This window comes from Rana temporaria, chromosome 7, assembly GCF_905171775.1.
Source record: "Rana temporaria chromosome 7, aRanTem1.1, whole genome shotgun sequence".
NCBI lineage: Eukaryota > Metazoa > Chordata > Amphibia > Anura > Ranidae > Rana > Rana temporaria.
The window spans coordinates 147,498,278-147,642,456 of NC_053495.1; the positions used below are offsets into that span (position 1 = coordinate 147,498,278).

The 144,179-nt window shown below is 43.3% G+C and overlaps 1 protein-coding gene and 1 long non-coding RNA gene across 3 annotated transcripts; both read right to left on the reverse strand.

The window, feature by feature from the left end:
- Positions 1-10,881: 10,881 nt before the first annotated feature.
- Positions 10,882-109,444, reverse strand: LOC120945732 (calcium-activated chloride channel regulator 1-like). Of its 2 annotated transcripts, XM_040360098.1 has the most exons (14): positions 109,229-109,444; positions 92,353-92,493; positions 91,797-91,947; positions 80,355-80,463; positions 68,142-68,322; positions 61,208-61,432; positions 58,481-58,705; positions 54,860-55,040; positions 54,665-54,771; positions 49,280-49,501; positions 24,781-25,051; positions 21,609-21,773; positions 16,589-16,822; positions 10,882-11,447 (listed from the first exon to the last, which is right to left on the reverse strand). In XM_040360098.1, the coding sequence occupies exons 1-14, from the start codon at positions 109,385-109,387 to the stop codon at positions 10,960-10,962; spliced, it is 2,859 nt and encodes a 952-aa protein (XP_040216032.1). In that variant the 5' UTR covers positions 109,388-109,444; the 3' UTR covers positions 10,882-10,959. The 2 variants fall into 2 exon arrangements, with proteins under 2 accessions (XP_040216032.1, XP_040216033.1); XM_040360099.1 differs by lacking the exons at positions 91,797-91,947; positions 109,229-109,444 and having other exon boundaries at positions 92,353-92,434.
- A 31,992-nt stretch (positions 109,445-141,436) lies between these two features.
- On the reverse strand, positions 141,437-141,964 carry LOC120944851. The gene is made up of 2 exons (XR_005750508.1): positions 141,786-141,964; positions 141,437-141,664 (listed from the first exon to the last, which is right to left on the reverse strand). It is a non-coding gene; the product is annotated as an uncharacterized LOC120944851 (long non-coding RNA).
- Between the last annotated feature and the right edge of the window lie 2,215 nt (positions 141,965-144,179).

Here is a 144,179-nt window from a genome sequence, read left to right on the forward strand (position 1 = left end):
TGACACGTTTGGTATCTATTGTATCTACTCAAGGCAACCTCATCTTTTATGTTTTACCAAAATACTGGGTATTATATTGTGTTTGTATGCAGGTAAGTATACCATGTTTATTATTTTAAGAGTAAAACTTTTATGTCTTTACAACAGCTGTGCTGATTCAGTGTTGAGCAGAATACGCCATATTCGATTTCGCGATATATCTCGAATATATAGTCGAATATTCGAGATATATTCGCTAAATTCGAATATTCGTGATATTTTATCGAAATTAAATGATTGCGAATTTTCGCTATTGCGAATGAGAAAATAATTGCGAATTTTCGATAACTGCGGTAGGAGCACTCTGATTGGCTCAGAATATTCGTGATATTTTACAATACAAAATAATTGCGAATATTCGGCAAATGCGGAAGGAGCACTCTGATTGGCTCAGAATATTCTTGATATTTTACAATACAAAATAATTGCGAATATTCGGCAAATGCGGAAGGAGCACTCTGATTGGCTCAGAATATTCGTGATATTTTACAATAGAAAATAAAAAGTGTTTTGCATTGGTGGTGATTCTTTACTCTATCCATCTGTCACAGCCGTTTGTCAATCAAACACCTTGAAGATTGAACACGTTCATGCTGCATGCTTTGGACTTTTTTTCACTTCACATATCAAAGACATTTTTATGAAAGATTATTTTTCTATTATTGGGACTATATTTCTTTATATATTTGTTTCACTGTGTATTTCACAAGTTATTTGCGCTTGCTTATTTTATAATTTGCCCACATGTCTTGTCACTAGACATATTTTTTATTCTTGTAGAGCGACTCCATTTTCTGTCTTGTATTAATTTATGTTGTATAACATTTTTGAGTTGCTGCTGTATTCTCCCCTTTTTTTAAGGTATGCGCAATTTTTTCCTTCTTACAAAAAAAAAAAATATCAAACATACAAATATTCATAACAGAAACATACACAAAGCCCCCCCCTTTTGCATCAGAGACAATCAGAGTTCTCCTACCACAGTTATCGAAAATTCGCAATCATTTTCGCATTCGCATTAGCGAAAATTCGCAATTTTTTTTTTTATATTCGGCAACATAAAAGGATAGCCTCAGCTTAGCTACTCGGCCCAGGGTCTCTAATCATACCAGCAATGCTTTTAGACGTCGATAGGATGTGATCTGTTTTAAAAATAAAATTGAAAAAATGCGAATATTCGGAATTGCGAATATTCATTGCGAAATTCGAAATATATCGTGAATACTCGAATATGCCATATTCGAGCCGAATATTCGCAATACGAATATTCGTGAGCAACACTAGTGCTGAAGAGAGAAGCTCAGGCCGACCATAAACAGTTTGAATCTCGGCCGGTTCAGCTGGAACCGGCGGAGATTCAAGCCGTGTATGGGCAGGCTGAATGTATTCAGTTAATTAACCACCTGAGGCCCGCGCTATAGCCGAATGACGGCTACAGCGCGGACCTGAAAATCCAACTGGACGTCAATTGACGTCCGCCCCTTTTGGCATTCCCCGCGCACTCTCCCGAGCGTGCAGTGGGGAAACGCTGTGTTGCCCGTGTCCCTTGGACACAGCCAATCACAGATCGCGGCGAACGGCCAATCAGAGTGGCCGTTTGCTATGCGATCTGTGCGGCCAATGAGAGATGATCTCAAATGTAAACATATGAGATCATCTCTCATTGCCGGCTCACACAGAGACAGCGTCCTGTCTCTGGAGAGGAGACCGATCTGTGTCCCTTGTACATAGAGACACAGATCGGTCACCTCCCCCAGTCACCCCCCTCCACCTACAGTTGGAACACTATACAGGGAACATATTTAACCCCTTCCTCACACCCTAGTGTTAACCCCTTCAATGCCAGTCACATTTATACAGTAATTAGTGCATATTTATAGCACTGATCGCAGTATAAATGTGAATGGCGCCAAAAATGTGTTCAATGTGTCCGCCATAATGTCGCCGTCCCAATAAAAATCAGATCAAAAAGCAGATCGCCGCCATTACTAGTAAAAAAATAATAATAAAAAAAAAAAAAAATCTGTCCCCTATTTTGTAGGTGCTATAACTTTTGCGCAAACCAGTCGCTTATTGCGATATATTTTTTTTTTTTTACCAAAAATATGTAGAATACGTATCGGCCTAAACTGAGAATTTTTTTTTTTTTATTGGGCTATTTATTATAGCAACAAGTAAAAAATATTGTATTCTTTTTCAAAATTGTCGCTCTTTTTTGTTTATAGTGCAAAAAATAAAAACCGCACAGGCGATCAAATACCACCAAAAGAAAGCTCTACTTGTGGGGAAAAAAGGACGTCAATTTTGTTTGGGAGCCACGTCGCATGACCGCGCAATTGTCAGTTAAAGCGACGCAGTGCCAGAAGCTGAAATTTCACCTGGGCAGGAGGGTGGTATATGTGCCCAGTAAGCAAGTTAAGTACAACCAGCCTGCCGGATTCACTTGCGATAATTGCTAGCGGCTGCTTCCCCCACCGGGAGAAGACAATTGCTTGGCAGGAGGGATTCCCCTGTCCGCACTGCCTGCGTTGATGGGGAAATTATGGTTGCAGGAAAGAAACTTGCACCGTCTTTGGACGGCCTTACTGAATAGTGTTTAGTATTCAATACTCTTATATTCCTCTATGCTGTGTGGTTTCCTCTTCATCCTCCTACATTGTTGAAGGCCACAGCAGTGACATAGGGGGTGGCAGAAGGAAACACAGATTGAAGTGGAAGATGAGGCATCTGACACACCCAGAAATGGGCAGCACAATGGTTAGCACCTCTGCCTGCCCGCACAGGGGTAATCCCAAACCATGAAACTACCTGCCTGGAGTTTGCATGTTCTTCATGTGTGGGTTTCCTCTGGGTATTCAGGTTCACCTCCTCTTCTTAGGTCCCTCTTTGGCTCTCCTGGCCCCTCCCTCTTGTTTAGTGCCCCCACAGCAAGAAGCTTGCTATGGGGGCACCGGAGATGAGTCACAGCTCCCTGTGTCCATTCAGACATCAAGCCTGACCCGGACCTGCCCCCTCTCTCCCGTGATTGGCTAGCTGACTTTAATTGACAGCAGCAGGAGCCAATGGCATCGCTGCTGTGTCTTAGCCAATCAGGACAGAGAATCTCAGACGGTTGTGGGACTTGTGGACAGAGCTGGACAGAGAGGGACCTTAAGTAAGTGTTAGGGGGGCTGAGGGGGGCTGCTGCACACAGAAGGCTTTTTATAGACAAACAAGAAAACCCGCTCCAGGTGTCTGTGCCAAAGTATCTCCTCCCCCGTCAGGTGTGGGTGCCGGCTCAGTATGCAAATTTCATAAAGAGGAAGAAACAATCCGAATGGCCACCCTCCACATAAATATCTTTAATAATGACAGTCCATACAACATGGTAATAAAAGCAGAACACTAACGCATTTCACACAATGACTACTGGTGCTTACTCTCCTGTACATATTACACCCCCGCCATACACTCCGCACTCCTCTCCTGTACATATTATCCCCCCGCCATACACTCTGCACTCCTCTCCTGTACATATTACCCCCCGCCATACACTCTGCACTCCTCTCCTGTACATATTACCCCCCGCCATACACTCTGCACTCCTCTCCTGTACATATTACCCCCCCGCCATACACTCCGCACTCCTCTCCTGTACATATTACCCCCCCGCCATACACTCTGCACTCCTCTCCTGTACATATTACCCCCCGCCATACACTCTGCACTCCTCTTCTGTACATATTACCCCCCCCACCACACACTCTGCACTCCTCTCCTGTACACATTACCCCCCAGACATAAACTCCGCACTCCTCTCCTGTACATATTACCCCCCCCCCCCCCCGGCATACACTCCGCACTCCTCTCCTGTACATATTAACCCCCCGCCATACACTCCGCACTCTCCTGTACATACTACCCCCTGCCATACAATCCGCACTCCTCTCCTGTACATATTACCCCCTGCCATACACTCCGCACTCCTCTCCTGTACATACTACCCCCTGCCATACACTCCGCACTCCTCTCCTGTACATATTAACCCCCCGCCATACACTCCGCACTCTCCTGTACATACTACCCCCTGCCATACAATCCGCACTCCTCTCCTGTACATATTACCCCCTGCCATACACTCCGCACTCCTCTCCTGTACATACTACCCCCTGCCATACACTCCGCACTCCTCTCCTGTACATATTACCCTCCGCCATACACTGGGCCTGCTGATTTCATACGCCCCTGACCCAAAAATCGTCATTTTTTTTTTCAAAAATCATATTTTTTTTGGGGGGGGGGGGGGGGTGGGTGTCCCTGAATGGCAGTTTGAAAATGTGGTCACCCCAAATGCAATCCATTATCTCCCCCATTCTTCCTGGTGTCACAGGGACAGGCCGCAAGAGATAAATAAAAAACTAACAGCAGTTATTTAAAACTCCTAACGTTTTAAATTCTCATTCTCATATGTAGTGCTTAACCACTTCAATACCACACACCGTCATATGACGTCCACAAAGGGGATCTCTTATCCCGGGTGGACGTCATATGACGTCATGTACTTTGTGCGGTGATATCTGAATGATGCCTGCACCTAGAGGCATCATTCAGATATAATTTTGTTCCGGCGGCGATCCTGCGCACCATAAGAACGATCATAGCGGCGGTTCCGCTTTACACCTCCCCCTCCCGCCGCCATCCGGTGCTTCTCCGGGCTCTCCCGTGCCATCGGGGGCCCGGAGAGATGATCCCCGTGCGCCGGATGGGAAGCATAGAGATGACTGGTGACCAGGTGGTGACCGTCAGATGTGATGACGTCACGCCCGGGTACTCGTAAGTAAACAAGCCGCAATTGCGGCTAGTAAGAATGAGATCTGTGAATTTTTTTTCACAATCTCATGCTTTCCAGCCTGGAGGAGAGATGTGGGGTCTTATTGACCCTGCATCTCTCCTTAAAGAGGACCTGTCACAAACTATTCCTATTACAAGGGATGTTTACATTCCTTGTAATAGGAATAAAAGCGATCGAAAAAAAAAAAAGTAAAAAAAAGTGTAAAAAAACGCTCAGAAGTGAACACACACGTAAGTCCCGCCCATGTATGTAAACGTTGTTCAAACCACACATGTGAGGTGTCGCCGTGTGCGTTAGAACGTGTGCAACAATTCTAGCACTAGACCTCCTCTGTAACTCTAAAGTGGTAACCTGTAAAAATGTTCAAAGCGTTGCCTATGGAGATTTTTAAGTAACAAACTTTGGCGCCATTCCATGAGTGTGCGCAATTTTAAAGCATGACATGTTAGGTATCTATTTACTCGGCATAACATTATCTTTCATATTTTACAAAAAATTGGGCTAACTTTACTGTTTTGTAATTTTTTAATTCATGAAATAATTTTTTTCCAAAAAAAAGGCGTTTTAAAAATGATTGCGCAAATACCGTGCAAGATAAAAAGTTGCAATGACCGCCATTTTATTCCCTAGGTTGTCTGCTAAAAAACATATATAATGTTTGGGGGTTATGAGTAATTTTCTAGCAAAAGAATGATGATTTGTACATGTAGGAGAGAAGTGCCAGAATAGGCCCGGTATGGAGGTGGGTATTAAAGCCCTGTATTGAAGTGGTTAAGGTATGAAAAAAGAGTTAAACTTTTTTTTTTTAATCACTTACCTTATCCACAGGAGGTTTAAAATCTTGTCATTTTAGTTGGATTTTTAAAATGATGCATTAGATTCCATTCTGTAAGCATTCACTTCCTGTAGGCCATCTCCCAGAAGCCTTAACTTCCTTGTTGCATCATAGAAGAGGGTGTGTTCACCCACTTCCTGTACAATCTGATTGTACAATCTCCTTTAGATCTCCCATCAGATATGTAGTACAAGGGCCTGTCTGCTTTAATACAAATTTATTAGATTGGTCCGTAGGTCCTCCTACTCAATAGTCATGGTCAGGGCCGGACTGGGAATAAAAACCAGCCCTGGAAAAAATGTCATACCAGCCCCATAGCATAAGGTGACCAGATTTTTTAAATGAAATCCGGGGACATATTTTTTCTTTACTAGTAATGGCGACAATCAGCACTCTCTGCCCGTCGCCGTCTGCCTCACAGCCTCTTAAGTCTTAGGCCCCATACACACAATAGAATCCATCCGCAGATAAATCCCAGCAAATGGGTTTCTGCGGATAGATCCTATGGTGTGTACACGCCAGCGGATCTTTTTCCGCGGATAAATCTCCCCTGGGATGGATTTCCAGCAGATGGATATTTGCTGACATGCACAACAAATCCATCTGCTGGAATCCATCCCAACGGATGGATCCGCTCGTCTGTACAGACTCACCGGATCCATCCGTCCAAAGGGATTCCCCGCACGCGTCGTAATGATTTGACGCATGCGTGGAATTCCTTATATGACAGCGTCGCGCCCGTCGCCGCGTCATAATCGCGGCGACGGCGCGACACGTCATCGCCAGAGGATTTCCGCCCGGATTTCAATGCGATGGTGTGTACACTCCATCGCATAGAAATCTGCGGAAATCTTTGAGAGGATTTATCCGTGGAAACGGTCCGCTGGACCGTATCCGCGGATAAATTCTCTCGTGTGTATGGGGCCTAACTCTTCGGGCCCCGGCTACTACTGGATGGGGAGTGGAGGAAGATCACTCTGCCAGTGAAGTCAAGGAGATAGGCAGGTGGCTGGCCAGGATTTGAGCCGAGGCAGAAGAACATGCAAGCGAAGCTGAATGGGCTTGCACCCGAAACCGAAGAAATATTCCCTCTGTCCGACCAGCAGAAGGGGGCACAGATAATGGGGAAAAATACAACCCCCCTATGCTAGTAGGCACGGCGGAGCGGGGGTGTGTAATTCTCATTTTTTTATTTTAATTCGGCACTGACTGTCTTTGAAATTGCCCCTGTCCCCTATTAAATCCAATCTGGGGACAAAACCAGGGACAGACTTGGTCTGGGAACAGTGTCCTCAATCAGGGTACTGTCCCCTGAAACTGGGGATGTCTGGTCACCCTACCATAGCATTATTATACCAGCCCAACATCATAACGTCATTATTCTCTTGTTCATGAAAGGGAAAACCATGCACATTTGAAGAGTGTATTATATATAGAGAACACAGATAGGGCTTTATATATATATATATATATATATATATATACATATATATATATATATATATATATATATATATATATATATATATATATATATAAATAAAAGCAAATTCCAGTTAAAAGCGGTCAATCATCAAGGGGGACCCCAGGGACTCTGGGAAAGAAAGAATACACTTAGGCTACTTTCACAATGAGGCGGTTAAGGCCCCTTTCACACTGGGGTGGGAGGCATGTTGGCGGTATAGCGTCGCTAAAAAAGCAGCGCTATACCGTTGGAATTGCCACGGGATTCGGCCGCTAGCTGTGCGGTATTAACCCCCGCTAGCGGCTGAAAAAGGGTTAATACCGCAATGCGCCTCTACAGAGGCGCATTGCGGGCGGTATTACCGCGGTTCCCCATTGTTTTAGGAAGGAGCGGTAAACACACCGCTCCTCTCACCGCTCCAAAGATGCTGCTTGCAGGAGATTTTTTTCTCTCCCACCAGCGCATCGAGCTTTCACATTGAGAATGCTGGGCAGGAGTTTTTCAGGCGGTATTTTAGCGCCTCAAAACTCCTCAGTGTGAAAGGGGCCCTACAGGCGCTATAGCGCTAAAAATAGCGCCTGTAAAGAGCCTGTCCACTTACTCCAATGTGAAAGCCCCAGGGCTTTATTACAATTTGTGTCAAACAAAATATGTGAAAACTGTCACAAAAAAGGGAGCATATAAAATGATACTGATTGTCCAGATCGTAAAGGCCTGTTGTGGTGACAGATCAAATCTTCCCTACATCTTTCGTCGAAACATCGGCTTCTTCAGGGGAATAGGCCGTAACCAATATAGCCAATATAGAATATATCAGCGAAACGTGTAGGGAAGATTGGATCCATCACCACAATAGGCCTTCATGATCCGAGCCATCACTATCATTTTATATGCTCCCTTTTTTTGACTGTTTTCATGTGATTTGTTTGACACATATTGTAATAACATTTTTAATTTTAACACTTATTTTTGATTGAGTTGTTTTGGCACCGCAATAATCCCCATCCCCATTTCCTTGTTTTCTAAAATAATTTTGGGATGAAGTGCCTTATCTATCAAGGACACACCAGCCACATTCTATAGCCTATAGTTACCTGTAGTTACTGTGAATATCTCCTAAACTTGCACAGTTTAGGAGATATTCTGAGTGCATGCAGCAGATGACATCATGCACTCTGGAGGTCTGGCTTACAGAGCTGGAATTGGAAAAAAAAAAGTTTGGACAGCCACACTCCAAAAAAAACATTTGGTTGCCTTTATTTGTAAAATAAGGATAAAAGCACTACAAATCACAGCAAAAATTAGGACACACAGCCAACGCGTTTCACACTAATACTTAGTGCTTAATCATGGCTCTGAAAAACAGTGGCTCCTGCGCTCATACGAGGGAGTGACTTTTTAAAATATTTAATGATTAAGAGCATCAATATGTTTTGGGGGGAAAAAAAGTAAAATTTAATAAACTCAGCAGGACATATTTTTGTTGTCAGGATACGCTAATTTTCATCAAGCCTTACATCCTTTAGTGCATTTTTTGTGATTTTATCATAGTGCATTTGTTTGTGATTTTATTAACATTGAGTCCCCTAAAAAAGGGGAGGCTTTGTTCCCCTAAAACATGTTGACTGTATTTTAGGCTCTTAACCATTAAATGTTTTTTAAAAGGCGGCGAACAATCCAACGGCCGCAAACATCCCCCCCCCCCGGTTGGTCAGTCAGTGGTCTGGGCCCATCTCGCGTCTTCTCTCCAGGCTGAGGTTGGCCGCTTCCTCGCTTCATCTGCTTCTCCACCCTCCTCCTCCTGGCATCCAATCGGATCGGATATCCTTTTGGCCAATCAGGTGACGGGTCTTGGGACCCACTTCCTGATTGGCCAGGAGGACAATCAGTGTTACAATAGCTAATATTAATTTGCTATTGTCACACAACTGGGTGGGCTTTTTGCGCAGTGCTCTGCGCCCCAAGGCCACCCTTTTTTGTAGCCTATTATAGCCTCTGGCTCTTATCACGTGCATCAAATAAAATCCCTGATTGGAATCTAGGCACCCGGCACCCTGATGTAGATCAGGGGGCCAGATGCATGAATGGGGGGGGGGGAGCTGAAATTGTGTGCCCCCTATGGACTGGCCACCACTTCCTTTAAGTGAAATAAACTTTTATACTAGGCACTCCTCCGTACACATCCAAGAATTTATGATCATCTGCTGAGCGCTCCCTTTGTCGCTATCAGAGTGGTGGCAGCCTAGGATCAGAACATCCACATTTTTCATATTTATCTTTTTCTTTATTATTTTTTTTTCCTTTAGTAAAGGTCACAGAAAATAAACATTACATACATCATGGGTACATAAACGTATAAAAGTCCACTGTACAATCCTACGGAGAATCAACAGGGAAACAAGCCGACATCAATCAAAGACAGATAATAAAATACCCAGTCTAATATCTTCCTAGTTCCCCTACTCTGTTCTTACTTTAACCCTCCTTTTGTCCATAGCTTGCTTTCCCCTTTCCTCAGAACTCATGAGTTATTTCATACGTCTACCTCGCTCTGTTCCCTTTACCTTCCCTATGTCCTACCTAGCTCCCTCCACACTATATTTTAATCATGGATCTGCTTCTTTGAAGGCAGGGATGGACTGGCCATAGGGACTACAGGGAGTTTCCCGGTGGGCCGATGGCTCAGTGGGACGTTTTTTAAAAGAGAGATGCTGCTTGGAGGACTTTTTTCAACGCCCTGGCAGCGCCCCAGTGTGAAAGCACTCAGGCTTTCACACTGGGACTGCAGCGGAATCGCTTTACAGGCGCTATTTTTTGGCCAAAAGCGCCTAAAAAATGCTTCAGTGTAAAAAGGGGTCATACACTCACTCCCTCTCTTTTACACTCACTCTCTTTTTCTTACACTCACCCCCTCTCTCACCCCCTTTCCCTCAACCCTCCCTCTCTCTCACCCTCTCATGATATACAATAATGGATGTAGGGGCCTTTTGGTGGGCGTGATTTTTCGGGGGGGCAGCATTTTATTGAATTAAAGTGGGCCGGTCTGGATGAAGTCCAGGGCTAAATTTTTGTCCCAGTCCAGCCCTGTTTGAAGGTAAAGGCACTTTAGGGTGTATCCATGAGGCCCCATACACACCATAGAATCTATCCGCAGATAAATCCCATCAAATGGGTTTCTGCGGATAGATCCTATGGTGTGTACACGCCAACGGATATTTATCCGCAGATAAATCTCCCCTGGAATGGATTTCCAGCAGATAAATATTTGTCGACATGCACAGAATATCTATCTGCTGGAATCCATTCCAACGGATGGATCCGCTCGTCTGTACAGACTTACCGGATCCATCCGTCCAAAGGGATTCCCCGCACGCGCCGTAATGAATAGACGCATGCGTGGAATTCCTTATATGACAGCGTCGCGCCCGTCGCCGCGTCATAATAGCGGCGACGGCGCGACACGTCATCGGCAGAGGATTTCAGCGCGGATTTCAATGCGATGGTGTGTACATGCCATCGCATAGAAATCCTCTGAAATCTTAGAGAGGATTTATCCGCGGATACGGTCCGCTGAACCGTATTCGCGGATAAATTCTATCGTGTGTATGGGGCCTCAGAGACAATTTTCAGAAAATGTTATGAAGATAACGGTGCACTTTAGGCACAAAAGAATGCACATTAACATATGGTATATATTAACTATTTATGAAGTGGCCATCCAAATTATTTTATTTGCCAGAGACCACTTTAATTATAGTGTTTACAGATATGCTTACACTGATTCTTCCTCTATCGACAGCAAATACAAATGGCAATGCAAACCACTAGACAAATCAAAATCAGTATTGAACATATTATTAGAGTCAGTATGATTTTGTTTGGTAAGGCAAAAGGCTCACTAGTGGGTTTAATTGATGTAGAAGTGATGGTGGTAGTGGGGGTGGTGGTGGTGGGTAACATTGGTGTGTTGGTTGTAGTTGCTGCAATAGTGGTTTTGGTGGGTAGCAGAGTAGGTAGAGGTGGAGGTGGAACATTATAGAAAACAGACCGTGCAATGTTAGATAAATCAGATTTCTGAGATTCTTTGTCGATGGCAATTATAGCAAAAAAAATGGCAGTTCCGTTTTGTATGATAACATTTTCAGGTACAAAAGTAAAACTCTCTTTTGATCCAGCAGGTGATGGTATGAGTCTGTCAGAAATGACTAGAGTACTGCTTTCAAAGTTGTCTTTGAGTTTCTTAAGGTCAGTGTTCCATCTTAATTCATATCTTGATGCTAAAAATATTAGAAACATTGTGTTATGAAAGAACTAAAAATGTATAAAGCATGTTATATTTGGTATACTTTATTAGGAATATTTTAATCGCAAAGATACCGTATACTGAAAATTAATATCTTATGTTTTATTATTCAAAGAATAAAAATCATTTAGGGGCAGATCCACAGAGCGAGTACTCCGGCGTATATACTGATACGCCGGCGTACTTTCAAATTACCTGCGTCGTATCTTTGGTTTGAATCCTCAAACCAAGATACGACGGCATCTGGGTTAGATCCGACAGGTGTACGTCCTCGTACCCTTTCGGATCTAAGATGCAATACTTCAACGTCCGCTGGGTGGCGTTCACGTCGTTTTCCGCGTCGGGTATGCAAATTGGCTATTTCCGACGATCCACGAACGTACGAGTGGCCGGCGCATTTTTTTACGGCGTCTCTAGTCGGCTTTTTCTGGCGTATAGTTAAAGCTGGTATTTCGTTGCATATAGTTAGACCTGCCATGTTAAGTATGGCCGTCGTTCCCGCGTTTATTTTGAATTTTTTATTTTGTTTTGCGTAAGTCATCCGTGAATCGGGATGGACGTAATTCACGTCTAAGTTAAAAAAAATGACGTCGTTGCGACGTCATTTAGCGCAATGCACGGCTGGAAATTTTGAAACGGAGCATGCGCAGTTCATTCGGCGCGGGGACGCGCTTCATTTAAATGAAACACGCCCCCTAATCGCTGATTTGAATTCCGCCGCCAGAGATAGACTACCCTGCCGTAACTTGCGGCGCAAATTCTTTGGGTATTCGAACCTGCCAAAAGTGAGTTACAGCAGCGTAGTGTATCTCACATACGCTGCGCCCATCTATTTCTATGTGGATCTGCCCCTTAGGCCTTGTACACACGACCGAACATGTCCGCTGAAACTGGTCTGTCGGCCCGAAATCCAGCGCATGCGTCAAATTGATTCGACGCATGCGTGGAAGCATTGACCTTCCATGTCAGAGAACGTCGGTGTCGTCTACGTCACCGCGTTCTCTGTCCGCTGGGATTTTGGTCTGATGGTGTGTACACACATCAGACCAAAACCTCCCAGCAGACATGTGCGATGAAAACGGTCCGCGGACCGTTTTCATCGCACATGTCTGCTAGTCTGTACAAGGCCTTAGAGTGCAAGAATTAGCGGGTAAATTGTAACTGTACTAATTATTGAAACTGAGCACATTAATTAAATTATGTCCACATACCTTGTATTTTCTACCAAGCAACCTGAAAGCACTGAAATCCACCGCAATCTATTATGCAAATACTAAGCTAATTTCATAAGGTCGGTGTTTAGCCAGTCCCCTATTGCCTTTTCTGCCTTGCTAATGGCCAATGAGGCCATCCATCTTCTCAAGGACTAAAGGAAGCCTTGACTTCATGGAAAAAATTAGATTTGGATAACTGGTTCTTCCAGGTTTTGGGTCTCTTGGATCATTCTCAAAATGTAATAATTTATCTGCTCAGTTTAGTTTTTTAAGAATTTGCTTTAAATTGTAGGCATATCCAAATATATATATATATATATATATATATACACACACAAAATGTGCTATCTAAGTAGGGAAGGGTTAAAATGACTGTCCTATACATTTTTGTCTTTGTCCTGTTGGGGAGATTTTCCTTTCTCCTCTCTCCCAAATCCACAACATGAAATGAGAAGAAATCCCCTCAAAGTGAAAGTAATTCTCCTCTTAGACCAGTGGTTCTCAACCTTTCTAGGGCCGTGACCCCCTTGAAAAAATTTCCCAAGTTGTGGGGACCCCTAACAGTAAAATTATTTTTGTAGCGTTGGGTTGTCAGCACCCAAGACAAGACAAGACAAGTAATTTACGCTCCCTAATCCGTGGACATTTAGCGCTCCCTGAGTCCCTTCCACTTGTTCAGTATTAAAACCCCTTATGGTACATTTTAGGATGTACCACGCTATCTCTTTGTTCTCCTTTCTGTCCCTTTTATCTCTCTCTCCTAATTTCTTGTCCCCCCCATCCCTCTCTAGCCATCTTTCTTGTTCTTTCTCTCCCTTTTTCTTTGTTCCTCCCCCTCTTTTCCTCTCCCTTTCATGTATTCTCTATTTTTATTTCTTCTCTTACTTCTTGGTGGGTGGGGAGAATGGGATGAGTGGCAGTGCAGAGGGGACTTTGTGGTGTCTCATAGCAGTGACACCTATGCTGAAATCAGGAGATAGTGTCTCCTCCAGCCCCTCCCACTTCACATTTCTCACCAGTCAGCTGACCTCTAGTCTCTGCCCCCCAACCATACCGTGAACTGAATAGGTGGCTGCGGGCTCTAGGAACAGCCTAGATGGGCAGCCACAGGCTCCAAGGACAGCCCTGCTGGGTGGCAGCAAAAAGGCAGGCAGAACGATGTGGCCTTCAGGGACAGCCCAGGATTCAGTTACCCCTGGCAAATCATCATTCGACCCCCAAGTTGAGAACCACTGTCTTAGACAGTTGTCACTAAAACAGGTGTACCTATTGCTTGCCTCTCAACATTTTGAGAGGGACACCTATCAGAAAAAGTATGCAGGCATAGGACACACTCCTTGCCACGCCCCCTTAAAGGAGAATTGTACAAAAAAAACAAGATTGGTTAAACCCACAAGTCCTTTTTTTACCACTACTTTTTCTTTATATTGGCTTTTGGAATTTACAAATGCAGCAATTTAAAAATTGTATGAAAGGTTTAGCGCTGGAAAAAACTTTTTTTGATAGATAAAAAGTGCATTTTATATACATCTATACAGATCAGATCAAAATGAGAAACAAATGAGGAGGAATGAGGGGACAGAGGGACGTTGCCTCAAATCAGGGACAGTCCCTTAAAATCAGGGACAGATGGGAGCTATTCTATTGGAAGATTTCACCCTGACCTACTGTGACAAATCTAAAGTTTTTGATTTCCATCACTTCCTAATGCATGGAAAGCTGTCATATGATAGGAGTCTTCTGACTTAATCAACTGTGGCCAGGTTATTCCCTGCAGCTGCACATAATAAATGGGCAAGATGCTGCTGAAATCTTTGAACTAATATTACCACATGGCCTTAATTGGTCAGTACTATTGTCCAAATTTGGCCAGCCAGCATCTCTGCCCCTTTGTTATATGCAGCTGAAGGGTGAGGAATTTCCTGCTACAGCTGCTTAGGTCGAGGGCTTGCTAATATGTGACAACTTACTGCAGGTGAAGCCCTAACCTTAGGTCATCACTACTCTCTGACAATTGTCACCACAACAAACTAGAGGATAAATCTATTCAATGGGGATATATATAATGAAAAGTTACGTCCCATGATGACAGGGTTATGACCTGATGCAGAGAGAGGGAGATGAAAGACGTGAATTTACATGCTGGAGCCACCCCTAAGCCTAACGCAAATGGTCACGTAGGGCCACTGAGTCCACTTGTCAAACATGTGCAATGGAGGTGGCAATAGTGTCAATCGGCTAGTATCTCTTTGACATCAACAATGAGAAAGTGAGAAGAAATGTTTGGATCTTGTCATAAGCTTTTCAGAAATTGTATAATACCTATTTTTAAAGATAATTAGACTTACCGTATTTATCGCGGTATAACGCGCTCCCGGGTATACCGCGCACCCCTAAAGTGGCCCCCAATCCTGTGGAAAATTTTTTTTTTTTTTTTTTGTACTTACAGTTTTGGTGTCTTGCGTGGCGTCCATCGGCGGCCTCGTCGGGTCCGGCGTCCTTCTGCGGCTTCGGGTGTCCTCTTCGGCGGGTCTGGCATCCTTCTGCGGCGGGTCCGGTGTCCTCTTCGGCGGGTCCGGTGTCCTCTTCGGTGGGTCCGGCGTCCTCTTCGGCGGGTCCGGCGTCCTCTTCGGCGGGTCCGGCGTCCTTCTGCGGCGTCCTCGCGGCGTCCTTGCGTCCTTCCCGCCACAAGTTTGAATACTGCGCCGGCATATACCGAGCGCAGTACACTCGTGAATCTTCGGGCAGGCTCGGCAACTGTCGCGCTGATGTCCTGTACGTACAGGACATCAGTGCGAGAGGTGCCAAGACTGCCCGAAGATTCACGAGTGTACTGCGCTCGGTATATGCCGGCGCAGTATTCAAACTCGTGGCGGGAAAGCGGGTTTTCGGCGTATATCGCGCACCCACGATTTTGCCCTGATTTTCAGGGAAAAATAGTGCGCGGTATACGCCGATAAATACGGTAATATATATGTTTTTACTTTGATGAAACGTTAAGATATAGTATGTTTGCATCAGTAAATTTTAGCTTTGTTCCTATGGGCTCCAAGTTCCATAATATAGTGCACAAACTTAGGTCCATATATACATGGATGAGTGAGTTTGGGGTGGAGGAAATTGACTGGCCTGCACAGAGTTCTGACCTGACAGAACACCTTTGGGATGAATTAGAGCGGAGACTGCAAACCTGGCATTCTCGTCCAACAACAGTGCCTGACTTCACAAATGCGCTTCTGAAAGAATGATCAAACATTCACATAGACACACTCCTAAACCTCCCAGAAGAGTTGAAGCTGTTCTAGCTGAAAAGGGTGGGCCAACTCAATATTGAACCCTACGGACTAAGACTGGGATGCCATTAAAGTTCATGTGCGTGTAAAAAAAAAGTACCAATACTTTTGACAATATAGTGTATCTCTTATTTTGGACTGCCGCCCAGTGCTTGCAATTGCAAAATCCTTATTTATTGCAAGACAACTGCTTGTCACACTCACCTGTTCAGTGCTCCCTCTGCACCCCAGTCCATCTCAGGGCTTCCACCATCACTATTTGAGTGGCACATGAAGCTTTTTGGCTTTTACCACCAATGCAGGTGGTGAAATCTATGCAGGGGCAAGGCTTGCACTAACAGTCCCAGCAGTGGCTTATCTTGGTGCATAACTGTCAAACATCTCTATCTGAATGCTTGTTTCAGTCAAAAGACTGAAAGTTTTGAAGAAGGAAAACATGATGACCGGGAAACTAACATTTCAAGAATGAGAAGAATCAATGGCATCCTCCATGTCTCTCTTAGAAAATATTTCCATGAATGCAGCAGCCTACATGTGTAGCACACTAACTCATGAAGGTCCAAAGGTGTCATTGTAATAAACATAGTAGTTTCAATATTTTACTGTACCTTGTCCCTGGTCTAAATCATCACCAGTTGCTGTCCATGACAATACAATCCTACGTTCCACTAACTGGGCCTCCAGATCATATATTTTCTCTGGTTTGAAAACATCTGGCTGTTCTACCGTTGGAACATTGGATACCAGAAAAGAGCCACCGGAAGCTGTCCTACTGAATGGTCCAACATCAAGCGGAACATCATCATTCACTGGAGGTTTTGGAGGGTTCATAGTGATTGTACCTAAAGTAACAATGGAAGCAATTTATTATTTGCAGTCTATTATAACTATATCAAAATACAGACAGTCCCCAAGTTACATACATACTTACATATGACTCAAGCCGCGTACACATGGTCGGAATTTCCAACAACAAATGTTCGATGTGAGCTTGTTGTCGGAAAATCTGACCGTGTGTATATTCCATCGGACATTTGCTTTCGGAATTCCCGACAACAAATGTTTGATGCCACGTACACACGAGCGGTTTTCCCTTCGTAAAAAATAAAGAAATGGTTTTCCCAACGCAATTCCTCGCAAGAAAAGTCCGATGTGAGCTTTTGGTCAGAAATTCCGACCGTGTGTAGGCTTCATCGGAATTTTTCTGTCGGAATTTCCACCAAGAAAAATTTGAGAACTGGTTCTTAAATTTTTAGATGGGAAAAGTTCTTGTTGGAAATTCCGATCGTCTGTATATGCAATTCCGATGTGCAAAAAAACCCCTCATGCTCGTAATCAATTTGACGCATTCTCTGAATTATTGAACTTAATTTTTCTCGGCTTGTTGTAGTGTTGTACGTCACCGTGTTCTTGACGGTCGGAATTTTGTGTGACCGTGTGTATACAACACAAGTTTGAGCCAAATTTCAATCAGAAAAAAATCCACGGTTTTCTTGTCGGAATTTCCGATCGTGTGAACGCGGCATCAGATCAGTGGCTTTCCACTAGTAGCCTATGAATTTATCTCAGCACAGGTTTCTTTTAAATGTTTTGCTTTTTTGCTTTAGCTTTTGTTTGGTTCCTCCTCCAACCTTTCTATTCCCTTTGGTTCCCTTTAGCATCTACTCAGCTACTAACTGTACTCATAAAAACAGGAGAGTTAAAGCAAAAAAAAAGGCAGAGTAATTCAGCCCTATTGTCTATTTTGTGTGTTTTATAAAGGATAGTTGTCTAAGGATGCCAAACAGGTTTAACTTCACTTACTGTTGATTGTCTCACTACCTGCAATGGAAATCTGTCCCAGAAATCCATATTCTGTCTTGTTTCTGCAAGCTTCCACTCAAGATGCTGCGACTCACTATCCCCACTTGTTGCTAACATTTGCCCTGGACAAATAGCTGCCCCAAGTGCTGGCTCATTCCATCAAAGATCATCTAACATTTCTGACAGCTGACCAGTGTTTTCAAACTGGCAGTTCAAAGAATCAAAGTAGGTAAGGTTGAATAAAGACAATATTCCATTCAGCTTAACCTGTGTAGGTGCACATGTGTCAGTGTCTATATTTTCCATATCCCTGTATGTCGTGTACCTTTAGGCCCCATACAGACGACCGAACATGTCTGCTGAAACTGGTCCGCGGACCAGTTTCAGCAGACATGTTCGGTCGTGTGTAGGCACGAGCGGGCAGGATTCCAGCAAACATTTGCCCGCCGGGCCTTTTCCCAGCGGGCAAATATTTCTGGACTTGTTTTAAAACAGCCCGCTGAAATCCTGCCCGCTCGGACATGTTCGGTCGTCTGAACAGACCTACCGTACATGTCCAAGCGCCCGCCATCCCTCGCATGCGTCGAATGACTTTGACGCATGCGTGGAAGCATTTAACTGTCAGGGCCGCCCACGTCGCCGTGTCATCGTCGCGGCGACAGCGCGGACACACCACGCGTATTGTTTACGCGCGGATTTCTGTATGATGGTGAGTACAGCCACCATACAGAAATCCCCGGGCAGACATGTACGGTGAAAACGGTCCGGCGGACTGGTTTCATCGTACATGTATGCTCGTCTGTACGTGGCCTAAGATGCACATCAGTGCAGTGATTTTAATGATGCTTAAAGTGAAAAAAAAAATTGAAAAATTCCTTTAAATATCGTACCTGCTGTGTGTTACTGTTAGAAAAAAGTAATTTAAAACTGCTTGCAGCTTTAATGTAATGTCTGCAATATGGATGAAAATCATTGAGAAACATAGCATGGGTTTCCCCGCCCCCCTACCCCCAGGTCATTACCAGCCCATTTGGCCCATATACTTTGAACAGCAGTATACAGGCGGTGCAAACAAGACAGGGGCCCAGATTCAAGTAGAATCGCGCAATATTTGCGTGGGCAAAGAGCAAATTTTTTTCTCTGCGCCCACGCAAATATTGCGCTTTGCCCGCGATTCACGGAGCAGTTGCTCCGTAAATTGCGCGGGCAATATGCTAAGCAGCCGGGCGCAAGGCTGCCTAATGTAAATGATCCCGCCGGGGGCGGGAATCATTTAAATTAGGCGCGCTCCCGCGCCGAGCGAACAGCGCATGCTCCGTCGGGAAACTTTCCCGACGTGCATTGCGGCAAATGACGTCGCAAGGACGTCATTTGCTTGTAAGTGAACGTGAATGGCGTCCAGCGCCATTCACGGTTCACTTACGTAAACGACGTGAAATTTGAACGTCGCGAGCGGGAGGCGCAGCTATACTTTAGCATTGGCTGCGCCTGCTATTAGCAGGAGCAACCTTATGCTAAAGGCGCCGTACGGAAACTCCGTACCTTGCGTACGCAGGGCCCGCGCAACTTTTGTGAATCGGTGGTAGTATGCAATTTGCATACTACACGCCGATCACAAAGGCCGCGCCCCCTAGCGGCCAACGCAAGAATGCAGCCTGGGATGTGAAGGCATAAGGAGGCTTATGTTTGTCACATCCTAGGCTGCATTCGGTGTAACGAGGTTCCTGAATCAGGAGCACTCGTTACACCGGAGCAAGTAAGCACTTGCGCCGCGCAACTATGGTTGCGCGGGCGCAAGTGCTTCTTGAATCTGGGCCAGGGACTGTAGGTTTGTTGTTAAGTATAATCTGTTTGTAATTTTTAACTGGTACTTTTTTAAAGTGTAGCTCTAGCCAAAAAATACATTTTTTAAGCTTTTGGAAAACATAGAGAGGGGGTTATCACCCCTGTAACATTTGTTTTGCTGTCTGTGCGCATCTGTTCAGAAGATTGCACCTCACTTTCTGTCCCAATGACAAATAATTTTTTGAAAATTTGGGCTTTTTGGTGCCCCTCGGCCTCCTGACTGTGTTTTAAAGGTTCAACTCCACATCTATGCGATGCATCAGAGTATGTGCCTTGCCGCAGAACAGCCTATTAATTTGAGAATTAACTGCCTGCCACCCCTCAATAGAACCAAAGTGCATGGGCCTTTTTTTTATTTAATTTTTTAATGCCGCTGCACCAAAATGCATGGTGCTTTTGTTGGCATGCATTTTTATTTTTGTGATTTTTTTTTTATTTACACACAATATATATATATATAATATGTGTGTAAATAAAAATAAAAAAAATCACAAAAATGCATGCTAACAAAAGCACCATGCATTTTTTTGAGAATTGTGATCTTCATTCTAAGCAAAAGAATCGGTATTCTCATTTTTCCCAGAATCGTGCAGCTCTACTGCCTTTAGGAATTAATATGAGAAACACCAGCAAATCTATTGACGTAGCTTTAGGTGCACACTGTACAGAGGACACAGACAGTACACCACGTGAAAATACTGCAGCTAGCACAATCACCTGCCTGCCTGTCAGGCTCGACTTGAATATGAAGCTCAACCCTAGTCAAGAGCATTATCGTAGAGTCTTTTGCAGCATGCCCTCCCAGCATTGTTTATTCCATGCCCACCTGTGTATAGTTACCCGATGTAAAACCCGTATTTGATTCTTGACCAGGGAACCCATCAACCCTTTTTTCAGCCAGACTCCAGATTTTACTAAAAGAACACTAATTTGGAAGCAGTTCTGTTCCTGACATAATGTATTACAGTAAAACCTTGGATTGCAAGCATAATTCGTTCCAGAAACATGCTTGTAATCCAAAGCACTTGTATATCAAAGCGAAGTGCCCCATAAGAAATAATGTAAACTAAAATGATTCGTTCCACAACCATTTATTCATAGGTCTTTCATTTTATAGTCCATATAAAAAGATTATAGCAATGTGATAAATGACATAAAATGTCCATCCACAAATGCAAGTCTCTACAAGGGGATTAGAAGCAAAATCCAGCAGGAACTACAGAGTATAACAGAGAGGCACCTCTAAAGCCTCGTATACACGATCGGATATCTGATGGAATATAATCCGATGGATTTTTTCAGCGGATATCCGATGAAGCAGTCTTGCCTACACACCATCAGTCAAAAATCCAAACGCGGTCCAAACGCGGTGACGTACAACACTACGACGAACCGAAAAAAATGAAGTCAATGCTTCCAAGCATGCGTCGACTTGATTCTGAGCATGCGTGGATTTTTGACCGATGAAGTTCCATACAGAGGATCGGATTTTTCTATTGTTTTTTTATCCATAGGAAAAATTTAAAACATGTTTTATTTTTTTTCAACAGGTGGAAATCAAACACACACGGTCCATCGGTCTGTTTTCATCGGACAAACCGATCGTGTGTACAGGGCTTAAATGTAGCAATATGTTGCTAAATGTTGTACCTTCATTAAATGTAACCATGTTGCTACACTTAGAGGCGCTTCTCTTCCCTTTTATACTCATGAGGCTACACTTATATCAAGACATCGCTTGTATATCAAGTCAAAAATTATTTAAAACTGTAGCTTGTCTTGCAAAACGCTCTCAAACCAAGTTACTCTCAAACCAAGGTTTTACTATAATTCACATTTCCCAATACCATCTAACACTTTGTGCATGTAAAAGAACATTTTCCATTTGATAAAGAGCCACCAGGATAAAAATAAACCAGTAAAAACAAACTCTTTCTAACATACAATATGTAGATATTTTTTTTTTAAATCAGTGCCTACCGCGAGTAACGTAGCCAGGTATATAAAAAGCACGATTCTTTGGCACTGTTAAATGGCTTTTGTTTTCTTCTAATACAGCTCTCACTCTTACACTGTATTTTCCATTTGTAGTAAAATGAGTGAAATATCTTGAATAGATGCCATCATTCTTTGCTGTGTCAGGACCTTGACATACCCAAAAAAATATTGAACAGTTTTTAGCAAAAGGGCATAATGATTAACATATTAGCAAAGGAATGAATATAAAATGAGCTCAAACTGGTAAAGCATTAAGCAAAATGCAGTAACCTATGTTATTAACCACTTAAGCCCCAGACCATTTTGCTGGCCAAAGACCAGGCCACTTTTTGCGATTCGGCACTGCGTCACTTTAACTGACAATTGCGTGGTCGTGCGACGTGGCTCCCAAACAAAATTGGCGTCCCTTTTTTCCCAGAAATAGAGCTTTCTTTTGGTGGTATTTGATCACCTCTGTGGTTTTTATTAAATGCAATATTTTTTACTTTTCGCTATAATAAATATGTCCAAAAAATATAAAAAAATATATTTTTCATCAGTTTAGGCCGATATGTATTCTTCTACATATTTTTGGTCAAAAAAATCGCAATAAGCATTTATTGATCGGTTTACGCAAAAGTTATAGGGCCAGATTCTCATACATTTACGTTGCTCCTGGGCAGCGTAATGTATGTGCTGTACGCTACACCGCCGCAGGTTTACAGGTTTACATCCTGATTCTCAGAACACTTACCTGTAAACTTGCGGCGGTGTATCGTTAATTCGCTCGGCGCAAGCCCGCCCAATTCAAATGGGGCGGGCACCATTTAAATTAGGCGCGCTCCCGCGCCGAGCGTACTGCGCATGCTCCGTCGGGTAAATTACCCGACGTGCATTGCGCTAAATGACGTCGCCCCGACGTCATTTGCTTAGACGTTTACGTAAATGGCGTCCAGCGCCATTCACGGACGTCTTACGCAAACAACGTATTTTTTTAAAACTTCGACGCGTGAACGACGGCCATAGTTAACATTGGTTGCCCCTACTAATAGCAGGGGCAACCTTACGCGTCGCGTACGCTACGGAAACAACGTAAATTCTCAGCGTCGGACGCGCGTAGGTTCGGGAATCTCGCGTACTTACCTCATTTGCATAGACGACGGGGAAAACGACGATGCGACACCTAGCGGCGGGAAAAAAAATTACTTTTAAGATCTGACAGCGTAACAGCCTTACGCATGTCAGATCTAATGGTTATCTATGCGCAACTGATTCTGAGAATCAGTCGCATAGATACCTGGGGCCAGATGAGGAGTTACGACAGCGCTAATGGTGTTGCGCCGTCGTAACGCCTTTGAGAATCTGGCCCACAGCGTCTACAAAATAGGGGATAGTTTTATGGCATTTTTATTAATATTTTTTTTTTACTAGTAATGGCGGCGATCAGAGATTTTTTATCATGACTGCGACATTATGGTGGACACATCGGACACTTTTGACACCATTTTGGGACCATTGTAATTTTTACAGCGATCAGCGCTATAAAAAAATGTAAAAATTACACTGGCAGTGAAGGGGTTAACCTGTAGGGGGCGCTCAAGGGGTTATGTGAGACCTAGGAAGTGCTTCTAACTGTTAGGGGGCGTGGCTTGCCGTGACACGTCACTGATCGCTGTTCCCGATGACAGGGAACAGACGATCAGTGACATGTCAGGGGAAGCACGGGGGATGTTGTGTTTACACTGACATCTCCCCGTTCTTCAGCTCTGTGACCCGATCGCGGGACACCAGCAGACATCAAGTCCGAGGGTCCTGCGGGCGCATGACCACGCGGCTTGAAATTTAAAGGGGATGTATATATACGCCCATTTGCGCAGCCGTGCCATTTTGTTGATGTAAAAGTCGGGAAGCGGTTAATCAGCAAATGTTCCTGTACTATTGCTATATGTGTCCCAATTTAGCACTGCTAATTCAGTGATTGCCGCTAGCTTCCAGGTTCTGTGCTGAGAAGCTCTCCTGTTGCTTAAAGTGGTTGTAACCCTAGAAAAAGCAAAAAGTATCCTGATAATTAATCACTTAAGGGCCGTAAGATTTTCCCCCTTAATGACTGGGCCATTTTTTTGCGATACGGCACTGCATCGCTTTAACTGACAATTGTGCGGATGTGCGACACTGTACTCAAACAAATTTATGTCCCCCCCCCCCCCCACAAATAGAGCTTTCTTGTGGTGGTATTTGATCATCTCTGCGTTTTTATTTTTTTGTGCTATAAACAGGCGTATCCTATGTTAAGTATGGCCGTTGTTCCCGCGCCGAGTTTTGAAATTTTTACGTCGTTTGCGTTAGTCGTTCCCGAATACGGCTGGACGTAATTTACGTTCACGTCGAAAGCTATGACATTTTCCGGCGGATTTTCGAGCATGCGCACTGGGATGTTTTCACGAACGTAAAAAAACGTAATATACGCGGGGTCAAGCCTAATTTAAATAAAACACGCCCCCAACATCCCCATTTGAATTACGCGGCCTTACGCCGCAACACATACGTTACGCCGCCGTAAATAAGGGCGCAAGTTCTTTCTGAATACAGAACTTGCGCCCAAAGTTACAGCGGCGTAACGTATCTTAGATACGTTACGCCGGCCGGACAGATACGCTCAGGTATCTGAATCCGGCCCAGTGTGTTTCTAAATGGTGCCCAAGCTGACTAAGAAACCTCCTGTGTACACAATGCATCAGGGCAGCCGCCTGGCAAGGGAAGGGAAGCTAGAAGAGATCACTGGAGTAGCGGTGTCTACCACACTGATTTCCAGCTTTCACAGGGATCCCACAGATATGGCACATACATTGGTCCACACTGGACCAATGAAAGAATGTTAAAATTGCCATACCTCAGCTTTAAAGTCAAACATTTTATACAATCATGTAGAATTAAAAAATATACTGTACAGTACATACCACAGTGCTGTAGAAGAAGTGAAATAACCAATAATCAAAGCTAAATTTTCCCTGATCACACGCAGTAAAGTGAGTTGGATTGGTTTCTGAATCTAGAACACTGCCATTGCTAGAAGCCAGTAGAATCATAGCTTTTGGTGTCTAAAAGGAATCCCTTTTCTTGTTTTAACAATAAATCCTGATTAATAATAATAATAACAGCACAGTATTTAATTTACCTGTCCCGCTGTCCAAAAGCTCCATAGTCACAGGCGTTCCACTTTCTGGTTCAATAATGGCCATCACTTTTGCTCCAGTCACTGGCCGCAATCCTTGACTTATAAATGTATAGATGACCAATAAATTTGGATAGGTAATATTATTCTGATTCATGTGACAGAATGCAAGAATTGGTGGCACATTTTCAGCAGCTGCTTTGGATGTCACAGTTATGCCTATATCTTGGGGTGATGTAAATGAATTGCAGAGGCTGTAATCCCAGCGTCCTCTCTAAAATTGAAATTTATTTCAAATATTTTATATATCATTTAGCTTATGAAAGGCAACAAATTGTAAATTATTATTTGTTCTTCTCCTCAAAAATGGTATTCTAATTTTGAAAAATAAGAAACAAGGTGCGCCAACCAAGTGCAGTATGTTTGTAATAAACAAGAATTTATTGATATAATCAGCCAAATGGCTACTCGCATGACAGTTGTGAGAAAACATGCATGGATATCTCTACATGGGATATGTGGTCATTGTAGGGTCCGGAAATCCATCCAGGGTACTGTCCCAGTAGGCTGCAGCGATGCGTTGTCTGGAGGATCAGACAGATGGAGCAGGCCGGCCTGTTACCTTCTCGGCGGCGGCGTGCCGACCAGTGTGGAACGCAATAAGAGGGACCCGGAACCGGAAGTGATGTTATGACGTCAGATGATGTGTTTCAAAGCTTCTGCTTTTTCCTCAGATCTGATCTGACAATTTTTTCTTCAGTGAAAAAATGTATGATATACAGACACATGGATCAACAAGAGTAGTGATTGTCACCGGCGCAAATGAATATGTTATGGTAATAGGCCAAAAAACGTATTCTGTTAGGATCGATGGGTATGTCCTCACAGGGTGTTCCTCAATGCCTCAAAAAAACCAAGGAGCTCATCATGGTGTAGTACTTATAAAAGGTTTTGTTTATTTAAAAAACATAAAATTAAACTACTCACAAAAGAGGTGCTTTAAGACCAGCACCTGGTGTCTTTGGCAGTATCAGTCTTTAGACAGCCGCTCATCAGCTTATCGTTTGGGTGCGTACCTGGCTCCTGCTACACTTGTGGTCCCACAGGTCAGAATGCACTCCCTCTTGCGCTGTCCACCTAGCTTCTACGCGTTTCGCAGATTTGCGTCATCAGGAAAGCTGGTGGATGTTATTGGTGTTACTGTATTTATACCCTGTACCTAATTGCATGCAATAGCGAAACCGGAAGTGGTTTCGCCGCCATCTTGGCTGTACCGGAAGTTCCCCCGGCCGCCATCTTAGCTCCTGTATGCTGGCCAGTAGCACCTACAATCTAATGCTATTTATGATGACTGATGACGCAAATCTGTGAAACGCGTAGAAGCTAGGTGGACAGCGCAAGAGGGAGTGCATTCTGACCTGTAGGACCACAAGTGTAGCAGGAGCCAGGTACGCACCCGAACGATAAGCTGGTGAGCGGCTGTCTAAAAACTGATACTGCCAAAGACACCAGGTGCTGGTCTTAAAGCACCTCTCTTGTGAGTAGTTTGATTTAATGTTTTTTAAATAAACAAAACCTTTTATAAGTACTACACCATGATGAGCTCCTTGGTTTTTTTGAGGCATTGAGGAACACCTTGTGAGGACATACCCATCGATCCTAACAGAATAAGTTTTTTGGCCTATTACCAGCTGGGGTCTGGTGAGTGTGCATTTTGGCAGGTGGTGGTGGTAGCACTCATTGCTGTCGGGTGGAAGAAATAGCAGCACCCTGTATGCATGAGACATAGCACCAGGATTTATCACCGTATTACCTCCTGTTTGGACTATAACTGTGAAGTTGTGTTTACCCACGCTATTTGGGATGTGTTACAACATGAATGCACATGAACTTTGAAACACATTTTTTGCACATATGTTGCACATGAACTTTGAAACACATTTTTCTGATTTTGCACTTTATATCTATATATATTTATCTATTTATTTACATATCTATTTATATTTATAATTATATTTATATTTATATCTGTTTGTAGGCAAAATAGCACTGCGTTTAATGTACATGCTCTAGAGAGCTGGATATTGATTTTTTATTCACAACTTTTGATTTATTTATTTATTTTAAGTTTGATGGCACAGTAGAGGTACACAGCATTACGCAAGTGTACACGTTCACGAGAGTTGGTTATTGTTATTTCCATAGTGACCTATCACGTACATTACTGTACTGGAGTCAGCACTATATTATTATATATGAGTATTTTTTACTTTTTTTTTGAGTTTAAGGGGTTAATTATTTTGTGACATCATATATTTAGACCAGCGCAGTAACAACACTTTTCTGCTTTCTTACCTAAACCTCCTTGAAGGTTTATACAGTACTGCAGCAGGCCAATATAATATAATTTATTACCCATAACATATTAATTTGCGCCGGTGACAATCACTACTCATTTCTATTCTTTTGAACCACAGCACGGGCAGCAATAATGGAGGTCTTCTCATTTCTGGCCAATAGGAGGCTGGACATGGGTGATCTCTTCGATAACTTTGATGACACAACCACAGTAAACCTAGAACAGGGATTTAAACAGCTCAAAAATGCCATGGATAAGCAAGTAAGGGTATGGTGGGATATCACCACTCTGCAAAAATATAAAGAAGCCCATATTACACCTTGTAGGTTACGATGGGATGTAGGACCCAATGATGGCCTGACAGATGCTGGATTAAACAAAGCATGGTCAGATTTTTTTTAATGGATGTGAAAATAAACGATTAGAAATTATTATAGATAGGAGAAGGATTAAATTAAATAAAATAGAAAGCACTATCAATAGCCTCAAAGAAAGTATGATTACGCATATAAATACTGATGAATATAGCACTAAGGCCAAGAAACTACAAGATTTCCTGGGAAAATTAGACAATGAAATTAAAACAAAAAAGGTTAAGAAATACCAGCGGGACAAAAAAGATTATCTAGCTGGGAAGATATACAGTTGGCAAGAGAATGACAGCACACCCAGTTCAACTAATACCTCGCTCAATGATGAATCAGAAATAGCAGAGATACAGGCAGCAGGAAACACACAGGGAACTGTTGCCTCAACGAGCACTAAAAAGAAATCGGAAACACCCGCCCCAAATAAAAATAGCATCAATAAGCCCACCCCAAACAAACCATCGCGGGGGGACAACAGGGAGGCCCCCCATACCAGGGAGGACCACCATCCCAACAATACCCCTACCAACCCCACAACGGCCAATACTCCAGACCGTGGAGAGGAGGTCAGAGGGGGAGAGGTAGCGGCTATTATGGCCAAAACTACGGACCACCCCAATGGCAGGGGGAATGGAGAGATTGGGGGGAGTCATTCAGACCACCGATGCCAGTTTTTCAAACCAGCAGGGGAGGGTGGAACCACAACCCCCAAGAAGGAGAGGGTGCAGAGGGGGAAGCAAAACGAAAAGGGTTAAATTAGGTGAAGGAATCTTCAACCTAACCAGCATTGTATTTTCAGAGGAAGAGTTACTGGTCCTAGATAAAGGAATTAGATTTGCGCCCAGTAAAGCCTTCAATGGTTTTGAAACATTTATAGACTTGCAAAAGTTTATAAGGAAATTAAACCTAAAAAAATACTTTGGAAGCAAAGGTGGAAACATAAAAGAAACAGAGACTCCAGAATACACGCATAGCCAACTAAAAAAATAAATCAACCTTTAACCCTAAAATAAGCTCCAACCACCATATAGAGGTTTTTAAGAAAATGGTGGAAAAAGAAATAAGAAACATCAAACCGCAAAGGAGCACCAAGCAGGATAGAATCTGGCAAGGAATAAAGAAATTACAAAAACGGAAAGACATAGTTGTCAGGCCTGCGGATAAGGGGGGGGGGGCTGCAAATGAACTTAACCAGTTAGTTGGTGATACTACCACCTACCAATTATTAAAGAAAAACCCCAACAAGGAACTGAAATCTAAACTCAGAATTTTTCTAAACAAAGGGATAGCTGACCATATCATAAACAAAATGGAGGGAAGATATATGTTAAGAAAAGGCCCCTAGAATCCCGGTAATATACCAGGTACCGAAGATACACAAAAATAAATCTAAACCCCCGGGACGCCCAATCATCAGCGGCATAAATTCGATACATTCTCGGTTGGGGGAGTATTTAGATGTGTTCCTACAGCCATTGGCAGCAGGAGGAAACTCCTTTATTAAAGATAGTAAGGACGCCATAAACACGCTCACACAGGTTTCAGTTAAAGACTCCATGCTGCTGGTAACTATAGACGTGGAGTCTTTATATACCAACATAAAACAAATTGATGCATTGGCAGCAGTAGCATGGGCCTTAAAAAACCATTCGAAGCTCAAACTAAAACAGAGACGATTCATACTAGAAGGACTAAGAATGGCCATGAAAAACAACTTCTTTTGGCATGGCCACAGGTACTACAGCCAAATAAAAGGTGTAGGGATGGGAAACAAGTACGCCCCAAGCGTGGCAAACATATTTTTGAATAAATGGGAGAGTGAAAAAATCTTTGGGAGAAGCTGGCCGCAAATCCAAGTATATAAACAGTTCATTGATGACATCTTAATTGTGTGGGAGGGGAGCCATGAGCAATTGAAAGGCTTCATTGAGCATATCAATCACAATGACTATGGAATTAAATTCACCATCAACATACAACCTGAAGTAATACAGTTTTTGGACTGGGAAATATTTAAAAATGGGAAAGAACTCCACACGAGAACGCACTTCAAGGAAATGGACCGCAACGGGTACATCCCGTATGGCAGCTGCCACCATCCCCAGTGGAAACGGGCTATACCAAAGGGACAGTTTATCCGAATTAAACATAACTGTAATTCTACAGAAGATTACCAGCTGCAAACCAACATCCTTATCGACAGATTTGTCGAGAAAGGATATGAGAGAAACAGGTTGGAGCAAGCAAGATCAGAAGTAGCCTCCATGAACCGTATCGATATGCTGAAGGATAAGGAACGCAAACCGCCAGAGAAAAATGATGTCACCTTTGCGACGGGTTTCAGTGCGGACTAAAAGATTATCACCAAATACTGGCCCATCATCAAGGGAGATGCAGATCTCAATAGAATTCTACCTGCCAAGCCGAAATTCATATATAGGAGAGCTAGAAGAATCAGGGACACCTTAGTAAAAAACATACCGGATCCACCCAAGAAAATTACCACTTTCTTTGACCAGAAGGGTTTTTACAAATGCGGGAAGTGCAAACATTACAAAAGGGCCTAGGAAGGTCAGCCATTTCCAATCTCACACAAACAAAAAATAATTCAAAATAGAGAAACTCATCACGTGCAGCAGCACGCATGTCACCTACGTGCTGGAGTGCGAGTGCGGATTGCAGTATGTGGGTAGAACCACCAGGAAACTGTCAATACGCATGGGTGAGCACATTAGAAATATAAAGGGGTTCATCCACCACAGTGTTTGGTTGCATTTTAGGCAAAAACACAATAAAGATCCTAACAAATTAAAAATTTACGCCATTGATGAAATAGAACAAAATTGGAGAAATTTATATATGCTCAGGGAAGTCTCACGCAATGAAACAGAATGGATTTTTAAAATGGATACACTCAAACCAAAAGGAATGAATGTAGAATTAGATGTTAATTGTTTTCTGGAGGATTATTAGTGTAGGCATATATACAAATTAACCTGAGTATGTATTTACATTAATTTCTGTTACACCTGGTTCCTAAATCTACATAACTCATACGCTTCTGGATTATTAATAAACCCATAGAATTCATTTAAATTTTAACTTTAATTTTAACTTTATTTTTCATGATAGTGTCTTTATTGCAAAATTGGAACACTAAAAGACTAAATGGTCTATCTTATATAGACCTAATGTTTTTAATTAACTATTCTCGGCATTTCAGCCTAAACTACATTATTAACCACTTCCAAACAGGGCTTTTATACACACACCCATACCGGGCCTATTCTGGCACTTCTCTCCTACATGTACAAATCATAATTTTTTTGCTAGAAAATTACGCAGAACCCCCAAACATTATATATGTTTTTTTTAGCAGACACCCTAGGGAATAAAACGACGGTCATTAAAACTTTTTATCTTGCACGGTATCTGCACAATCATTTTTCAAACGCCTTTTTTTTGGAAAAAAATTGTTTCATGAATTAAAAAAATAACAAAACAGTAAAGTTAGCCCAATTTTTTTGTAAAATATGAAAGATGATGTTACACCGAGTAAATAGATACCTAACATGCCACGCTTTAAAATTGCGCACACTCATGGAATGGCGCCAAACTTCGGTACTTTAAAATCTCCATAGGCAACGCTTTGAAATTTTTTACAGGTTACCAGTTTAGATTTACAGAGGAGATCTAGTGCTAGAATTCTTGCTGGCACTCTAACACACGCAGCGATACCTCACATATGTGGTTTAAACGGCATTTACATATGCCGGCGGGACTTGCGTGTGCGTTCGCTTCTGCGCGCGAGCTACTGGGGACAGGGGCATTAAAACATTTTTTTTATTTTTTTACATATTTATTTATTTTTTTACACTTTTTTTTAATTTAATTTTTTTTATTATCACTTTTATTCCTATTACAAGGAATGTAAAATCCCTTGTAATAGGAATGTGTGTGACAGGTACTCTTTATGGAGAGATGCGGGGTCAATAAGACCCCACATCTCTCCTCCAGGCTGGAAAGCATGAAATCGGTGAAAAAAAATTCACCGATCTCATGATCAGTGTTGCTTAGCAGCCGCAATTGTGGCTTTGTTTACTTACAGGGACCCGGGCATGAAGTCATCACATCGCGCTGGGGTCCTCCGACGGTCATAGAGATGACTGGTGACCATCTGGTCACCAGTCATCTCTATGCTTCCTGCCAGCACCGGACGATTCGTTCTCTGGGCCCCCGATGGCACGGGAGAGCCCGGAGAAGCACCGGATGGCGGTGGGAGGGGGGATGTCCCCTCCCGTCGCCTGTAAGAACGATCTAGCGGCGGAACCGCCGCTATGATCGATCTTACGTTGTGCAGAATCGCTGGCAGAAGAGAAGGATATCTGAATGATGCCTCTAGCTGCAGGCATCATTCAGATATCCCCCCACAAAGCCCAGGACGTCATATGACGTCCACCTGGATCGTTAGAGGTCCTTTGTGGACGTCATTTTACAATGGGCTGGTATGGATGTGGTTAAGGTTGTTTGACAGTTCAGGGTGTTAAAGAAATTAAATCTATAGGAATTGTTGATATATCTTTGTAAGGTGCCTTGTAAGGTGCCTATGGCAGCGTCAGGCACAGACGTACACAGTAAGTGAGGGCTATTTACAGGGTCTAAAATGGCCGACTGGGCACTTCCTGTGAAATCAGTAAGGAAACCAAATATCCCACACCATACATAATATATGCCAGACAACAAAATGGTGGCGCGAGTACATCCGGTTCCTCCGTACTTCCGGTTTAGACTGGAAGTAAGGGAGGCAAAGTAACGGGTGACATTTGCGGCGGTGTTGCGTCAGCGAGGGGGGGGACTGTGGCCAAGATGGCGGCGAAACCACTTCCGGTTTCGTTATTGCATGCAATTAGGTACAGGGTATAAATACAGTAACACCAATAACATCCACCAGCTTTCCTGATGACGCAAATCTGCGAAACGCGTAGAAGCTAGGTGGACAGCGCAAGAGGGAGTGCATTCTGACCTGTGGGACCACAAGTGTAGCAGGAGCCAGGTACGCACCCGAACGATAAGCTGGTGAGCGGCTGTCTAAAGACTGATACTGCCAAAGACACCAGGTGCTGGTCTTAAAGCACCTCTCTTGTGAGTAGTTTGATTTTATGTTTTTTAAATAAACAAAACCTTTTATAAGTACTACACCATGATGAGCTCCTTGGTTTTTTTGAGGCATTGAGGAACACCTTTTGAGGACATACCCATCGATCCTAACGGAATACGTTTTTTGGCCTATTACCAGCTGGGGTCTGGTGAGTTTGCATTTTGGCAGGTGGTGGTGGTAGCACTCATTTCTGTCGGGTGGAAGAAATAGCAGCACCCTGTATGCATGAGACATAGCACCAGGATTTATCACCGTATTACCTCCTGTTTGGACTATAACTGTGAAGTTGTGTTTACCCACGCTATTTGGGATGTGTTACAACATGAATGCACATGAACTTTGAAACACATTTTTTGCACATATGTTGCACATGAACTTTGAAACACATTTTCTGATTTTGCACTTTATATCTATATATATTTATCTATTTATTTACATATCTAATTATATTTATAATTATATTTATATTTATATCTGTTTGTAGGCAAAACAGCACTGCGTTTAATGTACATGCTCTAGAGAGCTGGATATTGATTTTTTATTCACATCTTTTGATTTATTTATTTATTTTAAGTTTGATGGCACAGTAGAGGTACACAGCATTACGCAAGTGTACACGTTCACGAGAGTTGGTTATTGTTATTTCCATAGTGACCTATCACGTACATTACTGTACTGGAGTCAGCACTATATTATTATATATGAGTATTTTTTTATTTTTATTTGAGTTTAAGGGGTTAATTATTTTGTGACATCATATATTTAGACCAGCGCAGTAACAACACTTTTCTGCTTTCTTACCTAAACCTCCTTGAAGGTTTACACAGTACTGCAGCAGGCCAATATAATATAATTTATTACCCATAACATATTCATTTGCGCCGGTGACAAACACTACTCATTTCTATTCTTTTGAACCACAGCACGGGCAGCAATAATGGAGGTCTTCTCATTTCTGGCCAATAGGAGGCTGGACATGGGTGATCTCTTCGATAACTTTGATGACACAACCACAGTAAACCTAGAACAGGGATTTAAACAGCTCAAAAATGCCATGGATAAGCAAGTAAGGGTATGGTGGGATATCACCACTCTGCAAAAATATAAAGAAGCCCATATTACACCTCGTAGGTTACGATGGGATGTAGGACCCAATGATGGCCTGACAGATGCTGGATTAAACAAAGCATGGTCAGATTTTTTTAATGGATGTGAAAATAAACGATTAGAAATTATTATAGATAGGAGAAGGATTAAATTAAATAAAATAGAAAGCACTATCAATAGCCTCAAATAAAGTATGATTACGCATATAAATACTGATGAATATGGCACTAAGGCCAAAAAAACTACAAGATTTCCTGGGAAAATTAGACAATGAAATTAAAACAAAAAAGGTTAAGAAATACCATCGGGACAAAAAAGATTATCTAGCTGGGAAGATATACAGTTGGCAAGAGAATGACAGCACACCCAGTTCAACTAATACCTCGCTCAATGATGAATCAGAAATAGCAGAGATACAGGCAGCAGGAAACACACAGGGAACTGTTGCCTCAACGAGCACTAAAAAGAAATCGGAAACACCCGCCCCAAATAAAAATAGCACCAATAAGCCCACCCCAAACAAACCATCGCAGGGGGGACAACAGGGAGGCCCCCCATACCAGGGAGGACCACCATCCCAACAATACCCCTACCAACCCCACAACGGCCAATACTCCAGACCGTGGAGAGGAGGTCAGAGGGGGAGAGGTAGCGGCTATTATGGCCAAAACTACGGACCACCCCAATGGCAGGGGGAATGGAGAGATTGGGGGGAGTCATTCAGACCACCGATGCCGGTTTTTCAAACCAGCAGGGGAGGGTGGAACCACAACCCCCAAGAAGGAGAGGGTGCAGAGGGGGAAGCAAAAAGAAAAGGGTTAAATTAGGTGAAGGAATCTTCAACCTAACCAGCATTGTATTTTCACAGGAAGAGTTACTGGTCCTAGATAAAGGAATTAGATTTGCGCCCAGTAAAGCCTTCAATGGTTTTGAAACATTTATAGACTTGCAAAAATTTATAAGGAAATTAAACCTAAAAAAATACTTTGGAAGCAAAGGTGGAAACATAAAAGAAACAGAGACTCCAGAATACACGCATAGCCAACTAAAAAAATAAATCAACCTTTAACCCTAAAATAAGCTCCAACCACCATATAGAGGTGTTTAAGAAAATGGTGGAAAAAGAAATGAGAAACATCAAACCGCAAAGGAGCACCAAGCAGGATAGAATCTGGCAAGGAATAAATAAATTACAAAAATGGAAAGACTACCCAGCCCTCACATTTCCTAGAACCTTCACAAGATGGATTTCAGCGGGACTAACACAATGTTGTGACTTTTTAAAACCTGCCTCATTTAAAACATTTCCAGAAATACGTGAAAGTCATAAACTTCCGGCATCAGAAATTTTTCGCTATTTACAAATTAAAAATTTCTTTGCACCATATTTACAAGGTATAAATAAATTGAGTGACATGACGCAGTTTGAACGAATATGTAAACGAGATCCTCATTCAAGAGGACTCATATCAATACTATATAGCCAACTAAGTACTAAGCTTACCGCAAAATTACCTTCATATGCTGAAAAATGGATGAACGACCTTGGTTTCAATATAGATATATCTACCTGGAATAAAGTATGGTCAAATACTAAAACGTCCTCCCAAAATATACTTGCTATGGAAACAAATTATAAAGTTCTCATGTACTGGTATTTGGTTCCTGTTAGAATAGCAAAATTTGCTCCCCATTATTCCCCGCTTTGTTTTCGCGGCTGTGGTGATCCGGGAACACATTTACATATTTTCTGGGAGTGCCCTGTTACAAAACATTACTGGAAAGAAATATTCCTCATGATTTCAGCAGTTTTCAAGAAATCCATTACTCCTGATCCGACTACCGCACTCCTAAATTTAAAACCGGATTGTATTTCCTATGCTCAATTTAAACTGTTCCTACAAATCACCACAGCCGCAAAGCAAACCATCTCCAAAGCTTGGAAAACAGCTACGCTTCAAGTTTCTGAAACCAGAAATAGAGTACATCAAGCCATGCTCCACTCAAAATCAGAAGCCATAACCAATGATTCCATAGACATATATGAAACAATATGGAACCCATGGGTGACCTATACTATCTCATCTAACCCAGATGATTCTCTATTGAGACCTTGGTAGGATATTGTAAGCCAGTAACATTCTGGATACAGTCCCTCTATATTATTACTATCTCTATTATGTAACGATCCCGGAGCCTTTCCTCTATCCTGTACTGCCTTTCCTATCCTATTGTTTTCATCACTTTCCACTTTTTATACTCCACATTCTGTCCTTTTTCTTTCTTTTATCTCTCACTTCTTCAAATATATAGCTCAAGCTATCTCATTATATAAAATGGTAAATGTGAATATGTAAATACGATATCTAATTTTGCTCCTATTGTTTTAATACTTAACATGAATAAGATCCTTCTCCCCCCTATTTCGGCCAGTTTTTGAACCGATTCATTGCTAAAATTACAATTGCTCCATAGCTATAGTTCATATCATAATTATATCCGGTTCCATTTATATCACAATATTCTATAATATTTTATATGAGTTCAAATGCAATAGACTAACATGATTGGTTTGACTATAACCTGCTTTAATGATTCCTTTAATATTCCTCATAGGATCTACAAATATTTATTGGATTTGTCTATGTTTCAAATACTCTCTTATTACATGATACCATTTTTATTTTTCTGTAATCTTTTATTGTCAATTGTATCTAATGTTTTCTCTTTACTTTAAACCCAATAAACTAATTTGACAAAAAAAAAAAAAAAAAAAAAAAAAAAAAAAAAAAAAAAGGAAAGACATAGTTGTCAGGCCTGCGGATAAGGGGGGGGGGCTGCAAATGAACTTAACAGGTTAGTTGGTGATACTACCACCTACCAATTATTAAAGAAAAACCCCAACAAGGAACTGAAATCTAAACTCATAATTTTTCTAAACAAAGGGATAGCTGACCATATCATAAACAAAAAGGAGGGAAGATATATATTACCAAAGGCCCCTAGAATCCCGGTAATATACCAGGTACCGAAGATACACAAAAATAAATCTAAACCCCCGGGACGCCCAATCATCAGCGGCATAAATTTGGTACATTCTCGGTTGGGGGAGTATTTAGATGTGTTCCTACAGCCATAGGCAGCAGGAGGAAACTCCTTTATTAAAGATAGTAAGGATGTCATAAACACGCTCACACAGGTTTCAGTTAAAGACTCCACGCTGCTGGTAACTATAGACATGGAGTCTTTATATACCAACATAAAACAAATTGATGCATTGGCAGCAGTAGCATGGGCCTTAAAAAAACATTCGAAGCTCAAACTAAAACAGAGACGATTCATACTAGAAGGACTAAGAATGGCCATGAAAAACAACTTCTTTTGGCATGACCACAGGTACTACAGCCAAATAAAAGGTGTAGGGATGGGAAACAAGTACGCCCTAAGCGTGGCAAACATATTTTTGAATAAATGGGAGAGTGAAGAAATCTTTGGGAGAAGCTGGCCGCAAATCCAAGTATATAAACGGTTCATTGATAAAAATCTTAATTGTGTGGGAGGGGAGCCATGAGCAATTGAAAGGCTTCATTGAGCATATCAATCACAATGACTATGGAATTAAATTCACTATCAACATCCAACCTGAAGTAATACAGTTTTTGGACTTGGAAATATTAAACAATGGGAAAGAACTCCACACGGGAACGCACTTCAAGGACATGGACCGCAACGGGTACATCCCGTATGGCAGCTGCCACCATCCCCAGTGGAAACGGGCTATACCAAAGGGGCAGTTTATCCAAATTAAACGTAACTGTAATTCTACAGAAGATTACCAGCTGCAAACCAACATCCTTATCGACAGATTTGTCGAGAAAGGATATGAGAGAAACAGGTTGGAGCAAGCAAGATCAGAAGTAGCCTCCATGAACCGTATCGATATGCTGAAGGATAAGTAACGCAAACCGCCAGAGAAAAATTATGTCACCTCAGTGCGGACTATCTAGCGGTTGAAAAGATTATCACCAAATACTGGCCCATCATCAAGGGAGATGCAGATCTCAATAGAATTCTACCTGCCAAGCCAAAATTCATATATAGGAGAGCTAGAAGAATCAGGGACACCTTAGTAAAAAACGTACCGGATCCACCCAAGAAAATTACCACTTTCTTTGACCAGAAGGGTTTTTACAGATGCGGGAAGTGCAAACCATGCCGCATTACAAAAGGGCCTAGGAAGGTCAGCCATTTCCAATGTCACACAATCAAAAAAGAATTCAAAATAGAGAAACTCATCACGTGCAGCAGCACACATGTCACTTAGTGTTTCGTTGCATTTTAGGCAAAAACACAATAAAGATCCTAGCAAATTAAAAATTTACGCCATTGATAAAATAGAACAAAATTGGAGAAATTTAAATATGCGCAGGGAAGTCTCACGCAATGAAACAGAATGGATTTTTAAAATGGATACACTCAAACCAAAAGGAATGAATGTAGAATTAGATGTTAATTGTTTTCTGGAGGATTATTAGTGTAGGCATATATACAAATTAACCTGAGTATGTATTTACATTCATTTCTGTTACACCTGGTTCCTAAATCTACATAACTCATACGCTTCTGGATTATTAATGAACCCATAGAATTAATTTAAATTTTAACTTTAATTTTAACTTTATTTTTCATGATAGTGTCTTTATTGCAAAATTGGAACACTAAAAGACTAAATGGTCTATCTAATATAGACCTAATGTTTTTAATTAACTATTCTCAGCATTTCAGCTTAAACTACATTATTAAGGTTGTTTGACAGTTCAGGGTGTTAAGAAATGAAAACAATGGGAATTGTTGATGTATCTTTGTAAGGTGCCTATGGCAGCGTCAGGCACAGACGTACACAGCAAGTGAGTGCTATTTACAGGGTCTAAAATGGCCGACTGGGCACTTCCTGTGAAATCAGTAAGGAAACCAAATATCCCACACCATACATAATATATGCCAGACACCAAAATGGCGGCGCGAGTACATCCGGTTCCTCCGTACTTCCGGTTTAGACTGGAAGTAAGGGAGGCAAAGAAACGGGTGACATTGGTGGCGGTGTTGTGTCAGTGAGGGGGGGGGACTGTGGCGCGATGGCGCGCAGCAATCGCACTAGTAGAAATACCCACTCTATCCCATGAAATGAGCACAAGATTGTAGGTACTACTGGCCAGCACACAGGAGCTAAGATGGCGGCCGGGGAACTTCCGGTACAGCCAAGATGTCGGTGAAACCACTTTCGGTTTCGCTATTGCATGCAATTGGGTACAGGGTATAAATACAGTAACACCAATAACATCCACCAGCTTTCCTGATGACGCAAATCTGCGAAACGCGTAGAAGCTAGGTGGACAGCGCAAGAGGGAGTGCATTCTGACCTGTGGGACCACAAGTGTAGCAGGAGCCAGGTACGCACCCGAACGATAAGCTGGTGAGCGGCTGTCTAAAGACTGATACTGCCAAAGACACCAGGTGCTGGTCTTAAAGCACCTCTCTTGTGAGTAGTTTGATTTTATGTTTTTTAAATAAACAAAACCTTTTATAAGTACTACACCATGATGAGCTCCTTGGTTTTTTTGAGGCATTGAGGAACACCCTGTGAGGACATACCCATCGATCCTAACGGAATAAGTTTTTTGGCCTATTACCAGCTGGGGTCTGGTGAGTTTGCATTTTGGCAGGTGGTGGTGGTAGCACTCATTTCCGTCGGGTGGAAGAAATAGCAGCACCCTGTATGCATGAGACATAGCACCAGGATTTATCACAGTATTACCTCCTGTTTGGACTATAACTGTGAAGTTGTGTTTACCCACGCTATTTGGGATGTGTTACAACATGAATGCACATGAACTTTGAAACACATTTTTTGCACATATGTTGCACATGAACTTTGAAACACATTTTTTTGATTTTGCACTTTATATCTATATATATTTATCTATTTATTTATATATCTATGTATATGTATAATTATATTTATATCTGTTTGTAGGCAAAATAGCAATGCGTTTAATGTACATGCTCTAGAGCAGTGGTCATCAACCCTGTCCTGCAGGGCCCACTAACAGGCCAGGTTTGCAAGATAACTAAAATACATCACAGGTGATATCATTTGCTCCTCAGTGGGAGCAGTATTCAAGACTGCATCTCCCCAAGGTAATACATAAAACCTGGCCTGTTAGTGGGCCCTGCAGGACAGGGTTGATGACCACTGCTCTAGAGAGCTGGATATTGATTTTTTATTCACATCTTTTGATTTATTTATTTATTTTAAGTTTGATGGCACAGTAGAGGTACACAGCATTACGCAAGTGTACACGTTCACGAGAGTTGGTTATTGTTATTTCCATAGTGACCTATCACATGGATCAACAAGCAACAATAATAATAAAAATTGTGTGAATGCATCTAAATTTATTGGTATGTAAGGACGCCTAAAACACAAGGACAAGATGGTCAAATATGGGAGGCACTAATTACTACATATGTGCACATACACACACACACACACACACATTTATAAACACATGTGCGTGTGTATATGCAGGCATGCACATGCAAATGTCCACACACACATGTGCGCACAAACCACACATGCATATATGAACGCGTAGGGACAGGTAGACATCTCTAGACGACTCTATATTGAATGTATTGTATGTAACTATTTTGATAATTGGTTACTTACCACCCTGCAGAGGTGGTGTATTCCCCCAAGGGAAATGATGGTGATGGGGAAGGAAATGATGGTAAAGGCATGGAAAGGGAGAAGTAAAAGGGGGCAAAGATGATAGATGGGAAAGGGGGGGGGTTGGAAACAAGAAAAGGGGTAAAGAAAGGAAAAAAGGTGGAACAAAGGAAAAGGTGGGAAGAGAAAGAAGAAGGAATGTATACCAGATAAATATATTCCAATGCCTGTGTTGACAAGAAACTTTCTGGATCTACACCCTTAATACTTTAACGCCTCATGGCCTCAACAAAGTAATTGAGGTCCATACAGTTATCTTAATCTTTGTTTTTACTATATGTATTTTTATATTCATACATCCAAATATGTTTTCTTGCATCATTTCAGGTATTTTGGGTACTTCCTAGTCCCGAAGTTTTCTTCGTCTTTTTCTTTTCCTTTTCTCTTTCTCCTTCTCTTCTTCCTGTTTTTCTCCTCTCTTCTTCTTCTTCTTTCTCTTCCCTCCTTTTCCGTTCTTTTTCTTGTTCAGCTTTTTTCTTTTCTTTCCCCCTTTTCTTGTATCCAACCCCCCCCCCCTCCCATCTATCATCTTTGCCCCCTTTTACTTCTCCCTTCCTATTCCTTTCCCATTATTTTCTTCCACATCACCATCATTTCACCTTGGGGGAATACACCACCTCCCTCTGCAGGGTGGTAAGTAACCAAATATCAAGATAGTTACATACAATATAGAGTCATCTACAGATGTATACTTGTCCCTACTGCATGTGTGCTTGTGTGTGGACATTTGCATGTGTGTGCCCATGTACTGTATGTATGTGTGCAGGCATGTGTGTGCACATATGTAGTAATTAGTGCCTTCCATATGTTGACCATCTTGTCTTTGTGTTTTAGGCATCCTTACAGACCAATACATTTAGATGCATTTACACAATTTATATTATTATTGTTGCTTATTGATCCATGTGTCTGTTTATCATACATTTTTTAATTGAAGAAAAAATTGTCTGGTATTAGAATTCCTATGAATGTATTACATTTGTATGCCGATCCCATCAAAAAAAAAATATATATATATATAATTTGTATCCATACATATTTTTATTCCCAAGTGAGCCCTTGGGAAGTGCAATATGTTTCTTCATTAGTTAAAGTGTCACTAAACCCACATCATAAAGACTATCAATAAATGATGTATTACATGCTGTTTATACGTACTCACTACAAGATTCATTTTCTGTATTCTGCTGTTCTCTAGCTCCACCTTCTGTCCATATCCCCAATTTGCAGCTGTTGAGGCAACTCTGCACATGCTCAGTTTTCAGTGAGTTTCTATGGTGAGAATTTCCTCCTTTTCACATGAACAGCCCAGGTGACTATAGAGTCACACATGTGGGCATATACACAGTGGTAAAGGACAACCCACTCCCTCCCTCCTCCTCCATGCTCACTAACCAGCTAAACACAACAGGGGCGGGATATTACATGAAGATTAATGGTGGCTTCACTTCCCTCAAATTCTAAGACACAGGTTGGAGGGGCGTGACACAGCCTGTAAAATCACCCACACAATGTTATTTCCACAAAATAGTAAAGATTTGATTTCAAATAAATATTTGTATGATGAATTAAAATTGATATTAATTATTTATTTTTACTCTGTATTCCAAAGGCTGTTTTTATTTCTTTTTTTGAACGTGTGACCAGCAGCACAGGACTAGAAGCCCCCCTGCTTATGATTTCCTGCAGACAGGCTGGGAAAGATCTGGGTCATGTGACAGCTTAGCTGTATATGGATTACGAAAAAGATATTTAGATGTTTGTTTTTCTAAATAATTACAGTGCCATCATCCACATCCAGAAATAGAAGGGACAATGTAAATTAAACAGTGTGGCCCGGATTCACAGACATCGGCGCATATTTATGCCGCCGTAGCGTATCTTCTTCACGCTACGCCGACACAACGCAGAGAGGCAAACATGGAATTCAGGAAGCCAGTGCTCCCAAAGCTGCGTCGGCGTGGCGTGGATTTTGAAGGCGTAGGTGGAAGTGAGTGTTACCCCATGCAAATGAAGGTCCGAGCGTGGTGCAATGTTTTACACCTGGCGTATCTTGATCGGTGCATGCGTCGTGACGCGGACGTATGCCCAGCACCCCTATGCGCATGCTCACAACTACGCCGGCGCAACTTCCTTAGATACGCCGGCCCACCGGCTTACGCCAAGCACATAAATACGCCCAGCCATACACCCGTCCAGTGCAAAAGTACACCCGTTTTCTTGTTTTCCCCCTGGAGCACAGTACTTTTGCAGAGCCATGTCTGATGCTGAGGTGGATAGGGAGAGGAGGAAGAAAAATCAGAAGAGAGGGCGATCCTGACCTCAGCAATAGGCCAGTATGATGTGTACCTCCATGGCGCACAGAGTGCCAGGACCAGCAAGGCACGGAAGACTGAGATCTACCAGCAGATCGCCCTGGAGGTCAATGCCCTTGGGCATGAGACCAGGACCTCTAAGGACATTATAAAAAAAATTTATGATATGAGACGGAGGGTCAGGGAGAAGCTGGCCAAGGTGAGGAGGCACCTCAGGGGCACGGGAGGCGGACCTGCTTCATCTCTGAGGTTGACAGCTGAGAAGGAGGTGATCGCCAGCTGTCTGGAGCAGGAGCAGGTGGAGGGCCTGGAGGGCTTTGACTCCAGTGAGCAGGACTTGAGGACAGGTAAGTGTGTTTTATCCCCCATCCAGTGTGTAGCATGTGAGGGGGTGGAAGGGAATATGTGACAAGTGTGTGGGTCCACCAACATGTGAATGCTTTGTGTCATCCACAGATGTGCTGGAGGGAGCTGAGCCGTCGTCTGCCGGTGTCCGACCCACGCCATCCCCGGAAAACATCTGCCTCAGCCTGACCCCCTGGGAAGCCATGATGCATCGGTGGAGGGGAGTGCCCACACCTCTCCTCTAGAGGTAGTTGAGGAGGAGCCGGTGGATCTCCATCAGGAGGAATTGCCTCTATTTTGAGGAGGCTTCCACCTTCCCCGGACCCTCAGAGACCTCCACTCCATCCAGGGGAACCCCCTCCAGGGCTACCCCATCCAGGGGAACCCCCTCCAGGGCTACCCCATCCAGGGGAACCCCCTCCAGGGCTACCCCATCCAGGGGAACCCCGTCCAGATGGACACATGCCTCTCCATCCCCCAGGAAGGCATTGAGGAAGACCAGGGGTGTACCCAGATCCCTCCAAGAAGGGCTGGAGAGGGAGCAGGCAAGGCAGACACGCCACATGGGTGCTCTAGCCTGTGACCTGCACCGTGTGGCAGACAGCCTGGCCTCCTCAGCCAGGACCCAGGCTGATTGCACAGTGGCTGTGCAGGGCACCGCAGCCGCTATGCAGCAGTGCCTTACCCAGCAGGCTGAGCAGACCAGCTCGATCTCGGACTGCCTGCAGGATGTGAGCGCAAACTGCGCTGCCATGGTGGCATGCATGGGTGACCAAGCCCAGACCCTTGAGGCCATGCGTCACCACATGGTGGCAGGGGGTCCCTCACCATCTGGGGACCATGGCTCGAATGTGCAGGGCAGCCTGGAGCGTCATAACAGGACAATTGGGGAGCTGCAGGCCACAGCAGCAGGCCTCGTGGCGGAGGTGAAGAGCCTGGGAGTGGCTGTACAGGCCAACACTGCTGCCATCGAGGCGGAGGAAAGGCAGAACAGGCGCCTCCAGCGGCAGACCAGGTGGATACTAACTCTGTCCTCACCAGCATTGCCGTTGCGTTGGAGGGCATGCAGCCAACATCTGCCAGGAGAGACAGACCATGGGATGAACCTCCTCCTGATGCCCCACCCACCCACCCGAGGCTCCCCCCAGACAATTGAGGAGCCGTACCCGTGGCACCATGCCCACGAGAGGGCAAATGACTGCTCTCTGTTTTTTTTGTTGCTCAGAGTATGAGCTTTATTTTTTGTTTGGACGTGCACAGAGGTATGTGCCGTCCTCCTGTATGGGCATGATCCCTATTTTATTTTTATTTTTTGTCACTGCACACGGTGAGGAGTGCAGAAGAGGTGGCCGGAAACCCGTTTGCAGGGGCAGGGTTTGCCCGTTGCTGCTACAGTGTGACTGGTGTGTGAGTGTGTGTGTATGTGTGGGTGACATTCCTGCCAGCAAGGCGTGTCACCTTGGATCGTCAGGGAGAGGTTATCCCCACGACCATGTGAATGTGGTATTAATGGACAGCAACATTGGGGCCTTGGCGTGGCGTTGCTGCTCCTAGGTCCTGCACGGCGGACTTGGGCTAAACCAATGTGAGGTGAATGTGGTGTGTGTGAGCTAGGGACCACAGTGGTGTGCATGCTTGCATTGTCCTTGTGCCATGATGATGTGTGTGTTTAACGTGCAAAGATACGTTCCACAGGGCAACTCCTGACTGCTTTTCCCTCAGCAGACGGGGTAGCCTCGGGCAGGGGGGGACTGTGTGGCTCGGGTGTCAGGTCATCACATATGTCAATCTCCAGGCCCTTTCTCATGGCGTAGTTGTGCAGCACACAACATGCACCGATGATCTGGCACACGAAGTTTGGGGAATACAACAGGGCCCCTCCGGACTTATCCAGGCATCGGAAACGGGACTTCAGGATGCCAAATGTGCGCTCCACCACTGCACGGGTGCGTATGTGTGCAGCATTGTATCTTCTCTCTCCTCTGGTTTGGGGATTCCGGTATGGAGTCAGGAGATGGGGCCCAAGTGCATATGCCGAGTCACCTGGAAGGGAAAAGACAGGAGGATGTTAGTCGTGCATGTGCCCCTCGTGATGTCTGCATCACGGGGTCGGACAGTCATGCCTGACACCCATGTCACTCACCAACCAGCCAGCTGTCCCTGTACACGTTCTGTTCGAATTCTGTTGGGATGGTGCTTTGACGGTATATGTAGCTGTCGTGGCTGGACCGGGGGTGTTTGGCACGGACGTGCCATATGAGGCATTGGGCATCGGCTATCACCCGTACATTGATGGAATGCCACTGCTTACAATTACGGTATATTAGCTCTGTGGCACGGGGGGGGGGGGGCCATAGTGCCACATGTGTGCAATCAATGACCCCGACGGTGCGTGGGAATTGGGGAATTCTGTAGAAATCCTGCATTGCCTTCTGCCGCAGATGCTCATGGGTGGGTTTGATGATGTGGTGGGACATGCGTGTGAGGATTGCGGGGACAACCTGGTGCACGCATCTGCTCATGGTGGATTGTGACTCCACTTGTACGTTGGAAAGATCCACTGGCGAGGAAATGCAGTGTTGCCAGTACCTTGACTAGTGGCTGCACTGCATGTGAGCGTTCTGTCTGTCTGGTGATTTCATCATGCAGGGCTGTGGCTAATTCCAGGATGGCATCTGGGCTGAATCTGAAGATGCGATACACCTCCGATTCCCCCATGCCAAAGACGTTCATGTGCGTTCGGTATATCCTCTCCCGTGCCCTCCTCCGTGCCTGTGGACGCAGTAGTGCTATGACCATGGCTGCCCCTGGCATGTTGGCATACAGATGTGTTGTCCTGCAAGTGTGGTTGCTCAGCTTGACCGTAACGGTGCTGCTGCAGCTGCTCTCCAGCTGACCTGTGCACGTCTGTTGCTGAGTTACACCTGCTTTATGGGGAATAACTTTAGGCCGGACGTAAAACTTACACGCACCGCGCGTAGCTTGTGCCGGGCGCACGTACGTTCGTGAATCGGCGTATCTCCCTAATTTGCATATTTGAATACAAAATGAATGGAAGCGCCACATGCGTCCAGCGTAAATATGTGCCCACGCTACGCCGGCGTAGACAAGTTACGTTGGTGGGATGAAGCCTGTTTTTAGGCGTATCTTAGTTTGTGGGTCAGGCGCATAGATACGACGGGCCATATTTGCACTTACGCGGCGTATCTGGAGATACGTTGGCGCAAGTGCTTTGTGAATCCGGGCCTGTGTGTTTAGCATCACTTTAACTGTTGGTAATTGGATACTCAAAATACAATAACGCTAACAGATTTTTTTTTTCTTCTTCATATTTAAGTACTTAAATACAGCACCCCAACAACCACTGACATTCAGCTGTCAGCCAAAGGATTCCTGTTTCCTTTATAAATGTCAGTTTTGCAGCAGCTGGTTCTATACACAGTACAGATGCGCCACTTTACAGACAGACTAAGAGGACACCCCAGGCCCTAGATTTAAAGGAATTCTTAATTTTTATTGTTGCACTTCAAGCATCATTAAAATCACTGCTCCTGTTTGCATTGATACATGTCCCCTGGGGCAGAAACCGGCCCCCATACCCTTTTTATGGCCAATAAATTGCATATAATGCCGCGTACACACGGTCGTTTTTTGCGATGAAAAAAAAACCCGTCATTTTTTAGCATGAAAAACAACGAAGTTTTTCAAACTTCATTTTAAAAAATTACGTAGCATACACACCATCGTTTTTTCCAAAAGCTCTAGCAAAGCGCGGTTACGTTCAGCACATACGGCGGCACTCTGTTCCATTCAAGCTTGCGTTATAACTTGCTTCTGAGCATGCACGGGTTTAAAAACGTTGTTTTAAACGTAGTTTTAGCTACACGCGGTCATTTTTTATGACCCAAAAAACGACGTTTTGAAAAACGACATAAAAAAATTGAAGCATGCTCGTTTCTTTTTTTTCTTTTTTTTTGTCGTTTTTCAGAAGACATAAAACGACATTTTCCCCACACACGGTCATTTTAAATGACGTTTTTTAAAAATGTCGGGTTTTTTTTATGACAAAAAACTACCGTGTGTACGCGGCATAAGCCTTCAAAATTGGCACTTTTAATTTTTTTAAGGTTTGGGTCCCATAAATTTTAATATGGTTTGCGGCTTAGGTCCAAACTTTTGTCATGTTCAAGAGTTCTGGTGTGAACCGAACCGGGGTGGTGTTCAGCCCAACTCTTTTTAGGATGATTAAACAGATTCTGTGCCTCCTTACATCAGGAGTCCTCACCAGAGTTCCATCTTACAATTGGGTTCCTATAAGAGTTCTCTCCTTCCCCATCAGTGTGTCCCTTTGCATCAACTGTCATCATCGGAATGCCCCTTTTATAAAATGTCCACATCAGAGTGCCTCCTTACATCAATTGCCCCCTCAGAGTGCCCCCTTACATCAATTGCCTCATCAGAATGCCCACTTACATAAATTGTCCCTATCAGAGTGCCTCCTTACATCAATTGCCCCCTCAGAGTGCCTCCTTACATCAATTGCCCCCTCAGAGTGCCCCCTTACATCAATTGCCTCATCAGAATGCCCACTTACATAAATTGTCCCTATCAGAGTGACCCCTTACATCAAATGTCCCTATCAGAGTTCTCCCCTATATACAATGTTCCCTTTCTGCTTACATCAGTTGTCCCCATCACAGCCCATTCACAGCTCCCATCAGAGCCCCTCATATCAATTGTCCCCAGCAAGTCTCATGGATAAGTGGTTGTACTTCCAGAGATTTGGGGGGAAGGCAGATCTAAAATTGAATTATTATTTGCTACTAGCATTTCCTGTTCATTCCTGCACTGCCTCTGCACTACCTGTCAGATGTTACTTCCGGGTTGTGAAGTACCGTATTTTCCGGCGTATAAGACGACCGCCTAATTTTCCAGGAAAAATGTTGATTTTGGGATATACTCACTGTATAAGACTACCCCCTTCCTACTAGTCTTTCTGGAAGCTGAGGGGTAGCCAGAACAACCGCTGACAGAAACAGGCTTTTTCAAATCTCACTGTGCCATTACATTACATTACATGCCTCACTGTACCATTACATTACATGCCCCTCACTGTGCCATCACTTGCCCCTCACTGTGCCATCACTTGCCCCTCACTGTGCCATCACTTGCCCCTCACTGTGCCATCACTTGCCCCTCACTGTGCCTAAACTTGCCCCCCAATGTGCCTAAACTTGCCCCCCACTGTGCCTGAACTTGCCCCCCACTGTGCCTGAACTTGCCCCCCACTGTGCGAACAGTGCAATCACTCACTTTTTTTCTGAATCGACTTGCAGGCGGTGACAGTCTCCGTGCTGCGAGCGTCAATGATTTGAAAGCCGCGCCTTCTCCTCAGATTGTCCTGTGATAGGCGGAACACAAATTTTCCCAGCAGCGCCTCTGTTCTGTGTTCCGCCTATCACAGACGTCTTCTCATCTCGTCCGAGGATGAGAAGGCATCTGTGATAGGAGGAACACAGAACAGAGGCGCTTGCTGGGAAGATTTGTGTTCCGCCTATCACAGGACACTCTGAGGAGAAGGAGCAGCTTTTAAATCATTGACGCTCGCAGCACGGAGACTGTCACCGGCGTATAAGACGACCCCCGACTTTGGATGCATTTTTTTTGCATCCAGAAAGTTGTCTTATACGCCGGAAAATACGGTATGCCAAATGAACGGGGAATACTGCTATCCTGCATGTCTATCATAGTATTGACAGTATGCCCCCTGACTTTTTTTTACTGTACTCCCAGATCAGATAGGCTAGATCTAGCCCTGTAATAAATGCAATGGCATTGACTTTATAATACCATACTGACATTATATCCTTCCTCACATTTGTCAACCTTTCTGTTTTTCAAGGGAAATGTTTGCACACAGTATGATTCTGGTGTTCTAGTATCCAAGCCAAGAAAATTGCTGACCTTCAAGTAATTTGGACTATGTGACAGTTTGGCTGGCAACAGGAATTTTTTTCTGTGAAGTTTACATTATCTATACTCATGAACATTTCATAATACCTCTGCTGTTCCTGGGAAGTGGAGCTTGGACAATTTGGCAGCTACATCACTTGTGAACAATATTGAGTCATATTCTCTTCCCTTTGGATCTTGTAAATTAATTCTTGGTATTGCAGTTTGCCAGGTGACAAGGAAGAACGTGTCATTTCCCACTGTGCTATCAATAAAAACAGTGCCGTTCAAACATGCTAATGGTTGGAGGCTCTCGGATATGCTTTCCAGCTGTAAATATACAATGGTTATACGTATGTTAAAATAACAATGTATCACATTTGAAAAAGATGGAATAAAAATAACATTCAGGTGTTAGTCAGTGTGATGGTATGTCTAAACCCACTATTGTCAACATAGGGGAAGATCCACAAAACAAGTAGGCCGGCGTATCTACTGATACGCCGGCGTACTTTCAAATTTCCCGCGTCGTATCTTTGTTTTGAATCCTCAAAACAAGATACGACGGCATCTGGGTTAGATCCGACAGGCGTACGGCTTCGTACACCTTCGGAACTAAGATGCAATTCTTCGGCGTCCGCTGGGTGGCGTTCCCGTCGTAATCTGCGTCGAGTATGCAAATTAGCTATTTCCGACGATCCACGAACGTACGAGCGGCCGTCGCATTCTTTTACATCGTCTCTAGTCGGCTTTTTTCGGCGTATAGTTAAAGCTGCTGTTTCGTGGTGTATAGTTAAACCTGCTATGTTAAGTATGGCCGTCGTTCCCGCGTTTAATTTAAAACATTTTTTTTCGTTTGCGTAAGTCGTCCGTGAATCGCGGGATGGACGTACTTTACGTCCAAGTCAAAACAGTGACGTCCTTGCGACGGCGCATGCGCAGTTCGTTCGGCGCGGGGACGCGCTTCATTTAAATGAAACACGCCCCCTACCCGCCCAATTTGAATTCCGCCCCCTTATGCCGCGAGAGATAGACTACGCCGCCGTAACTTACGGCGCAAAATCTTTAAGGATTCAAACCAAACTGCAGTAAGGTACGGCGGCGTAGCGTATCTCAGATACGGTGCGCCGGGGCAGATCTTTGTGGATCTGCCCCATACAGTTTACAGCATGTGGGGCTTAAAGGACAACTCTTATGCTCTGTACACACAAGCGGAATTCCCATCGGAAAAAAGTTGGATGGTTTTTCCGACAGAATTTCGCTCAAGTCTGCCTTGCATACACACGGTCACACAAAAGTTTGGTGAACTTTTGACTGCCAAGAACGCGGTGACGTAAAAGACTACGATGAGCCGAGAAAATTAATTTCTATGCTTCTGAGCATGCGTCGATTTGTTTCCGAGCATGCGTTGGAATTTTGCGCGTCGGAATTTGTACACACCATAGGAAATTCCGATCATATTTTTTCCTGATGGGAAAATAGAGAACCGGCTCTCTATCTTTTTCCAGCAGTTTTTCTGTTGAAAAATGTCTGATGGAGCATACAAACGGTCAGGAATCCCGACCTAAAGCTCTCATTGGACTTTTTTCAACGGGAAAACCGATCGTGTGTATGGGGCATGAGATCGTCTTACAAATGAGCATCTGTGAGGGACTGCAATTTGTAGAGTTCTTTTGCAGTAAGCCTTTCTGATTTAAAGCGGAGTTCCGGCCACAGTTTCACTTTTTAAATATAAATACCCCTGTAATACACAAGCTTAATGTATTCTAGTAAAGTTAGTCTGTAAACTAAGGTCCATTTATTAGGTTGTTACAGCATTTAGACACTTTATAAAATATAAATTGACTGGGGCCATCTTAAGTGTAGGCATCATGAAGCCAGACTGTATGACTTCCTGGATTTCAGCCTTGCAGATCTCGCACATGCTCAGTGCTGCACAAGCAGTGTAATAGGTTTCAGATCAGGTTTCAGCACCTGTACTGTCCAAGTCACATGATTCTTCGAGACTGGGGAGTGCACAGACTCCTGGAAAGTTACACCCACTACATTCCCAGGAGTCTGTGCGGTGTAGGTTAGGAAGCTTAAGCACCTAGGTGCAGGAAGAGGGAAGATTAACTAATCTGCCTAGCAACAACACTTTGAAGGCATCTAAAAAAAAAAAAAAAATTCTTAAAGGACTAATGACATTTTTTTAAAACTACTGATGTAATGTTATATTTATGGGTGGAACTCCACTTCAAAGCTAACCGAAACTTCTTTTTTCTGTGTTTTCCACAGACTATGGAAGTCATTGAACTCCAGTAGGGTTTTTATTGTGGTCTTTCTGCTTAGCTGTATTTAGCACATATTCCCCCAATTCCTACTGAGACCAGAAGTAATCGGTATTCTTTACAGTGAAGATACAGACTGCATCAACATAAATGTTTTCAGTGAAATCGGGAAAGACTAGAACCTCTATCATGTCATTGTTTTTATCTGTGGCTTTCTGTGACGACAACCATTCCTCTTGTTTCTGGTTCTGCTGTCACAAGTTGTCAATGGAACAGGAAGTGAGGTGAAATATCACCAACTGGGTCAAGGAAATAAATAAAAATTTGACAGTGTTTTGAAAATATTGACTTTTTAAACATTTTCCAAAACTAAGAAAAACAACTACCTTGCACCAATTCAAAATACATAGAAAGAAGGCTGCAAATACAGTGACCATCCTGCTGAATAAAGTGACCATGATAAACTCCATTGTGGAGGAACCATTCCCTGATGTCCTCTGGAATATCTCCTTGGAATGTCAACCTTCTGCTTCCATACATTGCTCAGTGGCTCCTCCTGATGACTTACACATCAATCAAGACTCAGTACTGAGGCTGATGGGGGAACTCTATGGGCTGGATTCAGCAACAAGATACGGCGTAATTTCAAATCTGCGCCGTTGTATCTTTACGCCGATTCTCAAAGGCAGAGACGTTTAAAAAATAGGCTTCTTCCGCAGACATAACTTGAATAAGCCTGCGTATAATTGCGTGCAATTTTACGCTGGCCGCTAGGTGGCGCTTCTGTCGTTTTCGGCGTAGAATATACAAATGACCTAGATACGCCGATTCACAAATTTACGTACGCCCGTTTACGTTAGGCATTTTCAGCGTAAGGTTACTCCTGCTATTAGGAGGCGCACGCAATGTTAAGTATGGCCGTCCTTCCCGCGTCGAAATTTGAATTGTTTACGTCGTTTGCGTAAGTCGTTCGCGAATAGGGCTGGACATAATTTACGTTCACGTCGAAACCAATACGTCCTTGCGGCGTACTTTGGAGCAATGCACACTGGGATATGTACACGGACGGCGCATGGGTCACCAAGAATTTACATAAAACACGCCCCCTCATCCGCATTTGAATTACGCGCGCTTACGCCGGCCCCATTTACGCTACGCCGCCGTAACTTAGAAGGCAAGTGCTTTGTGAATACAGCACTTTCCTTTCTAACTTACGGCGGCGTAGCGTAAATACGATATGCTACGCCGCCGTAACATTGCACGCCCCTACCTGAATCTAGCCCTATGAGTACTGTGAGGGGAAAACACTAGAAGTGTCTGTAGGCAGACTGAACTGTGTTTGGTAATAGCACGTTAGCGGCTGGCCCAGGCTGTGGGAAAGGGTTAAATGCTGCAAGTTCAGCTTTGTGTCCTGTGCTATAAAAAGGGGGATGGCTGAAGTCGAGAGTGGGTCCATGGGTTCCAACACTGTCTGTAAGTGGAATTGTTTGACGCTGCTGAAGGCACCAGGTTTTCGAAAGACATCCAACCGACAATGTCGTAATAGACTCTTGCCTCACCGAGGTATGCCTGGGCCAATATGCCACAATAGTTAGGTTTAGGGAAAGAACGTTGTTCATATTGAACTGATATGCCACATTTCATTACTAAAGTTGCATCAACCATTATAAGACTTGTCTGAAGGTATTAAAAGGGATGGGTTTGGTGTATTTAAAGAACGAGTGCTTACTGTTATTTTATTTAAAAAAGCATTAAAATAGAAAGCCACTCACATGTATTAAGACCAGACATGAGCCTATAAAGCTTTAAAAAGTTCCCATCTGCAACCGAAGGATGACAATGGATTGGATCCTTCAATATAAGCTTCCGCTGCTAGCTTGCTCTCTCTCTTACCTGGAGGTGGTGTAGGTTTCGATGAATAAATGATTTTTCAATGATCACCTTAACCACTTAAGGACCGCCGCGCGACGATATACGTTGGCAGAATGGCACGGCTGGGCACAGGGACGTATATATACACGTCCCCTTTAAGAGCCCAGCCGGCGGCACGCACGTGACCCGGTCCGAAGCTCCGTGACCGCGCCCGTGGGACCCACGGACCCGATCGCCGCTGGTGTCCCGCAATCGGTCACAGGAGCTGAAGAACTGGGAGAGGTGAGTGTAAACACACCTTCCCCGTTCTTCACTTTGGCAATGTCAGTGATCGTCTGTTCCCTGATATAGGGATCAACGATCACTGACGCCCCGCCCCCCCTACAGTTAGAAGCACACATGAGGTCACACTTAACCCCTTTAGCGCCCCTAGTGGTTAACTCCTTCACTGCATTGTCATTTTCACAGTAATCAGTGCATTTTTATAGCACTTTTCGCTGTGAAAATGACAATGGCCCCCAAAAATGTGTCAAAATTGTCCGATGTGTCCGCCATAAAGTCGCAATCACGAAAAAAATTGCTGATCGCCGCCATTAGTAGTAAAAAAAAAAAAAAATTATAAAAATGACATACTATCCCCTATTTTGTAAACGCTATCAATTTTGCGCAAACCAATTCATAAACGCTTATTGCGATTTTTTTTTACCAAAAATAGGTAAAAGAATACGTATCGGCCTAAACTGAGGAAAAAATATGTTTTTTTTATATCTTTTTTGGGGATATTTATTATAGCAAAAAGAAAAAAAAATTGCATTCATTTTCAAAATTGATGCGCTATTTTTGTTTATAGCGCAAAAAATAAAAACCGCAGAGGTGATCAAATACCACCAAAAGAAAGCTCTATTTGTGGGAAAAAAAGAACGCCAATTTTGTTTGGGAGCCACGTCGTGCGACTGTGCAATTGTCAGTTAAAGCAACGCAGTGCCGAATCGCAAAAAGAGGCAAGGTCCTTAACCTGCATAATGTTCCGGTTCTTAAGTGGTTAATGCAAACAGGGTAGGAGATGACTAGACATACTGGGGTATGGAGCTCCAGACAACCGCAGAGGTTCTGGAAAAGTCCTGAAGGTGAGCATGGGAGGAAGTAACAAGGGAGCTAGAAAGATTGACCGTTTAACATGGGAGTCTATGGGGAAACAGGGTCAGCTTGGGAGGCCATATCTCCTCGGCTATCGGTGCCAACCCAGACATACTACAGGTAGGAGTAAAAGCTGTAAAATATATTTGTGATTTGGTAATATATTCAGAAGTTCAAATAATGGATTGATGAGTCATATATTTTGTTACGTTACCTGAACAGGTTGTTTGGAGTCAAACCCATTTCGAGGTAAAGCCCCAGTAAAGGCACCAATGAAGTCATTTATGTCCAGATTATCAGATGCGGAAAACATTAATCCTCCTAAAAGAACAAATTGCACCAATAAAAGCCTTTCTGTTATTGGAGGATAGGTCACTATTTGACATGATTTATAATTTCTAAAGCGCACCAGTCAAGTCTGCAAGGCTTTCAAGATTTTTTTCGGCATTTGGTCCAAAAGCTATAACATGTATGATGACTCCACTTGCTGCTATTTCGGGGAAGCATAAGCTCAAATTGAAGTTGTCTTCTCCATCTGTCATTAGAACTATTTCAGTGCTTTGTGCTGAGCCGTGTAGGTTTTTGTTCACCTGAATCGTGGAATAAATAGAAAATTTACAATGTACAATGAACAACATTCTGGTTCACATATTAATCAACTGTAATGCAGCGTACACACGACCGTTTTTCAGGTTCTAAGAAATTAAGTTTTCAATGATCTAGAAAAAACAACGTTTTTTTTCAACCCGATCGTTAAACCGGCCTTGCCTACACACGATAGTAAAGAAAAAATGCTCTAGCAAAGCGCGGTGACGTACAACATGTACGACAGCACTATTAAGGGGGAAGTTCCATTCGGATGACGCCACCCTTTGGGCTGCTTTAGCTGATTTTGTATTAGTAAAAGACGATTCACGCTTTTCTGTCTGTTACAGCGTGATGAATGTGCTTACTCCATTACGAACGGTAGTTTTACCAGAACGAGCGCTCCCGTCTCATAACTTCCTTTTGAGCATGCGCGGATTTTTCACGTCGTTAAAGCCCACACACGACCATTTTTTACAACCTTAAAAACAACAACGTTAAAAACGTTGTGAAAATATAGAGCATGTTCAAAAAAAAATTTGCCCAGTTTTTTAGAACCCGAAAAATGCTCTGAAGCCCACACACGATCGTTTTTAATGACATTAAAAAAAAACACTTAATTTTTTAGAACCCGAAAAACGGTCGCGTGTACGCAACATCAGAGTATTTTTTAAATGGTAAAAGCATTTTAGCTTTCATGCTGCTATTACCCCAAGCAAGCTACAGTCTGCCAATTGAGATGATTCAATCCAATTGGTATTGTAGTCCCCGACTCCCCTAGCCTTAGAGAAGAATTCCAGGTATGGCATTTTTTACATGGTTCCATTGGTCCAGCTTCGACCACTATACTGTAACTATGCATATACCATGCCTGTGGGATCCTCTAAACTTTGGAAATCACTGTAGTAATGAGATTAGTCATTTAAAAAAGATTGCTATGTTGTCAGTTATCTTTATTTACTGAAAAAATGGGGTTTATGTTTCTAAATCAACATATTAATTGTGACAGTTTCCTTGCTCTTTCCGATGTTTGCAACAAGTAGTTCTTATGTGTGACACTTTTGGATTCTGGCACTGTGGCTATGACAATTTCATTAAAGTCCTTTTTTGTTGTTAACATTTTTTTTTTTTTTATACTTACCAGCAATGTGCAGCCATATTGCCAAGAGTGGTTCTTTACTTCCTCTATGGCAGTCTCCCGCTGGTTATGTCCGCTCCCCTGGGTGCCTCCTCTGCAAACTGGGTGCTAAAGAGGCACCCATGTGCACATGCTCTCAAGCCAGGCAGTGTGCGTCCATAGGCACACACAGTGCCAGTAAGCCACACCCACTGCTCCCTCCTCACAGGTGCTCTTAGGCTCCATTCACAACTGAGCATTCCAGAATCGCAGGCAGAATCCGGCGATTCTGCTCACGATTCCAGATTTGTGGCAAAATGTGAGATGTGTTTGCAATGCCATTACCTCTCAATGGCACACCAATCAGGGTGCGACTTTGCTGCGGCATAGAACTGAATTCTATGCCACGCAACGCGCAAAACTTATTGCTTAAAAAGGAGCAGAAGCTTATTTTCAACGACAGTGTCACGCATTGCAATTCACCACAATTGCAGTGCAATTTATTGCATGGCAAAATTCCACCGCGATTGGGGTGCCATTAAGACGTAATGCCATGGCAAAGTCGTCCAAAGTTGCCATGAATCGCAGGTAGAATTGCCCGATTCTGCCCCTGATTCTGGAACGCCCAGGTGTGAATGGAGCCTTATGCCCTGTACACACGATCGGTTCATCCGATGAAAACGGTCTGATGGATTTTTTCATCAGATATCCGATGAAGCTGACTTTCATCAGTCTTACCTACACACCATCAGTTAAAAAAACGATCGTGTCAGAACGCGGTGATGTAAAACACAACGACGTGCTGAGAAAAATGGAGTTCAATGCTTCTGAGCATACGTTGACTTGATTCTGAGCATGCGTTGATTTTTAACCAATGGATTTCCCCACAGACGATCGTTTTTTTCTATCGGTTTTTTAACCATCAGATAATTTTAAAACAAGTTCCTAGTTTTTCACCGATGGATAAAAAAACGATGGTGCCCACACACGATCGGTTCGTCTGGTGAAAACGGTCTATCAGACCGTTTTCATTAGACGAACCGATTATGTGTACGCGGCTTTACTGTCTTCTTTGAGACCAGACCATGAATTGAGAGGGGAGGTGTTATACTATCATATTGGTGCTTAGAAAAATTGAGGTAATATTTGTAAGTTTTGCTTTGCAGTCAAAAGTCTAAGGGCCAGATTCACAAAGAGATACAGTACAATGGTGTATCTCCTGATACGCGGTTGTATCTCTGACTTACACTGGTCTTATCTATGCGCCTGATTCATAGAATCAGTTACGCATAGATATGGCTAAGATCCGACTGGTGTAACTGTGTTACACCGTCGGATCTTATTTGTAATTTAAAAATGGCGTGGGGGGGCGTTCCCGCTGATTTACGTTGAATAATATGTAAATCAGCGAGATACGCGAATTCACGAACGTACGCGGACCCGACGCAGTGTTGTTACGATGTTTCCGTAGCGGCTTTCCCGGCGTATACTTACCCCTGCTTCTATGAGGCGCAGCCAATGTTAAGTATAGCCGTCGTTCCCGCGTCAATTTTTTTACGTCGTTTGCGTAAATCGTTCTGTAATACGGATGGATGTCGTTTACGTAAGAGTCGAAACCACTGACTTCCTAGTGACGTCAGTGGGAGCAATGCACGCCGGGAAAATTCACGGACTGCGCATGCTCATTCAAATCGGCGCGGGGACGCGCCTGATTTAAATAGTACACTCCCCCTAGCCGCGGAATTTGAATTCCGCCGGGGGATTTGCGATACGCCGCTGCAAGTTTGGAGGTAAGTGGTTTGTGAATTACCCACTTGCCTCTCAAACTTGCGGCAGGGTATCTTAAATCAGATAGATCACGCGGATCTAAAGATCCGCTGATCTACCTGAATCTGGCCCTATGTGAGGCAATTCTGCAACACCTTACTAACAGTTATATGAATCTGTCCAAAGTTGAGCCATTTATTGCATGGATGAGAGATAGATTTCTAATGAGTGTTTATGACACTCTGCATGAATTCCAGAGTAACGAATTCAGTTCTAATGCCTCGTACACACGATCGGTTTTCTTGGCGGGAAAACTGCCATGTTTGCTTTTGGTCAGGAAAACCGTTGTGTGTACACAATGAAAAGCAACCGATCAGGTTCTCGGTTTCCCCCCTGGTTTTCCCGGCAGGCATTTGACCGTCAGGAAAACCGATCAGGTGTACAAGGCATAAGCCATACTAAGCTATGCTATACTGCAAAATATTGCTGTTCATTAGAAATGTATGCCAATGAAGATTTCCTCTGCTTTTTCTGATTTATACAGGAAAATTAACTTGGTACCTCAAGTCCAGCAAGAATTCCAGGACAAATGTTCATAATTTCATTTGTGGCAGAAGAGGGAACCAAGGAGATTACATTTTCTCGTTGTTGCTTATCCATTTTTTTCAAAGATGAGATGATAGATGTGGAACTTGCAAACTGGACAACACCAACATAAGCTGAAGACTCAATAATCTGTGAAAGGAAGACATCCACTGCCTGGTGCAGACGGCCTAAACGATTATCCTGCAATGCATGATTTGTAATATGTTGATCAGTATTATATTGCCTGGACTATCAGACTCATTTAGCAAATAACACAAAGGAAAGAAAATATTCATTATTCCTGTTGGGGCCAAACCCCACAAGATTTGTAAATAAAAAAATGCAGAATTTCATACAGTTCGCAGTAAACTTCCACTGAATGAACGTGGACGATGCCTACCTGACCTGCACGTACGGGGACCTCTTCCCATGTACACGCTTGTCATGTCAATGTCCTGGACCAGGCGGGGCCACGATCAAATGAAATTCAAAATCATGGCCTTACCCTGGCTGTAGGTAAATGTACAAAGCCCCTCTCTAAAATGTACTGTCCAATTGATATAATCTATGGCTGGTGAATTCCCTTAGGGTGGCAAATGAAGGCTGTTCCAGACTACATCCTAAGCATCCTAAAAAGCTCTGCTGATCCCGGTCTTCCTCTCTATTTTTATATGGACCGGGAAGGAAGAATAGACCCAAACAGCCTGGGAAAGCAGATGCCAGGCTTAATCATTCCCTAACCTGGACAGTCTGTCTAAGGCCTCGTACACACGATAGGTTAAACAGAGGACAACAGTCTGATGGACCGTTTTCATCGGTTAACCGATGAAGCTGACTGATGGTCTGTCGCGCCTACACACCATCGGTTAAAAAAACGATTGTGTCAGAACGCGGTGACGTAAAACACAACGACGTGCTGAAAAAAACAAAGTTCAATGCTTCCAAGCATGTGTCGACTTGATTCTGAGCATGCGTGGATTTTAACCGATGGTTGTGCCTACAAACGATCGTTTTTTTCCCCATCCGTTAGGAAACCATCTGTTAAATTTAAAGCGAGTTGGCTTTTTTTTAACCAATGGTTAAACAACCTATGGGGCCCACACACGATCGGTTTTGACCGATGAAAACGGTCCATCAGACCATTGTCCTCTGTTTAAACTATCGTGTGTACCAGGCCTTACTTGCTAAAAAAAAATCCTTTTTTAGGCAATTGTCTACATACATATCAATTGTCCACCAATTCTTTCTCATAAAAATATACAAACATTTAGCAACACTGCCTGGTGGGGTTCTTTAAAGGGAGAACGTTGTCTTCTTTACACAGTGGATGTGGATTCTCTTATTGCTCGTACACACAAGTGTTTTTTCCGACGGCAAAACTGCTATGTGAGCTTTTCGTCGGGAATCCCGGCCGTGTGTATGCTCCATTCGATGGGAAAACTGCCGGACAAAAAAAGAGATCAGGATCTCTTTTTTCCTGTCAGGTCAAAAATCCAAGTGGGAAAACTGTATGGTTCGTCTGTATGGTTTTCCGACGGGCAGAAAACCGCGCATGCTCAGAATCAAGTATGAGACGGGAGCGCCTCTGACTGGTAGATATGTAGGAGTAACATATTTTTGGGTAAATCTGACCTCTAAAATTTGTACAATGTCATTTTAAAATCAATGCCTCATGGAACAAAAATGCACTGCTAATTTCAAGTACCAATTTAGCTTGAGTCAAAGGAAAGGAAATAATATTTATTTTGTGTCAAGAAAAAAAATATACTGTTTGCACTGTGTCAAGAAAAAATAAAGTACGGTAGTTGTCAACTTCGACAAATATTAAAAACATTTTTCTATAGCGAAATATAACCTAATCATAAATTCATGTTTAACCACTTGCTTACTGGGCACTTAAAGTGGATGTCCGCTGAAAAAAAAATATTAAAAGTCAGCAGCTACAAATACTGCAGCTGCTGACTTTTAATATTGGCACACTTACCTGATCGCTCGTCACTCTGCTGCCCCCCCCCCCGCCTTTGTCGGTGAGGGAACCATGAAGTAAAGCGCTCCGGCTTCACTGCCCGGTTCCCTATGGCGCATGCGCGAGTCGCGCAGCACCTGCTGATTGGCTCCCGCTGTGCTCTGGGAGCCGAGTGTTCCCAGAACACAACGGGGACAGGGGGATGGGAGGTGACGTCCTGCCCGCAGACTGTAGCTGGAAGTGGGTGCAAATACCATTTCTGGCTTAGTTCGGACCTCCACACAGCTGGCGGACGAGACAGATGGTCGCTTTGGGCTCCCGGTGGTAAGAGAGACCAGGGAAGAGAGTCGGAAGGTGACAGGAGGGGGGGCTTATTAGCCGCATCTGTTGTTATCATGAGCTAGCCGACTGCTAGCTCTAAAAAATGGTACCGGGGTCATTACCACGGTACAACCACTTCAACCAACTGGCGTACAGTTACGTGATTTGGCGTGAAGTGGTTAGTTAAAGATATAATTGGAGAATTTTTTTTTTTTTTTTGCCTTTACCCCAGGGCTACAGCATCTGCGGTAATAACTCTGATATACAGATTTGGCTATCAAAGTTAAATATGAAAAAGTCTTGTATAGTGAAAAAAAAATCTGATTGCAAATTGTTGTTAAAGAAAATCTTAGACATGCAGTTTTTTTTTTTATCATAAAAGATAAAAAATGTATTTGATAAAGACCTTTACATACCTGGTTCATACTTCTAGATGTATCAAGTACCAGAGTAACAACTCTGTCTTTGGACTGTAGCAGTGTGAAGGTGGGCTCAGGGGTACTAAAGTCAGTTTTTGGGGGAGTGGAAAGGATATCGTTGGAGTCCATGATTACTTCCCATGTACTGCGATAGTTACACATTCTGTTATGTAGATTCGGTGCCATGGTGTTATGGGTGCTGGCATCACAGAATTTAGTTATCTGAAAAAAATAAAATAAAAATTATAATTGATAATTATCTGTAATATATTGTTAAAATACTTATGCTGTATGGGATGGAATATACAGTGTACTGTATTATCTTTATGGTGTCACTAAAAGAAACTAACAGGAATGCACTGTAGTAGACATGTGCGATTCAGTTCATAATGAATTTATTTTCTTATGCATTTGTTAGTATTCGTACATTCGGATCAATTCGAACATCCGAATAGCTGAAAGAACCAAAATTACGAATTACGAATAAGCAAAATAACGAAATGAGAAAATACGAACTTACGAATGGACAAACTTACGAAAATACGAAAACACCGAAATAGTAAAAGAACAAAAATGAAATCTATAACGAATGATTTGCATTCCGTATTTTCAATCCTTTGTCTGTTCGTAATTTCGTATGTTCGTATTTAATTTGTGTGTTCGTAATTTTGTTTCTTTGTATGTTCTTAATTTCATGTTCTCGAATTGTTCTTTCGTATGGGCAGTATCTTACTGTGATGTATCTTACTTATCTTACTTAATATCTTAGCCAATCATTTTTATTTTTCCATTTGCAACAATACAGACACATTGTACAAAATACATCCCATAAAACATCACAAATACTACATGAACCCACTGAAGGAAAAAAAAACAAAAAATACCCCACCCCCGACAGCAGAAAACACCGCCGCCCAACACCTTTGGAGCATAAAACGTATAAAGAAAATGAATGGAGAAAAATTAATGCTTACTAAATAGAGTAGACTAAACCTGACCATAAAGTATTCCTCTTGATGAAAAAAAAACATATATATATATATATATATATATATATATATATGTATGTATGTAGCACTACCCCCTAATGAGCTGCTGGTTTAGATTTGGGCTTGCTGTTACCTTACTGTTCACCATGCTTGTCCTAGGGGTCCTTCTTGAAGAGTCACAAATGTCCACACCAACACTTGGTTTCTTTTTCTTCAAAGGTTTTATTAAACAAGTTCCGTTAGAGGGATGGAGGGTTAGGGAAGATTTGGGTACCTTGCTTTGCGGATCACGGGTATGATCTTGGATCCAGAGGACAAACTGTTTCCACACTGGATTCAGCAGCCACCGCTTAGGCCTCTCTCACTGACCTAGCAGCCGGTGCGAAGCTCGTTCAAAAGTCTTTGCCACAAACTTGATGAATGCTGTTGAGTCGTTACACGGTCCTCTGCCACAGGATCATGTAACCACACACGCACTTTAGAAAGTTCCGAAAAAATTACACAGCTCACGGTGCCAGGATCTTTCAGCCAAACCGGCCATACTGTGAGGTAGATAAGCCAGGATGGGTCCTCTATTGGAATCCTCAATTGTTCAGCTTCTTCCTGCAGAGAAGACAGCACAGGACCATCCCTGGACCAGTAGGCCTCAGAAACTCCTGGGCCTACCCTCAAAAGGCTGCTAACACATCCCTGAGGCCAGGAGGGCCATCAGGTGAGGATCGGAAGACCCTGCCAGAACGGTGTCTGCCCCTAAGTACCCCTCCCCAGAATGCACAGTGGCGGGAACCATGCCACTGGGCTGCTTCTGGGCAAGAGGCACCCAATACACCCAGCCCATTGCATTTCCAACCCTGACTCCTGGTGACAGCGACACCCACAGTCAGGTGGAAGATGCGCAACGCAGCTGAGCTGGAACAGAAACCCATAATTTACCATAAAATTCTGAGGTAAACTACAACTCAGATAACTACATTTACAAATAGCGCCTACTCAACAGGAGCAGGGCGCTACATATACCGTATTTATCGGCGTATACCGCGCACTATTTTGCCCTGAAAATCAGGGCAAAATCGTGGGTGCGCGATATACGCCGATACCCGCTTTCCCGTCACGAGTTTGAATACTGCGCCGGCATATACCGAGCGCAGTACACTCGTGTATCTTCGGGCAGTCTCGGCGCCTCTCGCGCTGACGTCCTGAGCGTACAGGACGTCAGCGCGACAGTTGCCGAGCCTGCCCGACGATACACGAGTGTACTGCGCTCGGTATATGTCGGCGCAGTATTCAAACTCGGCGCGGGAAACGAGCGGGGAGGACGCGAGGACGCCGCAGAAGGACGCCGGACCCGACGAAGAGGACACCCGAAGTCGCAGACAGACGCCGGACCCGACGAGGCCGCCGATGGACGCCGCGCAAGACACCAAAACTGTAAGTACAAAACATCTTTTTTTCCACAGGAATTCGGGCAACTTTAGGGGTGCGTGCTATACGCAGGAGCACGCTTTACCCCGATAAATACGGTATATATTTATATACACACATACATAGTCACATATAGCCATATACATATAGAGCAATACTTATCGTGCAGATTGATCTATACCAACATCGGAGACATAGATTCAAGCAATTGTGACCAGATGGCATCGAACTTCCACATGAAATTTCTTAAAAAATATGTACCGTATTTATCGGGGTATTGCGCGCTCCGGCGTATAGCGCGCACCCCTAAAGTGTGCACACTTTTCCTGTGGAGATTTTTGTACTAACAGTTTTGGTGTCTTGCGCGGCATCCAACGGCGGTCTCGTCGGGTCCGGCGTCCGTCTGCGGCTTCGGGTGTCCTCTTCGTCGGGTCCGGCGTCCTTCTGCGGCGTCCTCCCCGCTCAATCCCCGCTTTCCCTCGCCGAGTTTGAATACTGCGCCGGCATATACCGAGCGCAGTACACTCGTGTATAGTCAGGCAGGCTCGGCTACTTTCGCGCTCACGTCCTGGACGTCCAGGACGTGAGCGCGAGAGGAGCCGAGCCTGCCCGACTATACACGAGTGTACTGCGCTCGGTATATGCCGGCGCAGTATTCAAACTCGCACGGGAAAGCGGGTATCGGCGTATATCGCCCACCCACGATTTTGCCCTGATTTTCAGGGCAAAAATGTGCGCGGTATACGCCGATAAATACGGTATGTTTTTCAAAAGAAACGGTCCTATTAAGATCAAAAATCCAGTCAGATAAGGTAGGAGAATAAGGAGAGGTCCACTTAAGGGAAATCTGTCTACGGGCCACAAATAGGGCAAGCCTAATAGTATTCATGATATGAGGAGGGTATATAGAAGAATCATAGAAAACCCAGTAGGCACGTAAGTGGTTCAACCGAGATATTAACATCCAATAGTCCATCAAAGCGGAGGTCCACCCCAATTTTTTTTTAAAAAACCAGCAGCTACAAATACGGCAGCTGCTGACTTTAAAAAAAATGGATACTTATCTGCTTGTCTCTCGGCTGCCCCGCCTTATACATGCCCTCTCAACTCCCGACACTGATGCTCTTGGGTGGCCTACGGTCCTTGACGCCATGCCTTCTAGTGCACACATATTTGTAAGTTATCTTGTCCTATATGTCTTTTGGGGGGGTTTACCTATCCTCCCCTACCCTGACATAATTAACTTACCTAGCTAATTTATTCTCCTATTGCAGATACCTCACATATCTGCTCCTGAAGAGTGGTTTAAAGCCGTGAAACGCGTCAAGCTACTATATATAGTGTACGAGTTACACACCCATCAGGATATGTGTCTATAATATTTCTAACTTGATAGGGATCCCAAGACTATTGATCGTGCAGATGTTATTATTTCAACATATTTATCCAGCTATGAATATGGTGCCCCCTTCATTTTATCATGAATATCCAATGTTTGTACACATGTTATTACTAATTGAAATCAATGGGACAATGTGGCTATACTCTGCAGAGGCGATTTGCGGTGGTTTTTAACCCTTTCTCGGCCTCTAGCAGGGGTAAAACTGCCCTGCTAGCGGCCGAATAGCACTGCGAAATTGGCGGTAAAGCGCCGCTAAAAATAGCGGCGCTTTACCGCCAATGCACCTCCCGCCCCGGTGTGAAAGGGGCCTTAAGGAAAGTAATTGTTTCAGTTATTTCACTAATGCTGTAGGATCAATTGGTTTTGGAGCTGAATGTGGTCATGGTGTGCAGAGTCTCATGCCGCGTACACACGATAATTTTTCAGCATGAAAAAAAACGTAGTTTTTCAGCATGTACACACCATTTTTAAAAAATTATCTAGCAAAGCGCGGTGACGTACAACACGTACGACGGCACTATAAAGGGGAAGTTCCATTCTCCTTTGGGCTGCTTTAGCTGATTCCGTGTTAGTAAAAGACGATTCGCTCTTTTCTGTCTGTTACAGCGTGATGAATGTGCTTACTCCATTATGAACGGTAGTTTTACCAGAACGAGCGCTCCCATCTCATAACTTGCTTCTGAGCATGCGCGGATTTTTTACGTCGTTTTAGCCCACACACGATCATTTTTTACAACCCAAAAAACGACATAGTTTAAAACGACGTTAAAAAATGCAGCATGTTCAAAAAATTTTTTTGCAGAACCTGAAAAATGATGTGTAGCCCACACTCAATCATTTTAAATGCCGTTTTTGAAATAAAAAACATTTTTTTCATGCCGAAAAATGATCGTGTGTACGCGGCATTAGTGATTTCTATAAATATATGGGGCCACCACCTCAGAACCAAACAACTTACCTTACTATCTGATAACAATGAAACATTGCAATTTGCTTAGCTTCCAAAACAACATCTGTTTTGACGTTCTTGATGCACTTAGTGCTTTTATCATTACAACTTGGCATCTGTTTGTAAGTAAATTACTAGAAAACATGCGTACCCCGACTGCAGTTGCTTTATCTGACAAGCATTTCCAGAGGTACAGGGAGTTGGCTCCATCAACAGAGTGAGTAAGTGAACTCTCAGAACATTTGTTTGGCATTACTTGGAACTGGATTTAGCATTAGTAAATTACCTAGTTAATCAGTAGCTGATAGAACATAAAACTGCTAAACTTGCATAAACTCTATATGTAAAAGTTGTAGAAATTTACTTTTTTCGGTGTCGGTTTCCAGCTGTCAGTTTTCCAGCGTCTAAAAGAGGTTTTCAACTGCACTGTCTACATGAGCCCTTAAAGGAGTTGTAAAGGAAAATGTTTTTTTTACCTTAATGCAATCTATTCATTAAAGTGGGAGTTCAACCAATAAAGGCCGTTTTTGCTCTTTTACCCTTAGATGTATGCTCATTTAGTCTAGGGGAATCGGGTTGTTGTTTAAAAATCCGAGCATTACTTACCGTTGTAGAGGGCGATCTTCTCCGCCACTTCCGGGTATGGGTCTTCGGGAGTGGGCGTTCCTTCTTAATTGACAGTCTTCCGAAAGGCTTCCGACGGTCGCATCCATCGCGTCACGAGTAGCCGAAAGAAGCCGAACGTCGGTGCGGCTCTATACTGCGCCTGCGCACCGACGTTCGGCTACTTTCGGAAAATCGTGACGCGATGGATGCGACCGTCGGGAAAGCCTTTCGGAAGCCTGTCGGAAGACTGTCAATCAAGAAGGAACACCCAGTCCCGCAGCCCATACCCGGAAGTGGCGGAGAAGATCGCCCTCTACAACAGTAAGTAATGCTCAGATTTTTAAACAACAACCCGATTCCCCTAGACTAAATGAGCATACATCTAAGGGTAAAAACACCATTTTACCGGCGAACCTCCGCTTTAAGGTGAAAAAACATCGGATACTGCCGCCCCCCCCGAGCCCCCCTTATACTTACCTGACCCCTCGAGCCCCCCTTATACTTACCTGACCCCGTGGTCCCGCGATCCTCTTCGCTGCTCAGCCTGGCCGCTGATTGGCTAGAGCGGATGGATTGGCTGGCGCTGCTGTCAATCACATCCAGTGACGTGGCGCGCCGAGGGGCGGGGCCGAGTGAGCCATAGCTGCTCGCTGTATCACAGGAGCGTGCCCGCAATTAGTGACCACCATGCAAGCTCTTGCATGACTGTGTTGACTAATTGCGGGGAGGACCAGAGACAGCCTCCGAGGGACCCCAGAAGACATGGATCGGGGCCACTCTGTGCAAAACGAACTGCACAGTGGAGGTAAGTATGACATGTTTGTTATTTAAAAAAAAAATTTCCTTTAGTAATGCTTTAAGTGCTTTAAGTTTGTGCAATGACTTCAAAATCCACCCTATAATGCTTTGTACACACGATCGGAATTTCCGATGGAAAAAGTCAGATGGAATTTTTTCATCGGATATTCCGGCCGTGTGTGTGCCCCATCAGAAATTCCGATGAACTTAGAAAGAGAACATGTTCTCTTTTTTTCCGATGAAAAAAACTTCCGTTCGTCTGTATGGAACTCCGATGGAGAAAAAAACATGCATTCTCAGAATCAAGTCGACGCATGCTCGGAAGCATTGAACTTAATTTTTCTCGGCTCATCCAAGTGTTGTACGTCACCGCGTTTTGGATGGTTGGAATTTGGTGTGACAGTGTGTATGCAAGACAGCTTCAATGGAATTGCGTCAGAGTTTGGAGAAGGTGTCTTTTAAAGCACGACATAAAACAACGTTTATTATTACGTCTGGTGTTTTAATATTTTTAATGGTTGTTATATTGTGCATTTTAGGGTGGGCATGTATACTATCCTATGCAATCCCATGTTAACCTACAAAGGATGTTTGCACATATTAAATAAAGAATTACTAGCTTAGTGAAAATCATTTACTAAATGAAAAATACCTTTTCATTGAGTGCGTGTAACAATATTGAAAGAAAGCTAAATTTTAACAATGCATTTTCAGTACCTAACTGTTTTGACTCCCTTTTAATAAACTGAGAGGCTGAATACTCACATCAGTCAAAGCCTGTGAATACATGATAGATTCCCGCATAAACTGGGATGTATCAGGCAGAAATGTACATCCCTGTTCATAGAGGCCAGTATCAGGATCGAACTGGCAATGCTGTGTTGGACATGATTCTTCTTGGCATTTGCCGGTTTGGATGTTAATTCCAAAAATATCTGCAGGACATCTAGAAAGCAAATAACAAAAAGTACACATTGTGTAAAGTTACTGGGAAGTGATCACCAAAGCCCATTACTTTATAACTACATTATTTAAGATTTATAAGAACTAAACATGTGCACTGCTGAAAAATGTGTTTGTTCTCGTTTTCATTTAATTTTTTTTTTTTCGGGTCATTCGTTATGATCGCAATTCGTAAATTCGAAAAAAAAAAGAAGAAAGAAAATTCGAAAAATTGAAAGAATAACTAACTAATAATAACTAACTATTAAATTATAGGTATTGGAATTTCCTTTCAAATTTGGCTGTTAGTGAATGGAACTAATACAAATTTATCCAAAGTTACAAATGATACGAAATAATGAATGCCGCATCTAAACAAATTGAATGGAACAAATGAATTAATAAATAATAATAACAAAACATTTTTAGTATTGTTATTCTTGTTATTTATTATTATTAATATGGATAATTCGTAACTTCGAAAAAAATTGTATTCGTTACGTTTGCTAACAGACAAATTTGAAAGGAAATTCTAATACCTATAATTTAATAGTTAGTAATAGTTAAGTTATTATTAGTTAGTTATTATTTCAGATTTCGAAAATTTCTGGTTTTCAGATTTTGGAATTTCGAATTTCCGAAATTTCGAACTTACAAATTTACCAATTTTCAAATTTACGAATATTTGGAAAATTCAATAAACGGGTTTTCGTTAATTCGGATATTTCCGAATTAACAAATTTGTTGAGATTTGTTAAAAAAAATAGGATTTTTTGTACTCACCGTAAAATCCTTTTCTCTGAAGTCCATGGACGGACACAGCTCCTTAAATCTTGACAAGTGGGTTATGTTCCCTGTTTACAGGAGAGGACTAGGCAGAAACATGTTAAATAGTTAAATACATGTTACATTAACAGAGTTGAACAGCCCCGCCCAGGGGGCGGTCCCTCCAGACATAACCCTCCTCACTGCAGCTTGCAGCCTCAGTTCGTAACAAGCAGTACAAACCTAAAAAGGAGGGGTGGGAGCTGTGTCCGTCCATGGACTTCAGAGAAAAGGATTTTACGGTGAGTACAAAAAATCCTATTTTCTCTTATCGTCCATGGACGGACACAGCTCCTTAAATCTTGACAAGTGGGACGTCCCCAAGCAGTGTCAAAAAACGAGGGGTGGGAAATATATCAGTAAAAACAATTTTAACTTCACCCCAAAACAAGCAGAGCTCCTCAACGGAGGAGGTGCAACTTTAAACAGCCGCCGGCAAAAACTAGCGGCTGAAAAAAACATCATAAGATGCACTCACAGCAACCATGTAAATTCTGGAAAAAGCGTGAACGGACGAGCAAATCGCCGCCTCGCACACCTGTGAGACCGACGCATGATGTCGGGAAAAAAAAAACCCAGGAAGCACCAATTGCCCTGGTCGAAAGTGCCGTGACCGGAAAGGGGGGCCCGCCCTTAGGAGCATAGGCCTGTATGACGGCCTGCCCGATCCACCGAGAAATGGTGGTCGACGAGACCGCCAGGCCCTTTTGTGGACCAGACACCGACACAAAAGAGAGTCAGAAGCTCCGAAATGGAGCCGTAGTAGGCTGGTATACCCGCAAAGCGCGTACCACGCCTAAAGTATGAAAGGCCGAAACCTCCTTCGGAAGAAGGGAAGGTCGCGGGCGCACCATCACCTAATCCTTATGGGGGATCAAGCATGGCGGCTTGCAAGACAAGACTGCCAACTCAGAAACCCCTCTAACAGAGGTAAAGGCCACTAAAGGGGCCACCTTCTGAGATAGTGTCAAGAGAAAATCTCTCTGATGTTTCCAAAAGGAAGGTTCCTGAAGAACCGAGAGCACCAGAGTCAAAACTCATGGGGGAAGAGATGGGCCAAGAGGGGAAAGTATATGACAAACCCCTTGCACACAAAAAAAGGGGACCCACCAGGGAACGGTCCGCAAAAAGGCCACTAAAAGAACACAGCCAAGGCTGAAATCTGCCCCCAAACGGTGCTTTAAGCAATTTTTAGATCCAATCCAAGCTTTAAAAACAGCAGGACCCTGGACATTGAAAGTACGCCCGTGGACGTCACTCCATCCCTTCGCACCAAGAGAGGTGCGACGGTAGATCCTCCGGAAGAAGACTACGGTGCCCTGTTGAGATGACCGAGTCAGACAGACCCTGGTCACCTAAAGTCTGGCTTCCAATAACCATGTTAAGCAAGTCAGTGACTGTACAACAGGAGGAAGTATGGGACCTTGAGACAGGAACCTCCTGCCCTGGCAATCGCCAGGGTGCCTCCGCTACCAGGCGCCCGATATCAGCGTACCAAGGACGCCGAGATTAATCTGGAGCGATTAGAATCATCGGGATCTCCTCAGCATCCACTCTGTGGAGCGGCCGAGGAAGCAACTACCATGGAGGAATGGCAAAAAATCACCGATACAGACAACACAGGGCCACCAGCGCGACTGACGCGTCTGTACAAGATCACTAGACCTGGCCACTAACTGACACCCTTGCGGCGGAGACAAGCTGCCAGGAGATCCATGCCATGTGAGGCTCACCTCCTGCAAGGGAGCCGAAACACCCCAAGCACAAAGACCAGTCGCCCTGGTCCAGCATCTGGCGACTCCAGTAGTCTGCCTGCCGGCATACCTGATGGTAGACTGAAGCCACGGCCGTGGCGTTGTCCGGCTGAAACCAGATTGGTCGACCACAAGGAGAAGCATAGCCTGATCGCCTAAAATAGTAGGACAATGAACAGTAGACAGCACCTGGTATTCCCAGGCGGTCTTCCACCAGGCACTAGCCAGGCCCGACCCTGGGTAGCTACCGAGACCAGACACATTCAAGGAGGTGTGGTCATAGGTCCACGCAAGTCCAGCGACTCAGGGCCGACTGGACCCCCCAGTTTTGTGAACCTCCAGGTTCACAACCCGTGAGCTGGCATTCGTCGTAAACACCGACCACTGGAAGGAAGGAACAACTTCCCGGACCGAAGAGTCGGGAATCTCTGTCACCAACTCAGAGAGACTCTGACTAGGTGGCGCACAGGAATCTAATGATTTCAGAGACAAGAGATTTTTACCACCTGGACAGTAGTTCCACTGGAAAACCAGGGTGTGGAACTGGGCATACAGTACCACCTTGAAGGAGGCTACCCACAGACCCTGAACCAGCAGGCGCCCGTAGAGAAGACCGATTGTGTGATGCCAATACCTTCTCCGCAGACTGAAGAGTCTGCAATTTCTCCAGGGGAAGAAAGACCTTTGCCACTGAGGAGTCTGGATCAACACTAGATAAAAAGTAAAATAAAATAAAATTTCTCCTCAGGGCGCTGGGCCCAAAGGGAGCCATACGTCCTTCTCCTTTGCTAGGCAGAACGAAACTGAGGCTGCAAGCTGCAGTGAGGAGGGTTATGTCTGGAGGGACCGCCCCCTGGGCGGGGCTGTTCAACTCTGTTAATGTAACATGTATTTAACTATTTAACATGTTTCTGCCTAGTCCTCTCCTGTAAACAGGGAACATAACCCACTTGTCAAGATTTAAGGAGCTGTGTCCGTCCATGGACGATAAGAGAAATAAATTCAGAACGAAATGAATTGCACATTTCTAATAAAAACGAAAGGAAAGTCTTTCTGTGGACATCCCTAACAACTTAACCGCCTAACCACTTAAGCCCCGGACCTTTAGGCAGCTAAATGCCCAGGCCAGGTTTTGAGATTCGGCACTGCGTCGCTTTAACAGACAATTGCGCAGTCGTGCGACGTGGCTCCCAAACAAAATTGACGTCCTTTTTTCCCCACAAATAGAGCTTTCTTTTGGTGGTATTTGATCACCTCTGCGGTTTTTATTTTTTGCGCTATAAACAAAAATAGAGCGACAATTTTGAAAAAAATGCAATATTTTTTACTCTTTGCTATAATAAATATCCCCCCCAAAACATATATAATTTTTTTTTCCTCAGTTTAGGCCGATACGTATTTTTCTACCTATTTTTGGTGAAACAAATTGAATTAAGCGTTTATCGATTGGTTTGCGCAAAATTTATAGTGTTTACAAAATAGGGGATAGTTTTTTTGCATTTTTATTATTTTTTTTTTTTACTACTAATGGCGGCGATCAGCGATTTTATTTCGTGACTGCGACATTATGGGGGACACTTCGGACAATTTTGACACATTTTTGGGACCATTGTCATTTTCACAGCAAAAAATGCATTTAAATTGCATTGTTTATTGTGAAAATGACAGTTGCAGTTTGGGAGTTAACCACAGGGGGCACTGAAGGAGTTATGCTTCACCTAGTGTGTGTTTACAACTGTAGGGGGGTGTGGCTGCAGGTCTGACGTCATCGATCGAGTCTCCCTATAAAAGGGATCACTCGATCGATGCAGCCCCCACAGTGAAGCACGGGGAAGCCGTGTTTACATACGGCTCTCCCCGTTCTTGCCCGGATCGCTCCCTGAGGCTTACCGACAGCCGCATGTACCGGGGGGGTCCCGATCAGACCCCTGACCCTCGGAAAGGCAGTGACGTGCGGGCACGTCGTTCTGCCTGTCCGTGCCATTTTGCCGACGTATATGTACATGCAACGGTCGTTACGCGGTTAAGGACCGCCGCACGCAGATATCCGTTGACAGAATGGCATGGCTGGACAAATGGGCGTATATATTCGTCCCCTTTAATTTGCCGGCCGTGTGGTCGTACGAGCGCCCTGTCGCGAGCTCCGTGACCGTGCCCGCGGGACCCGTGGACTATATGTCTGCAGATGTCCCGTGATTGGGTCACAGAGCTGAAGAACGGGGAGATGTTAGTGTAAACACATCTCCCCGTTCTTCCTAGTGACATGTCACGGATCGTCTGTTTCCTGTCATCGGGAACAGCGATCAGTGACGTGACACGGCAAGCCACGCCCCCTAACAATTAGAACCACTCCCTAGGTCACACTCAACCCCTTCAGCGCCCAATACAGGTTAACCCCTTCACTGCCAGTGTAATTTTTACAGTAATCAGTGCATTTTTATAGCACTGATGCTGTAAAAATTACAATGGTCCCAAAATGGTTTTAAAAGTGTCCGATGTGTCCGCCATAAAGTCACAGTCATGATAAAAATCGCAGATCGTCGCCATTACTAGTAAAAATAAATGTTTATAAAAATTACATAAAACTATCCCCTATTTTGTAGACACTGGGCCAGATCCTCAAAAGGGATACGCCGGCGTATCCAGGGCCGCTGTTAGAAATCATGGGGCCCCGTACAGCCTACCTGATGGGGCCCCCCCAACCCCACCCTTGACCCAGCCTCAAAAAAGTGATATTTTAGGTGATATTTACGATATCTTTGTCCAGGCTAATCCCATTTCTTCTAATGAATGAGAGTGCTGCAGCTGACTTTAAGGATTCAATTTTCCTTAAGCCAGCACATCTATTATGCCTTTAAATCAGCTGAGGCATGCAATCCAATAATTATTTAAATCTGTATGAGCTAATTCACACTAGCATTGCTCTCTGAAGTGTGATCTGCATGCGGATTGCTCTTCTGACAGAATTTGGCTGGTGGTGAACAGGCATTGTATCACCTCCTCACAACCTGTGTTAACCACTTAAACACCCTGACAGTAGTTGAAAAGTAAAATGCTTAGCAGGAAACATGGTGGGTGGTTACAGTAGTTGCTTTGCAAAAAGCATTGTGGTTGCAGCATATATACTTTCCCCACCACTACCTTTCCAGCATGAGGGCTCTTTCACACAGTGCTGTTCCACTCAGCAAGGGATCAGTGAGTGGATTCTCTGCAGAATTGGAGCTAAATGGGACAGATGTGTTCTGATTTCCAGGTCTGTTCAGTTTGCATCTGCACACAATGTGACTTGTGATGTCTCTATGGGTGGCCAAATGGAAATTTGGACTTGTGTCCACCACTCACAACAGGCAATGTGGAAGGAAGATTGACCACACTCCCAGCATCAGAAAAAAATTAGCTTTTATGTCCACAAAGAAAAGCATCACAAACCCACAATACAGAGAGATAGCAACATTTTTTTTTTTTTTTTCAAATCTATGTACATCTGGATTCCATCCTATATAGAGCTTTCTTACAGATTCACATGGAAAAATGGCAGGCAGATCTAATTGTAAGGTTTGGGTGAAAGCTTCTTTAAGGAGGGGTGGTTGGTGGGTGGTTAAAAAATGCAGCTCAGCTACATGTTTTTACTGCCCCCCCCCCCCTTCCATCCAAACAAGTAGCAAGTGTAAAGTAGCATCTCATGCTTGTGATTATTATCATCATTATGATGATCACAGAACTTTAGATCCTCTATTGCTCTGCCACAGTGCCACATGGCTATTGAGTGCTGACTTGGCTCTATTGTGTGACAGTCTCTACACACTCAGACCCAATAGCCATGTGACACTGTGGAAGAGCAATAGAGGATCTAAAGTGCTGTGATCATCCTAATGACGATAATCATGAACACAGTGGGGAGTCAGGGGGCTGTACCTTCTTTCCTTGGTAGCTGGTGTGACTGTGTGCCCTTCCTTGCCTGTAGCTGTGCACCGCTGCTCGATTAAGTTTCCTGCATCCTCTCAGCCAGACAGTCACATGCCTCTCTAACTCCCACCCACAGACAGCACTTACTGAGGGAGCCCTGTACACATAAATCACTCCGCCAGGGATGGTACAAGCAGAGGGCAGCCGGAACTAGAACATGTGCAGCGCATTATGCGGCTAGGCTTTATCTACCTGCGCCCCCCGAAAATGGAAATAAAGTCCCTTCAGTGATTTCACTACCTGGGCCCCTCTATTGCCCTAATGGGGCCCAGGATTATGTAAGTACACCCTAAAAAGCAAGCAGGAGCATGGGTGGTTTTTAATTATTTTTTTATTTATTCTGTCAGAATTTAACTATAAATCTTCCCGGGCCCCCTTGCTGAGCCGGGCCCGGTACAACAGGGCTGGTCGTACTGCCCTATCAGCGGCCCTGGGCGTATCTACTGATACGCCGTCGTATCCCTGTTTCTATCTTTGGAACTGATCCACAGAATCAGTTTCCAAAAGATAGGCAGAAGATCCGACATGTGTAAGGGACTTACACTGCCGGATCTTAGGATGCAGTACCGCATCCGCCGCTGGGGGCATTTCGAGTCAAAATGCTGCTTCGGGTATGCAAATTAGCACTTACGGAGATCCACAAAGCTTTTACGCTTCGTTTTTTCTCCGTAAGTATTAAGTTGCATGTGTAAAATTAGGGCTTCTTTTACAAAGTGTAAACTGTTTACACCAGTGGTCTCAAAGTACCGGCCCGCGGGCCATTTGCGGCCCGCGGACCAGTTATAAATGGCCCTCAGGCAGGGTGGAAGTGAGGGGAGCAAAAAAAAAAAAAAAAAAAAAAAATTTTTTTTTTTTTTTTTTTTTAGCTGGTGCCATCTGGTGGTGAGCCGTTGGTATTACAAGTTATTACCACCAGATGTGAGCTGGCGCCATCTGGTGGTGGCCGTTGGTATTACAAGTTAAGCATTACAAGTTAAACAGCAATTCTAATGTCATTTTACACTATTTTCACTGCCATATTCTTCCCTCTAATTAGAACCCCCAAACATTATATATATTTTTTATCCTAACACCCTAGAGAATAAAATAGCGATCATTGCAATACTTTCTGTTACACCGTATTTGCGCAGCGGTCTTACAAGCGCACTTTTTTGGGAAAAAATTACACTTTTTTTAATTAAAAAATAAGACAACAGTAAAGTTATCCCCATTTTGTTTAATATTATGAAAGATAATGTTACGCCGAGTAAATTCATACCCAACATGTCACGCTTCAAAATTGTGTCCGCTTGTGGAATGCCGACAAACTTTTTTACCCTTTAAAATCTTCATAGGCGACGTTTAAAAAAATCTACATGTTGCATGTTTTAAGTTACAGAGGAGCTAGAATTATTGCTCTCACTCTACCAATCGCGGCGATACCTCACATGTGTGGTTTGAACACCGTTTACATATGCGGGCACTGCTCACGTATGTGTTCGCTTCTGCGCGCAAGCTCGTCGGGACGGGGTGCGTTTTCTGGCTCCTAACTTTTTTAGCTGGCTCCGAGATTCCAGCAAATTTGTCAAACCCTGACTTACACCAGTGCTGGTGGTAATAATGCGCTCGCTGACACCAGTGCTGGGGGTTAATAATGTGTTCGCTGACACCAGTACTGTTGTTTTTGAAGTTTGAAAGTTTGCATGCGGCCCCCCATGGCATATGAAAACTTGTCTTGTGGCCCTCAGGTAATTTGAGTTTGAGACCCCTGGTTTACACCTTGTAAAAGTAGACCCTTCTTACCTGCGACGCTGTTATTTTTTATTTTTTTTCCCGGCGTATCTTTTTTTTTTTGACGCAACTTTTTTTACCCGGCGCGATTCACAAAACTCTGCGTAGCGTAAAACTGCGCTATGCACGTCGGGAAAATGAAGTCGTGAGCATGCGCAGTACGTCCGGCGCGGGAGCGCGCCTAATTTAAATGGGACTCGCCCCATGAAAATAGGAACGCCTTGCGCCGGACGGATTTAAGTTACACAGCCCAAAATTTCTAGGTAAGTGCTTTGTGGATCGGGCACTTAGGTAGAAATTTTGCGGCAGTGTAACTTAAATCAGAATATTTAAGTTACGGCGGCTCTTTGTGGATCTGGCCCACTATCTCTTATGCGCAAACCAATCAATAAACACGTATTTCCATTTTTTACCAAAAATATGTAGAAGAATACGTATCAGCCTAAACTGAGGAAAACAAATGTTTCTCTATATATTTTTGGGGGATTTTTATTATGGCAAAAAGTAAAATATATTGAATTTTTTTCAAAATTGTCACTATATAAAAACCGCAGAGGTGATCAAATACCACCAAAAGAAAGCTCTATTTGTGAAAAAAAAGGATGCTGCCACCACCGTGTTTCACAGTGAGAATGGTATGTTCAGGGTAATGTGCAGTGTTAGTTTTGCTTTTACGCCAAAAAGTTAAATTTGACGTTTGACCAGAGCACCTTCTTCCACATGTTTTCTGTGTCCTCCACGTGGCTTCTCACAAATTGCAAATGGGACTTCTTATGGCTTTCTTTCAAAAATGGCTTTCTTCTTGCCGGTCTTCGATAAAGGCTAGATTTGTGTGTTCCTTGGCCTTCATGATGCTGTTTGGTCACTAAAATTCTCTTATAAAACCTCTGAGGGCTTCACAGAACAGCTGTATTTATACTGAGATTAAATTACACACAGGTGGACTCTATTTACTAATTATGTGACTTCTGAAGGCAATTAGTTCCACTAGACTTAAGTTAGGGGTATTAGAGTAAAGGAAGCTGAATACAAATGCATGCTACACTTTTCAGGTACTTATTTGTAAACCATTTATTATTTTCCTTCCACTTCACAATTATGTGCTACTTTGTGTTGGTCTATCACATAAAATCCCAACAAAATACATTTACGTGTTTGGTTGTAACATGACAAAATGTAGAACATTTCAAGGAGTATGAATACATTTTCAAGGCACTGTGGGCCAGATTCACATACATTTGCGGCGGCGTAACGTATGTCATTTACGTTACAGCGCCGCAAGTTTTCAGCGCAAGTGCTTGATTCACAAAGCACTTGCCTGTAAACTTGCGGCGGCGTAGCGTAAAGCCGTCTGGCGCAAGCCTGCCTAATTCAAATGGGGCGTGTATCATTTAAATTAGGCGCGTTCCCGCGCCGAACATACTGCGCATGCTCCGTTTTGAAATTTCCCTCCTTGCTTTGTGCGAAATGACGTCGCACCGACGTAATTTTTTGAACGGCGACGTGCGTTACGTCCTTTCCTATTCCCGGACGTCTTACGCAAAAAAAAAAAATTAAATTCTACGCGGGAACGACGGCCATACTTTAACATGGCCTGTCTATTTTTACACCACCTAAATAGCAATCGCAACTTTACGACGGGAAAAGCCGACTAGCGACGACGTAAGAGAATGCGACGACCGCGCGTACCTTTGTGGATCGCCGTAAACAGCTAATTAGCATACCCAACGCGGAAAACTACGCAAACTCCACCCAGCTGGCGCCCAAGTATTGCATCCTAAGATCCGAAGGCGTACGAAGCCGTACGCCTGTCGGATCTTAGCCAAATGCCGTCGTATCTTTGTTTGAGAATTCAAAATCAAGATACGACGCAGCAAATTTGAAAGTACGACGGAGTATCAGCAGATACTCCAGCGTACTTTTTCTGTGAATCTGGCCCTGTATGTCTAGTCTGATTAAACAGTGCTGAGAAGCAAACTGCTAGTGAGTATGGACAATTTTATCTAGTGCTGGATTGGACAAAAGTAGTTCAGATTTATGCATGTATGCAGATAATTAAATTCAACAAAACTAAGTATGGCCACCGCTGTTATTTCTGTACAGTATTTGAGCTATTTTGCCCACTCACGCTTGAGTTCTGTGCAGCCTCCGGGGGCTCTCTCTAAAACTATAAGAACCCTCAGGCATAAAGGGCCAGATTCACGTGGAATCGCGGCGGCGTAACGTATCGTAGTGCCTGATTCACAAAGCACTTGCGAGAAAACTTACGCCGGCGGCCTCCGGCGTAAGCCCGCGTAATTCAAAGGGGTGTGTGCCATTTAAATTAGGCGCGCTCCCGTGCCGGACCTACTGCGCATGCTCCCTTTTGAATTTCCCACCGTGCTTTGCGCGAAGTGACGTCATTTTTTCGAATGGCGACGTGCGTAGCGTACTTCCGTATTCCCGGACGTCTTACGCAAGAAGGAAACATTTTTAAATTTCGACGCGAGAACGACGGCCATACTTTATACAGCACATACATGTGCTGTGTAAAGTTAGGGCACCTAAAACAACGACTAAAATTGCGACGGGAAACTAGACTAGCAGCGACGTAGCGAACGCGAAAAACCGTCGTGGATCGCCGTAACTACTAATTTGCATACCCGACGCTGGTTTACGTTGCAAACTCCCCCCAGCGGCGGCCGCGGTATTGCATCCTAAGATCCGACAGTGTAAAACAATTACACCTGTCGGATCTTAGGGCTAACTATGCGTAACTGATTCTATGAATCAGTTGCATAGTTAAGAAGACCCTAAAACAGAGATACGACGGCGTATCAGGAGATACGCCGTCATATTTTTTTTGTGAATCTGGCCCAAAGTAACTTGGGCAAGTGCTATAATTGGCAAACTGGGTCTGACTATATCTACAAAGAATTTGATTTCCTATATCAGTGTTTCTCAACTCCAGTCCTCAAGGCGCCCCAACAGGTCATGTTTGCAGGATTTGCCTCAGATGAAACAGCTGTGGTAATTACTAAGGTAGTGAAACTGATCAAATCACCTGTGCAAAATAATGGGAAGGTTGAAAACATGACCTGTTGGGGGGGCTGGACTGGAGTTGAGAAACATTGTCCTATATGAACATTATCTTGTGTTCCTGAAGACTTCAACTACGGCATCCTAGGCTGAGAAAACATAAAATAGTAGTTGCATTTGCTGATAGCACATGTTTTACCTAACTATTTTAGGCTGAAATTTTCAGTGAAAACCAAAATGCTATGCCAAAATAGAAATCAGTTGTATTATTATTATTATTATTATTATTATTATTATACAGAATTTGTGTAGCACAAACAGTTTACACAGGACTTTACAGTGTAGAGGGGGACAGTACATTAGCAATACAGTCCAATACAGAAGGAATAGAAGGGAACTGCTCATGGAGCTTACAAACTAACTTACATAAGGTAATAGCTGTAGGGGATGATCTGATGGAGGTGACTCAAGTACAGTTCTTAAGTGGAGGTGGGGTAGGCTTCCCTTAATAAGTGAGTAAAGGCAGACAGTGTAGAGGCTAAACCAACATACCCGTGTTGAAAGTGCCAGGCACTTAATGCCAAAGTGGCACTTTACCCAAGAAGTAGCCAGTACTAGCAACAGGTCAGACATATTCTAAGTTATTTAATGATAAACGTTGACTACTAATCTTACATATTACAATACATAATATATTGCATACCTCGTGGCTTCTACTTTTCCGTATTCTGAAACATAGTAAGGTTTTTCATCATTGTATTCATCATACACCCCCCATCGGAGATGAGCCCATTCATGGACCATTACTCTACCTAAAAAACAAATATATATTTTTTAAATAACTCATTAAGGAAATTAAGGGAAGGATGTTTATGAGGAAATCACCTCAGGTAAAATACAAATGTGCATGAGCTAATGGTCATGTTTAATGGGATACAACTCATACAAGTTGCTGTAGTCACATCATGTAAAACAATAACCTCTACAACCAAAAGTATCTAGACTTGTACTATATATACACACTTCATGAGGTAAAATATCCACAAAGCTAGGTGGAATGCTTCTAGGCTAGCTGCAGACATGAACTGGACTTCCTCCACGTTACTTTACACATCATTATCATGGAAGAAAACATTAGGAATTGTGTTATATTGGAGGTCGAGCAGGGAATTTCTGGTACACAATATTATTACTAAAAAGATAACTGTGTGAATAAAACCCAGGTTACTGGCATCTTAAACATGTCAAACAGTGGGGTGGCCTGCTACACAACAGCAATATCAGGGTACAAAAAAAATGTCATACTGATATCATCACCTGTAGTAAATATTCAAATGTGACAATAGCATACCTTTAACTAAATGCACTTAATACATGAATGATATCTGGGATAAAGGGGCTAGTGCTCTGGGCCCCCAGACAGAAGCCCCCCCCCCTCTGTACAAAAATAATATAAAACAGTAATAATAAAAATAATAATAATAAAATGTATATAAAATAATAGAACAAAATAATAATAAAGTAATATGCAATCTATAAATAAAAACTCCCTTTGATTAAATGTATCGTGGAAAGTAATATTTTGGCAGTCATTATCTGTAAAAGTTTCCACTCTGGACTGGTATATTGTATCATATTTAAAAACAAAATGGAAGGTCAAGCAAAGCACACATAGAGCGCTATGACTGTGTGTGTGTGTGCACACATGACCACAGAATGATGTTTTGTCATGCGTTTTAAAAATGTGTGACTGTCATTTAAACAAACTCAGTGTATGAGGGGCCCCCAAAGCTGAAGTGCCCTGGACCCCCCAAGGTCTAAATCTGACCCTATGTATGGGTAGAAACTATTGAGCTATGCGCCTCAGGTCCCGTACACACGAGAGGATTATCCGCTGGAAACGGTCCTCCGGACCGTTCCAGCGGATAAATCCTCTGGCGGATTTTGATCTGATGGTTGTACTAACCATCAGATCGAAATCCGCACGGAATCCATCTGCGGTGACGTGTCGCGCCGTCGCCGCGATGATGACGCGGCGACATGCGCGACGCTAGAAGATAAAGACTTCCACGCATGCGTCGAATCATTACGACGCTAGCGAGGGAGAGGAGAGGAGCGGACAGATTGATCCGGTGAGTCTGTACAGACCACCGGATCAATCCGCTGGACAGGATTCCAGCGGATAGATTTCTTAGCATGCTAAGAAATTTTTATCCGCTGGAAATCCGTCGGCTGGAATTTTTTCCGCCGATAAATGTCCGCTCGGACGTACACACCACCGGATCTATCCGCTGGAACTGATCCGCGGATAAATCCCAGCGGATAGATCCGGTGGTGTGTACGAGGCCTCAGAGGCAATTGAGCTGTGTGAAGTGGAGGTCAGAAGTTTTGCTTTTTATGTACATTATTTCATACCTGCCAGTATCTCTTAAAAAAAAATTATGAAGTCCCACTTCTGTTAAGTAAACCCAGAATAGTCTTAGCAAATTTGCAAATGTTTGTATATTTAGTTTGATGGCTTTATTCTTTGCTTTAGACAAATAGAATTTCTGTCAAACAGCAGGAATTCAAAATCCAGTCCTGCCATCTACTAAGACTTCAAATAACTCCTTTGTTGTGCACTAGAGTTATAGGAAGAGTATACTGTATAATTACAGTGCAAAAATGCTGCCAGCCTCAAGCAGCTAAATACAATTCATTATTAACAACACTTTGTATTCCTTAATCAGGGACATAATGCATACAGTTTATTAAAATTATTATTCCTTCCTTTAAGGGACCCGCCCTAGTTGTCCCACCTCTTCACAAATTTGTGTATTAAGCAGTCCAGAGGTTTGTCTTCCTTTTCGACATGTTTCACACCTAGTCTTCCTCGGAGGCAAAACAGGGAGAGTGTCAGGGATATGGCCGTCACGGAACTGGCAATGTTGCCCAGAACCTTCATGGATGCCCACTGAGGTTCCCAAGACATGCACGAGCGGGTGCCACGCATCGGCGCACACGCAACACTGCACGTGCGCGACGGCGCGCAAGTAGCATGACAGACACTGGCGCCAATGACCCTATTTAAGCCAGCCTGTGACTACAGGACATTGCTGGATTATCTCCTCAGATCCTTGTATACCTTGACCTTGCTTCCTGATTTGTGACTACCCGTTGTGACCCAGCTTGCCTTGACCTTGCTTCCTGATCTCCCAGTTTGACCCGTGGCCTGCTTCTGGACTCTGCTACTGCTTCCTGATCAGCCAGCTTGACCTACGGCTTGTACCTCGACCCTGTTTGTGTATGACCCTGGCTCGCCCCTGTGTATGCTTTGGACTGACTTATCTGTGTATGACCCCTGGCCTGGCTCCTGGTTTCTCTGTTTACCTGCACACAGCAAGTTCAGCTCAGCCTGCTTCAGTCATCCCTCAGTGGTTAAGCTCATCTGACTGCAAACACTTTTTTTGTTTCACTTTAAGCATTATTAAAATAACTGCTCCCAAAAAAACGTCCGTTTTTAAAACTTTTTTTGCATTGATAGATGTCCCCTGGAGCAGGACCCAGGTCCCCAAACATTTTTATGACAATAATTTACATATTAACCTTTAAAATTAGCACTTTTTAATGTTCGTGTCCCATAGACTTTAACGGGGTTGAACACATTTTTTGCCTGTTAGCATGTTCTTCTGTGAACCGGGTGGTGTTCGGCTCATCCCTACTCTCAGCAGCATTGCCTTGTCCCTGTTCCTAAGGACTTCACCAGCTGCCTGACCATACAACCTGTTTCCAGTACCCTCTGCCTACCTAGAATTCTTGGATGTAATCGACAAGAAAAGAAGCAGACTCCCTTCCACCTCATCGTCCCTACGACTGCCCTATTGACTTGCTTCCAGGTACCGAAATCTTCTTTGGTCGTATTTTCCTTGAGACTGAACTTGAAACGTTATGACTTTATATCGATGAAAACCTGGAAAAGAGATTTATCCAAACCTCTTCATCCTCTACAGATGCCGGCATTTTCTTAGTCGAGAAAAACGATAAAACATTGAGGGCTTGTATAGACTACTGAGATCTGAATAAGATCACCATCAAAAATCGCTACCCACTCCCCCTCATCCCGGAACTTTTTCAACGATTCCGTTCTGCTCGAGTTTTCTCTAAACTGGACTTACGAGGTGCTTACAATCTTCTTTGCATTCGTGAGGAGGACAAGTGGAAGACAGCTTTCTGAACTTGTTTTGGACATTTCGAATATTTGGAGATGTCGTTTGGTCTCTGCAATGCTCCAGCCACGTTCCAGCACTTTGTGAACGTTATTTTCCAAGACCATCTTGACAACTTCCTCACTGTATATCTGGATGACATCCTCGTCTTCTTAGCCACCCTGGAGATTCATCGAGTTCACATGAAAAAGGTGCCAACGCATAAGAACACATGGACTGTACGTTAAAGCCGAAAAATGTGACTTTGAAAAATAATTTATCCAGTTCTTGGGGCTTGTCATTTCTACAAAAGGAGTGGCCATGGATCCCCAGAAAGTAAAAGTGATCCGGAAGAGACCGGAAGTTTGGATTCCATAGCATTCTGTCTGAGTCTGACCCTAAGGTCCCAGCTGCTGTATGCACAGCATTATTTTAACTGTAGGTCTTTACATTATTTTTAATAAATTCATTGTTAATACTACATCATGAGGATTATTATTCTTATTACATGTGTGAGCTGACTGGGTACCACCAAATACTAAGTGACATACACCCTATGGAGATCAGTGTTGCAGTTGATGTCTGTTACCTTTTGATTTAGTGTGAGCGGCCATTGCACACAGTGGTGGAGTTTGTTTTCTTCCTTGAATTGAGCACTGGACTCTTTGATTGCTTATAATTCACCTGGATTTTTGAAGCATTATTTGGGCACCTCACCAAGAATTTCTATTACTGTGTTTATTCGCCTTTTACACTGGACTTTGGCATCATCATTCATTGTGGATAATCTCTATGATACTCAATTTTTTTCTGTTTGCACTTTACTACATGTTAATTTTTTGATCATTTTATATGATATAGTCTTTATTGCAGTTTTGCTACTTTATTTAAAAATCACTGTTTAGATTTAGCACCGCTCCATTGATATATTATTATTTTCGATACCTACATGACAATGGATGAACAAATAGGGTCAGTAGTCAGCGGATCCCACCATCTGCTGCGCCTACTACGCAGACTCACGCCCTTTATCCCGAAAGAGGACATTGCAGTCGTGGTGGGAACAATCATCTATTCCAGACTCGACTACGCAAATGCCTTCTATCTAGGACTCCCAAATACCAAATCATTCGTCTGCAAGTCGTTCAAAATACGGCCGCTCGACTAGTGACTGGAAAAAAACCATGGGAATCAATCTCACCTTCACTGAGATCCCTTCATTGGTTGCCAGTAAAAGACTTTCAAGGCACTCTGCCTAATGCATAAGTGTATTTTAAGGAAACGCCCCCCAATATCTATGCGAAAAAATAAAAGCCCATAACCCCAATCGCATTCTGCAGATACCCAAGGCCAGATACAAGTCCAAAGGAGATCGAAGATTTGCAGTCCAGGGACCTCGCCTGTGGAATGCACTACCAACCATCATCCGACTGGAGAGACTGGAGTCGGACCACTTGGCCTTCAGGAGAAAGATTAAAACTCATCTCTTCTGAGGTCAAGGGGTTCCTTACCCATGAAATGGATACAGCGCCCAGAGGCGGTTCAGTTCGCATGTGTTGTGCTTTACAAGTCTCTCACTCACTCAATAAATATTATTTGTCATTAAATAGCAGTGCTCAGGAGTACAAATGTGCTAAATTTCCACCATGGGTACTTAATGAACAGGCACCACTTGCGCCACAATATGCAGTAAGGGATATATAGGAGGAAGACTGACCCCTTTAGATCTGATGGAAAATGTGTTTCCTTCCCAAATTTGTGGAGACTGCAGAAGCTTTCCAACACCAGAGTGCACAGTGCTACAACCTAAGCAGTAGTCTTTTATGGATATCCATTAATGCCCAGTGGTGTCTGGGCATTAACTACATGATGGAAATGTGCCACAGCTGTAGTCATGAGAACTACCTTCTATTGACATTATTAATACATAATAAATTGTATCTTAGTTATGAGTCTGGCGGTATTTATGAAGTACCTTATAAGTTCCACTAAGGTCTATATATAGCATTTTGTATGTATTGGGTGAGCTTCTAAACAGTCTGTCTGATACCTATATAGTGACTGATTGTTGTATACATTTTAAGTGTGTCTATACCCACAACTTTTTTTTTTTTTATTGACAGAACAGGGCAAGGTTAGAACCCCTGTCAGGTTTTACTGCTATGCAGAGCTTTGATAAATTCACCACACATAATACGATTTAGATGTACCAACAAGTATGTAGTGCAAAGGATTGTACAGAGATTGTATGGTCAGATTGTAAAGGGCATGGTTAGAAAATGTTTCCCTCATTTTCTGTTCTGGAAATAATCCAGATAGCGTGTCAGGAAATAAATCTGCACCAGGGAAAAGGACAATAAAAATAATAAACATGTCCCCCTCTTCCTGTCCTGGGCACATCCTTTGTACCAGACAGGAAGTAAAATAATCTCTTTAAAGGCCCCTCCACCATGGGACATTGGGAATTTTTTACTTGTGTAAGGTTTGAGTCACTATTTATTTTTGACATATTTTGGGAATGGTGCATCCATATTTCAATACGTCTCTTTTACTACATGTGTAGGGAAGAGGCCCTTGTCCCTCAACATGCCTTACAAGGGGAGGCACCCTATCAATGTTAAAAGGCATGGTTCATGAATGGGTGTGCCGCATATTTACTGCACTCCCAATGCTGGCCACCCAGGCTGTATGCCTGGATAAAGGGCTTGGCATCAACTTTAAAGGAATCCCACACTGTTATCTAAATGGAGAGAGCACATTTAAAAAAACATTTCTAAATTACATGAGGGTCTTTTTAAAATCCATACCTGGCCCTTTAGGTCTAGTATAGATTTTAAATAGGAATCAATGCTAGAGGAACCCCAATTTTTTTTTTTAAAACCATGGCATCCCCCACAAATTTATACCAAACCTTTAACCACTTCAGCCCCAGAAGGATTTACCCCCTTCCTAACCAGAGCACTTTTGCGATACAGCACTGCGTCGCTTTAATTGACAATTGGGCGGTTGTGCGAAGTTGCACCCAAACAAAATTTACATCCTTTTTTTCCCACAAATAGAGATTTATTTTGGTGGTAATTGATCACCTCTGTGGTTTGAAATGTTTGCGCTAGAAACAAAAAAGTTTGCCAATTTTGAAAAAAAAAAAGCAATGGCCCAGATTCAAGAAGCAATTGCGCCTGTGTAACCATAGGTTACACGGCGCAATTGCTTACTTGCTCCGGCGTAGCGAATGCTCCTGATTCAGGAACATCGCTACACCGACTGCATTCTAGTGATGACCGCTAGGGGGCGCTCCCATTGTGATCTGTGTATAGTATGCAAATTGCATACTAACACCGATTCACAACATTGCGCGAGCCCTGCGTACGCAAATTACGTAGTTTGCGTACGTCGGGTTTCACGTAACGTTACACATCCTAATAGCAGGCGCAGCCAATGCTATAGGATACCCACGTTCCCGCGTCGCGAGATTTAAAATCTACGTTGTTTGCGTAAGTGATTCGTGAATGGCGCTGGACGCCATTCACGTTCACTCTGAAGCAAATGACGTCCTTGCGACGTCATTTGCCGCAACGCACGTCGGAAAAGTTTCCCGACGGAGAATGCGCTCTACGCTCGGTGTGGGAGCGCGCCTAATTTAAATTATTCCCGCCCCCGGCGGGATCATTTACATTGCTTACGCCGGGCAATTTTGCCGGCGCGCCCTCGCGATTTACGGAGATACTGCTCCGTAAATCGAGGGCAGCGCAAAATATTTGCGTGGGCGCAGGGCAAAATCGTTGCCCTGTGCCTCTGCAAATAAAGCGCAAATGTACCTGAATCTGGGCCAATATTTTTTACTTTTTGCTATAATAAATATCCCCAAAAATATATTAAAAAAAAAACAAATTTCTTTCTCAGTTTAGGCCAATATATATTCTTCTACATATTTTTGGTTAAAGTAAAAAAAACGCAATAAGCGTATATTAATTGGTTTGCACAAAATGTATAGCGTCTACAAAATATGTAATAGATTTATGATATTTTTATTATAATTTTTTTTATTAGTAATGGCGGCGATCTACGATTTTTATCATGACTGCAACATTGCAGCAGACACTTTTCTATAAATTGCTATAAAAATGCACTGATTACTGTGTAATTGACACTGGCAGGGAAGGGGGTTAAACAGTAGGGGTTAACTGTGTTCCCTCGCTGTGTTCTAACTGTAGGGAGGATTGTCTTACTAGAACATGACAGAGATCACTGCTCCCGATGACAGGGAGCAGTAGATCCCTATCATGTTGCTAGGCAGAAGGTTGCCTGTTCTGCTGCTCCGTGTCACAAATCGCGGGACCCTGGCAGATCCACAGGCCCACTCATGGAGTATGCATCGGCACGTGCGCACCCACTATGCCACGATTTAAAGGGGACGTACAGGTACGCCCATTTGCTCAGCCGTGCCATTGTGCCAACGTATATCGTTGTGCGCTGGTCGGCAAGGGGTTAACCTAGCATAAAGCACAGGAGGTCAGGACGGGTCAAAGGTATGGCCTCTCCACAGAACCATACCAGGCTACATGCTCTCAATGTGGGGGGGGGGGGGGGTCAAAGCTCTTCCCTGAAACCCTGACCTGGTGGTTGTGGGGGTTTGCAGGTAGAGGTAATAATCAGAATCTGGATGCCCCCTTTAAGCTAAAGGGGCCCCCAGATACTGGCCAGTTTCAATGTAAATGACATTTAACAAGAAATGCTGTCAGTGCTATTCCCACCTCTTTGTTTACATTACCAGGACTTCGCAAACAGTAAATTAATGGGGCTGGGTGACATTACTGATTGCCAAGGGCACTACGGGTGCTGGCATCCGATGCCACCTTAACAACGATTGACAGGAAGGAACCTGTCATCTATAGTAGTGGTAGTAGAAATTCTATGAGTATTTATGATATTTGATTGAACATCCGAACAGCCACATTTTGGTCTAGACTTGTGTTGGCTTATCCCTATTTACAAACAGAAGCAGGTGGGTTGCTGAACTGCAGACAGGCCATAACTCATCCTTACTGATAAGTTCTTGACTAACAGCTATCAATCAGGAGCCAGGAGAGTAAAATGTATGCATCTGTGTGGTACATTTGCGAGGAGCATTCCATCTCTTCATACAGGATTTCTATGTTCTAGTGAAAGGGGGACTTTATTACAGTACAGTCTTCAAAACAGAAGAAGAAAGGATGGTTTAGGGGTCCCAAGAGCAGACACCCCACATGTAATTTCACTTACTGGTATTATAACTAACTGGAAACCCAGCCCTATATGCTTAAAGTTCTATCAAAAGGATTTTTTTTTATTCAAATAAAAAATAGGTTATACTTACCTTATACTTACCTGCTCTGTGCAACAATATTGCATATAATGGTCCCTTTTTTCCTTTTTTTTTTTTGCTGTCCCCTGCTGGTGCTGTCTGCTCTGTCTTACTCCAAGTGCAGGTGTGCTCCTGAGCTGGGCTGTGAACATCCATAGTGCTGCCAAAGGACCAGTGTTTCTATTTACCCAGTCCTGAGATTCACACAGCAATGGGACATAAGACCTGATTTTTCTATGCTGCAGTTCAATAATACTTACAGGCGTGGGCGTCCGCTCCATAGGGCAAGGGAGGGCAATTGACCCCCCCTGGAAAATCGAGAAGGTGTTAAAGACTCACGGCCGCGGGGCTGTCTGAGCAGTTTTGGGCCGGATGTCACACAGGCACAGCGAGCAGAGTGAAGCCGCCTCCCCTCCAATGTTTATGTGTACACAGGAGGAGGGAACCTGCTGCCTGTGCCGCACTGATGGCTGATCTGAGGTATTGAATGGGATGGGGGAGGGGGGGTAATCTGTGCTGAAGGGGGGGGGTTTGTGCTGAATGGGGGTCCGTCTGTGCTGAAGGGGGGTCTGTACTGAAGGGGGGTATGTTCTGAAGGGGGGTCCATCTGTGCTGAAGGGGGGTCTGTGCTTAAAGGGGTCCATCTGTGCTGAAGGGGGGTCTGTGCTTAAAAAGGATCCATCTGTGCTGAAGGGGGGGTCCATCTGTGCTGAATGGAGGGGTCTGTGAAGAATGGGGGGTCTGTGCTGAAGGGGGAGTCCATCTGTGCTGAATGGAGGGGTCTGTGCTAATGGGGGGGTCCATCTGTGCTGAATAGAGGGGTCTGTGCAGAATGGGGGGTCTGTGCTGAAGGAGGGTCCATCTGTGCTGAATGGAGGGGTCTGTGCTGAAGGATGGGTCCATATGTGCTGAAGGGGGGTCTGTACATTCTCTAGGCTATATTTATATGGGCATAGAGTGAAGCTGAATTATCTCAAGAGCTATTTCACACTGCCAGCTGGCCGCTTTATCGGTAAAGCGCCGCTAAAAATCTACGCTTTACCATCGTTTTAGCTGCGCTATTCAGCCACTTTTAACCCTGCTAGCGTTTGAAGAAAGGCTTAAATGCGACTGTGTATCGCCGCTGCCGAAGCCTCCCCCCCCCCCCCCCTGCTTACAGGCCTCCTTCCCACTCTCACCCTATGACTGGACAGTGAAAGGAGAAACAGCATACTGGTGAGCTTATCGCTCTGCCACTCTGCTCTCTTATATCAGTGAACTGCATGAGGTTGATACCAGGTCAAATTCAGGAACTTAAACTGCTTTCCAATAAGAAAATACTTTAAAGCCAATTGAACATTCACTTTAAACTAGCAACATTCTGGGTGGGCTCATGCACACTGGGTGTCAAAAACACTGCTTTTACAGGCATTTGACATTTTTTTCTGCCTATAAATGCCCATTTAGGTTAGCCTATGTATTCATGCACACATATGCATTTACAGGCATTTAGAGGCAGGAGCAATTAAAGGCAGAAATAAAAACCCATTACCTGTGCATTCAGGAGAGAAGCATTTCGGCAAAAAAACTCTGAACACACTTTAATGTCTGAAAATGTGCATAAACACCAGGCGCATTTAGTGCTTGAGTGTTTATTCATTTCAATGTCTAGAATAAATTAATATTCTGGCAAATGGAATGAATAAACACCCAAAGTGAGTTTGCAAAAACGCTGCTTTAGTCGCTTTTTTTTTAACTGCAAAGGCATCCAAGGGAGGAAAACAAAAATTCCTGTGTACATGAGACCTTATAGTTTTTTTAAAGCAGCCACAGCCTGAGCACAGAAGTCTATCAGTATGTTGCAGAGAAGGACCAATTTTCTCTATTATAAAGCAGTGGTCTCACTGCAGAGGTCAAAGCCAGAGCCCCTTTATCAGCAGGGAACATAAACTTTGTTGATTGCACAGTGGGGATATGTCAGCCCTCTGTAATGAGACCACTGCTTTGAGCAAGTGGCTCACTCTGCAGCTGCTTGTAGGGCATCATAAATGTTATCCTCAGTTTGTGGCTGCTTTAGAAAGAACATGAACTATACTATAAAAAATTGAACACCTTTTGTTTTATGCATCAGGAATGTATTTAGCTGATTTAAACTGATGGTTCAAGTGGGCTTTATTGATATATTAATACAGGGGTGTCAAACTCAATCTCATCGTGGGCCAGTTGTATCTGTAAGATTAGATGTCCAGGGCATCCCCTCCCCTTACATTAGATGTCAAGAGCCACCACACCATCAGAAGCTGAGTCCCCCACTCTCCCTTGCATCACAGTGTACACCCCTTTCATTATACTGCTGCTGCTGGGAAGAAGCTGGATGCATTGCTTGAAAGCAGAAAGTAAGGGTCTGGAGTAGGACTAGAGGAGGGCTGGAGCTCTCCTGCAGCTGCAGGAGAGGTGCGAGGGCCACGTGAAATGACCTGGAGGGCCGGATTCGGCCCGCGAGCCTTGTGTTTGACACCTGTGTATTAATACATACAGCATTCATTTGTGTATTTTATACCTGTCTAGAGTTCAGTTTCAATGCACACAATAATTGTTTCAGATAATCAAAACTGTGTATAAAAACAAAGGGATTCACCTCTTGGTCCGTAACCAGAGAGTAGACTGTTATTGAGTAAGAAGTTGGGTGTAAGGTGAATATATTTTCCAGGTTCTCCGCAGAGTCCATACTGTAAAGTATAAGGGTCATCTCCATATTTCAGATAGGGAGAGGCGATAATAATATCTGCCTGGCAAAATCAGAAACAAACATAATAGTTCTATATATATGCCTTTGTGAAGGATTAAAAAAAAAAAGGTAAACATGCTGCTATAAGTATTGTATAAAGAGTTACTTTGCAGAATTAGTTTTATTTCCTAATTTAAAAAAATATCCTCTAAATATGTGAAATATTCTGAAATTTATTTTTTTAACACATATACACAGATAAATATTTCAGGATTCCACAGGCTGTAACCCTGGAATAGGGTTTTCTTGTGAGAACAGGAAATTGTGTATAAAAAATATAATAGTGCAATCACTAAAATGTTGTGCAAAAATGTATGAAGTGCAACATTGTGTGGATGTCATTCCATAAATCTTTTACTCCTCTTACCATCTACAGAGAACATTTAAGATGTATTGAAAGACTTACCTCATTATAGGTTTCTTTTGTTGGCGTTATATATTTACTTCCTGGTGTCCAGGTAGATGGGATTAGAATTTTAACACTTTTTATGTAGAGCCTCTTTTGAGTAGCTTGAAACAAATAACTTGTGGCTTCTTTGACCATATTCTAAGTAAAAAAAAATAATAGCTTGGAAATAATTACCGGTATATATTGATACATATATCTGTTTTCTTAACTTATAGGAATCCTATCAAGAAATAAGGCAACAATGGATTTACCCTGTATGTTTCCATAGTCAATTGGTCAGGTTGTACTGCACTGTAATAGTCTAGCACAGTCTTCAAAAAAACAAAATAAAATCCTTGTAGAATAATAAAACAAAAAACTCTAAATAGTATCAAATGCAACAGCACATGGAATGTGATGTAAATGGTAATTTATTTTTCCCTCATTTTTGACTCACCAAGTTCTCAGACATTCATTTAGAAGACCTGTGGTGGACATGTGGCACCCACCCAACTCCCTCTATGAAAGAAGGGCTGATCTAGCTTTCACTCAGAATGTGCTGTGAGTGTAGCCAGATGTTGTTAGGGTGTGAGCACCTGTCCACACTTCCCCAAACTCTGATATTCATTCATTGCTCAATGGACCTGCATTAAAAAGTAGTAGCAAGAATCAGACTGGCCACTTTGAGGAATACATGCACTTTTCTTACATATCTGTTAGTAGTAACTCAAAGGTATTGAAGTGACCCTGTGAGAAGTATTACGTTGACAATAAGACAACTCTGTAAAAAAGGATAGTACATACCTGTCCTGCACCACGGAACATCACTCTGTTGATGAAAAATCCTCAGCTGAAGTCTCCTTTGAAAGTGACACTTCCTGGAGAGTCATCCTCCTGCTATGCTCAATGGTAGTAAAAGTCTGATCATACTAATGCCACGTACACACTGTCAGACAAAATTCCGACCGTCCAAAACGTGGTGATAAAACACTATGACGAGCCGAGAAAAATGTATTTCAATGCTTCCGAGCATGCGTCGACTTGATTCTGAGCATGCATGGGTTTTTTCTCCGTTGGAGTTGCACACAGGCGATAGGAATTTCCTATTGTTTTTTTTTCCCATCAGAAAAATTTAAAACATGTTCTATTTTTTTACTGCAATGGAAAAAAGTCAGATGGGGCCTACACATGATTAGAATTTCTGATGAAACAAGTCCATCGGACTTGTTTCATCGGAAAATCTGATCATGTGTACGCGGCATAAGGTGTGAATTAAGGCAGATTTGGGGAACTTTTAGTTTAGATGCCGAATCTAAACCCCATTAAGGTCAAGGGGTGCCGAAACTTAGGAATCAGTAATGCCCATTTTCTAGGCTAAAAGGGAAGAAAATTCAGTTTCAAGTAAAAGGTCTAGCTGAAATAGGTCTACGCTCTGCCTGCCAATTTGCCTTGTATTATTAAGGATGCGATTCTCTGAGGCAAATCAGTATAATTGCTATTTTCTGTCTCTGTCTAATTTCATATTAATTGATAAAAATCTGCCTGCTCTCTACCTCAGAAATGGTGGCCTATCCAAATAGGTTTAAAGTTAGTTTTCCTTAAATTTTAAATAAAAAGAAAACATCTTTTATCTCCAGATGCAATCTGCCTGCACAATCCTTAAAGCGGATGTGCCATGAAAAAAAAATATTAAAAGCCAGCAGCTACAAATACTGCAGCTGCTGACTTTTAATATTAGGACACTTACCTGTCCTGGAGTCCAGCGCCGTCCGCAGCAGAGGACAAGCGATCGCTCGTCACTCTGCTGCCCCCCGCCATCCTCAGTGAGGGAACCAGGAAGTGAAGCGCTCCGGCTTCACTACCCGGTTCCCTACGGCGCATGCGCAAGTTGCGCTGCACCGCTGATTGGCTCCCTCTGTGCTCTGGGAGCCGAGTGTTCCCAGAGCACAACGGGGGGAGGACGGGAGGTGACGTTCTGCCCGCAGTTTACCTGAAACTGTGTGGCCGGAAGTGGGTGAAAATACCTGTTTTTAGACAGGTATCTGCACCCCCCTCCCCCCTGAAAGGTGTCAAATGTGACACCGGAGGGGGGAGGGTTCCGATCAGCGTGAGTTCCACTTTAGGGTGGAGCTCCGCTTTAAGGAATTTGGGGCCAGATTCACAAAGGAGAAACAACGGAGTATCTCAGATACTCCGTCGTATCTCTCAGAGTATCTATGCGACTGATTCATAGAATCAGTTACGCATAGATAGCCCTAAGATCCGACAGGTGTAATTGTTTTACACTGTCGGATCTTAGGATGCAGTACCGCGGCCGCGGCTGGGGGGAGTTTGCGTCGTAAACCAGCGTCGGGTATGCAAATTAGGAGTTACGGCGATCCACAACGGTTTTTCGCATTCGCTATGTCGCTGCTAGTCTAGTTTCCCGTCGCAAATTTAGTCGTAGTTTTGGGTGCCCTAACTTTACACAGCACACGTATGTGCTGTATAAAGTATGGCCGTCGTTCCTGCGTCAAAATTTAAAAATTCACGTCGTTTGCGTAAGACATCCGGGAATACGGAAGTACGCTGCGCACGTCGCCGTTCAAAAAAATGACGTCACTTTGCGCAAAGCACAACAGGAATTTTGAAACGGAGCATGCGCAGTAGGTCCGGCGCGGGAGCGCGTCTAATTTAAATGGCACACGCCCATTTAAATTACGCGGGCTTACGCCGGAGGCCGCCAGCGTAGGTTTTCATTGCAAGTGCTTTGTGAATCAGGCACTTGCGATGAAAACTTGCGGCGGTGTAACGTATCTACGATACGTTACGCCGCCGCACTTCGTGAATCTGGCCCTATGTACTTTGCATTGCTTAAAAAGGATCTAAACGCATAAAGTTTTTTTACCTTAATGCATTCCAGGTAAAAAAAACTTTCTGAATGCACCACAACCCCCTTATACTCACCTGAGGTTGATCTCAAATAATCATTATGCACAAGAGAAAAGGCTCTCTCGGATCTCTCCCTCCTCTTTGGCTCAAAAACAGCCAGTAAAGAGAGATCAGGAGGGGGCCTGTAAGTGAGCATGCACGTGGTTTGTTATGGGGTATTCGGCAGTGGGGGGGCTAAGCAGGGATATATTCTTTTGTTCGTTTTCCAAATGCAATCTGCCTGCTCTCTACCCAAAAACTCAACCTGTTCAAAATGGTATAAAAGCTTTGCTGAAGATCTGTATATTTTTTTCCATTTCCTGCCTGAGAAAAAAAACAAACGCAATTTTTATTGTAAGATGCAAGCTGCTTGTTCTCTGCTTGAAATACATCATTCTGTTTAACCGCTTCAATGTGGGTACTTTTACTCCCTTCCTGCCCAAGCCAATTTTCTTCTTTCAGAACTGTCACACTTTGAATGACAATTGGTGTGTAAACGGCACTGTTGCCATATTGCGTTCCACGCTGGAATGCATACAGCGACCACACGATGACGTCATCACCCGGCGCCGCGTGTGTTCCAGCTTGGAACGCGGAAGTGCTGAGCGCAATCAGCGCTGTATTCGGCACACATGCCTCTCAGGTATAAACAAAACGGTGTGTATTACACACGCCGTTCTATTATTGTCAGCCATACCCGGCCACGCTACAAACTAACAACAGCATCAATCCCCGAGCTGCAGACCCTGCCTTCACTGGATCCATGCTACCATTGCTGGGGACAGCCTAAAAGATATCTTCCTGCAGGACACCCTACACTACGGAATCCCATCCCTGTTGAGTTCATCCTCTGCAAACGGATAAGTAGCAATTACTTCCACTGTACTGCTCTACAATTACCTGCTTCATATATTGCTGCTATGTAGTACTATATTTAAATCAGGCTTACTAAGAACTAACATACTTACTTGGAATTGTCTGCTGTGTTCTCACTTGCTTGCTGTGAAGTATCTTAAAGGAACATATACCTTCTAATTAGCTGAGCTATAATTGCCTCTCTAAGTGGCCTAATGCATTTCTTTGTGTGAGAGAGATGATGTAGAAAACCCCCAAACTCCTGTGTTCTGATTGGAGTGACGCCTGGGGTCCAATACTGAATTCTCACATTACATAGAGAGGTGAATTTAAATCTTTTGCTAACCACAGTTGTGGTTCACTCACGTTCACCTTAGGCCCCATACACACGAGAGGATTTATCCGCGAATACGGTCCAGCGGACCGTTTCCGCGGATAAATCCTCTCGAGGATTTGTGCGGATTTCCATGCGATGGAGTGTACTCACCACCGCATTGAAATCCGCGCCGAAATCCTCTGGCGATGACGTGTCGTGCCGTCGCCGCGATTATGACGCGGCGACGTGCGCGACGCTGTCATATAAGGAATTCCACGCATGCGTCGAATCATTACGACGCATGCGGGGGATCCCTTCGGACGGATGGATCCGGTGAGTCTGTACAGACCAGCGGATCCATCCGTTGGGATGGATTCCAGCGGATAGATTTGATAGCATGTCATCAAATATTTATCTGCTGGAGTGTACACACCATAGGATCTATCCGCTGAAACCCATTCGCTGGGATTTTTCAGCGGATGGATTCTATCGTGTGTGTGGGGCCTTAGTTTGTGACATGGTGGTAATTCTTGGTCTTCTTAGTGTCTGTCAGAAAATGTTGTAAATAAGTAATTTTTCTCCTTCACTGATGAGCGCTGATGAGGCTGCACTGATGGGGTGGCACTGATATACAGCACTGATAGATGGCACTGATAGGCAGCACTTATGGACAATGATAGGTGGCACTGATGGGCAGCAATGATGGGCACATATTGACATCATTGATGGGCACAAATTGACATCACTGATGTGCACAGGTTGGCATCACTGATGGGCACTGACTGGCATCACTGATGGGCACTGACTGGCATCACTGATGGGCACTATTGGGTCTGCAGGGATCATCAGGGCACTGATGATCAGTGCCCTAATTATCTGCACAGGTCTCCCTTGTGAGGAGTTGCCGCTGATTGGCTCTTCTCTCCTCACACTCTGTCAGTGTAAGGCAAGGAGAGCCAATAGCTGGCATTTCCTTGTTTACATGTGATCAGCTGTGATTGGACACATGGGTAAAGAGCCTCGTTGTTGGTTCTCTACCAAGATTGGGGTTGTGCCGTGTCCCAAAGACACAGCGCTCCCACCATCACTGAGCTGTGTGCCCCCTGTGTTGAGGCAACATCATATGACATGATCCCATAAAGAGTGAGCATCTTAGAAAATGAACCATTGCCATGGACAGACCACCATGCAATTAATTTCATAATCTCCAAAATCACAGACCACCATGCAATTAATTTCATAATCTCCAAAATTCCCCCAGTGATAAAAGCACCCAAGCCGGTGACAATACACTGGGCTAGATCTCAGAAGAAGCTCCATTCGGAACTCTTCAAATCTACCTTGGGAAACAGAATCAAAACAATCCATCCACATCAAACAGCCGCAGATACACTGGATGCCATAAACGCAGCCCTGCTACAGTCAGCCGATTTAGTAGCACCGAAACGCAAAGCCTGCATCCGAAAAAGAAAGTCCGGCTGGTTCAACAACCAGCTGTCGCTTCTGAAGCAAGAGCGCAGAAGGGCGGAAGCCGCCTGGAAAAGAAGTCCTGCAGAGGATAACCTCAACATCTACAAGGCAATAACAACACGATATCATAAAGAAATCTTCAAAGCCAAGAAACATCATTTTTCTATGGCGATTAACAGCGCCCTAAACCGCCCCCGCGAACTCTTCAAGATGGTCACCCAGACCATGAATCCAGGATGTCTTGAAGTCCCCAACTCAGACACCCAAGAGTTCTGCAATGAACTATCGGATTTCTTCATCAACAAAATTGAAAGAATCCGGGAAAGCATCATGCAAAACAATACCCCCCTCAACCCCACCGTCAATCAACCACAAAACACCCACAGAAACGCTCTACAATCAACAAAGTTCACTCTGGAACCGATCTCCATCGATACCACAAAAAATATCATTGGTGCTTTGCGGAACAGCACATCGCCCAATGATATCATCCCCACCAAACTGCTGAAGGAATGTGCCGACATCCTGGCACCACCCATCACACGGCTTATAAACCAGTCATTTAAGGAAGGCACAGTGCCATCCCTGTTGAAAGAGGGCACAATCCAGCCCATCTTGAAAAAACCTAACCTGGATCCCAAGGACCCAACTCACCGCCGTCCCATAACAGGCCTAAATGTTCTCTCCAAGATAATGGAGAAAGTAGTGGTACAACAGCTGCAACAGCATCTAGATACCCACAATCTACTGGATCCATTACAATCAGGCTTCCGTCCCGGACACGGGACAGAAACGGCCTTACTCAAAATATGGGACGATGCCCTCGAGGCCGCAAACGAAGGAGAATCTTGTCTCCTGGTTCTGCTGGACCTAAGCGCAGCCTTTGACACGGTAGACCACAAACTGTTACTGATGCGACTAGCCAAGGTAGCAGAAGTCGCAGAAGGTGATTTACCATGGTTTTCTTCCTTTCTTGAAAACCGATCACAAACAGTTAAATTGGGTTGTTTCACGTCGGAAAAGCGCACGGTGTCATGTGGAGTCCCCCAAGGATCCCCCCTGTCACCGGTGCTTTTCAACATCTATCTTCGCCCTCTCTTTGATATTATCAGTAGCCAAGAACTACTCTATCACTCTTATGCAGACGATACGCAACTGTATTTTCGCATCTGCAACAAAAAGGATCATCATCCCAGTTTAGAGAAATGTCTCTCTTTGATAGAAAACTGGATGACTAAGAGTTATCTTAAACTCAACAGTTCAAAAACAGAACTCCTTATGTTTCACGCAAGCCGAAAGAGTCAACTGGCAACAACCTGGACACCCCCGCCCATTCTGGGCCAAATCATCACCCCTAGCTCCAAAGTCAAAAGTCTCGGGGTCATCTTCGACACCTTCATGACAATGGACGCACAAATAGGGTCAGTAGTCAGCGGAGCGCACCATCTGTTGCGCCTACTACGCAGACTTATTCCATTTATCCCCAAAGAAGACGTAGCAGTCGTGGTGGGAACAATCGTGAATTCCAGACTGGACTATGCTAACGCCCTGTACCTCGGACTCCCAAAGTACCAAATCTCCCGTCTGCAAGTCGTTCAGAATACGGCCGCCAGACTGGTGACTGGGAAAAAAAAATGGGAATCAATCTCACCTTCGTTGAGAACCCTTCACTGGCTGCCAGTAAAAGACAGAATTGCATTTAAAGCACTCTGCCTGACACATAAGTGCATCCATGGGAAGGCTCCGCAATATCTTTGCGACAAGATAGAACCTCACAATTCGAATCGCGTTCTGCGATCCACCGACCAAAATCTGGTCAGGGTACCAAAAACCAAATACAAGTCCAAAGGAGAAAGAAGGTTTGCTTTTCAGGGTCCTAGACTATGGAACGCTTTACCAACCAGCATTCGGTTGGAGGAAAACCACCTGACTTTCAGAAGACGGATCAAAACTCTGCTCTTTTGATGTCATGAGACACGAACAACTAGCGCCCAGAAGCGATTCAGTTCGCATGCGCCGCGCTTTATAAGTTTTTCATTCATTCATTCATTCATCCTGCCCACCGTTGTTAGTTTATACGGCGGGTGGGAGGTGATTAAACAGACTTCAAATTTGAATTGCAAATTCTTATAAAATTTACCATCTTCATTCAGTCTTGGCAAAAGAGGCAACCTTTCTTATTTCCAGCTACAATCTGCTTGCACTCTGCCTCAGAAATCAGAAAATCTGTAAAATGTGTTCTCTTCTCTCAGTCTAGATGCAATCTGTTTACACTATCCTTCATAAACTGTGACCTATCCAATAAATGCTTCAAAAGTGTGGACCATGTTTGCCTTTTCAATCAAAAAACAACAAAATATATTTTATTCCTTGATGCAATATGCCTGCTCAGTCTCTAAGAAAATGTGATCTGTTAAAAAAAAAGCTTACAGCTGTGGTGCAAACATCTGAAATATTTTCATCTTCAGAAGTCCTATAAAGGACTGTGAATGCAGGTAGACTTTTATCACACTTTCCCTCATCCCACAAACTACAATTTACTGCAACCATAGGTGTGGGCAGGGGGTGTGCCGGGTGTGCCTGGGCACACTCTAATCACCCAGTGCGGCGCAGATTCGCACTGCTGATATTTCTCAAAAGCCCCCCAACGGGGCTCCCCAAAAAAGTGAAAGAATGAATCTAAAAATAAAATTGTAAAAGATAATACAAAAATAAAATAAAAATAAAAATAAAAAAACTACTGACACCATCCACTGCCCTACTAACACCAACCTCAGCCCTACTGCCACATCCACTGCTCTACTGCCACATCCATGTTTTAATACATTTAAAAATGTTTTTTTACATTTATTTATTCATCTATAAATATATATATATATATATATATATATATATATATATATACACATACATACATACATACATATATATATATATATATACATACACATACATACATACACATATATATATATATATATATATATATTACACACGTTTGAGCTTTGGGGTGCACATCCTAATGCAATAGGCTGTACACACCTATGACTGCAACATATCAGTGATATTATACAGGGCTGAATATAGTACTGTATAAAGCAACACTCCATGCACACTATAAGTTAAAGCGGGAGTTCACCCAATGTTGTTTTTTTTTATCTTTTCCCCTTAGATTCCTGCTCGTTTTGTCTAGGGGAATCGGCTAGTTGTTTTAAAATATGAGCCGTACTTACCCGTTTTCGAGATGCATCTTCTCCGTCGCTTCCGGGTATGGGTCTTCGGGAGCGGACGTTCCTTCTTGATTGACAGTCTTCCGAGAGGCTTCCGACGGTCGCAACCATCGCGTCACTAGTAGCCGAAAGAAGCCGAACGACGGTGCGGCTCTATACTGCGCCTGCGCACCGATGTTCGGCTTCTTTCGGAAAATCGTGACGCGACGGATGCGACCGTCGGAAGCCTCTTGGAAGACTGTCAATGAAAATAGGAACGCCCAGTCCCGCAGCCCATACCCGGAAGCGGCGGAGAAGATGCATCTCGTAAACGGTAAGTACAGCTCATATTTTAAAACAACTAGCCGATTCCCCTAGACAAAACAAGCAGGAATCTAAGGGGAAAAAGTGTTATGTAGCATTTTTGTGCCAGATTTTACTCTGTAGCTCTGTAGTAGCACACTACACTAGCAACTCCTCTCTCCCTAAAAACACTCAGGCCTCGTACACACGACCGAGGAACTCGACGGGCGAAACACATCGTTTTGCCCGTCGAGTTCCTTGTGAAGCCGCCGAGGATCTCGGCGAGCCGAAATTTCCCATTGAACAACGAGGAAATAGAGAACATGTTCTCTATTTCCTCGCTGAGGTCCTCGTCGGCTTCCTCGGCCGAAAGTGTACACACGGCCGGGTTTCTCGGCAGATTTCAGCTCCGACCGAGTTTCTGGCTGAATTCTGCCGAGAAACTCGGTCGTGTGTACGGGGCCTCAGCTGTCACTTATGCTGCGTACACACGATAATTTTTCAGCATGAAAAAAAAAGTTGTTTTTAAAAAACGTCATTTTAAATGATTGTGTGTGGGCTGCACATCATTTTTCAGTTTCTGAAAAACGACAATTTTTTTTTTTTTTAAATGTCGTTTTTCGGGTTGTAAAAAATGATCGTGTGTGGGCTAAAACGACGTTAAAAACCCGCGCATGCTCAGAAGCAAGTTATGAGATGGGAGCTCTCGTTCTGGTAAAACTACCGTTCATAATGTAGTTGGCTCATTCATCACGCTGTAACAGACAAAAAAGCGCAAATCGTCTTTTACTAACAAGGAATCAGCTAAAGCAGCCCAAAGGCGAATAGAACTTCCACTTTAGAGTGCCGTTGTTCGTGTTGTACGTCACCGCGCTTTGTTTTTTAAAATGATGGTGTGTGGCCAACGTTGTTTTTAATGATGAAGTTGGAAAAACTTCGTTTTTTGGACATGCTGAAAAACGAAGTTTTCTTTCATGCTGAAAAATTATCGTGTGTGCGCGGCATCATTCTCAGTAAACTCCAACTTACTGACAAAAGGCCACTTTGAGAAAAGCCATTTATAGTGTATTGGCTGAGACTTTACCAGTGATGTTTTTTACAATACATTTTGGGTTGTTCGACTGGGCAATTCCCACTGAACATTCCGAAATTTCAGATCGAATGCTAACCTCAAAAAAAAAAAAAAAAAAACAACCTTTTGTATACTTCTACTGTAAGCTTGGTCTTTACGTGCAAAATATTAATAGAGAAACATCAGCAAGGGTGCGCTATACCCACGCACCAAACCCACTATGACCTAAAACTTTAACCACTTGCCGACCAGCTGCCGTCATTATACGGTGGCAGGTCCGCTCGTTCCCGCTGACCGTCGTAGATGTACGTCGGTCCCTTTAAGCGGGATAGCGGGCGCATGATGACCGCCAGCAACGAGCGATCGTGGGCACGAGAGGTGAAACAGGGACATGTGTGTGTGTGTGTAAACACACACATCCCTGTTCTAAGTGGAGATGCAGATCGTGAGTTCCTACAAGTTGGGAACCACAATCTGTCATCTGCTATAGTGAGTCCCCTCCCCCCACAGTTAGAACACACATTAGGGAACACTGTTAACCCCTTGATCGCCCCCTAGTGTTAACACCTTCCCTGACAGTGACATTTACACAGTAATCAGTGCATTTTTATAGCAGTAATCGCTGCATAAGTGCCAATGGTCCTAAAAATGTATCAAAATTGTCTGATGTGTCCGCCATAATGTCGCAGTCCCGATAAAAATCGCAGATCGCCACCATTACTAGTGATACTATAACTTTTGCACAAACCAATCAATATACACTTTTTGCGATTTTTTATTACCAAAAATAATAATATATTTTAAAAAAAGGGGCTATTTATTACAGCAAAATGTACAAAATATTGTGTTTTTTTCAAAATTGTCACTCTTTTTTTGTTTATAGCGCAAAAAATAAAAACCCAAGAGGTGATCAGATACCACCAAAAAAAGTTATATTTGTGGGGAAAAAAAGGATGTCGATTTTGTTTGGGAACCTGCTGTACTGCAAAAAATGTGTACATTCCTTCCTACATCAGATCACCAAGACAATAAAGGGCCATTTATCATACTATTCATTTTCTTGTTGGCAGTAGAATTTTAGACTTCTCTTTTCAGACAGTACTTGCTTGACATTGTTGCAACTTGTACTACAGCTACTTATTATGCCATTTGAACAACAAAAATGTATGAGCACAAAACAGAAAAAAAAAGCGGCGTTATACCGCCACCGCAGCTCCCGCCCCAGTCTGAAAGGGGCCTTAGTGTGGCGTATGGGTGCAGTTGGAGAACAAAGCAGTGAGCGAAGGTCCAGACAGTGAATAAAGGGTTTTCCAATGCTATATTTCCAGGCCAAACATGGCCAACATCAACATCAAATGGGAAGAGCAGGTTGATGAAGAAAAGAGAGAACCTTGCAGTGTCAGGCCCATATATTGATTGAGCAGTCTTTGCTCAATGGAGTACCAAATTATTATTCGTCGCCACTCTAGTTGGAGTGGGTAAAGTGCCCCCGGACAGACCCTTCTCACAAGCCTGGCAGCCGAAGTGTGATTTAGGATTTTCTGGGAGGAACAGATCTCTCTCACAGACCTGGCTCTAGGGCCTCTGCCACAGGCCAATTACTTTAGGTGAGCTAGATGGATAAATGGAGCGAATCCTCCCAGTAGGTTTTAGCATAGGTCACCAGATGACAGCAGTAAGTCACTGGAGTCCCCTTTTACCTCCGGATGAGGGTTTGTGTAGACTGCAATTCTGGCCTGGTGGGCCGCGCTGGCGGGGTCCATGGATGCGTGCACCCTGAAGGTGGGTGCCACACCTGGAACCGGACCCCGCAAAAACTTGCCTAGCACATGACACCTGTCCCAGATATACCCTCCCCCAGCATGCCCCGCGAGGGAAAAGCTCCTCTAATTGGCTGCTGGGGAAAGTTGCTCTGCCAGAACCCCTCTGGCACCAACTGCTGGCCAGGGATGGTATTGCATCCCTGGAGCACAGACTGACCCAGTGGGCGTTTCTGGAGTGACAGAAGTCCCAATTTTAGCAAATTGTGAATGGGAGCAAAGTAACTCTCCCATTCCCCACTAACTTTAGCGTAGTGCCCATACTGAAAGTAAGGGGGCGCTACACTTATTTTTAAATGTAGAACAGGGTTGAGTTTTGGAAGGTTATTGGTGCATGGATTCAAGAGAACCAGTCACAAATGGGCTTATGAAACATCAAAATAGATTTAATTTATTATAATTGTACAGTTCAAGTTATGAAAATCAATATTTTTCTCTTATTTATTGTATTTTGTCTGAGATTGAAACTTTAGCTGGAGTGTTAGAAGTTACCTTAAGTCCTACCTGACCATACTCATTATACCCTCACAAAATGGAAGACATAATAATTTACATCATGATAATTTACCCAAAAGTGGAACTTCTGCCTATCTGCTTCCCCCCCCTTCCGGTGCCACGTTTGCCACCTTTCAGGCACCTTTGACAGATACCCTTCCCCACTTCCGAAAGATGGCTCAGCGGCGCCATCCCTCAGAATTTCGGCTCACCTCCTCCTTCCTCTGCTGCCGGGCCAGTTAGAAAGCGCAGCATGCTTCGCGCATGTGCAGTAGGGAACCAGCTGTGAAGCCGAAAAGGCTTCACTGCCGGTCTCCCTTACAATGAATGGCGACGGCAACACCCGAAAGCCAATCATGGCTCCCGGGGCTAAGTCCACACCCCACACTATGTAAGGCTGCTTACATAGCGGCTGGTATAAATGAGAGCAGCAAAATTACATTTCTAAAGGAAAAAATGTAATTTAAAGCTGTTCACGGCTGTAATGTATTGCCAGATCTCGGCAATATACATAAAAAACATTGACAAAATGGCGTGAGTCCCCCCCCCCCAGTGCATTACCAGGCCCTTCAGGTCTGAACCCCGCACCAAAATTTTACCAAAAAATTGCGTGGGGCCCCCCAAAATCCATACCAGACCCTTATCTGAGCATGCAACCTGGAAGGCCACAGGAAAAGGGGGGGGACGAGAGTGCCCCCCCTCTTGAACCGTACAAGGCCACATGCCCTTAACATGGGGAGTGTGCTTTGGGGTCCCCCCCAAAACACCTTGTCCCCATGTTGATGAGCCAAGGACCTCATCCCTACAACCCTTGTCCGGTGGTTGTGGGGGTTTGCAGGCTGGGGGGCTTATAAGAATCTGGAAGCCCCCTATGTGAATGAGTATTGGGTACATTGTAACCCCTACTCATTCACCAAAAAAAGTGTAAAAAAAGTAAGAATTACAGGAGACAGTTTTGGACAATTTCTTTATTAAAAAAAAAATGTCCCGTGATGTCCATCCATCTTCAATCACAGTGTCCCATGGTCCAGGCAGGGAAGAAGAAAAAAAATGTAAAAACTCTGCCTCTATGGGAGGAGTCCCGCCGACTGCAGCCTTTTTGCGATGACAGCTGTTATATAGCTGAGGGTGGGGCCACCCGGTGATGTAAATGGGAGACCCCGCCCCCTCTGACATTATGTGATGTCACATGACATCAGAAGGGTGAAGGGTCACCTGGTTATGCCACAGGTGGTCCCGCCCTCAGCTATATAACAGCTGTCATCACGAAAAGGCTACAGTCAGCATGACGCCTCCCATGGAGGCAGAGTTTTTTTGTTTTTTTTCGGTCCATCGGCCCCAAAGGGCCTGGTAATGGTCTGGGAAGGGGGGGACCCAAGCCATTTTTTTCAATGATTTTTATCTATATTCCTGGGATCTGACAATACATTACAGCCGCAAGCAATTTTAAATTAAATTTTTCCTTTAGCAATGTAATTTTGCTGTGGTACTGTTATGAACAGGGAAAGATTTTTTGCCTGTTTGTATGTTCTGCTGCGAACCGAACTGGGAGGTGCTTGGCTCATCCCTATTTATGGGATGTTTGAGCCCTGGTTCACACTGGGTACGATTTGGAATGATTTGAGATGCGATTTGACATGTCAAATCGCATCTTAAATTGGCGGCAATTGTCGGCAATGGCACTGTCCTAATCAGTGCGACGCCGCATCTGCGATTTCAAAAAGTAGTTCCTGTACTACTTTTTGCGATTTCGGGCCGCGATTTACATTAAATTGCGGCCGAAATCGCGGCAAAATCGCGGCCGCGAAATTGCGGTAAAATCGCGCATTTTACCGCGATTTGGAATTCGCATCAGTGTGAACCTAGGCTAAAACTCAGTTTTTGCAAACAAGTGTAAAAAAATTATAATAATCCACTGGCAGCCCCTCTCCTTTATCCAGCGATAACTCACAGTATAAGTGTTTGCTTAAATCTATGCCTCTAAATACCTTTTTTCAGTTATCTTCAGGCCGGTCATGTAACTCCCAGCTGCTCTGCTACTCTGATCCAGGGCTACAGTGGGAGGTGCAGAGCGGCCAGCACAGCAGTCATATGACCTCCCGGCTGACGTCAGAGGGAGATCTCGGCCCCTCCCGCTGTAGTCCTGGAGTAGCAGATCGTCCATGAGTCACGTGACCAGCTGAAGATACCTGAAAAAAAGGTATTTAGAGGCATAGATTTAAACAAACACTTATACTGTGAGTTATCACTGGATAAAGGACAGGGGCTGCCAGTGAAAGCATTTTGTAAGGTAGCAATCACTTTAAAAGAAAGCACAAAGAAGCTTATAAACTAATAGTCCCATCAATCCACCATGTAAGGAAGAGGAATAATTATAGACATATTTTAGGTCCAGCTTGTATGCCAACCTTGAGGCCGCGTACACATGGTCGATCCAATCCGATAAGAATGGTCCGACGGACCGCTTTCATTGGTTCACCGATGAAGTGGCCTGATGGTCTGATGTGCGTACACATCTGGGGCCAGATTCAGATAGAGATACGACGGTGTATCTCCGGATACGCCGTCGTATCTCTGAGTTCCGTCGGTCAGATCTATGCGCCTGATTCATAGAATCAGGTTCCGCATAGATCTCCCTAAGATCCGACAGGTGTAAGTGACTTACACCGTCGGATCTTAGGCTGCAATCTCACGCTGGCCGCTAGATGGCGCTTCCGTTTGTATACGCGAGTAATATGCAAATGAGGAGTTACGCCGATTCAGGAACGAACGACCGCCCGGCGCTTTTTTTTTACGTCGTTTCCGCTCGGCTTTTTCCGGCGTATAGTTACCCCTGCTATATGCGGCGTATCCTATGTTAATTATGGCCGTCGTTCCCGGGTCGAATTTTTTTTTTTTTATGTCGTTTGCGGGATGGACATAATTTACGTTCACGTCGAAACCAATGACGTCCTAGCGACGTCATTTAGAGCAATACAAGCTGCGAAATTTAGTGGACGTCGCATGCGCAGTTCGTTCGGCGCGGGGACGCGCCTGATTTAAATGTTACACACCCCCTAGCCGGGGTGAATTCCGCCGGGGGATTTACGATATGCCGCCGCAACTTTAGAGGCAAGTGCTTTCTGAATAAAGCACTTGCCTCAAAAACTTGCGGCGGCGGATCGTAAATCAGATAGGTTACGGGGATCTAAAGATCCGCTAACCTATCTGAATCTGGCCCCATCAGTTCAAAAACCGATCGGGTCAGAAAGCGGTGACGTAAAACACACGACGTGCTGGAAAAAACGAAGTTCAATGCTTCCAAGCATGCTTTGACATGATTCTGAGCATGCACGGGTTTTGAACCAATGCTTTTGTGTACTAAATATCGGTTTGGGCAGCGGTTCGATTTTAAAGCAAGTTCTAACATATGGGCCGTACACACGGTCGGTTTGGACCAATGAAACTGGACTTCAGTCCGTTTTCATCGGTTTGGACCGACCGTGTGTAAGCAGGCTGACTGTACACATGACAGGACAAAAAGTGCATTAATTGCAAGATGCCAATAAATGAAAAAAATAAGCCAGAAAAAAGGAAATGCTGAAATGCAGCGACTACATCTAAGGACTGGTAAGCTGCAATATATTACATTTTTGTTTTTGGGTTTAAATACACTTTATATAATTGATCCTTTTAGTACTTTTTTAAACCCCATAAACCTTTCATTACATAAGAATGACCATCAGTAGGGAAGGCTTATCAACACTAGAGCAAATAAAATGTGCTGTTATTGTGTGAACACGACATCCGTTTACCCATAGGCGTGCACAGTGGGTGTGCCAGGCGTGCCTGGGCACACCCTAATGACCCCATGCAGCGCAGATCCCCCTGCTGATATTTCACCAAAGCCTCCTAATGGGGCTTCAAAAAAAAGTGTAAAAAAGAATATAAAAAAAAAAAACTACTGACACCAACCTCTGCCCTACTGACACATCCACTGCCCTACTAACACCATCCATGTTTTAATACATTTAAACATATTTTTTACATTTATTTATAAGAGTGTGTGTATACTGTAAATTACACATACATACAGTACACACGCACATGCGTGTTTGAGCTTTGGGGTGCACATCCAAATGCTATAGGCTGCGTACACCTATGCCGCTACCCATCACATAACGTGGGACAAACATAGATCTATACGCAGACAAAAAAAAGTTAACAAGAAAACATATATTCATTTAAAAAATAATTGGAAACTTGGTCTTTTTTTTTTGTCGTCACTCTTCTATGTTTTTATATTTATAGGATGCTGCTTTTACAATGGTTTGCTAGTGTGTGCCAGACAGTGAAATAAACTAATTCTGAGGGTTATACTAGCAAAATGTTCTTATTCAAACTGCCAAAACTAAGATGCAACTTCTACATGTAAGAATTCTTGCCTTTCAGCATTTAGTCCTACCTGTATATTTTCTGTGATTTTGGCATCTTCCTTCACATGTGGATGGATTGCAATCACAATATCGTCATATCCACCATCGGTAACTCTTACTAGAGATCCTATGGATATGCACAGTAAAGAACAGATCAGAAGGGAAATAAATGTGTTTTGAGGAGCCATGGTACACTTTTCTTAGCAGGAGAATAACTGCCTTCTGCTGTGCTACAAGCGTATCTTATCACATGAACTTTGCAGTATTGCTACATTATGTTCTGCACCATAAATATGATAATCATACATCAGGTGCAGATAAAACATATAAGGAAATAGCTGCTGAAAAATACTTATCAAAATACTTATCAAAATTGTTTGAGATGAAAGATTGCTAATCCTTTCTTTCATCTCAGTGTGATAATTTAAATCTAGTGACCCCAAACACCTTGAAAAGAAGATATGGACAGCCGCACACCAAAACAAATTAAAAAGGTAGCCTTTTAATGGTAAAGGAAAGAAGGCACTACAAAAAACAGCAAGCAGTGGGGTATGTAGCTGACGCGTTTCGCACTGGGGTTCAGTGCTTAGTCATGGACCCCAAACACCTAGTGGAAAAATTCAGACGTTACAATAGTTAACTTTGCATTAATCACTGTTATTCCAGGCAGATGTGGCAAAGTTGAATTTATTGTTTTATATACCTTATTATGCACAAGATATAGCAAGGCAGTAAAAGTTTCCTGTTTATTGTAATGAATAGGGAAAGGGAAGATTAGATATTCTTGGTGGGTAGAGCCAGAATAGGCTTTGTACCCTGCCTAAAAAAAAAAAGTTTTAAGAATGCGTAAAGTGAAACAATAACAATTAAATATCGTGCCTGGGGGGTCCCCTTACACACTATTAGATTTTCTGGAGATTTTTGTCTTTAGATTTACCAAAACCATATAATATGAGGTTAAACATTAAGGCCTCGTACACACGATCGGAATTTCCGATGGAAAAAGTCAGACAGACTTTTCCCATCGGAAATTCCGACTGTGTGTTTGCCCCATCGTAAAAATTCCATCGTAAATTCTGATGAATTTCATCAGAGATTACATAGAGAACATGTTCTCTTTTCCTCCGATGGAATTCCGTCGGAATTCTGATGCGAATTTGGTCGAACAAAGGTCCGATTGTGTGTACAGGGTATAAGATTTTCAATTTGTATGCAATCAGACAGGCCCTTGCACTACATGGTTTTGGTAAATCTGAAAACAAAAATCAGAAGAAAATCTAATAGTGTGTATGGGGCTTAAGTCTGCCTGTAAAGTAGCACATCTGTCTGATGTGTGTCACAGTCCCACAGCAAAATTTAATTTTTAAAGGAAAAAAGTGTTATATTTAAAATTGCTTCCGGCTGTAATGTATAATATAGATGTAATATAGATGTAATATAGATAAAAATCAAGGGAAAAAAACGGCATGGGTCCCTCTCCTACCAGTCCATACCATGCCCTTTGGGTCTGGTATGGATATTAAGGAGGGACTCCATGCCAAAATGTAAGATAAAAACAGCGTGGGGCCCCCAAAATCCATACCGGGCCCTCTGGGTCTGGTATGGATTTTATGGGGAACGCCACAGCAAAAGCCACGCTGTACCCGCACCACCAGAGAGAGAGCCACGCTGTACCCGCACCACCAGAAAGAGAGCCACAATGTACCCGCACCACCAGAGAGAGAGCCACAATGAACCAGCACCACCAGAGAGAGCCACGCTGTACCCACGCCACCAGAGAGAGAGCCACGCTGTACCCGCACCACCAGAGAGAGCGCCATGCTGTCCAGCACCACCAGAGAGAGAGCAGGTCAGTGTCACTGAGCAGTGTGGGCACAATAGGAGACAGAGAGTACTAGCATTGTATGGCCAAAATAGGCCTGGGACACTGTGATAAAAATGGGACTGCACTGTAAAGGGGCACAGTAATCATTGCATGGCCCCTTTGCAGTGCAGTCCCCTTTATATCACAGTGTCCCTGCCCATTGCAGTGTGGAGGACCGACACCAGCCAACCCCGTGAATGTCGACAACCCCCCCCCTCAGTGACCGGGCTGCTCAGTCTAAAAATGCCCGGGCCTATTTTTTGTCCCAGTCCGGGCCTGATGTCGGGGATGGTGGCTGTACGGCAATCATCCATACTGACGGCTATTGGAGCACTTTTTTCATTTTCATATTTGGAGAGATTCTGTTTTGAAACACAGTTGAAAATTGGATGATCGCTTTTAACCCATTGTGAGTTTAAAAAAGCATCTGAGCCAAACACGAAAGTGGTCGGCAATAAAAGCTGGTGAGTGCGGTTTCAGAGGAAGAGGTGTCACATACATGTTGGTGTGGTGCAAGATTTAAAATATAAGAAGATTTATTAATTGTATTTTACTCAATATTTGCTTTTGTTTTATGAACAATTAATTTATCACATGTCACTGGGTGATATTTTTAATATCCACGTTATACATCAATTATTGTTATCACTTTTGGTGTTATATTATGCACAATTTTTAGCGCTGCAATTTTTCCTGTTTACACACCATTTGGTTAATAGGTTTAATTTCCAACATTTATCAATCTATCCAATCAATGGCCAGACTCCGTAGAGAAAAGGACACTAGGGACATGCACAGCAGGTGAACGAGCTAAGGTAAGTAAAATGGGGGGGGGAGGGGCTGGCCATGACTGGTGAAAAAAGGTAAAAAACACAAACCTTTAAAGTTGCTACTCACATGTCTCCAGGACAGCTGCCTCCTTCCATCTTCCACCACACACAGCCCATTTTAGCCTTTGATCCTAGTGCTGGAGCCTCCTTGAGCAGTTGTATAGTCAGTGCTGGGACAAGGCCATTTGGTGCCCAGGGCGAAGATGGCAAACTGCGCGCCCCCCCCCCCCCGTTTTTAAGAAAGAATCAATGTTGTTTGAAAACAAGAATATACTTAAAGGAGTTGTAAAGGGGACATTTTTTTTTGATGAAATGACTGTTTACAGGGTATAGAGACATAATAGTTAACTGATTCCTTTTAAAAATGATTAAAAATAGATAAAAATCAATCATATAATGTACCTACAGTTTCACTTTCGTTTTGGGCACAGTGGCTGCGTGTGATGGGCACAGTGGCAACAATTGATTAAACAGTGGCTGCATGTGATGGCACAGTGGCTGCGTTTGATGGGTACAGTGGCGACAATTGATGGCACAGTGGCTGCGTGTGATGGGCACAATGGCTGCGTGTGATGGGCACAGTGGCAACAATTGATGGCACAGCGGCTGCGTGTGTTGACACAGTGGCTGCGTGTGTTGGCACAGTGGCTGCATGTGATGGCACAGTGGCTGCGTGTGACTGGCACAGTGGCTGCGTTTGGGAACAGTGGCGACAATTGATTTCACAGTGGCTGCGTGTGATTGGCACAGTGGCTGCGTGTGATTGGCACAGTGGCTGCGTGTTATTGGCACAGTGGCGACAATTTATGGTGGCACAGTGGCTGCGTGTGATGGGCACAGTGGCGACAATTGACGGCACAGTGGCTGCGATTAATGTTTTTTTTTTTTTTTTAGTCAGACAGCGAACGTGGCTAAAAATAACACAATTTTTTTTTTAAACTGACATTTATTTATTAAAAAAATTATGGTCACCTCACCTAGTCCGCCCCCCCCCCCCTCCCCAATACAGTTATTTCATTATTTACTGATTGTTTGCTTACTTTTTTTACACTGACTACTTCAGTCTTCTGTTGCTTGCAGACAGCACTAGGCACTGTAGGACTAGGCACTGGCAGGCTGAGGAGGCTCCTCGTGACTTGTCCTTCTTGCAAGCGCCGACAGACACACGGCTCCCCGCGCAGAGACGAGTCCTCCCTCACTCACCTCGTGACCTCGCCTCCGGCGTGACGTCACGCGGCGCACGCTGCTGAAATGAACCGGCACGACCAACTGAATGGGGGGGGGGGAGCGACGAGCACACAAAGTAACAGGAGGAAAGGGAGCCAGGAGCACACTCGGCAGCCAGGCAGTCGGCACACAATGTGTAAAGTGCCGCTGCCCCGCGCTGTGACAGTGAGTGACACACTGGCTGATTGCGCCCCCCTCCTGCACTAAATGGTAGTGCCCGGGGCACTCGCCCCTCCCGCCCCTGCCTTGTACCGGCCCTGTGTATAGTCCATGGTCTGCATGACAGCAGGAGCCTCTGTGCCTCTGGAACCCTCTTGGGGAGAAGGAGCCCTGCTCTCCATTGTCTTAGACTATTTGTCCACACTCTGGCCCCCTTCTGCAAACTTTCCCTCCAGGATTTGCCTGGAACCTGATTAATATTCAGGCTGGGTGATTTAAATCTCACACCCTATGATCTGAAAGCTTCTTCTAGAAACAGGCGGAAGGAATCAAATGCTCAGCCTGTAAGACACTGAACAGGCCAACCGAAACAATCACTGCTCCTTTGATTACAAAGGAACCCAAAAGCTAAATTCACCTAGCCATCTACGTTAGGAGGGTACTACATATTTTTTATGTTTTTACCTTTTCTTATTTGTTCATTGACAGACACAGCTGCTCTTCTTTTGATATTCATAACAGGGTTTTATAGTGCCACCTACCAGGAGTAGGACACTAGGCAGAAAAAAAACCTTGACATTTCCTATAAGCAGTCTCTTGTATAAAAAAAACCCCACTCACAGCATACAGTAGGTCACTAGTTCTTTCTGTGGTATAGACTTATTTCCCTGCTAGGACTGTGGTCCCACTGATTTATTTTTCCCTTTTTCCCCGTTGTTGGTGTAAGTCTGAGGAACAATGCCCCATCATTGGTATCAGTGGGAGAAATGGCAACCCCCAACATTGATGTCAGTGGGAACACTAGTGCCCCATTATTGGTGTCAGTGGAAGGAATGATGCCTCATCTTTGATGTCAGTAGTAGGAATCATGCCCCATTGTTGATGTCAGTGGGAGGAATAATTCCCCGATGTTGGTGTAAGTAGGAGTAATAATATCATCAATGGTGTCAGTGGAAGGAATAGTACCTCATTGTTGATGTCAGTTGAAGGAATAGTGCCCCATCGTTGATTTCAGTGAACGGAATAGTGCCCCATTGTTGGTGTCAGTGGAAGGAATAGTGCCTCTTTGTTGATGTTAGCGAGAGGATAGTGCCTTGTCTCAGTGGGTGAATTAGTGCCCGAGGGCTGGATAAAGACAAGCAGAGGTCCACAGTTTGGAGACCACTGGACTAGGATATTAAGTTAACATATCTAGTGAATTTTCCTCCAAAATCCTTTCAGGTGTTTGGAGACATTTTAGTTTGCTTGGGGTAATATGGTTTAGTAACAATGAAGAGTGGTTGTGCAGAATTGAAAGTATCTAGAAAAATGTAGAAGATTGTGTGTTATGGACTTTATTCAGACAAGTAGAGGGTATTGGAATAAGTAGAGTTTTTCAGAGGGTGTGAATATTTTTGCATATTAATCAGTATGCATTTCAAGCAAAGCGACAAAAGCAGTTATCTTTGCCCTGTTAAATTGGGTGTCTTATAATCGATGATTCTAAGGCCTTGTACTCACGAGCAGACATGTCCGATGAAACCGGTCCGCGGACCGTTTTCATCGGACATGTCTGCCCGGGGACTTCTGTTCGATGGCTGTACACACCATCGAACAGAAGTCAGCGCGTAAACAATACGCGGGGCGTGTTCGCGGTGTCGCCGCGTCTACACAATGACGCGCGACGTGGGCGGGCCTGCCTTTTAAATGCTTCCACGCATGCGTCAAAGTCATTCGACGCATGCGAGGGATGGCGGGCGGCCGGACATGTACGGTAGGTCTGTAAAGAGGACCGTACATGTCCGGGCGGACAGGTTTCATGTCCATGTCCTGTCCGATCCGCCCGAAAATGGTCCGCTCGGGCCTACACACGGCCAAACATGTCTGCTGAAACTGGTCCGCGGACCAGTTTCAGCAGACATGTTTGGTCGTGAGTACGGGGCCTTAGACATCCCACCTGCTATGGAGAGCCGTACAGTACATACTGAAGTCCCTTTTTTCTTCTTCTAACCTTCTCAGGAATTCTCAAGTCATTGGGTGGGATGTCAGTCAGAAGCCGGATTACTTCAGGAGGCCCATTAAAAAAAAGAGAGGGAACTCTGCATAGCTTTCTCTTTCTCGCAGAATTGGGTACTTTCACAAGAAAGACAGTTCCTCTCTCAAAAATGGGTATTCAGCTTACTCAGGTTTAAAAAATCAGCATCTGTGAGTGAGTGAGTAACTTGTATAGCGCTACAAATGCAAACTGAATCGCCTCAAGGCGCTTTTTGCAGTGTCCGCCAGTGTCTTCAGAAGAGATGAGTCTTAGGCCCCATACACACGAGAGAATTTATCCGCGAATACGGTCCAGCGGACCGTTTCCGCGGATAAATCCTCTCGAGGATTTCGGCGGATTTTCATGCGATGGAGTGTACACACCATCGCATTGAAATCCGCGCCGAAATCCTCTGGCGATGACGTGTCGCGCCGTCGCCGCGATTATGACGCGGCGACGTGCGCGACGCTGTCATATAAGGAATTCCACGCATGCGTCTAATCATTACGACGCATGCGGGGGATCCCTTCGGACGGATGGATCCGGTGAGTCTATACAGACCAGCGGATCCATCCGTTGGGATGGATTCCAGCAGATGGATTTGTTTGGCATGTCAGCAAATATTCGATCTGCTGGAATCCATCCCAGGGGAGAAATATCCGCGGAAACAGATCCGCTGGAGTGTACACACCATAGGATCTATCCGCTGAAACCCATTTGCTGGGATTTTTCAGCGGATGGATTCTATCGTGTGTACGGGGCCTTAAGCTTCTTCCTGAAGGACCGATGGTTTTCTTCCAAGCGGATGTCTGTGGGTAGAGCGTTCCATAGCCGGGGTCCTTGGACTGCGAATCTTCGTTCGCCTTTTGATTTGTAGCGGGTGTTGGGGCAATATTGTATCATATGTTTTGTTTATGCAACAGGAAGAAGGAAGTACTAATGTATTTAATATTTTAATCAACAGAAAGCCACTAGAAGATAACACAGTACATCTGATATGTCTAATTATCAACATAGTTACGGTAAATATTTCCGCATTATGTGCAATTGTATTTATGTCTAAGATAACATCTAAGATACTATTCAAAGATAAAGGTTCATAAACTGTGCTATCATGTTACAATACTTATATCACACGAAAACTCTGGTGCTATCAAGGCATATTATCTAGAGTGATTCCAGAGTCCAGCAATACCTATGTACCAATACATTTGAGAATTTAACCCCTTAAGACCCGGACCAATATGCGGGTAAAGGACCTGGCCCCTTTTTGCGATTCGGCACTGCGTCACTTTAACTGACAATTGCGTGGTCCTGCGACGTGGCTCCCAAACAAAATTGGCGTCCTTTTTTTCCCACAAATAGAGCTTTCTTTTGGTGGTATTTGATCACCTCTGCGGTTTTTATTTTTTGCGCTATAAACAAAAATAGAGCGACAATTTTGAAAAAAATTCTATATTTTTTACTTTTTGCTATAATAAATATCCGCCAAAAATATATAAAAAACGTTTTTTTTCCCTCAGTTTAGGCTGATACGTATTCTTCTACCTATTTTTGGTAGAACAAAATCGCAATAAGCGTTTATCGATTGGTTTTCGCAAAATGTATAGCGTTTACAAAATAGGGGATAGTTTTATTGCATTTTTATTATTTTTTTTTTTAACTACTAATGGCGGCGATCAGCGATTTTTTTTCGTGACTGCGACATTATGGCGGACACATCGGACAATTTTGACACATTTTTGGGACCATTGTCATTTTCACAGCAAAAAGTGCTATAAAAATGCATTGTTTACTGTGAAAATGACAATTGCAGTTTGGGAGTTAAACCTCTAGGGGGCGCTGAAGGGGTTAAGTGTGACCTCATATGTGTTTCTAACTGTAGGGGGGCTGGGCTGGACGTGTGACATCATTGATCGCCTTTCCCTATATCAGGGAACAGATGATCAATGACAGTGCCACTGTGAAGAACGGGGAAGGTGTGTTGACACACACCTCTACCAGTTCTTCAGCTCCTGTGACCGATCGCGGGACTCCGGAGGCGATCGGGTCCCGCGGCCGCGGAGCTTCGGACCTGGTCGCTGGAGCGTGCCCGCGGCACGTGCGCGACCCGCAGTTGGGAATTAAAGAGGATGTACAGGTATGTGCTTGTGCCCAGCCGTGCCATTCTGCCGACCTATATCAGCGTTAGGCGGTCCTTAAGTGGTTAAAGGGTATGTAAAGGAAATAAAAATAAAAATAACAAACATGTTATACTTACCTCCACTGTGCAGCTCGTTTTGCACATAGTGGCCCCGATCCTGGTCTTCTGGAGTCCCTCGGTGGCTGTCTCGGCTCCTCCTCGCAAGAACTCATCACCTTCATGCAAGCGAGCTTGCATGGTGATAGGTTCTTGCAGGCGCGTTCCTGTGATACAGCCAGCGGTCATAGCCGCTCACTGTATCACTCTGCCCCGGCACACAGCGTCATTGGATGCAATTGACAGCAGCCCCAGCCACTGGCTGCGCTGCTTTCAATCAACCAATGAATGAGCCGAGAAGCCTGGCCGAGAAGCAAGCGCATTCATGGCGCAGGACTTTCGAGGGGTCAGGTAAGTAAATGGAGGGGCTGGGGGAACGCTAATCCTCAGATGTTTTTTCACCTTAATGCATAGAATGCATTAAGGTGAAAAAACTTTTACCATTACAACCCATTTAAGGTGAATCCTAAGGGTTTGAAAAAAAAACAATTTTTAAACCATAATACACTGCATGAAATTTAAACTTTGGTCAGCTGGCTTAAAAGCGCTTAGAGGGGGTGTTTGGCTGAGCCAGCTCCCTCAATATTAAAGCTGTAAACTGCTGCAGAGAAAAAGTAGGAAATGCTGAAAAAATGCATAGGAAAATAACTGGACCAGTTAGGGAAGTGTAGATTAATTCTAATTGCTAGCTCTTTGGACTATTAACCCCTTTACTGAATTTTTCTTTTGTTGTTCTTATTATTAGAAACTTTCATTTAAACATTGGTTACTTAGCTGGCCATACACTTAAAGATTATCTGCAGATTTTTTATGGTTAGATGGAAAAAGTGCAACAGATTTCTCCATGTACACTAAACTGCTGGCTCTCAACCTAAACAATGCCTGCACCCAATCAGAATGTTCAGGTATTGTGAGAGCAGGGCCGTTGCGACAGGACAGACAAACCAAGCAATTGCTTGGGGCCCCAAGCAGGCCTGCTGAAGCCACCCCCCTCCCACCCCCCGCTCGCAACTCTCTCTCTGCACGGGAGGAGAAAGGGGAGGATGAGGGAGGAGGAAGATGTTATTTTCTACAGCAGCACCCCCCGCTTCTGAACTTAAAAAAACTCAGCAACACCCCGCTCCCCCGCTTCTCAACTTGAAAACAAATGTCATTGTCCATTTTGCTTGGGGCCAAAATTCCTTCAAATGGCCCTGTGTGAGAGCCAGCGGGGCTGACTAGCAAAATATGGAAGCTTGTGCCATTGGGAGATTCTTCCATCCACACAGGGCCGGCGTTAGCGCAAGGCAACATGGGCACTTGCCTTACGCCGCCAGCGCCAGCCAGGTAACAGGGCGGAAAATCAGTCGCCCGATCGAGACCAGCACTCCAGCAGGCAGCAGCAGGGCCGTTTCTACTTTCTAGAGTGTGCGCGGGGTGCAGTTCACCCAGGCGCCACAGAGGTGAAGGCGCTCAAGCGCCAGAGTGCTCTTCTCCCTCCTCCTCTCCATGTCTGTGTTCGCGCCGAAGCCGCGCTCCACACAGTCAAAGCGGAGAGGAGTCTGAGCGGCTGACAGTCGGTGTCCAGACATGTCTACATGGAGTGTGCTGTGTGTGAAGGATGGATGGATGCACCATGTCCATAGCAGGGGCGATGCTCTCCTTCCCTCCCCCGATGTCGGTATGATGATGAGGACGGATTGGTCCCTCTGATCACATAGTGATGGGGCTCCTCTGTATGATCCCTGATAGTAAAAAGTAGAAGAGGTGTGCCTCCTGATATAGAGGACCATCATGTCTTACTTGTGTCCTCCAGGCTGGGTTATCCATCTGACCATGTCTGACCATCATCATTTCTATACATTCAATGCCATATCATATCAGGGACACCATGCAGAGATGGGTGTCATAGAGCACAGAGCTGTGCATTGTCCTCTGTAGCCCCAGTCTGTCCGTCTGTCAGTCTATCACACAGGGCAGAGATTATCTCCATGTAATGCAATCCTCGGGGTGATCTCACATATCATTCATGGATTTAGGACAGTGTGTGTGTGCGCGCGTGTGCGTGGGTGCGTGTGCGCCGGGGGGCTGCAAAATGCACCTTCGCCTTAGTCTTTGCACCGGCCCTGCATCCACATCGTTCAGCATAGATGGAGGAATCTGTTCCACTTTTCCCATCTGACCATAGAAAATCTGCAGATAATCTATAGGTGTATGGTCAGTCTTAGCTTCTTTACCATCCATAGCAAACAGTTTTTTTGCTGCAAGGATTGCTTTTAAAAATAGCTTTTGTTTTTAGGGAGGGGAGGTTGTTTTTTGTGGATTTCATTTATTTAGGAGGAAATATATTTTTATTTTCTATTAATATGGCCTTTATTGTAGGTTAAACTTCTAGTTTTTCAAAAAAAAATTCTGCAAGACCAAAAGTGTGCTCCTGTTTCATGGGTGCTATTCTATTTTGTTCATGTTTGGATTTTTATTGTATGTTCAAATAGCTTTTTAAAGTGAAGTTCCAGCCGTTTGTGGCCGGTATCACTAGTGTGGGCACCTGGCTGTGACAGCTTACCGCTTTACAGCCGGGTGTGCACTGCGCGTGCGCGAGTCGCGCTTGTCCTAAATGTTTACCTTTAAGGTTTTTTTTTGTTTTTTTAAATAACAAACATGTTATACTTACCTCCACTGTGCAGTTTGTTTTGGCCCTGATCCTCAACACCCTGGCAGGCGCACTCCCGAGTCTTGTTTCTGTGTACATTCACGCAGAGTTCAAGACTCGGCCCCACCCCTGACGCCTGCGTCATTGGATTTGATTGACAGCAGCGGGAGCCAATGGCTGTTCAATCAAGAGCTGAGACAACGGGCAGAGAGGTAGAGTGTGTCTCCGCTGAGGGAACAAACGGGCACAGGTGAGTAAAACAGGGGGCTGGGGGGCTGGTCAGTGTCAGAAGTTTTTTCACCTTATAAGTGTATAAGATGCATTAAGGTGAAAAAACACAAGGGTTTACAACCCCTTTAAGTTTTTTTTTTCAACTTGTCATTTATTAAATCTTTTGCCCTTGTTGTTTTAACTTTGGAAAGTAAATAGTTTTTTCTGCCAGTAAATACCTTATACTGCCCACTTCCCGTTTCTTGTCTGGTCATCAGCCTAGGCTTATGACATCATGCACAGCTCTCTCTCACTCTCGTGAGAGTTTGCCAAGAAGGGAGGGGGAGGGTGAATCATAAGAGGGCCAAAGAGAGTTGCAGGGCTAGATGTGTGCCTCTGTGTGTCTGTGTAAATCCAATAAGTGAACAGGCAGCAGCTGAAGCTGCCCACAGTTAAATTGGATGCAGCCAGACTTGGCAAGTACAGAATCACAGTATATATAAAATAATATGCAGAGTGGTTGGAGGGAAGCTTCAGAATGGCAAATATGTTTTTATTACTAATTATGTGAGTAGACTGCAGTTCCTCCTGAATTGCTGGACATGTGACGTGTACCAGAAGATTGCAGGAAGAGAGGGGGAGAGGAGAACTTCTGCTTGAGTTACCTAGGCGGGCGCGAGCGACAGTGCAAAGTGGGACCTGGGTACCTGTCAAAACAAGGGTGGAACTCTGCTTTAAGTTTGGGGAGCTCAAAGCTCATTGTTCACTTGTTACCGATCATCTGTCTTTGTTTCCAACATTCCATTGCATTGCTTAAAAGGAAAAAAAGTGCAAGAACAGTGTACACCTAAACCACCCAAAATTATATCACTCCTGTGAATAGCCAATTTTAAGTGATTGTAAAGGCAATTTATTTTTATTTTTTTAATATAACATACATGTCATACTTATCTCCTCTGTACAGTTGTTTTTGCACAGTTGTTTCCTGCCCCCTCCCTCCTTTGATTGCCCCTCAGCCAGCAGCTTTCTACAGGGGGCACCCAAGCTGAGTGAGAGCTCCGTGTATCCATTCAGACATGAACCCCCGACCTGATTCCACCCCCCTCTCCCCTGATTGGCTGACTGACTTTGATTGACAGCCACTGGAGCTAATGGCACCGCTTCTCTGTCTCGGCCAATCAGGAGGAGTGTCCTGGATGGCTGAGTGGACATCGCTGGAGAGAGAAGGGGCCCAGGTAGGTAATTAGGGGATGCTGGGAATGCTGATAAACACAGAAGGTTTTTTAATGCATAGAATACAGTGCCTTTAACACTGCTGTATGGTCTGCTACTGTATATCTTGATTGCTGTACTGAATTGTTGCCTGTGCTCTTTGTTGCTAGCAAATTTGGGTCTAGCCTTGCTCCCCAAAATGTCCTGCTGCTTGCAATCCTGTATCATCTGTGATCTCGTAATTGTTAATGAGAGTTTGAAAAAAATTGGCCAGGGACATGACAGTTTTACATCAATGAGAACAGGCACAAACCAGTTAACTACTGGACAATTTGTATCTGCCAGTCAATGCGGGACTATTACCACTAAACGAGAAAGCATGTGTCACTGCTAAAACTACCTGAAAAAGTTTATGTTTTCAAACTGAAATAAACCAAACTGTGGTGGTTGTTCTTTTTTATATGCCACTTTATGCTTTGAAATACCTCCCTAGACCCACCCAGTCTATCTAGACAGTATGGTCATCTGACTTGGCACTTGGAATCTGAATCCAACGCAATTTTACTTCCGCTAATTGCAGTACAGATAATGGTTTTCCAATCTTTTGAAGTGTAGCAAAACAATGACTTTCCTGAGCCCTGTCTCTCTGAATAACTAACACTGACTGAAGGAATGTGGAAGAAGTGCGGAGAGTCTAGCTAGGACTGAATTAACTAGCACTAAACAGGAGGGGAGGACAGATTAAAACACCAAAATAACATTGTAAACAAACTGTTGTGGCCCAAAACCACTACTAGATGTCAGTAGCATACTACTATAAAACAATGATAACCTAATGCAGTTCAATACAAAACAGAAAAAATACATAAAAATGGCACAGAACAGCGGTGCAGTATGTAATCCAAGTTAACTGTAAAAGAAATAAAAACAAATCCCACTGCCAAATGTGCACTGCTCACACACGCTGTGCTGTGACAATCATAGCTTTCAATAACATCATGTACCCCCTATTAAGCAGGAGTCAAAATTTGTATATAGAACTGGTATTTCTTCCTTTACCATATACTGTATGAAAGTTTCCTGCTGTCACTGGTTCCTAAGGAAGACACTGACAGCAGGGGGCATTACTACTTGTCAGGAAAGGTTTCACCTGTTGGTGGTCCTGTGGATCGCAGTACTAGTGTCCACCAGCAGGTGTCTCCTGACAGTCTGGAATTGTCAAAGGTTTCATTTACTGTATATAGTTATTTGTTATTCATGGGTCACTGTTTAGTTTGTTGTCACTATTTGGTATTGGAGGTGTTTGTGTATTTATATCACTAATCTTAATAAACTTAAATATTCACTTTACATACATTTGGTTTCCACACGGTTCTGGTCACACCCGTTTATGACACTACTGCTTTTATGATGTTACCTTATTGGAAGCTTTCTCTTTAGTTTATTTCTGAGAAAAATAAATTCATCTTTGTTGGCCAATAATACATTTTATTTATTTGGACATTAACCACTAGCCGACTAGGCGCCAAAGTTATACTGCCGCTGGTTGGCACTACTGGGCAAATCGCCGTAGCTTTACGTTGCTCCTTTAAGATGTCAGAGCAGGCGCGTGCATGTGTCCCCAGAGCTGATGAACGTGCCCGGTGAGCGCGATGACCGCCGGGCTCCGTGAACGCTCATGACAGAGCGAGAAGCGGGATCTGTGTAAACACACAAATCCCGGTTCTCTCAGGGGAGAGGAGATAGATTGTGTGCTCCTACTAAGTAAGAACACCAATCTCTCTCCTCCCCTAGTCAGTCCCATCCCCCTACAGTTAGAACACACCTAACCCCTTCATTGCCCCCTAGTGTTAACCCCTTCCCTGCCGGGGACATTTATACAGTAATCAATAATTATTTTTAGCTCTGATCGCTGTATAAATATCACTGGTCCTAAAATAGTGTCAAAAGTGTCCGATCTGTCGCAATGTCGCAGTCCTGATAAATATCGCAGATTGCCGCCATTACTAGAAAAAAAAAAAATAATAATAAAAATGGCATTTTGTAGACGCTATAACTTTTACGCAAACCAATCAATATACACTTATTGCAATTTTTTTTTAACAAAAAATTGTGGAAGAATATATATCAGCCTAAACTGAGGAAGAAATTAGTTATAAAAAAAAATGGGATATTTATTACAGCAAACACTACAAAATATTGTGTTTTTTTTCCCAAATTGTCACTCTTTTTGTTTATAGCACAAAAAATAAAAACTGCAGAGGTGATCAAATACCACTAAAAGTAAGCTCTATTTGTGGGGAAAAAAAGGACATGAACTTTGTTTGGGTACAACGTCGCATGACCGCGCAATTGTCAGTTCAAATGACGCAGTGCCGTATCACAAACAATGGCCTGGTCAGGAAGGGGGCAAATCCTTTCGGGGCTGAAGTGGTTAATAATATTTATAAATGAATCAATGTGAGAGGGTTTTCCCAACAGACCATGCTGTGCCGTCATTCCCAGCCTGAGTGGATGAACACCACCAGAGCACTACTCCTGTCTTTCTAACCTTGCTAACCTATGCCTCTCTAAATGAATGAATGAATGAAAGACTTATATAGCGCGGCACATGCGAACTGAATCGCCTCTGGGCGCTTGTTGTTCCTGTCTCTTGACATCAGAAGAGCAGAGTTTTGATCCGTCCTCTGAATGCCAGGTGGTTTTCCTCCAACCGAATGCTGGTTGGTAAAGCATTCCATAGTCTATGACCTTGGAAAGCAAACCAATCTCCCAATCTCCCTCAATCTCCCTTAACTGACCGGCCGGCTGCACAGACTGCACAGACGCTAGTGCAGGGGGGGGGGGCGACTGTGGATCACTGCCTGTGGAACATCTTGGAGCTATGTGGAGGCTAGAGTGGAATGGCAACACAGCGGACCGGTAAGGATCCGAAATACGTCCAGAGAGTAGCGAAGCAGTGCAGTGGAGTGTATCTGTAGCAGAGCAGGGCGGATTTTAACATTGACTGCGACCTCTGAGTCCTGTGTCCTGTGTGGTGTGCTCTTTACCTGCCTCCTGTGCCCTCCATATCTCCATAACATCTCCAAAAACATCAAACTTTGTCTAAATTACATGTTGTGGAATTTGAAGTTGGATTCTGAGGTCAGGAGGAGAGGGTAATGTGAGGAGAGGAGCCGTCTGCCTGCTTGATCAGCTGGATATGCTGGCAGGTTCCAGCGTGAGTGTCTACCTGTGTTAAATAAAGCAGCGTCTGGAGGATCGGATTCAGGGAGTGAAAGTCAGTGACACACAATACACTATAGATTATATATGCTACCATATAAACTGTATCAGTGCATTTTAATTATACCACTATCTAGTGCTATCTAGTGCTATCCAGGAAGTTACCCAGGAAATTCAAAAATACAGCACAATAGTATTATAAAGTATTATATGGTATATTGCATATTATATTTTATAGCAACAACTTTGACCACATAATAACCCAATGCTATTCAGGATCTTAAAAGTACAGCTCTGTGGTATTATATTATATAACAACATTTTCAGCAAATTCAAAGGAAAAAAAAATTGGATTGGAAAAACAAAAGATGAAAGAAAAAAGTAAAAAAATATTTCAAAAATAAACCTCCATTTCAAAATTCAAGTATAATTTTCCGAAGGTGAAAAGGAGAAAACAAGTTAATCAACATTCAGAAAAGTCTTTTTATTCTCCTTTGTGTATCTTTCATCCAGCCAGATGTTGACCGCTTCAGGATTTAAAAAAAAAATATTTCTCCGTCCATAATTCTCAACTTAGCTGGAAATAACATTGAATATGTTATTTGTTTTAGTCACAAACTATGCTTAATCTCTTAAAATTGTGCTTGTTTCTTCTGTACTTCCATCAAAAAATCTGGGAAGAAGGAGATTTTATTACCATTGTACCCAATATTTCCTCTTTGACGTGCTTTAGAAAGAATTAAATCTCTTTCTCTAATCACTGTAGGATTACTTGAAGAGGGGATTGGACAGCTGGGAATACAATGAGCCCTTTCGATTGCATAAAGTTTTGAAAAGCCTTCCATGCCCAGTGTATCCATTTTCCTTTTATTAAAAAAAAAAAGAAGGTCATTGATTGACCCTCTTCCTGTTCAGGAAAGCCTAAAATATGGACGTTATTACGTCTATTTTCCAAATTATCCAATCTCTGTGCTTGGTCCATTATTTGTACATTGGTTTGCTGGAGTTCTTTTTTTAACCACTTAAGGACCGCCTCATGTACATATACGTCAGCAGAATGGCACAGGCAGGCACATCAACGTATATATACGTGCCCTGCTTGACGTGGGTCGGGGGTCCGATCGGGACCCCCCCCCCGTACATGCGGCGGTCCCCGTGGCTTCAGGAGCGATCCGGGACGACGGCGCGGCTATTTGTTTAAATCCGCTCCGTCGCGATCGCTCCCCGGAGCTGAAGAACGGGGAGAGCCGTGTGTAAACACGGCTTCCCCGTGCTTCACTGTGTCGGCGCATCGATCGCGTCATCCCATTTATAGGGAAGACACGATCGATGACGTCATTCCTACAGCCACACCCCCCTACACTAGTAAACACATACACAGTGATCCCTAAATGTTACAGCGCCCCCTGTGTTTAACTCCCAAACTGCAACTGTCATTTTCACAATAAAGAATGCAATTTAAATGCATTTTTTGCTGTGAAAATGACAATTGTCCCAAAAATGTGTCAAAATTGTCCGAAGTGTCCGCCATAATGTCGCAGTCACGAAAAAAATCGCTGATCGCCGCCATTACTAGTAAAAAAAAAAAAAAAACTATCCCCTATTTTGTAAACACTATACATTTTGCGCAAACCAACCGATAAACGATTATTGCGATTTTTTTTACCAAAAATAGGTAGAAGAATACGTATCGGCCTAAACTGAGGGGAAAAAAAATGTTATATATGTTTTTGGGGGATATTTATTATAGCAAAAAGTAAAAAATATAGCATTTTTTTCAAAATTGTCGCTCTATTTTTGTTTATAGCGCAAAAAATAAAAACCGCAGAGGTGATCAAATACCACCAAAAGAAAGCTCTATTTGTGGGGGAAAAAAGACGCCAATTTTGTTTGGGAGCCACGTCGCACGACCGCGCAATTGTCTGTTAAAGCGACGCAGTCCCGAACTGTAAAAACCCCTTGGGTCTTTAGGCAGCATTTTGGTCCGGGGCTTAAGTGGTTAAAGAAGGCAGTCGTACTAACCCTATTTTCTATGTCATTTGTACGTCCACATATTTTTTGATCTACTTGTCTTATAACCGTGATATCCTTTTTTAAATCTAGCATTTGATTTGTTAGAGATAGTAAAGAGTTATTACATGCCTGTATGGCGAAGAAGACATCACTCAGTGTTGGTTCCTTTATTGCCGTTTCAACAGCTTTGCTACCATATTGATTTAAACTACCAGCAGCTTTATTCCCACCTATACCCTGTTGGTCAATTCCTCCGTCCTTTCTTGTTGCTCTTGAATATGATCACCATTGGGTATAGTATCTGATATTATATCCGACATACATCTTTCCTCTAGGAAACCTGGGGAACCCTCGAAGGCTGTGTTTTATTAAGATCCTCCTGTATATTATCTTTTGGGACCTGATCTTTATCATCCCTAGATCATCCCTAGATCCCATCCTGGACATACTGCAAGTTTCAGGCATCAACTTTGTCATGTCTTCCCCAACCCCATAGGGCCCTAGGACCCCCTAGGAAAGATGGTAAACCCAGAGAAATCATTGTCAAGCCCCACTATTTTTCTACAAAGGAAGAGGTAATGAAACAGGCCAGATCCTCCCCCCAAATGATATACCAAGGCCACTCAATACAACTTTTTGCTGATCTCTCCCCTTTTGCTATCTAGCGCAGGAGGGCACTGAAACCATTATTAATAGTCTTAACACAGAAAGAAATCAACTACATTTATAATATTTCCTTTTGCGGTCAAATTTTATGACAAAGGAAGATCCTATTCCTTCTCCAGCCTTACGGAAGGGGAACGCCTACTGCTACAACTAAATATCATCTCCCATGAAGTGGACATGTACACCACCCCAGCCAATACCGGTTCGACTAAAAGACCTACTACGACAAACCCACAATCCCCACTGTGGAAAAAAAGAAAGGCGAAGAAAATCAAGGACAATGGTCCCACCTGTAGAGAGACTAATTAAACATTTTTGTCATGTTCCTATTTCGGATCTAGAATCAATGATGGGAGTTTTTTTGTTTTTTTCCCACTAGTTCCTCCTTTCCTCTTATTTTTTGTGAGGGGAATAGCAAAGTATATTTTGCTAAATTTTTGGGAGAACTAGGCATCAAATAAATTGCCATGCTGTTCATAAAAGTTCATATTTATTAAGGGCACCCTGTATAGGGGTGGACCACATGTGCCTCCACCTATCCCTAGGAAACCAGTAGGTCTCTGAGGGCTAGGTTGTCTAAACCCTAGGGTTAGACTTTTATTTTATTTATTGTAGGGCTTCGGGGGGTGTCTCCCCTTCCAGACCTCGGCAATACATGTTAGGAGACTTCACTACAATTTTTCTCTTCTTTCCTTCTTCATTCCTCTTCTATGTTTTTTTTTCCTTTCCACTATGTGACTAACATCTCCATCTAGTGCAGAACTTCAAATTTCCAGATTCATGTTGGACATCTTATACCTTTTTTCCCAGCTGAAGTCCCTGATTTGACTTTAGACAGAGGACTACATAGGGCGAGTGAGGATATTATCCGTGAGTGTGTCTCTTTAGATCTCCATGGCTGATTCCACACAAACTTACCTTAAAATAACCTCCCACAATGTTCAGGGTTTAAACTCCCCAATTAAAAGAAAGAAAATGTTAGATTATTACAAATATCTCAAAATGGATGTAATTTTAATCCAGCAAACATACTTTCCTATGCGGTAGAGTGCCAAATATATTTACCCCCATTTCCCCCAATTTCATCTGGCCTGTGCAGAAAATAAAACCAAAGGGGTAGCCATCGTTTTCGCAAAACATTGTGAATTCGAAATAACTTTTAAAAGGTTGACCCAGAGGGAAGAATCCTTCTGGTAAAAAGCACTATAGAGGGACATCTATTTTCACTGGTGTCCTACTATACCCCCAATAGGGGTCAAGCTGCTTTTTTCAAAAACATGATGGACATACTTAACCCTATGCTAGCAGGCACAATCATTTTCGGGGGAGACTCAAATGCAGCATTTGATCAAACTCTAGACAAATCCAAACCTTCCAGGTCCCAATTGACTCGCCAAACCAATGAAAGCCTTAAAATTGCCAAATTAATAGCGGTCCATAGTCTTGCTGACACCTCGAGGGAACTGAGTCCCTATAAATGAGATTTCACACACTTCTCACACCCATACAATACATATGCCAGAATAGATCACATTCTAACCCCTATACCCCTGCTCCCAATTATATCTAATGCTCAAATCAAAGACATGACCCTGTCAGATCATTCAGTGGTTTCCATATCTATCTGCATCAATGCTCTGAACCGAAAAAGAGGTCATTGGAAACTTAACGAATCCATCCTATCTTATCCGACTAGGGTAAAGGCACTTCAGGATTTATTTTTCCTAAATGACAATGGAGAAATCTCTGCTGAAACATTATGAGCCGCTCACAAAGCCTATATTCAAGGTAAAATAATCCAGATCTCCTCACAAATCAAATGGGAACGTAGAGACAACATAGAGCGTTTAGAAAAGGAATATACAACTTTACGAGCCAGTCACAAACAAGATCCCTCCAAAGTACCCATTGCCCTAATAGACAAAGCCAAATTAGACCTTAACTTAATCCTTACCACACAAGCAGAGAAGGCAATCTGTTGGAGCAGTAATACATTTTATTCACATATCAAAAAATAAAACAAACAAAATAGGATCACTACTTGCTGCAAAACTTTCCCCCCCGAGTCAGGGTTAACACTATACCTAAAATTCGAATAGCAGGCCAACGTCCTACAGCCAATCCTGTTAAAATTCTTGATGCCTTTCAGGACTTCTACTCTAATCGGTACTGCGCTTCCGACCAGTCTGATAAAAAAAGTATCAATAGGTATTTAGACAGCCTTAATGCCACTCATAAAAATGTACTCAAAAATGACTTCACAGTAGAAGAGGTTCTAGAGGCCATTAAAAACCTCAAAACAGGGACGGCACCGGGTCCTGATGGGATATCCATTCCTTATTATAAGGCCTTAGCCCCACATTTAACCACATTTTTTAATGCCAAAACACAAGGTGAAGCCTTGGATGTTCCATCAGCTCCCTAATCCACATTATACACTAGTTGGGCACTTCTCTATTTCCATACCCTTCTTCCTTATATTCCTTCTCTTTTCCCTCTTCTCTTCTTTTCATTTATTTTTGTTTATCAATATCAGATTGATCAGACACCTGGAGACGACCTTAAGGATTACTAATTACTTTCTATTCACATGAAAAACAAAGTTAACAACATTAATGTTAACCAAAGAAGAGGGAGGCTTGGCAATCCCCATCCCAAAAATGATTTTTTAGCCTTACAATTATAACATTTCAGTGGATGGACAATAGTATCAGACTCTGATCCTAAACAGAGTCTGCTACTATCAGTTTATGAAGTATATCCATTGATTTCTTTATTAGAGTTGAGAAATCAATTGTGCGATAAAGGATTTCTTACGGGTAAATTATTTGACAAGGTATGACAGGAAATTAGGAAAATTACTGAGATAAAGGGATATACGTCATATACTCCAATATGGAACAATGTTAGCTATGCGTAACTGTTGAAATTGGAAGGGTTTGAGATTTGGAGGCAGAGGGACTAAGGTACATGGTACAGCTATTTCAGGAAGACGTGATGAAAACATTTAGTGAATTAAGAAATTATAATATTCTAAATCAAAGTTTTTTTTTAATTTCTACAGCTTAAGCATACATTAAAAACACAGGGTCGATCACAGGAATTGAAGTTTAATAAGTCAGTGGTAATAGCCTTGTTGAATAAGATAGTGAAAAAAAGGGTTTGATATCACAATTATATGATATATTATTTGATAAATTTAAAGGAACTGTGGATATATCAGCAAGATCAGCCTGGTCTGGCGTTATATGGCCAATTTCAGATGAACAGTGGGCACTGGCACTATCAGCAAAACCCCAGGCCTCTCTATCTCCAACACAAAATTTAACACAATTATTTACCCTACATAGAGTATTAAACACCAGAGAGAAATTATTCGAATGGAAATGCAGAGACAGACCAATGTCCTATATGTGAAGGGAGCGCAGCCAATCTAATATACATGCTATGGAGATGCCCTAAACTCCATCGCTATTGGTCTGGAGTAGTATCTATGATTCATAATGTATTTGAGAGTGGGATACTTATTGAGCCTGTTGAATGTCTTCTGGATATGCTGGATAAATCAAAAATTCCGGGAGGAATATACGGTATCAATAAATAGAAGTCTATTCCAGGCTCGTAAGCTCATAGCATAAAAGTGGTTATTACCATTTCCACCTACTGTAGCAGAATGGAAAATACAAGTGCCATATTTGCAGGCGGCAGGGCATATAAGATGACCCCTAATATTCAGTTTAAAACGTTGGTTTTGTGCTCTACTCACCATATAAGGCGACCCCCTTGTGCAATAATTCCTTTGTTCAAAAACGAAGAGGCCGCAGCCAATCCCAGCGGGCGATGCACTCTGTTGATGACTACAGAGCCTGCTAAGATTGCTCCGATTGGAGTAAAAACCTCTGCCAATCCGAGCAGGCTACATAATGCTCTAGTCATCAACAGAGTGCATCGCCCGCTGGGATTGGCTGAGCGGCACATATACTGAATACATACAGCTTTACAGAGCACCCAGCGGGCTGATATCCTGGCATATAAGACAACCCCTGGTTTTTGGTTGTGTAATTCCAGTGTAAAAGATTGCCTTATACGCTGGAAAATACGGTAAGGGAAACTTTGATTAAGGAAAAGTATACTTTTTTACATAGAGGCTGTTTAGTGAAATTTGAAAAAATATGGAGAAAGTGGTTTGATATTTAGAGGTATGACGAGAGAGAAGTGGATAAACGTGGGGGGAAGCATGGGGGCCAAGGGCGGGGGTTGTGTTTTTTTTTCTTCCCTCTCAATACGGGCTTGTATGTTGTTTTTGCTGTTTGTATATAAAATAAATAAAAAGATGATTTGATATTTATAAAGTTGACTAACAAAGAGCAATTCTTGAGCCATCTCCTTATATACAAAGGAGGTAGGCAATAGCGCCAGACAGTACGCCACCTCGGTGTAAATTAGCAGGTAGGCCAGGAAAGGTCATAGAAACCTGCTGAAAGACCATGGGTCTAGACCATGGGTCTTCAAACTATGGCCCTCCAGGTGTTCAGGAACTACAATTCCCATCATGCCTAGTTATGTCTGTGAATGTCAGAGTTTTACAAAGCCTCGTGGGAAGTGTAGTTCCGCAACAGCTGGAGGGCCGTAGTTTGAGGATCCCTGGTCTAGACCATCTGAAGAGCGCTAGGGAAATGGGGAGTATTGGGGGGAGGGGGGAGGATATAGGGGGAATAATGGGGAAGAAGAAAAATGGTTTGTCCAAAAGAGAAGAAAAAGAAGAGAATTTCCAGTCGATCTGCCGTCTCCAGAGGTGGGGGAGGGAGAGACCCCTGGTGCATAACAGGGCCTTGGGTCTCTCCATCCGTGTATAAAGGGAAGAAAGGAAAAAGGAGGAAAGGAAAAAAGAAGAATGGATTCGATAAAATTTATAACGTATAATATTAGAGGGTTAAACTCTCCACAGAAGCGACATATGGTGCTACGGGAAATAGAAAGAATGGGTGCAGAAATAATATTCTTACAAGAAACCCACCTGGCATTGGATGCCAACATTAAATTATATTCTAGGAAGATCCCTACATGGTATTACGGAGACTCCCCTACAAAAAGGGCGAAAGGGGTGGCGATAGGTTTTGGAAATAACGTTGGCTTTGTAATTGAGGATAGAAAGGTGGATCCTGAAGGCAGATTTCTGTTCCCAAAAGGAACCATATCAGGCATAAAAATACCCTGGCAAATGAATACTGTCCTAATAAGCATCCTAAAAAATATTTTCTAGAGATCTTAAAGGAATTAGGTGAATTCAAAAAAGGATACTTAATACTGGCTGGAGATTTAAACTTTACCTTGGACAGTAATTTAGACTCCACCTCCGGGGCGGTTGATAAGGAAAAAAAAGTACTAAGAAGGATAAAAGGAAAATTATTTGAACATCAATTAGTAGACGTCTGGAGGATCCAACATCCTAGTGTAAAGGATTTTACATACCACTCAATCATACACGGAATGTACTCCAGACTGGACTACATACTGATCGAACATAGAGCACTGGATGTAGTTACGGAAACATCAATAGAAATAGCTACAATATCAGACCATGCCCCAGTGACAATGAATTTAAAATTAAAAAGGGAAGCGCCGGGGAGAGGAGCATGGAGAATAAACGAAGATATAATTGAAGACCAAGAAGTAGAGAACATTATAAAAATGGAAATTGATCAATATTTCCTGACCAATGATACATCAGAAGTAAGCTCAGCAACAATATGGGAAGCACATAAGGCCTTTGTGATGCATTTGCCTATATGTCTCAGTCTAATTCTCCCGGCTTGCCCTGTGTGATTCTGTCCTTGGCTAACAGGTTATTGACGTGCTAATGTCCCCTCACCATTTCTAAAGGTTAATTGATCTATTGTGTTGTGTGAAGGAGATCTGTGTTTAAGTGGCTTGTGTTAATTATTCTGATTGCTCCAGTGTGGTAATTATCTCTCTATATATGCGGGGTCGAGCGGTCTAGTTAATGTATTTAGTACAACTAGTAATCAGCGTCCTTGATGTCATTGTCTAAAGAAAATGTGTTTTCAGCATCGGCTCCGTCGTGTCTGCCTAATCATCTGTATGGAAGCCCCAGTGTGAGGGGGGCGGAGATTTGTCATTGTAACAGTTTTGGAAATGACATATAAGCTGTGTGTTATAACATTAAAGTCTGTCTTGTTCTAGCAGTAAGCCTGGACTAATGTGTGGCTTAATGGGCGATCTCAGGAATATTCCTCCTAGTGGAATATTGGGTGATGTTCTTATGGAAGAAGGGAATCTTTGACGGGGATATCATACCGATACCGTCACAATTGGTTGGCAGCAGCGGGATTTTCCCTTCTATTCCCCTTTACACCCGGATTCCAAGCAGACACTGGAAGAACTACTGGAAGTTCGTGGAAGGATTGCTAGCAACAAAACCAAGTGGGTCATCATAGCAGAATCAATGGAGATAGACCAGGAGGACGGGATTGCAGCAACGCCAGCAGTACAAGAGATGGAGACACCAGTGATTCAGGAGGAGGAATCGCCAGCCAACAAGCTAATGAGAGAGAAGCTAGCATGGTTCGGCCCGAACCCAACGACGGATGTGGTGCTGAAAGTGATGGACCTGTTAGCGAAGGAGGCTAAACAAATAAGAGACGCAGAACTACAGAAGGATAAACAAATAAGAGACGCAGAACTACAGGAGGCTAAACAAATAAGAGACGCAGAGCTACAGAAGGATAAACAAATAAGAGACGCAGAACTACAGTTAAAACTGGCAGCAGTCCAACAAGCAGCCGCACATTCTCAAAACAGTGAGTACAGCACAGCAGACACAAGGAAGATCCCGTTTAGCGCTTTTAAAGCTTTTGATGAAAAGGACTGTGAGATTGATAACTACCTGGCAGATTTTGAGCGACAATGTAACCTGCACCGAATAGCTAGAGGAGAGTGGGTTGCAATATTGTCAGGCAAACTGTCAGGCAAAGCTTCTGATGCTTTCCGGACCATGCCAGATCAGGATATCCATAGCTACGCCCGGGTTAAAGAAGCGCTCCTGGCTCGTTATGCAGTAACCCCAGAGTCCCACCGACAGAAGTTCAGGGACTCACGCAAAACCACGAAAGACTCTTACGCGGAATGGGCATGCCAGTTGTCCCGGTCGGCCTCTAACTGGGTTAACAGCAGCCAGGCCACCACCGCAGAGGACATTTTGCAACTAATGCTCCTGGAGCAATTTTACAATCACATCCAGACGGATGTCAAAGATTGGGTGAGAGATCGCAGGCCCATGACTCTACCAGAGGCCGCGAAGTTGGCAGATGAATATGCGGATACTCGCAAGACAAACCAGGTCACATCACGGGTACAACCTCGACGACCAACGGCGCCCTCACACCCACCAGCCGCTAGATACCAACCGCCTAACAGACCGATGACATCTAGCCCTCGCTATCCACGCCAGGAGGACAACGAACAACGCTGCTTCCGGTGCAAACAGCTGGGTCACTTCAAGCAGAATTGCCCCCTGAATGACAACACCAGGTCAAATTGGTCTCAACCTGGGTACCGCCCACCAGCAGCAGCCCATTGTGTAGACTCGGCTTGGGATCTCCAGGAGCTGGGTCCGGAAGAACCATTGGACACCATTTACGAAGTCCTCACGGTACAATCTGGTATTACGGACAACAGGGAACACCATTGTCAGCTGGTCATGGGCGACAGCCATGAGCCGGAGGGGCCCTGGAGGGAGCGGGGCAGAAAGAGGCACCGCCGGCTACCCCCCAAGAAGAAGAGGTCCTGGAAGCCGTATAACAAGCTGACCTGGGAGGAGAAGAAGCGACTGGAGGAGAGGGAGTCGCAGCGGGCGTCCCAGATGCGGGCCGAGATGTTCGCCAAGGGCCCACCGGTGGCCCCTTACACCACCACCCAGTTCCTGATGATGAAGGACCACGTGGAGAGCCTGCAGGACATGAGAAAGAAGGAGCTGATCCGTGAGTACATGGAGCTGGAGGAGTGCATAAGCCGCATGGAGGAGGAGAACAACCACCTGAGGTCACAGCAGGCTGACCCCCCCAGGCTCCATGAACTGGAGATGGAGCTGGAGAAGCTCAAAGAGGAGAACTGGCGGCTGCGGAGGGAGCAGAGGGTGGCTGACCCTATCGGGCCCTGATTCCCCCCCCCCCCCGAACTCTGAGCACCGGTGCTACAGCATTTCAACAAATATAACTTTTTCTTTTTATGAATCTCCTGTGACTGTCACTTCAGAGCCATAACCTGCCCCTCCCATAGCGGGACACCTAGATGGCGGCGCACAGACCCATTCGCCGTCTTCACACTGACATCTGGTGATTTTGCAGATCGCACAAAGACTTGGGGACTGACCGGCGTGTGATCTGACGACCCGGTGGCATACCTGAGTCTGAAGCAGTTGCCAAGGGAGGTCAGTCACGCCAAACGGAGTTAACCTCGGACTAAAAGCTCTAAACCCGTCAACCCTACTGGACCAGGGAAGGTCCAACCGGGTTTGCCGTAGCAGGGAGAAAAAGGGGGGCCATTGTGATGCATTTGCCTATATGTCTCAGTCTAATTCTCCCTGCTTGCCCTATGTGATTCTGTCCTCGGCTAACAGGTTATTGACGTGCTAATGTCCCCTCACCATTTCTAAAGGTTAATTGATCTATTGTGTTGTGTGAAGGAGATCTGTGTTTAAGTGGCTTGTGTTAATTATTCTGATTGCTCCAGTGTGGTAATTATCTCTCTATATGCGGGGTCGAGCGGTCTAGTTAATGTATTTAGTACAACTAGTAATCAGCGTCCTTGATGTCATTGTCTAAAGAAAATGTGTTTTCAGCATCGGCTCCGTCGTGTCTGCCTAATCATCTGTATGGAAGCCCCAGTGTGAGGGGGGCGGAGATTTGTCATTGTAACAGTTTTGGAAATGACATATAAGCTGTGTGTTATAACATTAAAGTCTGTCTTGTTCTAGCAGTAAGCCTGGACTAATGTGTGGCTTAATGGGCGATCTCAGGAATATTCCTCCTAGTGGAATATTGGGTGATGTTCTTATGGAAGAAGGGAATCTTTGACGGGGATATCATACCGATACCGTCACAGCCGTTATTAGGGGCCAATTGATAGCCATTGGGTCTAGGAAAAAGAAAGAAAGAGAAACTAATATGCAAAAAATCTTAAAAGAAATACATATCCTGGAACAAAGACATTAAAGAAATGTGGAAAAGGAAACCCAACAAGCTCTAATACTAAAAAGGGAATTATTGAAAGATCTTATGGAACAGGAAACAAGAAAGGAGTTTAATAGACTTAGAAAAGACAGATATAAAGGAGGAAATAAGCCTGGAAAATACCTTGCAAAAATGTTAGGGCGTAACAAGTCAAGAGAAGATAAAGAACGGAAGAGGAGAAATGGTGAACAAAACAGCAGATATCGCAACGGCATTCCAAACATACTATAGTGCATTATACGCAATTAGAAAGGAAGATATACACAAGGAGAAGAGGCAAGAAAAAATTCAAGAATATTTAAAGAACGCAAAATTGCCAAAAATACAGGAAGAATGCCTGACAGCCTTGGAAGCAGTAATTACGCAGGAAGAAATAATAAGAGCATTGAAGGAAACACCTATAGGGAAAAGTCCTGGACCAGATGGGTTCACCATCAAATACTATAAAAAAAATTCAGAGCCAGCTGATTCCGAGATTATGTGACTACTTTAACAAAATAGGGGAAGAAGAGGAAATACAATGCAAATCTTTAATGGCCCTTATCACTATAATACCAAAACCTGGAAAAGACAAGACATTATGTTCTAGCTATAGGCCTATAGCACTACTAAATGCTGATACAAAACTATATGCAAAAATCCTAGCCACCCAACTAAAGAACCTAATGCCAGACTGGGTTGACCTGGATCAGACGGGGTTTATACCCGGAAGAGAAGGGAGAGACAATAGTTTAAAAACTATATTACTACTGCAGAAAAAGGGAAAATCCCAAGTCTAACTCCTGTCAATAGACGCTGAGAAAGCATTTGACAGGGTAGACTGGCGATTTATGATGGACACACTTCAACATAGTTACATAGTTAGTCAGGTTGAAAAAAGACATAAGTCCATCCAAAAAAATAAAAATAAACAAACAAAATAAAAAACACAATACAATACCATACACCCAACTCCATACCCACAGTTGATCCAGAAGAAGGCAAAAAACCCCAGCAGACCATGATCCAATTTGCTACAGCAGGGGAAAAAATTCCTTCCTGATCCCCAGAGAGGCAATCGGATTTACCCTCCGATTGCCTCTCAGGGGATCAGGAAGGAATTTGGGAATGGGACCTAAGATTAGACATTGGATACAAAACCTGTACAGTAGACCAACGGCAATGGTCAAGGTTAATGGCAAGGTGTCAGCGCCCTTTGAAATGCACAACGGGACTAGACAAGGGTGCCCACTCTAGCCACTTCTATATGTATTAACGCTTGAACCTTTTCTGGCATCTTTGCAAAATAACCAAATTATAGAAGGGGCAAGAATTGGCGAAGAAGAACATAAGGTAGCGGCTTATGCCGACGATATCTTAATGTACATAACTAACCCAAGGGTGACCTTGCCAAACATAGCTAAGGAAATAAAAAAATACGGAGAACTTTCGAACTTCAAAATAAATCCTATAAAAACAGAAATTTTAAATATAGGGGTGGAGAAGAAAGAAGAACTTATGCTGCAAAAACAATATCTATCTACGTGGGTGAGAGGACAGTTGACGTATCTTGGGGTTAAACTGACATCTACAGTAGATGGCCAGTATCTTGCTAACTATATCCCCCTGCTAAATGAGATAAAAACAGACCTAAAAAAGAACATAACAAGACCACTTTCATGGCTATGAAGGATAAACGCTTTTAAGATGGCTATCCTCCCAAAAATAACATATAAATTCTAGATGTTACCCATAGACAATCCACAGAGTTTTTAAAAGACCATTAAAACAATGTTGATAAAATATATATGGAAAAACAAAAAACCGAGAGTAAACTTCGCAACATTAACAAGAGAAAAAAAACACGGAGGATTAGCAACACCGGATATAGTTAGATATTACAAGGCCACGATCATTGCACGAATGGTAGAATGGGGAAATAAACACAAATAGAATGAAAAAAATGGATTCGAATGGAAAATATTATGAGTAAAACAGCACTTCACTAAAATGTATGGATACCACAAAAGTATAGAGTGTTGGACATAGACACGCACGGACTAACAAAGAATGTTTTCAAAGCATGGGATTTAATACACAGACAAAATAAATGGATTTATAATTCACCCTTAATTTCACTCACGGAAACACATTTTTTTATACCAGTGAAAGGGACCCGGTTGGGGAAAAAAATGGGGATTGCACAAATAAAGGACATCACAGAACAGGGAAAGATAAAAACACTCTTGGAGATAAAAGAAAAAAACAGGTGGGATATCAACGAATGGGAATATCTACATTTAAAACATCTGATAAACTCAATACCCACACCCATAAGGCCCTGTACACACGATCGATCCAAACCGATGAAAACAAACTGAAGTTCAGTTTCATCGGCGACCGTGTGTATGCCCCATCGGTCTGTAGTCCTTCAGTCCAGAAACAAAGAACTTGCTTTAAAATTGGACCGATGGACGCCTGACCGATCAAAACCGATGGTTAGTAAGCAAAAGCATCGGTTCCAAACCCGGGCATGCTCAGAATCAAGTCGACGCATGCTTGGAAGCATTGAACTTAATTTTTTTCAGCACGTTGTTGTGTTTTATGTCACTGCATTGGACTCGATCGGTTTTTGAACTGATGGTGTGTAGGCACATCAGACCATCAGTCTGCTTCATCGGTGAACCGATGAAACTGAACTTCAGTCCGTTTTCATCGGTTTGGACTGATCGTGTGTACAGGGCCTTAGAGATGAAAAGAAATTAACTGCACTAGAAAAATTATGCTCTATGCAAACCCCAGTAAAGCATGTGATATCAAGAGTATATCAAATTCTGACAGAATCAGAGCTACAAGGAAAACCCTATTTTATAGAGAAATGGGAAAAATAAATAAACAAGAAATTTGAGGATCAACAAGTTGAAAGAATAATAGCATCCGTACATAACACCGCAACTGATATGAATACAATTGAAATGAATTACAAATGTATTTCGAGATGGCATAGTGATTCATAAATTTAATAAAGACAAAACCCCATTGTGTTGGAGAGAATGTGGACAGATTGGAACAACTACACACATATGGTGGGACTGTCCAAAGATAAAGGAATACTGGCAGGAAATTCGGGAATATGTGGAAGTAATAACTGGAGAAAAGATATCTAATAGTATACAAGCCTGTGTGTTCCGTGAATCAAAAGAATCAAACATAAGATATAGGAAAACATTAATCCCACCATTAATAAATGCAACAAAAGGATTGATACCAAAAAATTGGCAAAGCATAAAAAAAAAACAGATATAAAAGAATGGTTTGAAAGAGTGGAAAACTACAACAAAATGGAATATCTATGTAGCTGTGATGCGGGCCAACTTAATAAACATAATAAAAAATGGAGACAGTGGAAAGACTTTAAATCATCGGAGGAATATTTGGAAAAAATAAAAGAGGAAGGAACAAACCATTAGGGGACAGGGGAGGGAGGGGAGAGGGCTTGGTTTATAATTAAATTTGATACGTAAACTAATAGTAATAAAAAATAATTAAAAATAAAATGAATGAAGTAAAAGATAAATACATAAAATAGTATACCGAAAACCACAAATGATGCGAAACCGAAGAAGAGACAATATTTTATGAATGAATGAAATCATGAGCAAGTCTCTTGCTGTGGTTGAGTCTGACGTGGTTAAGAGAGAAAAAACAAAAAAAAACAAAGAGCAATTCTTTATTTAGTTTTATGCTTTTGGGTGTATCTTATCAAATACTTCTCATTGTACAATCACTGTTTTACCGAAAAAACAGATACTGCTTTGGTTATCAGACTTTCACAGTATATATCTGGAGTCATATATGTATATGAGACTGCAAATTTTTATCTTATCTACACACTCTTTTACCTGTAAGTGATCCACGCTGATGGCAGTTATAGACATGGCAATTTTCTGGAATTATTCAATTACTTTTTAACAGGTTTTCAATATAAAGAAAATATTTTACTGCTATTACTAAAGTGTAAATTTATGCACATTACCTGTTTTGAAAAGGCTTGCAATTCACTCTAGAAATAAGCAAATGCAAGACAAGGGCTCTTTCACACTGGTAGACAGGGGTGCACAGGCAGCCACTTACCCAAATTTTTACATTAAAACCTGAAAGGGCCATGTCACAGCCACATTGAAATCCATATATTCAAAAAAAAATTCAGAGATTTGCTTTAGAATGTCACTAATCCCACATCATAAAAAATGATCAATAAATGGTGCATCATTCAGCCACTATGAGATTAGTTTTCTGTATCCTGCAAAAAAACTGGTTGATCCTGCGGCTTTCCATCTTTACCTTCTGCTCATGTCCCCAATTCAGCTAAGGATTTTGCAGCAGTTAAGGCAACTCTGCACATGCTTAGTTTTCAGTGAGTTTCTATGCTGAGCATTTCCTCCCTATCACATCTGAGCAGCTCATGTGATTATAGAGTGACACATGTGGGTGTATACACAGTGGTAAATGACAGCCCACTCCCTCGCTCCTCTTCCAAGCCCACTAACCATCTAAACACTATAGGGGTGGGAAATTATATGTAGATTAATGAAAATAAAAAAGTTAGCTTATATAAGGAGAGGAAGTAAGTCTCCTCTCCAAATATAGGGATTTTTACGTGAGGTGTGTTGCTCTTAGTATCGAAGGTAGGCGCACAAAACACAAGGTTTTTAGATATCAAAAATAATTTAATTATATAGATATAAAGTTTCACATTTCATAAAATAAGTTAGCAAAGTGAAAAATACATGATCACGACCAAATTTACATGATTTATACAAAAAAGGAAATGAAAGTTATAATTAGAAGAAAAGTAGATGCGATATTGCCAACTAGTTTCGCACTAGATGTGCTTCATCAGGGCTTGCATGATACTTCTGTTCCTTATTTACATGTAATGGTCTGTGTATGACATAAAGATTCATCATTAATACAGGTATGGTCAATGTAATATCTTTAAACTTTGTAAATGAGTGTTCAACACATGTACAAATAAAAATATAAGAGAATATAGTGCGCTTACCAATTTATGTTTAAAAAGCTCAAAGAACCTGGCAGAGCAAGCTGCCCAGAAAATAACGAAGGCGAACCTGATGCGGACAGGAGGTATTGACTGCTGCACTTTCAATCAGTGGAAGCCAGATCCACTTGATTTTAGCAGGTGCGGGCAATGAGATGTATAGAGGGGGTTCACCACAATTAAGGAGGAAGAGATACAGGTGTTTGTACGTTGTATCTAATTCTCTCCTAAGGAATTAAAAATAAAAGTATGAAAGGAAAAGAAGGAATAATAATAATACAGCAGATTAAGGAGGTATCCATGTATATTTATAGACATTTTTTAAAAATAAAGTAAATATCTTGTATTTAAATGAACATAGACAGAGTAAATATCTATGCATTAAATAAATATGGATAAAGTCTAGCAAATATGTATTAAACTAGAGAGTATTACCTCAATAGTAGTGAAATTTGGATATAGGGTTAATGCTGTCAATAGAGTCCAGTGGAGTTCATACTGAATTCATAGTAAGTTCTATAAGTAAGTAAAATACAGAATGTGTATGCATATAGGCATATAAATGAGTTCAATTTAATTTAAGAAAGTAACCATTACATTGCAACGTAGTACCTGTCTATTAAAGAAGGATATAATTGAAAAGGAAGAGAGTTTACCTTAGATGGTTAATGACATGGAGTATATAATAATATATGCTGTTGTCCTAGGGGGATATAATATCCCAGTAGCATTATAGTTAAAGGCAATGCTGTCAGAATAGTCCAAGGGCAGTTATATGTATTTCAGTTCCGATTCTATAAACAGACAGGATAGTAGATAGGTTAAGTTCGCGCATATGACAAGGAAAGCCTGTATGGAGGATTAAATCTTAAAGAAATGGACTGGAAAGTAATTACCTTATTTGTATCGTGACACCAGAAGGCTAACTAAAGCAGCGTTCCACGTGTGGTGTGATATCCTCCCTCAAGCCGTCCAAGTCAGCGTCTGACATACACTGTGTCAGCGCTGACCTTAAGAGCAACATCTCCACCGGAAGTGAAAAGAGTCAAAAATGACCCCTGGCATCATATCCGGTCCACATGTCCCAAGACACTTGCGCGCGCATCCTATGCGCTCCAGCATGATGATGTAAGCTGGAGCGCATAGGGAGGAGACATGTATTAACAGTCTCGGACCGGCCAGAGACGAAAAAGTGGCCGGATGTGCGCGCGCATCCCATCTGATGTTGTTGATAGGAACGGGAGGCGTCAAAGAAAGCACGCCCCCTGTGTTGGGACCTGTGATTGGCCACACCAAGGCTGTGCAGAATCCGATCTACCCCCGCATCAGGAAACCCTCCATATGTTAGATGGAATAGTTCAGAGCTTGAAAAACGCAAAAAGAAAGTTTTAGTAAACACTAATAGTAAGTTATACGCAATAAAACGTGTATTTAACTGTAAAAGGATATATTAGAATATACTAATGATTTCTCTCAGCTAGATATCCAATGGCTTATTTTCACATTGTCTTATCTGGGGAAAGGTTAATGAAAGAGACATCTACAGTAGTAAGTATTTTTGGAAAGTTTTCACTTTTTCCAATTATTAATTCATAAGGCTGAATACAGCAAAGCAAAATAAAATAAAACAAAATAAAAATGAAGCAAAATACACTCCAAGCAAAATAAAAATAAAACAAAAGCAAAAACAAAACATAACATAACCAAACAAGAAATAAAGCACAAGAGATACATATCAGCCAGTAGTAGAGGGAGAAGCAATCTAGTCAAAGATCATAAAGTTTATATCATATATTTAACAAAAGTGGTTTATTAGATCCATATAGGGCTAGTATGCAAGGCAAAGACATAATTAGCCCCGACACGGCGACCTATATTGAAATATATATACAGTTTAAAAGTTAAATCTCTATGATTTGCGCCAATGATAAATGAATATATAGGGTGTATTTTAATAAAGTTTAATGATGATCAATCACGGCCATGACATTTCCCTATAAGAAGGGTTTAAATGACAGGGATGTGTTGAGCCCCGGTACATAGGTGGCTCGTTGGTCAAAAATCCAACGGGCCTCTCGTTGGAGGATTTTTTTATCAAAGTCCCCTCCTCTTTCCGGAGGGGAGATTACTTCTAATGCAAAGAAAGTAATGAAAGATGGATCATAGCTGTGGTGCAACCCCACATGTTTACAAATAGGTGTGTAGAGCAAACCTGCCTCTAGATAATAAAGATGATCCTTGATTCTTCTAGAGAATGCCCTTTTTGTCTTTCCTATATAGAAAGCGCCGCACCGACACTTTGCAAGATATACAATGCCTCTAGTGGAACAATTAGCATGTTTCTTGGATTTAAGAAAACCTCCTCTGGGGAGGGGACAGCCGTCCCCTTCTTCAATC

Coding starts and splice junctions, on each gene's coding strand:
- LOC120945732 (XM_040360098.1), bottom strand. CDS start 109,387: ATGGCTCCTCAAAACACATTTATTTCCCTTCTGATCTGTTCTTTACTG. Junction 80,464..91,796: donor CTCTGGTTACGGACCAAGAG/GTGAATCCCTTT, acceptor TTTGTTTTTTAG/GTAGAGTAATGGTCCATGAA. Junction 49,502..54,664: donor ACTCCAAACAACCTGTTCAG/GTAACGTAACAA, acceptor GTATATTTACAG/CTGGAAAGCATATCCGAGAG.